Source organism: Natator depressus, chromosome 27, assembly GCF_965152275.1.
Source record: "Natator depressus isolate rNatDep1 chromosome 27, rNatDep2.hap1, whole genome shotgun sequence".
Taxonomy (NCBI): Eukaryota; Metazoa; Chordata; order Testudines; family Cheloniidae; genus Natator; species Natator depressus.
In genome coordinates, this window is record NC_134260.1 from 1,844,646 (window position 1) to 1,984,169 (window position 139,524).

A 139,524-nucleotide genomic window follows, 5' to 3' on the forward strand; every position below is an offset into this window, starting at 1 on the left:
GGTCCTTCCTAGTTCCCTACCAGGGAGCCCGCTATAGGGTCTTTTATTCCACCGGAGAGGCCCGGTGCTACCTCTGCCGCTCGGCGGGGCATGTCCGCAGGGACTGCCCTTTGGCCCGGGGGAGAGGGGCACCTGAGACCCCCGAGACCCGGCAGGATATCGGCCCTGTCGTTGCCGACACCCCTGGCCACCCGGCACCTGAAACCACCCCTCCTCCCACCCGATCCAACGCTGCCCCCGTCCGGGCCCAAGAGGTACCTTTCCAACAACGCCCGGGCGACCACGGGAGTCCCGCTCTTGCTGTAACCACCTCGGCAGAGCCTCTGGAGGAGAGTGTGGCACAGCTATTACCTGGTGCAGGAGAGGGCTCGCCCCAAGGAGAACCCCCCGCCCCTCCTGCTGCCTCACCGCTATCCCCCCGAACCCCTGAACCTTTGCCTCCGCGCCCCGCTCCGCCCCCTGCTACTCAACCCCCAGATGACGCTATGGAGGGCTGGACTGTAGTCCAGGGGAAGCGAGGCAAGCGGAGGGCTCGAGCCCCGCTGCATCCATCTGACGCAGAAGCCCCCCGGAAGACCAGGAAGGGAGGTACTGACCTTGAGCCTCCCGCTTCGGCCACGAGTGAGATCCATTCGCTGGTGTCGGGAGGTGAAGATAGACTGGCTTTGGAGGGAGGAATCCCCCCTCCGCGGGGGACCCTCCCCTCCGAAGCCCCGGAGGAAGCCCCTTCTAACCGGATACCACCTGAACTCCCTACGAACCCCGACGTGACCGTTGAGGCGGGCCCTAGCGGAGAGGCCCCCAGGGTAGTAGGAGACGGCCTCTCCTCTGTGTATGCAGAGATTGAGGCCCTGGATTTGACCCCGGTCACCCAGGGAGGGGATGATTTACTGCCGGCCAGCCTCGATTTAGGCAATCTCACCCCAGGCCCCCTTTCCCCATGTTCTCTCCCCCTGACTGCCTTTCCAGGTGAGCACCCCACGGAAAGTGGTTTACCACCTGATGCCATGGCTGCCACGACCACCCCGGAGCCAGCATCTAGCATTACTCGGAGCCCCCTCCCTTGCCCCTTAACCCCCGACCCTGCTCAGGAAGCACCTTCTTTTTGCTGCTCGCCTCCTGAAGCCCAGGGCCTTACCTCTGCCCCTGCCCCCACCCCTGTCCCGGTTCAATTTCCCTCCTCCTGCAAGGCTACTGCCGCCCCTGGGGTTATTTCTTTTCCGCCTTTTGCAGATTCCCCCCAGGGAGCAGTCTTTACGTTTTCTAGTTGCGACTCATCAGGAGTTGCGCTTTTCCCCCTGCCATCCCCGTCCACCCCAAGGCACGAGATGGATTTAATAACCCCAGCCTGTCAGACGCCCCGTCGGCGGTCCGCACCCTGCCTACCCGCCTTAGCGGACCTCGAGGCTGTATTAAGAATCCCATTGGGGAGTACCCCGGAAACCGTAACCCCATCCCCCCATGAGCTGCGGCATGCACTACGGAAGTTCTTAGAGCACACCCGTGGTGCCCGCAATAGGGCACAGCTGGCTCTCCAGCGATGGGGGGACTTCGATCAACTTGTTCAGGCCGCAAGGGCCCTTATGAAGGAGGGCAGAGGGCAAGGGAGGCGCGGTGCCGCGGCCTACGAGCGGGCCCGCGGCTTCCGGAAAGATCTACTTACTTACGGGATGGGACACGGGTTGCTACGCGACCCGCCGGGGGCCATGAGCACCCCCACCAATGAGAACTCCCCACCCCCCCGGCCCTCCGCATGACACCTCTCATTATTGTAACCCTGAATACCAGGGGCTGTAGGATGGCTCGCCGCAGGTCCCAGGTGCTCTCCTACCTTCGGGAGGGGGGGTACTCTGTGGTTTTCCTGCAGGAGACCCACACGGACCCAACCGCCGAGGATAGGTGGCGGCTGGAGTGGGGGGACGGGGTATACTTCAGCCATTGCACGACCTGGCAAGCTGGAGTGGCGACCCTGTTCTCCCCCGCCCTGCGGCCCGAGGTGCTAGGGGTCACTGAGGTCGTACCGGGCCACTTGTTGCACCTCCGAGTTCATCTGGAGGCGCTCGTGGTCAATCTTGTTAATATCTATGCCCCGCAAGTGAGTTCACAGCGGCCACAATTCTACCAGCAGGTGTCCGATTTTCTCGGCACCCTAGACTCGCACGAGTGCCTGATCCTGGGAGGGGACTTTAACACTACCCTCGAGGAGCGGGACCGCTCGGGGGCCGAGCCGAGCCCGGCCGCCGCGACCATTCTCCGAGACATAGTCGATTATCACTCCCTAGTGGACGTCTGGCGTGACCATCACCCAGATGACACTTCCACGTTTACCTTTGTCCGGGTGGAGGCCCATCGGTCACACCGCTCTCGGTTAGACCGTATTTACCTATCCCGTCTCCATCTTTCACAGGCCCACTCCTCCACCGTGCGGCCGGCCCCTTTTTCCGACCATCATTTAGTTACCGTCACGGTCTCCCTCCGTGCGGAGGGACCGGGGCCGGCCTACTGGCACTTTAATAACAGCCTGCTGGAGGACGAGAGCTTTGTGATGTCCTTCCGGGAGTTTTGGCTGGCCTGGCGGGAGCAGTGGCGTGCCTTTCCCTCGGTGCGGCGCTGGTGGGATCTAGGGAAGGTGCGCGCCAAGCTCTTCTGCCGCAACTACACTCGGGGCGCCAGCCGACGGAGAAATGCAGCGATAGAGCAGTTGGAACGGGAGGTCTTAGAGCTGGAGAGGCGCCTGGCCGCCAGCCCCGGGGACCCGTCCCTCTGCGGAGCGTGCCGGGAGAAGCGGGAGGAACTTCGAGCCCTCGAGGACCACCGGGCCCGAGGTGCCTTTGTCCGGTCCCGCATCCGCCTCCTTCGGGAGATGGATCGCGGCTCCCGCTTCTTCTATGCCTTGGAGAAAACGAGGGGGGCCAAAAAACACGTCACCTGCCTTCTAGCGGAAGACGGCACCCCCCTCACGGATCCGGAGGAGATGTGTGGGAGGGCCCGTGACTTCTACGCAAGCCTTTTCTCCCCGGATCCGACCGATCCTGGCGCTCGCGGGGTGCTCTGGGAGGAACTCCCCACGGTCAGCGTGGGCGACCGAGACCGGCTAGAGCTGCCTCTCACCCTGGCCGAGTTCTCGGAAGCCCTCCGCCGCATGCCCACCAATAAATCTCCGGGCATGGACGGGCTGACCGTGGAGTTTTACCGCGCGTTCTGGGACATCCTCGGCCCAGACCTAGTCACTGTCTGGGCTGAGTCTTTGCAGGGCGGGGTCCTCCCTCTGTCGTGCAGGCGAGCGGTGCTTGCCTTGCTGCCGAAGAAGGGGGACCTCCGCGACTTACGAAACTGGCGTCCCCTCTCCCTCCTTAGCACGGATTACAAAATCGTAGCGAAAGCAATTTCGCTGCGGCTAGGGTCCGTGATGGCGGACGTGATCCACCCAGACCAGACCTATACTGTCCCGGGTCGCAGCATTTTTGACAACCTCTTTCTAGTCCGAGACCTTTTGGAACTCGGGCGGAGAGACGGTCTGTCGTTCGCCCTCCTGTCTCTCGATCAGGAGAAGGCGTTCGATAGAGTGGATCATGGGTACCTCCTGAGCACCCTGCGGGCGTATGGATTCGGACCTCAGTTTGTGAGTTTTCTCCGGGTGCTGTACGCCTCCGCGGAGTGTTTGGTTAGGCTCAACTGGACCCTGACCGAACCGGTCAGCTTCGGGCGAGGGGTGCGGCAGGGGTGCCCCCTCTCAGGCCAGCTGTACGCTCTGGCGATCGAGCCTTTCCTCTGTCTCCTCCGCAGGAGGTTGACGGGGTTGGTGCTGCGGGAGCCGGAGCTGCGGCTGGTCCTGTCGGCGTACGCCGATGACGTCCTCCTCGTGGTCCAGGACCCGGGCGACTTGGCGCGAGTGGAGGCATGCCAAGCCATCTATTCAGCAGCCTCCTCCGCCCGAGTCAACTGGGTCAAGAGCTCTGGCTTGGCGGTGGGGGGCTGGCGGCAGGTAAGCTCCCTCCCACCCGCGCTTCAGACCATCCGGTGGAGTGCCGGCCCTCTGCTCTATCTCGGCGTTTACCTTTCTGCCACGCACCCTTCTCCGCCGGAGAACTGGCAAAATTTGGAAGGCGGCGTGATTGAGCGGATCAGGAAATGGACGAGGCTACTCCGATGTCTCTCCCTTCGGGGGAGAGCACTGGTGCTTAACCAACTAGTCCTGTCCACGCTCTGGTACCGGCTCAACACCCTAGCCCCGGCCCCGGGTTTCCTGTCCCACCTCCGGAGATTGATTCTGGAGTTCTTTTGGTCAGGATTGCACTGGGCCCCTGTTGGAGTTCTTCATTTGCCCCTGAAGGAAGGAGGGCAGGGCCTGAAGTGTCTGTACACTCAGGTCCGCGTTTTCCGCCTCCAGGCCCTGCAGAGGCTCCTTTATAGTGCAGGTAGTTCGACGTGGAGCATATTGGCGCATGCCTTCCTACGCCGCTTCCACGGGCTCCGATATGACCGGCAGCTCTTTTATCTTTGTCCGAGAGGTTTTCCGCGAGACCTCTCCGGGCTGCCGGATTTCTACCAGGACCTCCTCCGGACCTGGAAACTGTTTTCAACCACCAGGTCCGTGGCGGCCATCGTGGGGGCAGATCTCCTCACGGAGCCCCTGCTACACAACCCCCAACTTCGAGTGCAGGCGGCGGAGTCCCGCACGGTGCGCCAGAGGTTGGTCCTGGCGGGAGTTACGAGGGTCGGGGACCTCCTGGACTACGACCGGGGAGACTGGCTGGATCCCCTGACGCTCGCTCGACGCATGGGGCTCTCCAGCCTTCGCACCCCCCGGCGCGTGCTTCAGGAGGTGGAGGCCGCTTTGACCCCCGCTGCTCGGGCTTATGTCAGCCGAGCCTTGCGCGAGGGCGCACCCCGCCCATCCTTTACCCCAGGCCCGCCGGACCTTTCCATCGGGCCCCTACCCTGCCGATCCCAACACACCCCTCATCCTTTCACTGCAAGCCGGCTGCATGAATTGCAACCGGTCGGTTTTCAAGTTGCACCACGGCAATATTTATATACACTCACGCTCCATACCCTTCACGCCCGCACCCTGGTGTCCCGCCCCGACACAAAGTGGAGAGATCTCCTACCACCCTTGGAGGGGGAGCAACCTCGGTGGGCCAGCCTGTACTCCACCCTGGTCCCGAGGCCCGTCGGGGACATCAGTTGGCGGCTCCTTCACGGGGCCGTGAGCACGGGCGTGTTTTTGACACGTTTCACCTCCGTTCCGGAGACTTGCCCCTTTTGTAATGTGAGGGAAACCCTGGCGCACGTCTATTTAGAGTGTGCCAGATTGCAGCCTCTTTTTCGGCTCCTCACAAATATTCTTTTGCGCTTTTGGCTTCATTTCTCCCCTCACCTCTTTATCTATACACTCCCCATCCGTGGCCCCACCAAGTCGCGGGATCTCCTGGTTAGCCTCCTCCTAGCCTTAGCTAAGACAGCCATTTATAAGACCAGAGAGCGGAGGTTGGCTCATGAGGCGTCCTGCGATTGTAGGGCCGTTTTCCGATCCTCAGTACACTCACGCATCCGGGCGGAGTTCCTCTGGGCGGCGTCCACCGACTCCCTTGACACCTTCGAGGAACGGTGGGCGCTGTCCGGGGTTCTCTGCTCGGTGACCCCGTCCGGTTCCCTCCGTCTGACCCTCTGATTGAGGGACAGAGCGAGAGACGCCAGCCACAGCCGTTAGCTGCTGTGAATACCATCATTATTGTTATTTAGGAGGGGTCTTATAATACATGGGTGTGCCCCCCTCCCTCCCAACCACCCACCCCGCAGCCGTGCCCATCTTGTCGGGCACTCTCAGGAGAGGGAGGGTCGGTGACCCTGGGCGCGGCACTAGGTAACTCGAGGGGGTGGAAGACCACGAGTGTCGAGGAAGCCCCCCCGCTCTAGGCCACCAGGTAACTCAGGAGGGTGGAAGACCACGAGTGTCGAGGAAGCCCCCCCGCTCTGGGCCTGGGCTAGCCTGAACACCTCTCCCTCCTGAAAGCTGTTGTGTTATACCTTCTGATTGCGTTGTTTTGTTGCTAAGTTTTTCTTTATCTTTTTGTAATCTCTGTAACTGTTACAAATAAACTTCTTTTCTGTTTCAAAAAAAAAAAAAACCTTCCCTGTTACCTTACCCAGGGAAAAGGGACCAACTTAGCCTGGGGCTAATATATCTGCATTCTATTACTCTCCTATAGCCATCTGGCCTGACCCTGTCACACACCTTAGAGACTAACAAATTTATTTGAGCATAAGCTTTGTAGCTCACGAAAACTTATGCTCAAATAAATTTGTTAGTCTCTAAGGTGCCACAAGTACTCCTGTTCTTTTTGTGGATACAGACTAACACGGCTGCTACTCTGACACCTAAAAAGTGAGTCATGCATGGAGATGTGACTTGCCCAGGTGACTCCAGAACTCCATCTTGGAGCTGGACTTTGCATAGGAGAGAGGAGGGGGTCTCCACCCACAAGAGAGAGTCTATTTAATCCCGTGGGAGACCCCTCCATTTTGTCTTCAGCTGGCTAAAGAGAGAGCCTCTTCACCCCCAAGAAAGAAACTGGAACAAAGGACAATAACCACAGGGGGTGTGAGTGATTGCTGGACCTGGACTAGAAGGAGATTAGTCAGTAAAAGGAAACTTACTGGAACTGGTGAGATTTTTGTCTGTATTCAGTTTTATTAGATATAGACTTGCAGGTTTTATTTTATTTTCCTTGGTAATTCACTTAAATCCTACTTTCTGTATTTGATAAAATCACTTTTTACTTATTAATTAACCCAGAGTATGTATTAATACTTGGGGGGGGGGGGGAACAGCTGTGCATATCTCTCTATCAGTTTTATAGAGGGTGAACAATTTATGAGTTTACCCTGTATAAGCTGGGTAAAACAGATTTATTTAGGGTTTGGACCCCATTGGGAGTTGGGCATCTGAGTGTTAAAGGCAGGAACACTTCTGTAAGCTGCTTTCAGTTAAGCCTGCAGCTGTTAGGGGACGTGGTTCAGACCTGGGTCTGGGTTTGCAGCAGGCTAGCAGGTCTGGCTCAAACCAGGCAGGGTGCTGGAGTCCTCAGGTGGCAGCTCCCAGGGAGTTTCTGTGATCCAACCCGTCACACCCAGCATTTGCAGAATTCCAAGTGTCAAGCTGCATGAGCTAAGTGACCAGTTTCAGGACATACAGAACTTTGATGGGAGCAAACCCCATGGTGCGTGTCTGGTACTCTGGGGTCTGTTGTTGGCATCTGCGTGGCTGCAGTGTTTGTAATATAGAAAAGCAGGGGTAGGAGCATAACTGCACAGCAGTGGAAGGTTATAATCACACCGAAGATGTGAAATTGGCACTGGCCTATAACTTGGCTGAATTGAAGAGAAGAGAAACAATGCACTAAGGATCAGGAGAGGAGCTGCCCTCGGGGTGAGGGCCCTATTGTTTGGGACACTTACAAATAGATTGGGCCAGCAGCGCACTGGACTGGGCAGGAGCCCTGGGGTTGAATGCTGGCTCGGCTGGTGACCTGAGGCATGTCATGTCTCCCCTCCTTGCTTTTGGTTGTTTGGGGCAAGAACGCTCTGTGGAGATGTGGTGCCCTGCACCCTCTAAGCCCCTAGAGCAGCTGAGGAGGATGAACTGCTCCCAACATGCCAGCAGCTCCCCTCCAGCATGAAGGCCTCAGCTCCCAGTGGTAACTGCAGGACTCGTGTCCCCCAGGTAATGCTCAGCAGAGGCCAAGGAATGCTCTCAGCTCCGAGTGAGTGATGCTGTCCCTGAGCTACCCCAGACCTTTGCCTTAATCTCCATGCTCTGGAGTGTATCTTCTCCCTGCTGCAGTTTCCCTCCCTGGAGAGACAAGGTGGGTGAGGCAGGATCATCTCTGCTGGACCAGCTGCGGGGGGTGACGAGATGTGTGAGTGTACACAGAGCTCTTGGCTGTAAGCTCAACTGCATCTCCCGCCCGCCCCCACCAGTTGGTCCACTGACTAGACGCTATTGCCTCTCTCTGCCCCCCCACCCCCACCCCACGGGACCAACCTCACAACCCCAGCCCTGCCTGCACCAAGGGACGGCAGCGACGTTTCACATGCTGGCTGAGGAGGCCTCACTGGAGCAGCCGGGAACTGTAGCCGTAGTGGGTTTATTACCAGATTAAACCAGGCCTCACAGCCAGGATATAAAAATAATGTATACAAAGGAGCAGTTCCTGTTTCTTAAAGGCATCGTATAAGTTACACATTCATTTCCCCACCCCCTACCCCGCCTGCATTGTGATGAGCGTCTGGGAGTGAGACCAAGCAGCTGGCATTTTGCCTCTTAATTACAGCAGGAAGCAATCACAGCTCTGGCTTGCAAACATGGCTAGTCCTGCTCGAAAAGCCTGGCCTAGCAAGAGGATCCATAGCAGCTGCACGCCCTGAGTCAGGCCGAGAGAAGGGGGGCGAGCACCGTGGAACTAAGGGCTCGATCTCAGTGGGCTCCTCTACTCCGGCAAGCAGGGGGGCTGCATCATTCCACCAGCGCCTGGGGCTGAGGCATGAGTCCGGGGGCTAAAGGGGAGGGGAGGGGGAGCTGCAGCCCACAGCCCTCGCTGCAGCTGGGTGCACAGCCATGCAGCTGGGAGCGTAGACACACGGGAGTAGCACTGCGCCTGTGGTTGCTGCAGCTGGCCAGAGCCACATCCCTGCTCTGCAGCCCCCTGCCAATGGGGGCACCCGGGCAGCCTGGTGTGTGCTTAGGGCTTCGATAGACATCCCGGCCAGCCTTGCAGCCCAGAGCCCGTTGTTCTGATTGTCACTCATCTGCCTGTGAAAGGCTTAGCAGTACAATTAGAGTCTCCAGCCCTGCCCAGGGCATAGGGGGCACTAGGTCTGAGCTGTGGCCCCAGCCCAGCCCAGGGGTGGGGGGGTGCAGATGGCATGGGGAAAGGGTGACACCTTGTGGTGACATGAGGAATAGTGCTGCTTTACCCCTGTTGATTGTCATTGTTTTGAGCCTCCCTGGGGATGAGAGAGGGGCTGTTCTCATCCTGAGCCCAGGGAGGAACAGCGGCATCCCCTCCCTCCCTCCCCCACGCAGTGCAGCATAACAAGAAAGCCAAGGAAGACATTTAAAAGCCATCCTAAAATACTGTTCCCACGTTAGGTGACCAGAGAAGGGTGTGACTACTCGGGACACTTTTTCCAGGGGCCAGGAGGGAGTATAGGTGCCTATGTAAGACAAAGCCCCTCAGCTCAGGATGGCTCGTCACCCTATTCCCACCTGCCAGCCAAGAGGGTTGGTGCAACAGCCCCTCTCAGCCTAGCACTGCTCTGTAGGTCCCCCTTGCAGCCAGGCCGGGGCCAGGGAGGCGAGAGCCTGGGCGCTCTGTTCTCACTACAACAGAGAACAGGGCAAGGCAGTGTCAAGGCCGAGCGGGAGGCTGGGGTCAGGGTCAGCCCTAAAGCAGCACGAGAAGGCCAGTCAGGCCAGGAGAGGGGCAATCACAGTACAAGATGCAGCCCATGGACTGTAATCCCAAGCCAGACAGCATCTGCCAGACATTGGCAAGCAGGAAGGCAGGGCTAGAACAGACTGCGGGCAGACCTCACCATTGGTGCACTGGGGGGCTCCCCTCAGTGGCTGTGGTCCAGCCCAGCATGTGGTGTTGCGTGAGGGAGAAGGGGGATGGGAATCGCTACCGGGGCCCTAACCCCCCTCTAGTCTCTCATGTGGAGCTCAAGCAGCTGCCACACACATAACATTCCCCCTCCCCCCAGAGCCAATGACTTGGCCACTGGCTTTGCTGCCCAGGCAGCAGGGACATGGCCAGTGGGGGAGAGCCCTGTGCCAGACGTGCAGGTCTGGTTTGGGGGGGAAGGGTGTGCATGGCACCAGCTGGCACTCGGAGCAGTTAAGCGGCTTGAAGCTGCGAGCAGGGATTCTCCCATCGGTGTGAGAGTCCTTGGTTCAGGCCAGTGGCCATGGGGGCCCAGTCCCTGTGGGTCACATCCACCTCCTCTCCCCGGGCAGGGTGGGGCGGGGCGGGGCGGTGCTGCTGGCTGGCCTCCTCCAGTCAGGGCATCACTGTAGGCGGGGCGGTCACAGCGAGATGTCAGGGGTCACCTGGAGGGTCTGGCCCATGGGTCGTTTCTTGCCGCTGCACCGGCCGGTGTCGCCGCGCCTGTACGGCTGGTTCCGCAGACCTGTGCCCAGAGAAAACGGAGCCTGGTTGGAGCCTGACCAGCAAGGGGGAAACCACGCAGCCCTTTGCACCTGCCCTGAGGCGATGAGAGCAACTCCCCTCACTGGTGCCTTTCACCCCCCGCAGATGCCACGTGCCACCCTGACATGCCACCGCAGCTGGCTGTGGGGTGGGGTGGGAGGGGCCTTTCCCATCCAGCCGGCGCTGAAGGGAAGTGGAACGCCAGGAGCCAGGGACACGGCTTCATATTGCCACGCTCGCCAAACAGGCCAGCAGGAGAGGGCCAGCGCCTCGCCGGGCCTCCCCGTTCTGTGCTGGCGCCAAGGGAGGCCCGCCGCCTCCCGCACCAATTGCTGAGGCACCTGCCGTTTGTCGAGGCCTCTGCCACCCCCATATGGACTGGGCCCAACCCTCCTGAGCGTGAGCGCAAACAAGATCACGGCCCAAAGCAGACAGACGTGAGCCCCCGGCCTACCGCCTCCCTGGCTGTCGTGCTGCGCAGGGGACGGAGGCAGCCGAAAAGCGTCCTCCCGCCGGACACGCACCCAGCTCAGAGGGAAGAGGTGGAATTCCCGGCAGGTACATGCACAGGAATCTGCTCCCCCAGCCCAGCTCCTCCAACGCAGTCGGTAGCCCAGGCCTGGGCACCCCTCCAGAACCCGGCTCCCCAGGCAGGGGTTACCTAGAGCTACAGGGGGCTCTCCTCATTGAAGCTGGCCTCGCAAAAGAGCCGGGACGAGCGCTTGCCTGTCCGGGCTGTGAAAGGAACCGTCTTCAGAGCTGAGCAGAGCGATCCGCCGAGAGGCAGCAGAAGGTGGGGAGAGAGAGAGAGCAGGAGAGAGCCGCAGAAGGAGGTGAGGCCAAGGATGTATGAGACAGACCGAGGTGCACGGGGAGAGCTCAGCCCTGCACAGCGGCCAGGAGTGCTGCTTGGAGCTGCAACAATGATCTAGAGGAATGTCGAGCCCCTGCGGGGTGGATGCCTTGAGCCTGCCCCCTCTCAGCTGCTGGGGAGGTCAGTTCAGCCCGAGGCCAGGGGATGGTTCGACTGTTGGCACAGCCCAGGGAGATTTGGAGGGCTAGAGATCCAGGGGCGTTACGGAAAGGCAGCAGGGAGCCCCCAGGGTGAGCTGCAGCTGCCAGGCAGAGATGCTCAGTCCCGGCCCTGGCAGCTCTTTGCACACACTAATGCCCTACCAGCCACAGGACCAACCCACTGCACAGCTGGGGACACCAAACCCCGGAGAGGATGCAGCTCGCCCCAAGCACGACAGTGCCAGAGCTGAGAACAGACCCCGGGAGCTCCCTGCTCAACCTATTGAACACACTCCTCTGGGCTACGCAGCCCACTGGCCCACCCCCCCCTGAGCCCCAGGGGACGGGAGAGCTGCCAGCCAGGCCAGGAGATGGCAGGGGATGGTGCCTTGGGAAGCAAGGCCAGAGCACAGCCCTGTGATTGGCAGCAATGGTGTGTACCACATGGCAAGGCGTGGGAAAGGGAGCAAGGGTTAGTGGTCATGTGACATGCAGAGCCCAAAGAAAACTCATCACAGAGCAATGGGCTTTTTCTGGTGCCACCTGGCCAGGACCTCGCTCTGCACCAGCTGCCCTGGCTTTGGCCCACTGGCTAACGTATGGTGCGTTAGTTCCCATTGGCGTCAGTCTGAGGGTTCAGGAAGACCCTGCTGGTCTCTGGGTCTGTGCCCCCTTACCTGAAATGATGTCCTCAATGGCACCATCTCCTCCCTCGTAAATGAGGGGCTCCTTCACCATCTGCTTCTTCTTCAGCTCAGCGATCATGTCCATCTGCTGGCGCTTGGCCTTGTGGACAGGAGACTGTGGTAGCAACCGTGGAAAGGAGAGAAGTTAGTGCCTTCAGCCATCTGGCCCCTCACAGACAGTGTCTCTTTCTTTGGTAGGAGGAGACCCCAAAGTGCTTTACAAACCAGATACAAGAAACACTTCACCCACCACAGAACTGCAGCCACCTCTGGGATAGAGCATGGCAGCTGTGTACCAGCACACAGCAATGCTACACTCTGGGTTATGAGGAAGTGAAGAAGAATCCAACGGCCAGGGGAGGTTTGAGGGAGGCAGAATGTCGGAGCTGGCAAGAATCTGGCTCCGACACGCCACCTCTTGGGAAAGGCTCCTGAATGAGTACATGGGACAGGCGCTTGGTGTCATGGCTGTGGGACGAAGTGGGGCCCAGCTCTGGGGGTTACAGCTTGGCTCGTACCTTTGGCTCCGGCTTCCTGGGGGAATTGGACTCCACTTCTTTGGCAGCTGCTTCCTCTTTCCTCCACAGCTCGATGTCCTGCTCCACTTTCTTGGGAGGAGAACGGTGTGGGCTCTGGTTACACAGGCTGGGGCTCTACACCCACCGCCCGGGAAGCAGACCCACCCCGCCCCCTGGCTGCAAGGGATCGCAGCAGATGAGCTTGCAAAGCCTGGCTGGAATTGGCCCTGCAGGCAGGGCCCGAGGCCAGTCTTTGGGCAGACCCTGCTCGAGCCCCGCAGGGTTACAGCGGCACATGGCCTCTGAGTGCCACGGGGCTCTGTGCCCATCCCTCATGGATCCCAGATCCAGTCTGCCCAGCCTATACGCCCGGGGCCAGGGGGCCCCACAGGGTCCTTGCTGGCGTAGGCCAGTCCCAGCCAAGGCAGATTCCCAGGGCTGCTGCCATTCTCTTGCCATGGCACGACCAGAGTGTTGCCCCACAGGCCGCAGGGCAGCGTGGCCTCTCCCCCCAGCTCCTGGGGCCCCTTTACCTTATAGGCCTTGACGAAGCGCACGAATATAGGGAAGAACATGGTGGGGGGGCTGGTCTTGGGGTTCTCCCCGAAGTACTCCACAGCTGACTCATAGGCCTCCTGCCGGCAGGGGGGACCCGTTAGCGCAGCCACCCCCAGGTAGATTCCCTGCCGGGGTCCTGGAGACCCCGCTCCCAGGCTGGCGTTAGCTGGCTGGGGCCGAGGAGCCTTGCCCTGCCTGGGGGGCGCCCCGCTGCAGTGGATGGCATTACGCAGGGCCGGCAGCACGTTCGCTCCCCCCACGGCTCCCCTTCCCAACGGCGCTGCCATTGAAAGCCTGCTCCAGAGGCAGAGCCCCCCTGCACCACCAGCAGGCACCAGCCTTCCAGCCAGGTCCCCTTCCAGGCCAAGAGCACCCCCAGCTCAGCCCCCGCACCAGAGCATCAGCCCGCTGCGCACCCCCCTAGGCCGTCTCAGTCCAGCCCCCTCGCCAGAGCATCAGCCCCACCCCTGGTCTGGGGTGTCCCACCCCCTTAGGCAGTCTCGGCTCAGCACCCCCAGTCTGGGGTGACCCACCTACCTGGGCAGTCTTGGCACAGCCCCCACTCCAGAGCATCAGCCCCACCCTGGTCTGGGGTGACCCGCCCCCCTAGGCTGTCTCGGCTCAGCCCCCCCAGTCTGGGGCGACCCACCTACCTGGGCAGTTTTGCTGTCAGTCTGCAGCTTCTCCATCACCTCAGTGTTGGCCTTGAGGAAGTCCTTGAGCACCTGGCTGTCGTCCTGCCGCATGAACTCCTTGCGGGTCAGCTCCATGCCCCGCTGCAGGGCCCTCATGTCCTGCAACACGCTGTCCAGGGACACTGGGCGGGCAGAGGAGAATGCAGCGTCAGTGGGGAGTGGCAGGGCTGCAGAGCCGGGCCGTCCTGTGCTCCTGGCCCGGCTCCTCTGACAGGCTTCACACAGCCCTGCCGGGACTGCGCCCTCCAGCTCCACCTCCCCAGGGCTCGGGCCTGGCCCTGCCTGCAGGCACCCTGAGCTCCAGCCATGCTGGCTACCTGAGCCCGCCTTGTCCAGGAAGTGCAGCTCGGTGTGGAAGCCCGTCAGCTCCGGGTACTTCTCCATGATCACCCGCACAATGTAGTGCAGCAGAGTCTGCTTCCGGTCCGTCGACTTCATCTCCAGCAGCTGGGGGACGGCAGAGTCAGGCTGGGGCCATGCCCAGGTGTCCACCCCCAGAACCTGCACCCAGCTGCCAGCCTCCGCCCCCTGCCCCATACCCAGCCGCCAACTTCCGCCCCCTGCTGCCCCCATGTGCCCATACCCAGCCTCTGCCTCCTGCCCCATACCCAGCCACCACCCCACCAGCACCCATACCCAGCGGTCACCATCGTCCCCCCTGCTATTCCCCCCCCAGTGCCCATACCCAGCCACCACTGCCCTCCCCCTGCCATTCCCCCCAGCACGCCTATCCAGCTGCCACTGTCTGCCCCCTGCCACCCCCCAACACCCATACCTAGCCACCGCCATCCCCCCAGCACCCCTATCCAGCCACCACTGTCCTCCCCCTGCCATTCCCCCCCAGCACCCTCCTCCCCCTGCCATTCCCCCCCATGCCCATACCCAGCCGCCACTGTCCTCCCCCGCCACCCCCCTCCCCTCCCTGTCCCCAGCCACTTCTTCTCAGGGTAGATGCAGCTCTATATTCCACGTAGGCGTGCGCACCAGCCAGAGCGTTTTCCTGGCAGCACCCGGAGGAGGTGGCGCTCACGCCGCGCGGCCACAGCCCCTCCCTTCCCTGCCACCCCGACTCTCCTTCGGTTCTTTCGTCCCCCCGTGGCTGGAGTCAGAGCTCTGGGTGGTTCTGAACCTCACAACTCCTCCTCCTCTGACGTGGCTGGTCCGGGAGCCCATCGTTAGCTAGCGCCTTTCATGCCCGCATCAGTCGGTTGGCTGAGTTAAGTGTTCCCCGGCGATGCCCTCGCCAGGGTTCAAACACCATCCATTGGGGTGGGGGGGAAGACCCCCATCAATGCTCTCACAGGGTGCTTGCTCCGCTTAGGTGAGGCCCCCGTCCGAGAGCAGCCTTCGATTTGTAACGCGTTCACAAAACACACACGGGTGGCTGGAGACCTCTGCCTAAAGCAGCACCGTGTCCAGCAGGCCACGAGGCCTGTTTCAGCACCGAGGCCTAGGGTCGGAGGGCACCCTCGGCCTCAGCGAGTGGTACCAGCCCGTACTTTGGGATCGGGGTCTCTCCGGCGAGCGCGCCATGGAAAGGGGCTTGTAAAACAAATCGAGACCACTCCAGGTCTCGTGGACACTCGTCTTCCTCCTCCAAGAAGAGCACGGCTACTGCTGGCATACAGGATGGAGCAGGTGCTTCCAGTCACTGCCCGGTACCACACAGGGGCGAGTGAGACCCCATACCATCGACTTCGGTTCTGGCCCCGGTGCGGCTATTGAATCCGGTACCGATGTGGGTGACGGTTTCCATGCCAGCAGTGTATCAGGCGGCAGTGGATCTCCCCTGCCTTTCCCTCCTGAGCTCTTCCTTAGTCCAGGGTTTTGCTGGGGCTATGGGAGCCACAGCCTCGCTGTCCGGATGGCCTGCTGAACCTCTGGGTCTGTCAGCACCGCACCCCGATGTGCCTTTGCCGCAGACTGTGCAAGTGAGGCTGGTGCTGGGCTTGGCACAAGGACCTCCGCAGCACCACTGGACGTCACGCCGGCAATGTCACCACGGCGGCACTCCCCAGCCTCGCCGACTTCGGTCACAATGGCCCGAGCTCTGCACTCCTGCAAGGATTCTAGAGCTTCCCTGGGTTCCTTGGGGGTGCACACCGGCGGTGCAAAGGTGCCACTACGGGTCAATACCCACAATGCCCCTTTGGGCAATCTTTCCCTCCCCTGAAACAGCAGGACTACCCCAGACAGGGGCACAGGTCCCAGAGGCAGCAGCATCGGGTCGGCCAGGCGAGATGCCCTCCCCCAGCCTCCTTCGCCAAGCACAGGGGTCCAGTCTTGACTTTCATTCCCTGTCCCCTCCATTCAGGGACAGGCTTGACTGCCACCCACAGCTGGGTCCTAAGCACAGTCAGATCGGGCTATGCTCTCCAGTGCCTCTCCCCTACTCCTCTCCACCCTGGCTCCCTGTCCCGCCGGCTGCAGGCACCCCCCCGGATGAGTGACAGCTGCTTCCTGAGCAGGTCCTCTCTCTACTAGCTTTGGGAGTGGTGGAGAAGGTTCCTCCAGAGCACTGGGGCCAAGGTTTCTATTCCTGGCACTTTCTGGTTCCCAATGCTCCGGACCTTCGGGACACTCATTTCCACGTGATGATTCTCCCGAGCCACAGAAGATTTCTCCGATTTGTCGTGGCAAATGGCCATTTGCAGTGTACAGTCTTTCCTTTCGGTCTGTCTTCTGCCCCTCCCCGGGTTTTTACCAAACTCCTGGTCTCAGGAAGAAGGGAATCTGTGTCTTCCCGCCCCTGGAATACCGGTTACTAAGGGGCAGGCCCAGAGAAGTTCTCTCTCATGTGCACATTACACTGTGCTGACTTGACCATCTGGGTCTCACCCCAACACCAGGAAGTCAACATTGGGCCCCACTCAAAATGCAAACATCTCTTCTACGACCCCCCCTCTGGCCCCTCTGCATTGGAGCCGTAACTCAGGGGTGTTCGGTGCGAAGGAACAGAAAGGGATCAGGGCGCCACCGCCCCATACAGCCAGGGGTTGGCCACGAGGTGCAAGCGCTGCCCCTATGGGTGCTGCTAGGGAAAATTCCCAGCTCTGGTGCACTGGGCGTGCACATGCCAAAGTGAAATATATGGCTGATCGCATCTGGAAGAACCACAGTTACAGGGAGTAACCGTTTCCTGCCCTGCCACTGCCCCTGTCCCGTGCCACCCCCACAGGGCCCACCCCCTGCCAACCCCCACCCTCATCCACCCCCTGCCAACCCCCCAGAGCCCACACCCAGCCACCACCGCCTGCCCCCCTGCCAACCTCTACCTGCATCCACATGCAGCCACCACTGTCCACCCTGCCAACCCCCCAGATCCCACACCCAGCGAATACCGAGCACCCCCTGCCAACCCTCACCCGCATCCACACCCACTCACCACCACCCGCCCCTGCCAACCCCCAGAGCCCACGCCCAGCCACCTGCATCCACACGCAGCCGCCACCGTCCACCCCACCAACCCCCCAGAGCCCACACCCAGCCACCACCGCCTGCCCCCTGCCAACCGCCAGCCGCCACTGTCCACCCAGCCAACCCCCCAGGGCCCACTCCCAGCCAGCACCTGCCCCCTGCCACCCCCCAACACCCACACCCAGTCGCCACCGCCCGCCCCCTGCCAACCTCCCAGGGCCCACACCCAGTCACCACCGCCCGCCCCCTGCCAACCTCCCAGGGCCCACACCCAGCTGCCACCGCCCACCCCCTGCCAACCTCCCAGGGCCCACACCCAGCTGCCACCGCCCACCCCCTGCAAACCTCCTGCTCCCTTCAGTTCCCAGCTGTCACTGTCCACCTCCTGCTAGTGCCCCCGGTGCCCACACCCAGCCTCATCACCCCTCCCTGGCATGATCAGAGGAGACAGTGAGGGGGCGCTGTTTATGCCCTGGCAGTGAAAGCAGACTTTGCAGACCCTCTGATCTAGTGCTGGATTTCCTCACTGGGGGGCAGACCTGGCTGACAGAGTCAGGACCCCCAGATGCCAGCTCCCCACTCCCCCAGCACGAGACCCACAGAGTGAAACCTGCTGCTTGACCCTCCTCCCCCTTGTCCGGTCACAGCAGGTGCTGCCTGGGGACTACTGGGGCTCCTGTCCCCAGAAATCTGAGGGCCGAGGGGCTCCTCCCCAGCAACCTACCGCGTCGAGGCTCTGCAGCCGGAAGCCGTAGGCCGCTCCACGCTTGCTGCTGTTCACGTAGTTCCCGAAGGCCAGGACGATCTGCAGAGAGATGGCTGCGAGCGATCAGCAGGCGGGGCAGTGCCAGGCTGCAGCTCCCATGGGCAGCCAGGGCACAGGGCGCCGATCCCTGCTAGCCAGCCAGGCGGGGCACCCCCTGGAGTGGGGCAGTGGCCTGGGCACGGGGCAGAAAGGCACTGAGACTCATCCCAGATACCCAGCCTGGCAGCTCAGGACACCAGCCAACTGGCTGCAGGGCTGCTTGGGGGAGTCTTCTCCCAAATAAGACACTGCACCCAGCCCCGCCCGGACCCTCCCCCGCAGCCTAGCCCAGACCCTGCGACCCAGCCCGGCCTAGCCCACCCCCTCCCGCACAGCCAAGACAGGTCCCCAGCCCCGCCCGGACCCTCCCCCGCAGCCTAGCCCAGACCCTGCGACCCAGCCCGGCCTAGCCCACCCCCTCCCGCACAGCCAAGACAGGTCCCCAGCCCCGCCCGGACCCTCCCCCACAGCCTAGCGCAGACCCTGCGACCCAGCCCGGCCTAGCCCACCCCCTCCCGCACAGCCAAGACAGGTCCCCAGCCCCGCCCGGACCCTCCCCCGCAGCCTAGCCCAGACCCTGCGACCCAGCCCGGCCTAGCCCACCCCCTCCCGCACAGCCAAGACAGGTCCCCAGCCCCGCCCGGACCCTCCCCCGCAGCCTAGCGCAGACCCTGTGACCCAGCCCGGCCTAGCCCACCCCCTCCCGCACAGCCAAGACAGGTCCCCAGCCCCGCCCGGACCCTCCCCCGCAGCCTAGCCCAGACCCTGCGACCCAGCCCGGCCTAGCCCACCCCCTCCCGCACAGCCAAGACAGGTCCCCAGCCCCGCCCGGACCCTCCCCCGCAGCCTAGCCCAGACCCTGCGACCCAGCCCGGCCTAGCCCACCCCCTCCCGCACAGCCAAGACAGGTCCCCAGCCCCGCCCGGACCCTCCCCCGCAGCCTAGCCCAGACCCTGCGACCCAGCCCGGCCTAGCCCACCCCCTCCCGCACAGCCAAGACAGGTCCCCAGCCCCGCCCGGACCCTCCCCCGCAGCCTAGCGCAGACCCTGCGACCCAGCCCGGCCTAGCCCACCCCCTCCCGCACAGCCAAGACAGGTCCCCAGCCCCGCCCGGACCCTCCCCCGCAGCCTAGCCCAGACCCTGCGACCCAGCCCGGCCTAGCCCACCCCCTCCCGCACAGCCAAGACAGGTCCCCAGCCCAGCCTGGGCCCTCCTCCTCCAGCCTAGCCCAGACCCTGTGACCCAGCCCGGCCTAGCCCACCCCCTCCCGCACAGCCAAGACAGGTCCCCAGCCCCGCCCGGACCCTCCCCCGCAGCCTAGCCCAGACCCTGCGACCCAGCCCGGCCTAGCCCACCCCCTCCCGCACAGCCAAGACAGGTCCCCAGCCCTGCCCGGACCCTCCTCCTCCAGCCTAGCCCAGACCCTGTGACCCAGCCCGGCCTAGCCCACCCCCTCCCGCACAGCCAAGACAGGTCCCCAGCCCCGCCCGGACCCTCCCCCGCAGCCTAGCCCAGACCCTGCGACCCAGCCCGGCCTAGCCCACCCCCTCCCGCACAGCCAAGACAGGTCCCCAGCCCCGCCCGGACCCTCCCCCGCAGCCTAGCCCAGACCCTGCGACCCAGCCCGGCCTAGCCCACCCCCTCCCGCACAGCCAAGACAGGTCCCCAGCCCAGCCTGGGCCCTCCTCCTCCAGCCTAGCCCAGCTCAGCTCAGCCCAGCCTGGGCCCTCCCCGCCAGCCCACGCCCCTAAAGAGCAGCCCCCTGCCCGCCACAGGAGCTTCTGAGTAGGGAGAGACTCCAATGGTCCCAGTGGGACAGGCAAGCCCAGCCTAGGGCACAGGAACCCCCTCAGCCCCGCTGGGGCCGCTCTGGCCTTGCCCGGCACCCGGTCGGGCCCCAGGCCCCTCACCTCCAGGATGTTGCGGAGCTTGGTGGAGGACTTGAGGGACATGGAGGCTGCGATGATGGCATTGAGTTGCTGCAGACAGAGGGAGAGGCGGGTGAGATGGGCCAGCAAGGCAAAGCCCGAGTCCAAAGTGCCTGCAGAGACTGCCTTCTGCTCAGCAGAAATCACCCCTCCCCCTGTCAGCACGAGGCCCCCCCGCTGGCCCCACCCCATGCAAGAGTCTCCCCAGGCATCCCCACTGGAGAGCCCCCAACAGTACCCAGAGCTGGGCTCCCACCCCAGCCGAGCCCTGCCCAAAACAAGGAACCCCACCCACCCGGAACGCACCATGACACCGGTCCCAGAGCTTCCAGACAGCCAACGACACTCAGGATGGGTTCTGGACCCGCTCATCCAAAGGCCCTGGCCCTTGGTCCTGACCTGCAGCCCCTGCCACCCCAGCCTTGGGCTGCCCTGGCTCGGCTGCCCCGGCCCTGGGCTCTCCCACCCCACGGCTCAGCTGAGGCACCACCGTCCTGGCGGGCTGCCCTCCTTGCTATCCCAGCCCCAGAGGCGAGCTGCCTATGCAGATGTCCCCTAGTGCATGTGGCAGCTCTGATAGCTAATGAACTACCTTGAGATGCACCGAGGCTGTTCCCTGGGTCTCCTGACCTGACTGGGCAGATTAGAAGCCAGATTGCTGAAGAATAAATGCCCGTGATCCCCCATCCCACCCCTCCCCACACCGGGCCTTTCTTTGGAGGCCTGCGATGCTTCTCAGCATCCGCAAGCCCCTGCTCGCCGATCTCATCGAGTCCCGGAGGAGGCCCAGGAGGGAGCGTTCTGATGTCACTACCCCCAGCCCCCGGCAGAGCCCCCGCCCGGGTCACTGCGGGTGCAGGCCAGGTGGCCGCCCGCCCTGGCCCATACCGGCATCAGGAGCTGGGTCGTGTCGCTGAAGTTGCCCAGGAAGGTCATGATGTTCATGCGGTCGGCAAGGCGAGGGATTTGGCTGAATTTGATCATGAAGATGTCCTCGTCCGACAGCTCCTCGAGCGGCCGCTGCTCCTTCTCGTACTTGCGGATCAGCGTTAGCTCATACTCGGTGGGCAGGAAGCGCTGCAGCAGCTCCAGGAAATCCAGGCTCAGGCTCTGCAAGTCGTACCTGGGGGAGGGAGGCAAAGAGGCCAGTGCAGCATCGCACACCCAGCTACAGTGTCCCTCGCAGGGAACAGAGCCTTAGCCGCTCATCTCCCTGCCCCATTCGGCCCGCAGCTCTGGATCCACTCCGCCACTCCCCTGAACAGCCACTCCCGCCAGGTGGTCCTCCCCACGCCAGGCTCGCTCTGAGCTCTCTGGGGCTGAGCTCCCCTCTGATCCTCGCCCACGCCCTGTCACTTGGCCCTTCTGTGACTCAGCCCAGTCTGCTCTCAGCCCTCTCCTCCCTGCCAGCTCTTCCCTTTATTTTCCATTGACCAGAGTGGCTGATTCTCTCCATGCTTCAGTGTCCCCCGCCCCCCTCACCCTTGATGTCTCTGCTCCTCTCCCATCACATGGTCTGCCTTGTCAGTTCTCAGCCCTGGTTCACCCCCAAATCCACTTCCTGCTCTCGTGCAGCGGAGCATCTCTGGAAGTTCAGACCATGCTGACTTCCATTACAAGTTCGTTCTCTTCTCCAGTTCTACCATTTCTCTAGCTACGTGGCTTTACTTTTCCAGCCACACTGAATCCCGTACCCACCGCAGACACGTGTTGCCAGCTTCAGCTCTCCCACCCCCTCTTCACAGAAATGTTACTGGCTTTCACAAAGAGATAACAGACAAGATCCAGTGTGACCTCCCCCTTCAACCCCCCCCCTTCCTGTCGCAGACTCTCTTCTGCTCTTCCTTTGCCATCCCAGTGACGCCATCCCGTCTCCTCCCCTCCCCTCAGGTACCTTTCCCTCCCAATACAAGGATGCCTTAGTCTCTTTCATACGAAACCACCCATCCTTGACTCCCCTGCCTCTCCTCCTCTCCAGGCTCCTTGAACGCAGTGTCTGCAAGGCTGTTTGCAGTTCTCCAATCCCATCGCAGGGAATTCACCAGCACAGCTACGACTGCTACAATTACACAGGAAGTTTCCCCTGTAGACAAGCCCTTAGACCCGCTCCAGGCATCTCTTGCTCCTTGTACACCATCAAATCAGCTCTCACCAAAGTCTAACGGCTTCTTCCCAGCCACACGCCAGGGCTCCACTCCATCCTCTTCCTCCTCAACCTCTCAATACCGGCGACAGCTCCCTGCTTCCGATTCCATCCTCCCTCCGCTCTCATCCCATCCACATTCTCCCATCCCTCTCCAGCTGTCCCTGCAGCGCCCCGTTCGCTGGGCCCCCCTGTCCTCTCTGTGGGCATCCCCTGCTCCTCACCCCTGGCCCTGCTTCTCACTAGGCCCTCACCTCCAAGCCAGGCTTCCAATGCCAGCCTTAGCCACAGACGCCCAGACCCGCCTAGCCAGGCTCCCCTCCCCACAGCCCTACACCTCAGCTCAGCCTCCCGACGTCAGCTCCTGGAAGTCTGGCCAGCAACTTCAGCTCAGCTGAGCTTTGGGCCCCTCCAAGCCTCTCCCCTCCCCCGGGGTTCCACCCCCCACGTCTGGCCATCACCTGGGCGTCTCCTCTCACAGGCCCTGGATCTAGACCAGAAGTGGGCAAACTACAGCCCACGGGCCACATCCGGCCCGCGGGACCCTCCTGCCTGTCCCCTGAGCTCCTGGCCTGGGAGGCTAGCCCCTGGCCCCTCCCCTGCAGTCCCCCTGTCCCCTGCAGCCTCAGCTTGCCGCGCCGTGGGCGCAATGCTCTGCACTGCTGGGCAGCACAGTTGCAGAGCTGCAGCCTGACCAGTGCTCTATGCTGCGTGGTAAGGGGGCAGGGAGCTGTGGGGATTGGATAGAGGGCAGGGGAGTTCGGGGTGGTGGTCAGGGGGTGGGGGTGTGGATAAGGGTCAGGGCAGTCAGAGAGTGGGGAACAGGGGGGTTGGATGGGGGCAGGGGTCCCGGGGGGGCAGTCAGGAATGAGAAGGGGGGTTGGTTGGGGTGGCAGAAGGCAGTCGGGGGGGGGGGGCAGGGGTGGTCAAGGGACAGGGAGCAGGGGGTGGTGGATGGAGCAGGAGTCCCGGGGGAGCTAACAGGGAACAAGGGGGTTGGATGGGACAGGAGTCCCGGGGGGCCATCAGGAGACAGGGAACAAGGGGGTTGGATGGGGCAGGAGTCCCGGGGGAGCTGTCAGGGGAGGAGACGCAGGGGAGTCGGATAGGAGGCGGGGGCCGGGCCACCCCTGGCTATTTGGGGAGACACAGCCTCCCCTAACCAGCCCTCCATACGATTTTGGAAACCCAATGTGGCCCTCAAGCCAAAAAGTTTGCCCGGCCCTGCTCTAGACCCTCCAGCCAGGCTGTGTCCAAGCCGTGTGCTCCTTGCTCCCTCCCCCGTCTCCTGCCTCCGGCTGCAGCCAGCCTGGGCTCGGGCCTGTGCTTTGCGCAGGGTGGGGCAGGGCACTCACATCTCGATGGCCTTGCAGATGCTGTCGATGCTGAGGCCGCCCTTGCGGAGCGTGATGGCCAGGTTCTTGGCTCGGTTGGACTCGATCAGCGTCACCTTGCTAGGGGCCTTTTGAACAGCCTTCACCTTCAGGGTGCTGATGTCTAAGCTGGGGCCCTGAGCCTTCGTCTTGAACTGCTCCTCAAAGTCATTCATGTCCAGTTCCTGTGGGGAGGGGAGCGGAGAGGCAGAATGCAGCAGGACAGAGATGCAGAGAGGGAGGGGGAGCACCAGCACAATGTGTGGGGGTGTGCAGGGGAGAGAGGGGGAGCCTGTTCCTCTACGGCTGGGCCGGCTTCATACTGGTGACGTCCATGAAACTGTCCCAGCACTAGAGCCCCTCTCCAGGGTGCTGAAGAGCCTCCTCCAGCCACTTCCCAGCAGGCTGGCAGGCAGGAGGCTCTTCCCTCTGCTTCCCGCACGCTGCTGCCCCATCTCACCTCCCTGGGCTGGGAGAGGAGGCTGGGCTGTGCCAGGGCTGGGTGCTCCCGGGCTCAGGAGCCCATGCGGAGTCTCGCGACACCAGGCTGCCAGTCCGGCCTGCAGGCCCCTCGGGCAGTCTCCACGCAGAAGTGCCTCGGCCAGCACAGCTCAGAGCCTGCTCCGCCCCCCAGTCTATCCGCCCGGGGCAAGGCAGCCTCACCTGCAGGACCTTCTCATCGTTGAGCTCGTTGAAAACGGTCCCGTTGATCTGGGTGGGTTTCAGAGCCACCCAGTTGAAGATGGGCATTCTGAACTTGGTTTGAATTGGCTTCTTGATCTTGACGGCTAGCAGGGAGAGGGAGGGAGAGGAGTGGGCTGGAAAGCTTGGCATGAGCGCCCACAGAACCAACCTGCGGCGCCAGGACCTCACAGCTCCTCCAGCACCCTCACAAAGCTTGCAGAACGGTTTCCACGCCTCCATGAGAGCACGGCCCAGCTGGCCAGGGGCATTGTGGGCAATCTCCTTTCCCTGGAGCACGGCTTTGCCGCTGGAGGCAAGGTGGCAGATGGACCGATGTTCTGATCCATTTGGCAGAAGGCCAGGGACCAGGCTAAGCAGCCAGGACCCGAGCTGGAATGGCCACAGGTGCGATACTGAGTTAGACGGATCGATAGTCTGATACAGGCTGGCAGGGGGGTTTCACTGCTAGGTCGGGGGACAGATCGGCCCCAGGTCATTTTCAGCTGAAGGCTGTTTGGGGATGGCTGTGAAGTGATGCGTGTGATCAGTCTCCACAACACACCCAAACCCATTCCCCTGGCTGGCTCAGCAGGGGCCAGGGCTGTCTGGACCAGGGGGACTGACCATCCCTTCTGTGATTAGGGGACCAGATAGCAAGTGTGAAAAATTGGGATAGGGGGAGGGGGGTAATAGGAGCCCATATAAAAAAAAGCTCCAAATGTCGGGACTGTCCCTATAAAATGGGGACATCTCGTCACCCTATTTATGGTGTGAATGATGCTATGCCTGATCGGTGGATAACCAGGGGACCCGTCTTCCTAGGGCATCCCCAGCCCCTCTGCCCAGCGCTGTGCTCTGGCTCTCACCCTGCACACGCCATGGACACCATCACATCCCGGAAACTGGACTCACCTGAACTGGCTGCTGTGCTCGGGCCACTGACCTCTCCAGCTGGCATTCCCAGGGGAGGGGGGGGCGGGGGGGGAGGGGCCGGGCCACCCTCCACCGAGAGGGGAGGAGGTGGTGGGATTTCGACCCCAGGAAGGGGCGGGGCAGGCGGAGGGGTGTCGCTCCCAGGAAGGGGTGGAGCTGGAGGGGGTGCAGAAGGTGGGGCTTGCTGCTGAGAAGGCAGGTTGACAGAGCCTGCGTCGTCGGTGTGGGGCAGTGGTGGGGGAGATGGAGGCGGAGGAATCGTCTGGGCAGCAGCAGGGGGCGGCAGTGGGGAGCAAATGGAAGGAGATGGGAAATCTGCAAAATAAGTAAGAGAAATGTCACCCATCCACCCTGCCAGCAAGGGAGAGACTAGGCTCAGCAAGAGGCAGAGGCATCTGTCCCCAGCCACTGACCTGCTGGGTGACCTCTGGCAAGTCACAGCCCCCTCTCTGTGCCTCAGTTTCCCCATTTGTACCATTGGTGTATGATGCTGACCCTCCTCTGCAAAATGCTTTCAGATCCTCAGCTGGGAGGTGTAGACAGAGAGTGTATCTGAACAGATCTGTGCAGCCCCTGGCCTGGGGGCCCCGATCCCAGGCAGCGGGCCCGTGTGCACCATGGGACGAACACAGGCAGCCGGTGGGCAGCGGGGCCAGCACCAGCATGTGGAGATCCAGCTCCCTGCCTGCGAAGAGCCACCCTGGGGGCTCCGGGGCTTGCAGCCCCAGCCGGGACAGGCCGGAGGGGAGGAGCCCAGGGGTGGGCCACGGTAACCCAGTGTTCAGAGCCTCACTCCCAATGCAGGGGTCCTATTAACCCCTGCAGCCCCCCAGCTACGCTGCCCACTGACGGTACCTGTGCTGGTAGAGGCGGAAGCTTCTATAGTAACCGTGGGGACTGCTGTGGTTTCCATGACAACAGGGACAATCTCGATGGCAACGGCTCCCTCTGGCCCACGCAGGATCCGGACTAACCCCTTCTCCTCCAGCTCCTCCAGCTTCTGCTCCAAGGCCGAGGGACGGGCATCCGCCGGCCGCTGCTGCGGGGGGGGCCGGGCTTGGCCGCTGGAGTCGTTGAGCCGCTCCTGAGCGGACACACACAGCACCGCGGGCATCAGTGCCATCCCCCCTCACAGGCGGAGGGACCCGATCCCCTCTGCCTCGCGCAGCAGCCAGCAGGGACCAGCCCGCCCGAGAGATCCAGCGGGGGTGGGGGGATCATCCATGAACAGAGAGAGGCACCACCATGCCCCCCCGCCCCATCTCCGGCACTGGCAGCTGGGTACCAGGAGCCCACCTACAGCAGGAGGGCCCCCGTCCCAGCCCCGCCGCGCTGGGAGAGGAGCCACTCGGGAAGGCTGACAGCAGCATCACTCCCCCACCATTGCGAGATCTCAGTGCGGGAACATCTCCCCACTGGAACGCCCCCCACGCTCCTCGTCTCCCTGCCCCCATACCTCCCCCACCCCGCCCGACACCTCTCTCACTGCCCCCCTGCACCTCCCCACTTGGCCTCACCCTGCCCCTAGCTGAGGTGCCCCGCCCTCCCCTCCCCGCTGGTCTCACCCGCAGCGTCTCTGCTTCACGGCGCGTCTGGCTCAGCTGTTTCTCCAGCTCCGCGATCTTGGCCATTGACTCGTTCTCCACATCCTGGAGCTTCTCTGTGAGCTGCAAGAGGAGCCAGCGCTCAGCCAGTCCCCCACGAGGGGTGGGCCTGGGCACAGGCTCCCAGCATCCCGAGGGAGGAGGGGAGCTGCAGGTGACACAGCCCCGATGCCAGGAGACCACGCTGGAAGCCCCCTGCCCAAGAGAAAGGTCCCAGCGTCCCCCCTCCAGCTGGCAGGGGCTGGGAGAACTCCTGGGACAGCAAGCCCAGGTCGTGGGAAACCCCTGGGCTCAGCGGCGGTGCCAGGGCACTCGCTGCCAGGGTCAAAGCTCCTGGTCCGATAGAGCCACAGGTGGCATGGAGGCCTTGTTCCCTAGCAACTCCCGTTGGCCGAAAACGGGAACAGCAGGGACCAGAGCAACCAGCCCTCCTATCCCAGAGCTGGGCGGTGCTAGGGGCCTGGAGGAGCAGCCCTGGAATCCCTCCCCGCTCTCAGGTCACAGAGACGCTGAGCACATGGCAGCGTTTTCCTGCCCATACGCAGATCGGCTCCTGCAGCCGCCCTTAGCAGGAACAGCTCCTCGCTCCCTGCCTGCCCTGGCTGGTGCCCCAGGGCCCTTACATGCCCCACTTGCTCCTGGAGGTCCTCCATGTGCTCCAGCACAGCATTCTTGGTCTCTGTGTCCTCCAGCAGGGCACCCACATCGAAGATGTTATCCAGGTACGCCTGGATCTGCACCTGCAGCTTGTCGCTCTCCGTGTAACGCAGCCTCTGTCACAAGACAGCAAGGGTCCCCATTCAAAGCCAGGCCCAGGCCCAGGCGTCCTGAGTCTAACGTTCTCAGCTGAATGCACATCCACACACACACCTCCTCTTCTGGGGTCTCCGCGCAGCCTCCGGAAACATCCTGCTCCTCCAGCCAACACAACTGGTCTGGAATGTGTGGCTCTGGGGAAGAGGGAGCCGGAGGACCCCAGTCCTAGCCCAGCCCTTCTCTGTCCCAGCATTTCCAGGCTGCGTGGCCAATAGCCCAGGCTGGTATGTCACACGTAGTGCGTGCGGACGAGGCCCATTAAAGGAGATGGCTGTAGACAGAGGATGTCCCTCGTTGAGAGGACAGTGGCTAACACCTCCAGTGATGGGGGCATACAGACCAGCCTCCTCTCTCCTCCCTCAGAACTCAGGGGGTCAGAGCAGCCTCACCTCCAGATACTCATCCAGCCCCAGGTGAGTGAACTCGTACTGCAGGAAGACGCGGAAGTTCATGTTCTCCACCGAGTGCACCACGATGTTGATAAACTGCATGCAGGCCACCTGCCGGGGAGCCCCAGGGTTAGCACCAGAGCCTCTCCTTCCACCAGGGCAACCGGCGGGCGGGGGGTAGTGAGACACAAGCAGGGACACTATAGCCATCAGTGACCAGCACCAGAAGCAGCTGCCTGGCCTCCCAATCTTGTGACCTTGCCGCTCGAGGGTCTCGTGCTAGGCACATAAGCCAGCGTGAACAGTTCCAGCACGCATGAGATGGCGTCTCCCAGAGCTAGTGCCCTAGCGTGGCCGCGGAGTGCTTTAAGGAATTAGCAGAGAGGAGGCCCAAGGTCAAGCGAGTCAGCAGCAGAGAAGAGAACCCCAGCATCCTGCCACCCGCTCCAGAACACTGTCTCCCTTAATCAGAGCGGAAGAAATCAGCGATTGTTTTTGTTTGGTGGCTAAACCCTAAATAAATAAATAACTCATTTTGTTTCAAACCAAAGTGGATTTTTTTCGTTTTTTCCTCTCAATGAAACAAAAACCACCACACCAATGTCATTTGCACTGAATGCAACGTTCGGAACGCTGACTTGAAACAAAAGCATCAACCCAGTTTGTTTAGACATTGGCTAAATAATCTTTTTTGCTTTCAGGGTTTTTTGTGGCTGAAACTATTCACCGTGTTCGGCCCAAATTCAGTGCCCGAAAAATTTTATGGTGGATTTACTATTTGCCAAAGAAGTGCCACCCAGCTGGACCCTTAACACAGCCACGCTAAGTGGGAGGAGAGGAGGCAAGCCCAGAGCCAGCACAGCTGCCGGACACAGGGAAAATCAAGCCTCGAAGACCCAGTCAGAGGGGCTAATGGCATTTGGAACTGCCCCCTGCTCGCTCCGAGAGAGACCCTCCAGACTTGCAATATATAAACTACTGCCCTCTAGTGGTCTGATGCCTATGCACGCTAAAAGCCCTATTACTACTGACCCCAAATGGGATTCACCCGTAGTTCAGGTGGCAGAGGCCTGGGAGTGAGGTTACAGGTTCTTTCCTCAGCGCCGCGCATGTACGGTTTAACAGAGGACTGAAGGCCGTGTGCGGAGCCCTGGATCCATCCCAGGGGCAGGGGGGCATGCCCACCTACGGTGACAGGCGGAAGGAAGGGGTGCTGCAAACAGCTCTTTCCTGCACTAAGCAGATGGAAAAACCAGCCAAGTCTTCACATCACACAAGCCCTGAACACTCAGGCAGCAGCAGCATGTTATGGATGGTCTGGGGGATGGGGCAGGTGACGGGGCTGCCCTCCCCTCCGTCACTCTCCTCCCCCAATGCTCACCATGAAGTCAATGTTACTGTCCTCATTTCGGAAACACTCCATCAGCTTCTCAAAGCGATTCTTCTCTCCGCAGACCTGTGGGCAGGAGCAGAGACCGCTCAGCGCGGGCGGGTTCTGTGCCACGGGCTGCTGCTGCTCCCTGCCCAGCAGAGAAGCCACCCAGCGAGGGAGCCGGGCCCAGATGGTGCCATCCTGCTGCCCTAGAGAGCAGTACAGTGTCTGCCCCACAGCCAGCCACAGTCCAAAAGCGTTGCAGTGCCCAGAACACGTGTGAGTCTGGGCAGTGCACAGGTCTGCGAGTGTAGGTGAGGGGGTGCATGTGCATGAATGAGTGTGCCAGAGCAGACACCCCGCTTCGCTGAGCTTGCCCCAGCGTAACCCCACCCCTCACCACAGCCTGTTCCAGCTCTGAGCCCTCGGCGTAAAACCCCTGCAGCCCGTCTTCTGTTCCAAGGCTTGTGGGACTGAGATTTTTGTGCACTCCTAGAAATGAAGCCAAAGGCAGCTGGGGGAGAAAGGGGGGTAGATTTCCCAAGGGATCTCCAGCTCCTCCTCCCTGCCACATTACTCTAGTAGGTCAAAGCCCCCCAAGGTAAGAGACCATGCGGCGCCCCGCACATGGGGCCCTGGTCTGTGACCAGGCTGCCAGGTGCTGCTGCAGTACAAATCCTCGATAACAACTCGGCCCAGGATGAAACTCCAAAAACTGGCATCGATCTGCCACTAACTGGCATCCATCAGCTGACCAGATGGCTCAATAAAGCCAATGCCTTGCTGCCCCTTGGGACTCGTAATGACAGCAACCCAGAGCGGGAGAGGGACTCTTGTACGTGGACATGGCCAGGGTACACCAGCAGGCGGCCACATGGCGATTGCTGGAATCCCAGCTGCAGAGGGATGGAAACCACGGAGGCATAAATGTTCAGTCCAGTGCAGCGACTCCTGGGAAGGGTCAGGCCAATGCAGTGCAGTGGGCAGCCCCTTCTGTGAGCCTGGTGGAGGCTGGGCCAGGCCCTGGGAAGACCCAGGGTAGGGATACGAGGAGAGGTGGGCTGGGAGCTAGAGCCAGAGAGAACCGGAGGGTGCGTTTGAGTCCAGCAGCCTCCTTGGTTCACCATGGCCCTGCCCAGGCCCCTTCCCTACCAGGAGGGACGCTGCAGCTCAGAACAGGGCCCTGTGATGGTCAGGGCATTTGGGTCCAGCTCCAGCGCTAGGTCCTTTGCCTAACGCCAGGGCATGAGGACATGGGCAAGGTCTGGCCCTTAGAGAGACTTGTTCTGGGCAGGACTTCTCCAGTTAGCGATGCCTGCGCCATCCTACCCCTGTGCAGTGCAGGGGCAGTGCCCGGGCCACAGGACCTGGGCCAGAGCCAACCAACGAGGGGAGGGAATTGGGGGGTTGTGGACAATTAAATTCCTCCAGCTGCTCCCTGGCTCTCATTTCTCTACTGTCCTTGCAGGGTGGGGGCCCTGCCAGGGGGCTGTGAGCCCCCCATGGCCCATCCTGCAGTGCCAGCAGGGGCTCGGAGAACTCACTCAATACATTAATTAATACCGATTCCCCTCGGATAGCACCTTCCAGCCAAGGCTCTGAAAACAACTCTAGGCACTGGAGCCTCACACCCCCTTTGAGGTGGGTTAGTTTCATTATTCCCATTATACAGATGGGGAAACAGAGGCATGGAGCTGGAATGGTCTGGCCCATGGTCACCCAGCATGCTAGCAGCAGAGCCAGGAATAGAACCCAGGCGTCCTGGCTCCAAGCGCAGCCATGGCTGGGATGCAGGGATAGGAGAGAGACAGCACGGGTAGCTGCTGAAACAGACATGCTAGTGAACTGAAACCCGAGTCATGGAGCCAACGGAGCCCCCCATGTCCGGCCCCCATGACTGCAGGCCATGCTCCGGTTCGCTGGCCCGTCTCCAGCACAAGGGACCAGGTCCTCCATTCATCGCTCAGCCGTCAGCCTGGGTTCCCATCTCCCACTCGCCTCCCGCTAGCCTCAGCCCAGCTCCCTGCTGCTGCACCCGGGAATTCAATCCAGCCTGCAGCCCATGTCACCCAATCGGCCTCTTTGTTGGAGCCCCTTGTAGGGTTACAGCAGTAACAGAGCGACAGCTGGGGCAGCTCATTGCCAGGCACCAGCAGCCCTGCCCGAGCATCGTATCGCTGACCGAATGGGGCCAGCACTTCGCACGCTGCCAGCGTGGAACAGCCACCACGCAGGGGCCCTTGACACATTGGTTCTGTTCCACCAGGGGAGAAGGGGGAGCAGCAAAGGGCAACAGCAGGACATGGTGTGATGAAGTGGGTCTGCTCTTAATGTTTCCTCTGAATATTGTGGGAGTGCCTCAGTTTCCCCTATGCAGTTCTTAAGTATCTAGGGGTTGGGGTAAGGGTGTATGATCATTGCAGAGCCCTAGAGGGCAGGTGTGTGCAGGAGTCTGGACACAGAGAATGGCCGACACCCTGTTTCCCGGCAACTGATGGCCTGGGCCCTTCCCCCCTGCAAGGTGAGAGCTAAAGGGTTGGAGAACAAAGGAATCAGGTGACCTCCTGGCCCGGGAAAGGGACAAAGCCCAGAGGAGGAGGGGCTGGAGGGAGTTTCAGTTTGGGGCTGGCTGGGGACATGGAGTGAAGGGCGGACGTGGTTGTCTGGCTCACTGCCCCCCAAAATGGACCCAGCTGAGGGGTCCTGTTCTCTGCACCTACAAGCTCTGTTTTAGACCATGTTCCTGTCATCTAATAAACCTCTGTTTTACTGGCTGGCTGAGAGTCCCGTCTGACTGCGGAGTTGGGGGGCAGGACCCTCTGGCTTCCCCAAGACCCCGCCTGAGCGGACTGGCTGTGGGAAGCGCAGGGAGGGGCAGAGGATGCTGAATGCTCCGAGGTCAGACCCAGGAAGGTGGAAGCTGGGTGAGCTGTGTGTCCTGCAGACAGGCTGCTCACAGAGAGGAGACTCCCCCAGAGTCCTGCCTGGCTTCATGGGGAGCAGTTCCTGAGCATCGCCCAGGGACTCCGTGACACACGGCCCCGGGGGCTGCTGGGCAGGACAGAGGGACACTGACAGCGCTATGCTGGGGGGCAGGGCTAGGCTGGGGGGCAGGGCTAGGCTGGGGCAGAGTGGGGCTGCCAGGCAGGACATGGGGACACTGGCAGACTTCATGCAGGGTACCCAGGACTCTGGCACAGCCTCTGCCCATCGCTTGCCACCATTAGCAGCACCACACTCAGGAGCCCTTCCCTCAGTGCCCCGAGTTCTCTGGGCGGGGAGATGAGGGAGCTTTCCCCAGTGCTTGGCCTTCCCCCGTGAGAGGCATATCTCTGCCGCTGCGGGAAGTGCCCCCGTCCCATCCCATGCTGCACTAGAACCTCCCTGAGGGAGCCCAACGGGAGATGCTGGCAGCAGCCGGGCACTAGCCACGCCTGCGAGAACTTCACGGCTGGCAGCGCAGAACCCGCACTCAGTGCCTGGCAGAGGAGCTGGGCATTCCCCTCTCCGGGGGCATGGGACGTGGGGCCGTTTCAAAGGGACGTCAGACCCTTCCTTCAGAGCCGCGACACCAAGGGGTCGGAGGTGGGGGGATTTTACAAACCCCAACAGCAAGAGGGATGGTTTCAGGAGCCCAGAACGGGCAGGCTGTTCCCCAGGGACGGCAGGTGGGGGGGCGGCTAAATGTGAGTGGGACGGAAGGATTGTAGGCTGCCTCCAAGGTCATTTGGGGGAGATTTTCAGAAATGTTTAAGGGAGTTAGGAGCATGACTCCCATTGATAGCCAATGGGACTGTGCTCCTAGCTCCCCTAGGAACTTCTAAAAGACTTCCCCTTCCTGGCCGTATGGGGGCAGGGCAAGACTGGTCCTGGGCGGAGATACCATGCTGTATCACCAGCTTTCCAGGCGAGGCCCTATGGTCGGAGCCAGGGTCGAGGAGTAGGAGACCTGAGGTCCATTCCTGCCTCTGCCACTAACTCACCGTGGAGCCTTGGGTGAGTCCTTTCCCCACTCTGTGCCTCAGTTTCCCCATGTGTACCATGGTGGGTAACTGTGACCTCCCTCCATAGGATTTACAAGGGTCAATACATCAGCGTCTGGAAAACACCTTGAGATCGTTGGCAGAAGGGGCTAGAGAAGGGCGCCGGATTGTTCCTTGCTACCACTAAGGGCTGGGGCAGAGAGGAAGAGACGGGAAACCTTCGGTATGGCGTCCATCCAACACCCTGCGACACACCCGCATGCCAGCTGTCAGCCCTGGGCAGGGAGCCACGGAGGGCAGAGGTCACGTTTTGACCCCAGTCTGAACATTTTGACCCCACCTGCAGACAAGCCGGAGCCAGTGCTGGGGGCTCCCAGGAGGCAGCAATGGCAGGAGGGTTGGTTCTTGCCCCAGCACTGGCAGCAGAGACATGCCCTGCCTCTGCCCATCCTGGCTAGAGCATGGGGTCCTTGCCCCCTGCTCTGTCTGCACAGACACGCCAGCTCTGCCAGCCAGGGCATGCTGCGGAGGGGAGGGGAGGGGATGGAGGGGAGCGTGAGCCAAAGCACACCGAGCTGGTGAGGGGCTGGCTGGCGTGCAGATGCCCGCTGGGCACGGAGAAATGTCTGTGTATTCCGGGGAGGGAGGACAGGCTCAAGGGAGCGGGGCTGTGAAGGAATGGGGGATTGCAGAGGGGAGAGGGTCCCGCCGCTCCAGCACTGCATCAATGCCAAGGAGAGCCCCTCATGGACCCGGCCCACAAGGTGTGAGGCAGGGGCTCCTCAGGGAGAGACGTGCTCCATGATGCTCCCCCCGGCCAGAGACCCATCCCTCAGAGAGACCCCACCTGGGCCCAACCCCATGCTCTGCTCAGTTCTGGCACAGGGCGGGCCGGCCACGCGCAGCACCCACGTCCTTACGCCGAGGGCACAACATGGTCCTCGGACTGGAGGGGAGACGTAGCTCGGCCCCGCCCACAGCAACGACCAGGTTACCTATCTGACTGGCCAGAGCCCTAGAGAAGGGCCGTGGAGTGCAGCCCTGCGCAAGAGGTGGGGCAGGAGGTGACCGAGCAGGGCTCCCCCAGCTCCTGACACGCACAGACACAGCAAGGCGGCACCGAGGGACCAGAACCAGGCTGCTCAGTCACGGAGCGTAAATTCCGGTGGCTGCCACCCGCAGCCTCGTTCCTTAGTACCTGGCGTGTCTCCTCTCCTCAGACCTGGCCCAGCACAGCCCCCAGCAGGCAGCTGGGTACCAGATGGGGAAACTGAGGCCTGGGGAAGGGCAGGGATTTATCAGAGCTGCACTGAGAGTTGCTGTCAGAACTGGGACTAGGAGGCAGGAGTTCCTGGCTCCCACCCCTAGGCCAGGCCCCACCCCCATTGCCCCCCATCCTCTCCAGCAGGGGCTCTGAGATCCTCAGGGCCAGCCGGCTCCTGGACCCCACCGGCTCCGACCCGGTCGCTGGGGGACCCACCTCTTTGAAGTTGTCAAAGGCAGCAAGGATGATGTCGTGCCCTCCTCGGACCAGGCACACGGCGGCCAGCAGCTCCAGGACGAGGGCTTTGGTCCTACAGGGAGAACACAGGGTCTGACTCCCTCTGGGGGCTGCCCCTTCTCTTTGGCACCAGCCACAAGGTGCTCGTCTTCACTCACAAGCCCCCGCACAGCCTGTGCCCCCTCCCTATGGTCTCCAGTTCACTCCCAGGTCCATCAGCCCCCTGCCAGCCTCCATTGCCCATATGTTAACCTCTCAAACGACGTGTCCCGTGCTGCCCTGCATGCTGGGGGGAGCTCCCCAAAACATCAGCAGAGCTGCCTCCTGACCCTCCTTAAATCCTCCTTTGCTGCCATGCCACAGCCAGGCCACCGCTGACCAGCCCTGCCTCGCTGCTTCCTTGTGCTCCCCTATCTCTGTCTGCAGCTGCCGTCTCTTGTTTCTTACTTAGCCTGTCAACTCTCTGGGGCAGGGCCTGGCTTTTTGTTCTGTGTTTGTACAGCACCTGGCGCAGCAGGGACCCACAGCATGAGGAAGAGGAGCGGGGAGCATACCTGGGGTTCTTGTTGTTCAGACTCAAGGTGATCTCGTTGACACAGGCTGGATGGTTCATCACCAGGCTGAATCCAGACTAGGGGGAGAGGCAGGTGTTAGCAGGTTTCATAGCATCATAGAATATCAGGGTTGGAAGGGACCTCAGGAGGTCATCTAGTCCAACTCCCTGCTCAAAGCAGGACCAGTCGTCAACTAAATCATCCCAGCCAGGGCTTTGTCAAGCCTGACCTTAAAAACCACAAAGGAAGGAGATTCCACCACCTCCTTAGGTAACGCATTCCAGTGTTTCACCACCCTCCTAGTGAAAAAGTTTTTCCTAATATCCAACCTAATCCTCCCCCACTGCAACTTGAGACCTTTACTCCTTGTTCTCTCATCTGCTACCACTGAGAACAGTCTAGAGCCATCCTCTTTGGAACCCCCCTTCAGGTAGTTGAAGGCTGCTATCAAATCCCCCCTCACTCTTCTCTTCTGCAGACTAAACAATCCCAGTTCCCTCAGCCTCTCCTCATAAGTTGTGTGCCTCAGCCCCCTGACCATTTTTGTTCCCCTCCACTGGACTCTCCAATTTGTCCACATCCTTTCTGTAGTGGGGGGTCCAAAACTGGATGTAATACTCCAGATGTGGCCTCACCAGTGCCGAATAGAGGGGAATAATCACTTCTCTTGATCTGCTGGCAGTGCTCCCACTAATGCAGCCCAATCTGCCGTTAGCCTTCTTGGCAACAAGGGCACACTGCTGACGCATATCCAGCTTCTCGTCCACTGTCACCCCTAGGTCCTTTTCCGCAGAACTGCTGCCTAGCCATTCGGTCCCTAGTCTGTAGCGGTGCATTGGATTCTTCCCTCCTAAGTGCAGGACTCTGCACTTGTCCTTGTTGAACCTCATCAGGTTTCTTTTGGCCCAATCCTCTAATTTGTCTAGGTCCCTCTGTATCCTATCCCTACCCTCCAGCATATCTACCACTCCTCCCAGTTTAGTGTCATCTGCAAACTTGGGGCGGATCCCACGCCTCACCCTTCCCCCACACGCCCTCTGAAATGCTTGTGTGTCTTTAAGGCAGAGACCACCTGGGCAGGACCAGAGGGGCACGGATTGCAGGCCCATCGCGCCCAAGGTGCTGGCAAGCCCCCTGCCAGCTGCTCTGCCCCTTCTGCCGGCCCCCACAGGACCCGACACACCAAGCTGAGCCAGGCCAGTTACAAGGACCACAGTGAGGAGCAGCTGATGCCATGGGCATGATGGCACTCAGAGCCCCCTCCCCTGCCGAGGAGAGACTGCAGCACTTAGGGGTCTCCCTCGTGGACCAGGCCCCCAGGCTCAGAGCCGCAGGGAGTCCAGGCTTCCAGGCAGCACATCAGGAGGGGCTGCAGGGATGGCAGCTGGGGGCAAGAGGGAGAACCCAACCGGAGGGGAGGGGAGGGGAGAAAGGGGGAAAGGAAGGAAGGGGGAAGAAGAGGAGGAAGGGGGGGATGCTGGAGAAAGACATGCAGGGGAGAGCAGGAAGGTGGCCGCTCAGTCACGTTCAGGTTTCAGGCCCCCACGTGGTGGGACTGACCCTCTGGTCAGCATAGCCTGCCCAGGAACGCCCCCGGGGTGCTGGGGGGAACCCGCACTCACCCCCACCCCGTGTGCCTGGGCTGGAGATGAATCAAACAGCTCACTGCCCGAGGGGTAGGCGAGAGGTCCCCAGCACCATCTGGGCTTCGGGGACTGTCTCCTGCTGGGACCCCTCAGATTAAATGGTGGGGGCCACTGGCACTGTGCCTCTGGGGTCCCTCCATTTTCCCGGGCGGCTGGTGGAGTCTGGGCCAAGGCCGGGCGGGGTGATTTCCCTGAGACTGTCCCGGAGGGGCAGCACTTGGTAACAGCTGAGGACAGCGAGGCTCCCTGGGGTGGCTCACAGCTAAGCGGGGCCGACACTCAGCAGGGAGATCACAACGCCAGACACGTCTCTCCCCGGCTGGCTGCTGGGAAGGGCGAGGGGCTCCCTGCCCCAGAGTGGGGGGGCTCTGCTCTGCAGTGCCTGGACAGGGAGCTCCAGCCCGAGGGTTACCGTGGTCCCTGCACAGCCGCACAGAGCAGGACCCAAGCCCCCCTCTCTGCCCAGGAGTCTCCCACCCCACCGGGAACTGCCTTGCTGGCGAGCGTGCTGGCTGGGGACCAGCACCTGGCCCCCCGCAGGGCCGCGCTTGGGCCGCGGCCTTGCCCCACCTGGTAGTTCATGATGGCGCGCAGACACATGATGCAGACGTGGACGTCGTCCTTCTGGCCGATGATGCGCGAGTTCCGCAGAGCCTTCCTGCTGGGCACCGGGTTGAGTCTGGGCCAAAGGGAGAGAGCGGGTGACGCCAGGGAAGGGCTTGGCGGGCAGCACAGCCACAGAAAGCACCGGCCGGGGGCCTGGCTGACTCAGACTGGGAACAGGGTCCCCTCTGACCCGTCCACAGTCTGCAGCCCAGACACCCCCCCACAGGCCGTCCTGGCAGAGAGACCAGCGACTGAGTGGGCCGGGCTCTGCGTCGCGCCAGGACAGGACTGAGGCCCTGCGGTGGGTCGAGCGGGGCAGCTGCTGAACCTGCTGCGGGAAATCAGGAGAGGACCCTCGTCCCAGGGCTGTCAATCCGGTGCCTTTCACCAACACTACGGGGGCTTATGGCCTGGAACGACCTGGCATTGCGGCTGGCCGGGGAGAGCAAAGGGCACCGGCCCGGCCCAGTCTGCACCCTAGTGCACTGGTGATCTCAGATGGCTGCGGGAGGCTCACCGGGGCGCATAGGAGTTCATAGGTGGCCTGGGTTTACTCTCCTGATCGTTCCAAGGGGCGCTGGAGGGGACGCTTGGGTGGACTTGTTGAAAGAATGTGTGGATCTGCTGGTTCAAGGGGCAGCACCTGAAGGAGGATTGCGGCCTGCAGGACAGGAGGGAGAAACAGTCCTTGATGGGGAGGTGCCCTCCTTGGAGGCAAGTGGCGGAGTGGAATGGCGGGGGCTTGGCGACCTCTCTGGGGCACAGGCAGATGGCCAGGAGGCCTCAGCGTCCAGTAAGGGAGCAAGGCCAGGTTGTGCGCTAAGCACCACGCTCTTCTTACAGGCAGCTAGAGGGCCCAGGGCCTGGATCTTCCTTGGCTTTACCACCAGGCCCTGCTCATCACACCTCTGATCTTTGCATGCAGTGAACTTCCTTTGCCTTTCCATGCTCACATTTCTAAATATCCAGTCCCTGAAGAGGGTCCCTGCCCTGTCCCTGTCACTGCACTGGCAGCTGCTCCCTCGCGTCCCAACCCCTCCAAGCGGACGGCACACATTGACACCCCCACAGCCTGCAAGGGCGCAGTCTCCAGGGGCACCTGTACGGGCTTTAAGCCAGTAATTCTGGGTTGGGTTCCTGAGCAGTCACTGCAGGTAGCAGCCGAGTACTCAGTAAGTCCCTATTGATTCTTAAGGGGTATTTCTGCTCTGGAAATCAGCTGGCACAGTGCCTGGGGTGCCATGGCTATCATCTCTCTGGCTCCATGCCCAGCGTGCTGTGGTTAGGTGATTTCCTAGCTGCCAGCCTTGCAAACACACCCCGGGGGGTGGCGGGGGACGACACGCCAGGCTCTTTCCTCCTAGCACATCACCATGAGCAGCGACGGCTCTGCAGGCCAAAGCAGACCCTCGACACCACCTGCGCAGCCCTAGCGCTACCCAGAGGAGCGATTCTCCGCAGGCACAGAAGGCTCCTCCCCCAGCTAAACAGGTCCCGCAGCGCTAATGGGGTCAGACTCCGGCTCCCCCCTGCCACCCATGGCTGGGCTGGCCCCACAGGGCCAATGGGATCAGACTCCAGCTTGCTCCCCCTGTGGCTAGGCTGGCCTCACAGGACCAGTGGGGTCAGACTCCAGCTCCCACCCCCACCCCTGACTGGGCTGGCCCCACGGAGATAACAGGAGTAAACACCTGTATCCCTGAGTCAGTAGGTCTGACTGCACACAAAGGGAGCGTGAAGCGGCACCGTAGGACGACCTTACACACGACTAGAAACAGAACTGGGAAGTGAGCCAGAGCCTGACCCCAAGCACTAGGAACCCTGCAGCAGACGGCAGAGCCAAATCTCCACCATCCCCAAGAGCGAGCCCTGGTTACCTACCGTGAGACACGGCCCGAGGGAAGCGTGCAAAAGAAGCCTGTGGTTAGAATGTAGGAGGGGAACGGGCATGCACAGAGCCTCATGAGGTGAGCGGGCTTTGAACTAGAACCGTCTCCCATCAATATGGATCAGAACCAGCCAGATTCAGCTTGGGTGTGGGTGGGTCCAGCTCCACAATGTCCACTTTTAACATTTCACCTTGTTTTCAGATCCATAAGATTTTAACCTATTGTCCTTTTAGGCCTCACAACCTATCTTGTGCTAGCATCCTGATGGGGAAACCGAGGCACAGGAGGGGACAGGACTTGTCCCAGGTCACATGGTGAGTCAGGAGCAGAGTCAGGATGTTTTAGTGGTCAGGGCACTAGGTTCAATTCCCTGCTCTGCTACAGACCTACTGTGTGACCCTGGGCAAATCGTTTAGTCTCTCTGTGCCTGAGCTGGGTGAAATGGGGACAATGGCACTTCCCTACCACCTGGGGGTGCTGAGGAGAAATACATGAGAAGAGGCCAGTGGTAACAGATAAGTAGTTACGATAATTTCTCAGGGACAGAACCTGGATTCCTGGCGCTGGGTCCCCTGCATTAGACAGTCCGTGCTTCCTGGGGCTGCGGGAGTGGGGTGTAATTCAGGTACAGATGTTCTCTGGGTCACCAAGCTCCATGTTTATCAGTTTAGGGGGCAGTTGTTAGAGACCCCCCAGATTATCATTTACCCACACTTGGCCTTCTGGCCAACATCAGGTCAGTGCAGTTTCTGGTGGTCCTCTAGCGGCTATAGCCCTGACCCCGCTGCGCAAGCGTCACTCAGCCACAGCCAATACATGCAGAACTTGAGGAGCAGTGCTGGACATTTATTTCTTGGTGGTGGTGGGTCTTCTTAAATTTATTTTTATTTTAATTGTGAAAAATTTCAACCGGCTCCATTATTCAGAGCTCTAACCCTTCCCTGACACTCACCAAGCCATTAGCCTCAGTAACATCCTGCAGCATGGAGTGCCACGAGTTAAATATATGGTATGCAAAAAAGGAAAGGTGGTGGGGAGAGGGGCGGGTTCCTCAGACCAGCAACTCCAGGCTGTACTGACTCCAGATGGGCAGCGTGTCAGCACCAGAGCAACTGAGACAAAGCTGTGTGTGTCGAGATTCGTAAAAGGCCAAGTGCAGTGGTGCCCCGGGCGCTCCCACAAGGAGAGCTGATGTTCTGGTGTGTGTGTGGATGTAATTCTTCCCCACTGGGAGCTGGGCACCTCCCTCCTGGCCCAGGGCAGAATCAGGCCCACGAGCTGTGCTAACTTTGGGACGGGAGAGGACTCTCCGCAGCCTGTTTGCTTGGCCAGAAGAACCCCGACCGGATGGCTGCCCACTTGCAATGGCCTCTCCTCCAGTACCTCTGAGCAGAGCGGAGGGCGGGAGTGTCCCATGCTGGCTGCGTGTGTTACCTGATAGTCAGGTGCCTCGTTTTGGAGGAGCCCTGTGTGGGGGACGAGGAGCTGCTCTTGCTGAGGTCCTCCATGGATCTGTCCGGGGACTTGCCCTTGTCAGAGCCCGGGCTCCCGTTATCTGCGCTCTCCATATTGTACCTGGAGCCACACACGTGAAGACAGACGTGTGAGTCAGCAGAATGTAGTGAGGCCTCATATGAGGCCGCAGGATCCCGGCCAGTGGCGGGGAAGGGCAGACCCAGAGACAGAGCCCGGTGAGAGGAGGTCCCCCAGCACAGGTACCTCACGGCTCCTCGGCAGAGGCCCCCACCACTCGAGCCCAGGGGCGGCATGAGACTGCCCAGCCCAGCCCAGCTCTCGCTCCTCTGGGACTGCAGAGACTGGCCCACACCAGCTCGCTCCCCCCGCCAGCCTCCAGCCCCCTCAGCCCAACACTACCACTCAGCCAGCCAGAGCCACACGTAGCCGCACTCGCCCAGGGCAGGTACTGCTGCCACCACAGCCCTGCATGGCCCCACAAACGCCCCCGGGGACCAGCAGTGCCACGGCCGGTGGCTATGCGCAGGGGCGGCCCAAGGCAGCAGGTTGAGGGAGTGGAGACGGACGGGCTTTTAGGGAGATCTCTGCAAGCTGCAGAAATTTCAGCACCCAGGACAGGGACGGACAAGGGGATGGGGGAGGGGAACCGCTCCTACATATGGGGCGACATTTGTTAAGGGACCGGGGGTTTCAGAGATTTTAAGGCCAGATAGGGTCATCTAAGCCTGTCCTCCCGCACAGCACAGGCCCCAGACCCGCCCGCAGGGGTGCCACCCGGCCCAGAACGTCTGAGCTAGAGCAAGTTTCTCAGCCGTTGCCAGTTGGTGACCCCGTCTCTGGAGCCAAAATCCGTGCAGCCCCCTCAGCATGGGCGAGAGAACCGTCCCAGTGCCCCTATGCTCAGCCAACCCTGCCTCTCGGCTGGGGGTTAGACTAGATGGCCCCTAACCCTGCGGGTCTGGGAGCTGTGCATGTTCCCAGAGGCTGGCACGACGCACTTGGCCCTGAAGGCTCGGGGCGCATGAGGGGAGGGGGACGAGACTTTGCTTGAGATGGTACCAAGACTCTCAGGTGACTGGCCACCCCCGATGGCCTCTCATGCCACCACTGGTGAAATGCCAGGCTTGAGCAGAGCTGTCAGGAGACGGCCAGTCTTGATCTGAACACTCCCCAGCATGGAGAATTTACCCTGTTCCACTAGTCGGAGTTTGTCCGGCTTCAGCTCCCAGCCCTTGGGTCTCATTCTGCCAGGCTGCTCAATCCCAGACCCCTCTGCTCTCAAAAACCTGCTCCTGGTCACACGGGGCCGAAGGAGCCCCGCTCCCACAACCCGCTGGCCTCCCATGAAGAGCTGGGGCCCCAGCCCTCATGTCGCATGGGGCAGGCTCGTGTGGCCCCTCCCCTCCCACGACCAGTCCAGGACAGGCTCTATTGCACTAGGGGCTGGCACTCCTTGCATGACACCCGGGTCCTGGTGCCAGAGGGCACAGACTGGTGCACTGGTGGAAGGCTCCTATGGCAGAGACGTGGGCTGCCCCAGCCTGTGGCTCTTGGCCCTGCCCTCCCAGGAGGTTGCTTTCAGGGACTCCTTCCCAACAAGCCACAAAGAAAGCGAAGGGGCCGCCTCCCCCCGGCTCACGGGCTGCTAGCGAGGGACACAGAGGGCAGTCTAGAGAAGTCGATCTGTGGCCGAAGTCCAGAGCCAGGCCCTGTAGACACAGGAGCAGGGCTCCGATGAAGCATGGCGCTCAGGCAGGTCTCCCGCTTTAGGCCTGAAGTCACAGGCACGACTCGTGCTTACAGCTCGGCGCGGGTCTGAAGCAGGGCCGACGCTCGGGGAGGAAATGGCACCCGGCCCATCGCCCTCCCCTCCCTGGCAGGAGCAAAGGGCTCAGCAGCAACTTACGTGACGGCACACTGGGCGAAGGCGAGGTATTCCAGCAGCACGTCCAGCCCCTTGTTCTCCTCGTTCAGGAACTCCTGCACCCAGCTGGGGGAGAGGAGGTGCGTTAGCCAGGGAGATCAGGCAGGGACAGCCCAGCTGCACCGCCATCCTCAAGCCCGTTTCTCTTTTCTTCCTTTTGCTTCCTTTCTAGAGTGTCTCTCCCCAGCTGCAGGCTGGTGCTCTCTCCCCACAGCCCTCCCCTCGGGCCGGAGAGACCCAGCCCTGTGGCTACCCCTGCTCAGACAGAACGCAGCTGTGACAGGTGTGACGAAGCAGGACTGTTCTTAATGTTTCCTCTAAATATTGTGGGGGTGCCTCAGTTTCCCCTAGGCAGTTCTTAAGTATCTAGGTGGTGGGATATGGGTGTATGATCGTTGCAGAGCCCTAGAGGGCAGGTGTGTGCAGGGGTCTGGACACAGAGAATGGCCAACACCCTGTTTCCTGGCAACTGATGGCCTGGGCCCTTCCGCCCTGCAAGGTGAGAGCTAAAGGGTTGGAGAACAAAGGAATCCGGTGACCTCCTGGCCCGGGAAAGGGACAAAGCCCAGCGGAGGAGGGGCTGGAGGGAATGGCAGTTTGGGTCTGGCTGGGGACATGGAGTGAAGGGCGGACATGGTTGTCTGGCTCACTGCCCCCCAAAATGGACCCAGCTGAGGGGTCCTGTTCTCTGCACCGACAAGCTCTGGTTTAGACCATGTTCCTGTCGTCTAATAAACCTTCTGTTTTACTGGCTGGCTGAGAGTCACGTCTGATTGCAAAGTTGGGGTGCAGGACCCTCTGGCTTCCCCAGGAGCCCGCCTGGGCGGACTCGCTGTGGGAAGCGCACGGAGGGGCAGAGGATGCTGAATGCTCCGAGGTCAGACCCAGGAAGGTGGAAGCTGTGTGAGCTGTGTGTCCTGAAGACTCCCCAGAATCCTGCCTGGCTTCGTAGGGAGCAGTTCCCGAGCATCGCCCGGGGACTCCGTGACAACTGGTGGTAGCGGTGGGATGTACTGCACCCCGTGGATGGCGCTTCCTGCAGTAAGCAATGGGGGAGCAGTAAAACGAAGGGGGATTGACGAGGACCAGGCGTGCTGAAGACTCGGAGAGGAGCGGTTTCGGGGGGTGGTTAACCCCTGGGAGTGTGTGACCAGCGAGAAGGACTGTGCAGTAATGGGGTCCCCCTGGGGACTGTGGTGAGCCGTCTCAGCGGCGGAGAGGCCTGCGGCTTGGCCCTGGGAGAGAGAAGGACTTTTGCAGTAACAGGGTTCCCCTGGGGATTGCAGCGAGCGGTCCCGGGGTGGAGGAGTCTGCAGCTCGACCCTGGCAAAGAGGTGGTGACCTCGAGAAGGGCTGGCACACTAGGGGTTCTCCCTGGAAACTGTGGGGAGCTGAGAGCACACAGGCCTGTGAGTCCACAACAACTCGGGAAGAGCGGAGTCACGGCCTGTCACCGTCTCCTGAAGAAGGACATTGTAGCCCTGTGCAGAAAGAGAGGGTTGCGCATTGGAAAGTTCACCGAAGCACAGTTAATCGTGCAGCTGGAGGAGGATGACCGCTCTAAGGAACAGATTCCTGACCCCAAATGGGGCTATGGCAGGATCTGAGAGCAGCTGGAGTGGTAGCCAGGCATCCCCAAGACTCCTGTCCCCGACCAGACGGGGGTCTTCATGATCGGGTTCCCCATCGGGGGATCGGAGACGGACGGGATTGGAGCTGAGTCCGAGAGAGCAAGAGGACTGTGAGAGACAGCGAGAGCCCGAGAAAGAGCTGCAGAAGCATGAACTGGCGGTGGTGGAGCGGAGAGGCATAGGGGACCTCCCAGGGGTGAGTGAGGATAGACCCCGGGGGGCCAGTTCCGCAGGAAACCTCGAGACTAAATTGCTGCCCCTGGTTAAGGAGCGGGGGGATGTGGATGCCCACCTCACTGCCTTTGAGCATGCTGGAGATTTGAACCTGCGGAAAAGCCCTGGTGTCTAGCTCCCTTGCTGGGTCCCAAGGCCATAGACTCCGTCAGCCAGATGGGTGGGGAGGTGGACAGGCTCCCACTCCTGACCCCAACCTATATGTCTGTGTGGAGTCTCCTGGGCTCAGGCCCCTCGGACCCCCAGTGGGAGCGGAAGGTGATGGTCAATGGGGAGACATTCCTGGGGTGGCAAGATCCTGGGACAGAGAGAACTGTTGTCAGGCCCCGGGGGGTGCAGCCTCACCAGACGCTGAGGGGCTGTGTGAGCTGGGTGAGGGTCCTAGGGGTGAAGCCCCTCGCCCTGCCTACGGCCCAGATCCCAGTGCAGACCCAGGAGGGGTGGGGATGGCTGGTCATTGGGGTTCTCCAGGACACCAGCTGTGAGACCCTGTTGTGGGATGACTGTGTCTCTTTGGGACAGGATCCAGGCCCTGCTCCTGTAACAGCCAAGGGTTTGAATTTGAATCCAGGAAACCAATCGGTGGAGAGGGAAATGGTCAGTGAAAATGCAGATGACCTGGCTGACAGGGGGAGGAGCTGCTAGGCTCAGGATACCTGCCTGCCTGTAACCAGACCCCTGGGGCTGGGTGGGACAGAGAGAAAGGGGGCTCATGCTGGCTCTGATGCAGTCTGTAAGTTTGCCTGAAAGGGGATTGTGTAGGAACCCGCCTGATGGGCCGGAGGTAATTCTGGATGTAAGGGAGACCCAGAAAGAGTCTGTTGTTGCTCAGGAATGTGTTCCTCTAGAGCAAGCCCTCGGTGAAGAGGGTAAGAGCAGAATTTCTGTGAAGGGTGAATTGTTGCATAGAAAAGCCCTAGGGAAAGGAATCCTCATGGAGTCTTTGCAAGCAGTTTACTGCAACTGAAGGGTGTGAAAGTGATTTAATCAAGAAAGTTTCAGTTCCTAACAGCCAGAAATTTTCTGTTGTGAATGGATCCACTGACATTCCTGTTGAAAGATCCAGTGTGGATAGCTTTGAGAAGGTCTCAGATGGAGTGAAAGCTGTTAAGAAAGTTAAACAGTCCTATAACCAAGTGGCTGTGTTTGGCCAGCTTGTTGGGGAGACAAGGTTGTTGAGAAAGGGATGTCTCCATGCTAGTTCTGTAAGTGAACAGTATGTGGCCCAGGTCAAGATGGGGGCTCTTAACCAAGAGAGCCCGAATTGCAGCCCTCCAGACTGGAGCGCTGGGAGAAGACCCGATCCCAGTTTGACCCCCATGGGGTTTTGGGGTGGCAAAAGGGCATGGGCCGCATAAACCTTCCCACATGCGGCATGCGAGTGCTATCAACCACCCCCAACCTAAGGGAGGGCGTGAAACTGGAAGGGCCTGGTGTAACTCCCACCAAGGAATGGGAGAGATGCCGGGGCATCCATGGGAACGTTGGTGGCTTCGAACTTCCCCAGGTCACCAGCTAAAGTGACCCTGCTCAGTTCGGTCTTGAAGGGGGGAGAGATGTGACCAAACGGGACTGTTCTTAATGTTTCCTCTGAATAGTGTGGGGGTGCCTCAGTTTCCCCTAGGCAGTTCTTAAGTATCTAGGTGGTGGGATAAGGGTGTATGATGGTTGCAGAGCCCTAGAGGGCAGGTGTGTGCAGGGGTCTGGACACAGAGAATGGCCGACACCCTGTTTCCTGGCAACTGATGGCCTGGGCCCTTCCCCGCTGCAAGGTGAGAGCTAAAGGGTTGGAGAACAAAGGAATCAGGTGACCTCCTGGCCCGGGAAAGGGACAAAGCCCAGGGGGGGGGGGGGGGGCTGGGGAGAGTTTCAGTTTGGGACTGGCTGGGGACATGGAGTGAAGGGCAGATGTGGTTGTCTGGTTCACTGCCCCCCAAAATGGACCCATCTGAGGGGTCCTGTTCTCTGCACCTACAAGCTCTGTTTTAGACCATGTTCCTGTCATCTAATAAACCTCTGTTTCACTGGCTGGCTGAGAGTCACATCTGACTGCGGAGTTGGGGTGCAGGACCCTCTGGCTTCCCCAGGAGCCCGCCTGGGCGGACTCGCTGGGGGAAGTGCACGGAGGGGCAGAAGAGGCTGAATGCTCCGAGGTCAGACCCAGGAAGGTGGAAGCTGTGTGAGCTGTGTGTCCTGCAGACAGGCTGCTCACAGAAAGGAGACTGCCCCAGAGTCCTGCCTGGCTTCGTAGGGAGCAGTTCCCGAGTATCGCCCGGGGACTCCGTGACAATGGGGAGCACAGGGGCAGCTCACCCAGCTCTGCTCTGCACGAGCCAGTGGGAGGGGCAGAGTGGGCTGGAAGCATGCTGGCTCTGCCCCTCTCACACACGGGCCACAGCCCTGGGATGAAGTAATCTGCTCCCTTCCCAGAGCTGTGGGGAAGGGCAGGGCTGCATCGCCCCCCATCCCAGCTCTCTCCCCACTAGCCTAGGCCACCCACACTCAGGGCAGACAAAGAGTTAGGACGCAGCCCTCTGAGGGTATGGGTGGTGTCGAGTCAGCCTGGTCTGGCCTGGCTGGATGCATGGGCAGGCTTCACAGGAGAGAGAGGTTCACTTTCCATCAGGGCCCTGCTGTGTGGCTGCATCCCCCAAGGGCAGCCAGCAGTCCCTCTTCTTGATTCCTCCACTGCATGGTTATTCACAGGTTCCCTGCTCCGGGGGAGCCTTTTACTCTTTTCCTGAGAGCTCAAGTCCCTCCGCCCGGCCCCCAAAGTCTCAGAGCTCCCCCCAGACTGAGCCATAGGTCAGGAATGCCATCACTGCCACCCCATCTCGCAGGTGGGGGATGGCAGCTCGGAGACGTGCGGGGACTCGCCCAAGGCCAGCAAGGAGTCTGAGGCAAGGCTGGGAATTGCCCCCAGGTCGCCTTAGTCTCAGAACCCAATGCCTGAACCCCCAGACCTGCCTTCCTGCTCTCCATGCAACCCCGCCGCTTGTCTCCTGTTCGGCTGCCGTCACCCCCAGCCCATCTACCACAGGACCCGCCCACAGATGCCTCCAACTGCCTCCATTGCTTTGAGACGTGACTGGCTTTGGGCCAGGCCCCAGATGGCACCGGACAGCCCCAGCCCCACGATCAGGGAGGGGCACTGCCCATCTGCTTTTGCCCCAGGCTCAGACAACAGTATAGACATTCCAGATCAATGCTGGGTCCCATTTGATAGAGCACTACCCAGTGGGTTTGCCCCACAGCACGGGGGTAGATTTAGCAGTAGACATACTCCAGGTCACCCTGGCAGCGCAGACACTGGGCTGGCCAGGTCTCACTGCCCATTCCCACCCAGCCTGGGTCTGATCCTGAGAGCCCGTCACACGCTGCACTCCAGGTAACTTCAGAGAGGCTTCTGCACGAAGCCTGGGGCCACAGACGTGCCAGTGCGGACACAAGAACAAAGGGATATAAACTGCCCATCAACAAGGTTAGGTTTGAAATTAGGCAAAGCTTTCTAACCATCAGAGGAGTGAAGTTCCCATCTCCACCCAGACTTGCACCTGTTCTGGATCTTCCATGATCCGGATGGGGCTGGGAGACAGCCAGGGGCCCACAAAAGCCTCACCACCACAGTCATGAGATTTTTCGCAGTGGGATGGTAGCACTGAGGCAAACTCAGTGGGGGCCATCCCTCGTTCCCCACAGTGCTCACCCCCCCCAGACATGGCACGACCAGTTATGACATCTGAAAGCCAAGCTGAGGAGCAGCAGCAGATGGAGCATGGCAGGAACCCACCCTTGACGGGTCGTGAACCAGGGATCTTTGTACTCAAAAACCAGCCGCTCTGCTGCTGGAGCCAAAGCAGACCTCCAGCTAGCACTGGTAGCAGCTCCTGCTTCTTGCCTCCTTGCAGGCCTGCAGCGATTAGCAGGCAAGAGTGCAACACCCCTTGTCGGCTAAAACACAGACCTGCAGCCCCCAAAGCACAAGCCCTATCACGAGTTGAGCCACTTGCAGGCTGGGAGTGGCCATTAGAGGGAGACAGTCATCTGCACTAACCCTGGGCATCAGCTACTCACCGGATATAGTTGGTCCTCAGCGAGATCTCCAGCTCTCGGAGCACCTGTGTGGACTCCTGCACTCGCCTCTTAAACTGCGTTTCAAAAAGCAAAGGGGAGTTAGACAGATCTGCCACATCACTGGCCAGGTCGCAGCCTCATTTCTCTTTTACCACCTGTGTTAACTCCAAATAACCTCTAGAGCAGCAATTCCCAAACATTACTGGTCCATGTAGCACCCTCTGAGAACAGATGCTTGCCTTCCCTCATGCCAGCATCCCCTTTTTGTGCACAGTTATTTTAGGCCTTAACAGACTTAAGTGTTTACAGTCAAAGTGAAATAAGTTTCAAATTTGGCTGGTGGAGATCTGCCTGGGGAAATCTAGAAGAGAAGGCCTTTTGGCTGGGGGTGCCTGGTGGGGAGGGCTACAGGACGTGAGGTTTAGAGGGGGTTGGAAATTTTTTGACTAAATGGTTTTTCATCAGAAAATGCCAATCTGTTAAATCCAAAACTTTTCGCAGGAACGTCCCAGCTTCAACAAAACTTTTGTAAGGAAGGTTCCTCGGGCCCAGGATGGAATTTCGAGTCAAAATGAGAGAGCGACGCAGCCTCAGTCCAGAACAGCCTGACTCAGAACAAGCCCTGGGACCTGGGGCTGTCACATCCCAGGGGAGTGCCCTGACCCCAGGCTACCAGCTATTCTGGGATGATGGGGGATGGCAAGGGGGGGTGTCTCTCTGACGTTTTTCCACACAAAAAAATTACAAAAAGTCGCAGTTTCATCCCGATGCAGAACGGGGAAGTTCTTGAAATCAGGAAAAGTTTTGTGAGCTGGGAATCCTGTTTCCCACCGGCTCTAATGAGATTAGACTGTGGGGAGGGCCGCTGGTAGCGTGTGAGGGAGTGGGCGTGTAAAAGGCCAGAGAGTGCTCAGAAGGGAGGCATAGGGAGCTGAGGGAACCTTGGCTGGAAGTGAGGGGGCCTCAACTGGCATCAGGCAGCTCCAGCTCCAATTCACCTCATTCCAGGGCTCCCTTCCCATTTCCTCTGAGCCAGGCAGCTCTCCCAGCCCCAACCCCTCTGGAGCATCTTTCCCGTGGGTCTCCCTCTGCCCTGGTCCCTGGACTAAACGCCTTCCTCGCAGCCAAGCGATTCCACAGCCCTTCTCCTAAGGGCTGTGCTGTGACTCAAGCCGGCTTCCCCAGCCCGCCAGTATCCAGCTGCCAGCCCCGCTCCAGGGAGCCTCCTTTGCTCCCCCACTTGTTCCCTTTGGTTCTGGGGCCCCCACCAAGCCTTGGGGGCTATGCTGTGATTCGGGCAGGCTCCCCAGCCCCCAGTCTCTCTTCTGGGTCCCAGCCCCGGGACCCTCTCTCCTGGGCTGCCGCTGCCCTGTAATTCTGCTCTCCTTCTCCTCCCGGGAGCCAGCCAGCCAGCCAGCCAGAAGGAGGTAGCCACCTGACCCGACCCCCAGGTAGTCTGCTGCACCCTGCAATACCTGTGTCCTTGAAGGGCTCATGGCATGGAAAGGGGTTGTCTGGTCCAGGCTCTCCTCCCCCTTACAGAGGACAGACCACCCTGCTACAGTGCACCACTTCCAACAGCTCCTGTGCCCCGGGGGTGCACGACCCCATTTCGGGGACCTCGGCTCTCGACTGCGGTACAAAAGCTAAGGGGTGGCAAAGGAGAGGGGAGAATAAAAGGGGAGGATAATACCGCCATGGCAATCAGCCAATCGGAGGTCACCTTTCTGCTGACTCCGCCCGTGTCCAAGTAGCTCTTCAGTTTCTGGATGTACGCAGAGGGGGGGTTCTTGACCTGGAACCGCTCCTGCGAGGATGGGGGAGAAGGGAGACATTCAGGCCCAGCTTCCTCAGACGATGGAGGAGAACACACAGCCCCGAGCACTGACGCAGTGTGTGCACAAGTGCACCCGCAAGTGAGCGGGACGCTGAGGAGACTGCAGGGGTCTGAGATGTGCGTGAGAAACGGCTGAATAGGGCCAGGGAGAGAGACTCGCTCTTTGGAAGCGATCTGCTGCCCGGGTCGTCTGCCCCCGGGAACTAGCCAGACGGGGAATTAGTGGCTTTACACAGACAGGACGTTTGCCAGGATCCGGCAGGATTTCCATGCTGAGTGGGAGCAAGTGAGCCCGCCTGGCTCAGAACTCACAGCCAGCCCTCTTCTTTAGGGCACCAAGCTGCCACCGGCCAACAAGCCACTCGCAGACACCTGTCATCACGTAGTGCTGCGGCTACCTGGGGGCGGGGGAGTCACAGGGACCCTCCCCAGCTCGGAAGCTACGCCACTGAAGACAGAACAGAGAAGCTGCCTGTGATAACCCTGCAGTCCCCTGCCCCGGAACACACCACCGCGCTCTCTAGTCAGGTCTCCAGTCTCACCACCTCCAACGGCCAGTCCTGCCCAAAGCTGGATGCTCTGTAAACCTCGCAGGCCACATCTGTTATAGTACGCCGCACCTTCCTATCCCCTCCAACCCAGGCTCTCAAAGCTCTTTACATGCACTCGTCCATAAAGCTGCACAAGCCCTGACCACGAATTAGGTGAATATTATCCCTATTTTACAAAGTAGATAAATTAAAGGACTTGCCCAAGGACAAGTTTGTGGCAGAGGTGGGATTAGAACCCAGATCTCCTGATGTCCAGTCCTGTGCATAACCACAGACCATGCTTCCTCATCCCATGATATAGCACCAGGCCTGCCTCCCTCCCTCACATGGCCCAGCACTGGGCCTTCCTCGTCCCCAGGGCACAGCGCTGGGCCTGCCTCCCGCCCCCTCCCCCCCGCCCGCAGGGCACAGCACGAGGCCTGCCTCCCTCCCCCCGCAGGGCACAGTGCAGGGCCTGCCTTCCCTCCCCCCGCAGGGCACAGCGCTGGACCTGCCTTCCCTCCCCCCGCAGGGCACAGTGCCGGGCCTGCCTCCCGCCCCACAGTATAATATTGTGCAAGAGGGATTGTTGCCTGACACCAGCCGGTGAGCAGTGTGCCCATCAATCAATTGCTATCTAGTGTCACTGCAGATACTGGGCACACAGATGTTAACTCATTTTAAGAGCTACTTGTCCTAGGTCTGCTCTACACGGAAAACGTACATGGGCCTAGCTCCATCTCTGGGGGCATGACAAACCCACACTGCTGAGAGATATCGCTGTGCCGACCTAACCCCCGGAGCAGACAGCACTAGGTCCACAAAGGAGTTCTTCCACTGACCTAGCTATCGCCCCGCGGGGAGGTGGATTAGCTACAGTCAGGCCATGTCAACACCACAAAATTACATCGACCTAACTTATATCGGCATCCAGCCACTGCAGTTATAAAATTGCTTGTGCGTGCACGCTTGGCTCCTTGTGTTGGCGGTGCACAACCTCACCAGTCGCGTGTGTACCGTCACTGTGGGGCATTGTGGGACGGCTCCTGAAAGTCAGCACCTTTCCATATAAGCAACAGAGTCTGCACTGACACTGTCCACCTAAGTACAGTGGCCATGACTCTCCACCGCTCGGGGAAGTGGCATTACTAAACCAGTGTAGAGAGGCACTTACGTCAGCAGGACCCACAGTTAAAGGAAGACACTTCCATGGCTAGGTTGATGCAAGGCAGCTTACGTCAACCTAACCATGTGGCTAGGCAGCAGTTCTGCAGAAAAGGACCTGAGGATTACACTGGACGAGAAGCTGGATATGAGTCAGCAGTGTGCCCTTGTTGCCAAGAAGGCTAATGGCATATTGGGCTGCATTAGTAGGAGCATTGCCAGCAGATTGGTGTCAAGTGGAGTGCCCCAGGGGTCGGTCCTGGGGCCGGTTTTGTTCAATATCTTCATAAATGATCTGGAGGATGGTGTGGATTGCACCCTCAGCAAATTTGCGGATGATACTAAACTAGGAGGAATGGTAGATACGCTGGAGGGCAGGGATAGGATACAGAGGGACCTAGACAAATTGGAGGATTGGGCCAAAAGAAATCTGATGAGGTTCAATAAGGATAAGTGCAGGGTCCTGCGCTTAGGACGGAAGAACCCAATGCACCGCTACAGACTAGGGACCGAATGGCTAGGCAGCAGTTCTGTGGAAAAGGACCTAGGGGTGACAGTGGACGAGAAGCTGGATATGAGTCAGCAGTGTGCCCTTGTTGCCAAGAAGGCCAATGGCATTTTGGGATGTATAAGTAGGGGCATAGCGAGCAGATCGAGGGACGTGATCGTTCCCCTCTATTCGACATTGGTGAGGCCTCATCTGGAGTACTGTGTCCAGTTTCGGGCCCCACACTACAAGAAGGATGTGGATAAATTGGAGAGAGTCCAGCGGAGGGCAACAAAAATGATTAGGGGTCTGGAACACATGACTTATGAGGAGAGGCTGAGGGAACTGGGATTGTTTAGTCTTCAGAAGAGAAGAATGAGGGGGGATTTGATAGCTACTTTCAACTACCTGAGAGGTAGTTCCAGAGAGGATAGTTCTAGACTATTCTCAGTGGTAGAAGATGACAGGACAAGGAGTAATGGTCTCAAGTTGCAGTGGGGGAGGTTTAGGTTGGATATTAGGAAAAACTTTTTCACCAAGAGGGTGGTGAAACACTGGAATGTGTTACCTAGGGAGGTGGTAGAATCTCCTTCCTTAAAAGTTTTTAAGGTCAGGCTTGACAAAGCCCTGGCTGGGATGATTTAACTGGGGATTGGTCCTGCTTTGAGCAGGGGGTTGGACTAGATGATCTCCTGAGGTCCCTTCCAACCCTGATATTCTATGATTCTATGATTCTAAGTGATTATTCCCCTCTATTCAGCACTGTTGAGGCCACATCTGGAGTATTGTGTCCAGTTTTGGTCCCCCCCACTACAGAAAGGATGTGGACAAATTGGAGAGAGTCCAGCGGAGGGCAATGAAAATGATCAGGGGCCTGGGGCACATGACTTATGAGGAGAGGCTGAGGGAACTGAGATTGTTTAGTCTGCAGAAGAGAAGAGTGAGGGGGGATTTGATAGCAGCCTTCAACTATCTGAAGGGGGGTTCCAAAGAGGATGGAGCTCGGCTGTTCTCAGGGGTGGCAGATGACAAAGTGAGGAGTAATGGTCTCAAGTTGCAGTGCGGGAGGTCTAGGGTTACCTAGGGAGGTGATGGAATCTCCTTCCTTAGAGGTTTTTAAGGCCCTGCTTGACAAAGCCCCAGCTAGGATGATTTAGTTGGGGTTGGCCCTGCTTTGAGCAGGGGGTTGGACTAGATGACCTCCTAAGGTCCCTTCCAACCCCAGTCTTCTATGATTCTATGTAGACCAGGCCTGACAGCAGAGCCCCTCCCATCACTGTCTCCACTGCAGCTGTACCACTGTAGCAGTCTGAGTGTGGACGCACCCTTCATAACAGAAACATATAGTTCTCTAATGATGATCCATCTATGGGGCTTGAACTGGGACCACTGGATTTAAAAGCTTGAGCCACACTTTGCTGGCCTGGGTTAGGCATCGAGATCCCCTTTCATCCAAGTGCCTCAGGACTTCTCCTTCCTGGTAGATCGATGGGGTAACTGAGGCAAAGGGAAGGGAAGTGACTGCAGCAGAGCAGAACAGTCCTGGGGACAGAGGCTGGCACACGGAGGTTTGATAATGGGCTCTTCAATCCAGCAGAGGAAGATGTAACACGATCCAATGGCTGGAAGTTGAAGCCAGACAAATTTAGACTGGAAAGGTGTAAATTTTTAACCGCGAGGGTAACTAATCATTGGAACAACTTCGCAAGGTGGATTCTCTAACCCTGACAATTGTTAAATCAAGATGGGATGTTTTTCTAACAGACCTGCCCTGGGGATCACTGTGGGGCAGGTGTCTGGCCTCTGCTATCCAGGGGATCAGACTGGATGGTCCCTTCCGGCCTTGGGATGTAGGAATGCACGAGCCCCCTCCGAGATGCTGGACTCCTGGCACCCTTGCAGGGCTTCACTGATGGGTGGGAGATAGAGACAGAATCAGGGCCCTGAGGCTCTGGCCATGGAACAAGCCAAGAAGAGCCTGCTCTGCGCAGTGTCCCCAGTCAGCACGTGATGACTCCTGCCCTGCACCATCTCCTCAGGGAGCACACGGCCCAGCAAGCTCTGGTCAGACTCAGGCCCCCGGACCACAGGCAGGCGAAAGGGGTGATGACACCCATTGCCTTTGCGCAGCCCTGGGACCCCTGAGCAGAGCTCTGGGCTAGGGCCAGGGATGACTGTGCTGGGTGAGCCCCAAGGTGAACAGCCCACGGCCTCCATTTATCTAGAGCGCAGGGACAGCACGATTAGTAGGGCACTGAGCCCCGAACCTGCAGGGACTGCCCGAAGGTGGACAGGGAGGTCAGTCTCCATGGCCCACCCAGCCTACAGCCTCTCTGCTGGCCTGTCTTCAGCCATGATCAGGGCTTTGTCATTCCTTCCATGGCCCCCAGGAGCAGGAGCCAAATTAACTGCCCATCAGGAGAAACAAGGCAGCCCTGGGGCAGCAATGCCCAGTGGTCACTGCCAACCTGAGTGAGCCTGGGGCCTCGCTGCTCGCAAGCTCAGCATCCCACCCCCACCCTCAAGCCCCCATCCCCAAACCTGAGGGTTTCGCTCAACACAGACCCCCTCAAAGCAAAATCTGGAGTCACCAGAGCCCCTGAGCTAAGAAGCAAGTGCAGAGGCTGACTGGTTAAAATATCCAGTCACTAGCAAAAACTACCAGCCCCTCCCCCAGGGCAGCAGTCGTTCCAGTGAGATGCATCAATTACAGGGTTTTCTGAGGCATTTGATCTTTCACCGGTTTCTAATAATACTCAGCACTTACACGGCGTTTGCATCCTCAAAGCGCTTGGCAGGCATTAAGGGCCCCATCCGGCAGGCCTCGGAAGCACGGGGCCTTGCTCCCCCCAACCCCTCTGAACTGGATAAGAACTAGTGCACACACATGTCCAGTCCCTTCTCCCTCCCAAAGGCCTCTCAGCACCAACGCACAGCGAGAGGATTGACCCCCAGCTTTCTTTGCAGATCACCAGGAAAAGGCTACTTGAGCCTGGGTGGAGGCCCAGCTAACGGCCCCTGGCAGAAAGCCCATCCCTGCAGCGGAGTGAATCTTTCTGCTGATAAGGAACTGACTGGCTGGGTGCAGAGATGACAGACGGGGAGAGAAATGACTCATCGAGGAACCGCTGGGATTAGCCTCCTTGGCTGCAGAGGATTCAACCCATCAGATTTCTCTGCGGGCACCTCCATGACTGCGAACTGCTGGCAGGGGAGCCAGCCCTCCGACCGTCCCAGCTGGGAGCAGAGGCTGCCGGCCTAGCACCTCCCCTGACATCTGGAACATCTGTGGGCTGAAGCAATGAGCGTGACTTCTCCCGCTCCGGCCCCACTGTCGTGAGTCATGCTGCAAAGCGGCAGACTGAACGCCCGTGATCAGGTACCAACCTGAGCAACACAGGAAGTGTCTGGGTGTGAGTTTCCTGCCGTGAGTGTTGTGTAGCAGTGGGTAACGGATGGAGCTGAATCTCTGGCAGCAGGTGCTAGGGCGGCCATGGGGGGTGGCGCATGGGTGCCCGCAGCGCCTGGAGACTTCCCTGGATTGGGCACCTCAGTCTCACCTGGTCACAGATCAGCTCCCACTTCTTCTCGCTGTCGTACTGGCTGAGCAGCTTCATCTTGTCGGGCGGCAGGTTCATGGAATCCTGCAGGGGAGACAGACAGGATGAGACAGGAGTGGGCGCTGGGCGAGGTACATCCCAGCTGCCAGGACCATGAGGGAAGCAGATGAAGGAGGAGAGCCCCTGTGTGGGGAGGGCTGAGCCCTATCCATCTGTGTGTCTATGCCCAACCTGGATGAGGCAGGGTCCCTTGCATCCCAGGTATCTGGGTGATGTCACCCCATCTTCCTCCAAGGCCCTGTACCCAAGGGGCTGAGCTCAGGTCTCCACCCTCCTACCAGCATTGCATCCCCACCACCCCACCCCACCCTTCCACCTCCAAGGACGGAGCCCCTGAGCTCCAGCTCCAAGTCAGGAAGTGATTGGGTTGCTCCATCACCAACCAGAGCTGCCTGGCCTGGTCAGGTCTCAGAGAGACAGACTCCCAGCCCAGCATGGCCACTGCCAGCTGGACCCCGGCACAGACACAGACAGTCTGTCCTGGACAGGTGGAGACCTCCGACATCCACTCTAGTGTCTGGCTGCAGAACGAGAGGCTTCAGCCTATAGCGTCCTGAGGACTTCCCCCTCCAGTGCTCCTCACCACCAACCCAGGAATCGGCCCATGCCCTCTCGGGATTTGCACTGCGCACGGCGCCGGGGGGGCTGGGGGGAGAACCAGGCCAGAACCCCAGGCGCTCGCTCAGTGCTGCGGCGCAGCCTGTGTAGGACACAAGGATCAATAAAGCCAAGTCGAGTTTCAGTGCAACGATTTAAGCTCCCCATCACCCATCTCAACAAGCCCAGACTCCCCCTGACAGCATGTGTTAACCGGGGGTCTCTGGACGCTTTACAATCAGCTACTCAAGACTCACAGCTTGGCCCTGCCTGATGGGTCAGTATCGTTATCTCCCATTTTATAGAACGGGGAAACTGAGGCACTGATGGGGGATGTGATTTGCCCAAGTCCGCACAGCGAGTGACTGAGTGGGTTGTAGAACCCAGGAGTCCTGGCTCCCAGCCCCCAGCTGCAGCCGGTGAACATCGCCCCTTGCCATCTGAAAGGCTGCATTAAGGCGGTTAAAGCTCTCCCTCCGAGAGACTACGTGAGAGCCGTGTGCAGCCGCGTGATGGGTCTCAGCCCATGAAATCGGTGTCTGTTTAGAGGCATTAGCTCAGCGGCAGGATGTTGTGTGCTGCAGTGTTCCCAGCACTGATGTTGCTCAACCCAGCTCCTTCCTGCTTCCCCATCCCGTGGCAGTCGGTTAGGGCCCGATCTGGAGAGACGGGGAGCCAGCGAGGGCCCTGGGCAGCTCGGCATGTCCCAGGATCGGGCCCCTCGTGTGGTAATTGGGCACAAACGGTTGGCTTCTCCAGAGACTGCCCCCGCCTCGCGTGTGAGGGAACAGGACATGACCTCACTTCCCCTTTCCAAACAGGTAGCACGGGGGACTTCACTTCTCCTTATGCTCGGCTGTGCTGGGGGAGGGCTCGGGCATGACCAAGTTACATTATGCGCAGCTCGCTCCCTGAGTGTTGGTGCCGGGAACCCAGCGAGGAAGCCACCAGGCCAAAGTCCTGCTCCCTTCCAGCACAGGGCCCATTGAGCTACAGCTCCCAGCAGTCCATGCTCCACCCTGGCGTCCAAGATGGAGCCCGAGCACACAGACCTGCCTGCCCTGGGGCTTCTGGAGCTCCCCGGGCAGCCTGCCAGGACTCAGGGCGGCAATGGGGTTGCAGCCATGAAAGGAGCCCCGAGGGGCACTAAAAGTGGACGGGGGCCACAGATCCTGCTCGAGAGATGAAGCCCACAGTTCCCCACAGACATTTAATGCAGGGTGTGGGTTATTTTCCTGGTTCTAAAGAAAATCATCACTTTTCCCCACAAACAGCAAGGAGACAGGAGCTAAGGCCCCAGGGAGGGGCAGCTGTCAGGAAAAGCGCCATTGCCCAGGGAAGGCAGGAACAATGGCACATGGTGCTCAGGGGATGCACCTCCATCATGTGATGAGCTGGCGGGTTTTTATGTAAACCAGTGCCCTCTACCGGATGGACTGAGAACTGCTCCACTGAGGGTCATAGACCCTACACTGCCAACAGGGATTCTCCTTTAGCCCAAGGGCTCAGGGCTTGTGCTTTGCGAGCAGGAGGATCTGAGTTCTAGCCCCACCGCTGCCATGACTCTGAGTGGTGACAGTGACAGCTGTGAAGTGCCTGTAGATTTCTCACAGTGCTCAAAGTGGAGGGCAGCCAATGCTCATGGCATTTCACACAATATAGTTTAAGTCATCAGGCTACCAGGCTGCAAAGCCTGGGCAACATGGACAGAACATCCTAGGAGCACAGCTAATGAGAAACGAGAGGAAACACACTCCCAGAGAGGGATTTGGGCTTAAAACCAAAACTGCTCAAGAACAAAGCGAAAGAGACTCGGCTCACTTGAGAGGAGTGCATCCAGGAGGAGACCTGCCAAGCCACTCATGAAGCGGAAATCTCACCACCCGCTAACTGCACTTCAGTGCCCTTTGTGGTGCATTCGGGATGAATGAGGCTGCCAGAGACAGTGTGTGCGACTCAGAGGAGATGAGATTCTGCCAAGGACACGGAGCCACCTCAGGAGAGGGCTCAGGGATTCTCCAGCAGTGGGGAAACCTGCGGCAGAAAGGCATCCCAGGGTTTGGGGAGAGCCTTGCTCCAGGCACAGCTGGTTTTAGCCAGGTCCCACTGGATCCAGCTCACTCCCCTCCACACTCATCCCATCCGTGCTGGCTCATTCGGTCCCTTTGCTTTGCATCTGGCGGGGGCCCTCCTCCCTCCCTCACGCAGCCACGCAGAGCCGAGCTGAGCCAAGCAGGCTGCGAGGCTAGAAATAGAAATAGCCTCGCTGAGACAATCAACAGCCCCGGCGCTCACCGCTTAGGTGAGCGAACAGGATTGTGCTCCTGATGAGAGCAGCCGGCTGAGAGCCCACGCTGCACCTGCATGGGGCGCTCTCCTAAGGAATGGGTCCCATCCCCACGGCGCCCACCAGCCAGAGGGGATGTGGGTTATGCTGCACGGTGCCACCTGGTACCCAGGAAGCAGTGGACACAAGGGCGAGTGCGGCATGTCAGGCGGTCCGCTAACTAACAGCACAGGGCACTCCGGGCAGGCAGGGCTGCCTTCAGCTCCCTGAGCGTCACACACAAACCGCCCCCACCTACCCGCAGCGTTTAACGGCCCAGTCACTCATGGACAAGGTGGCATTTCCCAGCATGGACCAGCCCTGGCAGGATGATCTTGGGGCTAAAGCACAGGGCTGGGAGCCAGAACTCCTGTCTCCAACCAGTCACTTCCCCTGCCTATCTGTAAAGCGGAGATACCCTGATGGGAGAGATTTACGCATCACAGTCCTGGCTGTGGAGCCTGGCACGGGAGGGGCTGGCAAGGGGTGGGGCTTTCGCTCCAGCAGAGAGAGAGCAATGCCACCCGCCAATCATAGCCCCTCTTTGGGTAACGTCATTGACCAAGGAGAGCTGCTGGGTGCCACCATCCAGGGGTGGCTAACGCAGCTGGGCAGACCCCTGCCGTTTCACCAGTCCAGGGAAGGCAGATCAACGGGACTTTAAACCAATGTGAGGGCCCCATGGACACGGGGCAGCTCTGAACCTGGGCACTTGGCTCCTGTCCCAAGACAGCCATCTTCCTAATTGTCCTAATGCCTTTTAGGGCAGGTTCCTGCCCTGGCTTAGCGACCAGCCCCTCCCCCCCTAGTCTGCTGGGGCTAGGATCCCTAACTCCCAACCATTCAGGGAGTCCCACTTGGCCTCCTCTCCCAGTTCCAATACCTCTGGGGGCTCCATTAAGGATCTAAGAGCCCAGCTGGGCTCGCAGGTTGGCATGCTCCCAGCCCGAGCACTAGCCCACAGAACGTAGAGCTGCCATCCCTCGTAGGGATGTGCTAGAAATACTCCAGGGCTTTGTTCATCACAATTGCTGTGAGCAGCTCGCTCGCTGTGCTTCATATAGCTTCCAAAGCGCAACTGTTAGTAAACTGGAGCCTGCCCACCCACTTGGCTTGCTCTAACGGCTCCCAGCTGAGCTGCCAGCTCCTCACCGGCCTCTGGCCCAGACTCGGCTGCCTGGGCTACTGATGGACGTGAAGCCCTCAGCAAACGAGATGCTGCACTGGCATCACCGCAAGGTGCCTAGACCTGCAATTCACCAGCCCATCGCCTCAGGAGCAGAGGAGCACATGCTGCCTACGGCCCTCCCCGAGCCTCCAGATCAGACCCTGCTTGGATTCCTCCCTGGTCTGGAGTTTCCATCCTGCAGGGAGCTGTCAGCACATCTGCGCACTCTCAGGTGGGCTCAGGGCACCCAGCTGTGCACCCCGCCCATGCCAGCACACCGTTACATCCTCCCCTGGGAACAGAGGGCAGCACTTGGGCACAGCACCATGCTCTGGGTGTCCCTGCCCAGGCATGTGGAGTGATAACCGGGCCAAGGGGAGCTGAGAATGAGGCAAAGCTTCCTCAAGGAGAGGGCAGTAAACAGATTGAATGCTCCATGCCTGCCAGCCCCCTCATCAGATCTCAACAGCTGTGTGGGCATCGCCCCCGTCAGCACTTGGAAGGGTGTTCCCCAGGTGGGGCTGGCACTGCTGGGGGGCGTCTTTTGGATGAGACATAGCGCCAAGGCTTCGACCACTTGTGATCATTAAAAATCCCACAGCACCCTGCAAGAGGAGGGTCAAGTTAACCCTGGTGTTCGGGCCAAGTGCCAGTCTGGTTGATTACTTCCTGCCTCCCTAGCTCTTTCCAGCAATTTCAGTTGCATAAGGAATCCTTCTTCACTTCCTGTCCTAAACTAACGTGTTGCATTGTTTTGCGCTATTAAGCAGCTGCCCATTCCACTCCAGAGGTGGCTGCATTTCAGTGCTGGGTGAAGCAATTCCTCCCTCCACATGGCACAGTGCGTTGGGATAAAAGGAGCTCTATAAATGTAGGTCAGTATTATTACTACAAACAAGGAGCTGCAACAGAGGCAATTGCCTACATAGGAGTTTTTAAACTCCAGTGAATTGACTGCCAGTTAACACCTTTGTACATGCTGTCTGGACAGTCGATAGCTCCGGGACCCAAGCCTTGGTGGCTTACCCCAGCCTAGGGGTCCAGACTCCCAGGTTCCCCTTGAGTCTTTGTGCCGCATGGTCCCTACTGTTACCAGTGAACACAGTAGGGCCCCTATCTCAACTGGGTGCTCTGGGGACCACTGCAATATAAATATAAGAGCGTAAGACTTGCCACATGGGGTCAGACCAATCATCCATCCAGCTCAGTATCCTGTCCCTGACAGTGACCAGTGCCAGAGCTTCAAGGGGGACTGTACAGAACAGGGCAATTCTGGAGTGATCCACCCCTGTCTTCTACTCCCAGCTTCTGGCAGCTGGAGGTTTAGAGTCACCCCAAGCACGGGGTTGCACCCCTGCCCATCCTGGCTAATAGCCATTGATGGACCTATCCTCCATGAACTTGTCTAATTCTTTTTTAAACCCAGTTATACTTTTGACTTATACAACATCCCCTGGCAATGAGTTCCACAGGTTAGTTGTACATTGTGTGAAAAAGTACTTCTTCTTGTTGCCAGTTAACCAGTGCAATCCCCAGCTATACCGATTCCACAAATGGGCCATTGTGCACCACTTTTCCTGTTTAGACGGACACTGGTGACCCAGCAGGGAGAGGCTGATGTAATGGCCTGAGCAGAGGAGTGAGAGCCAGCAGCTCCTACCATGTCTCTTTCCCATACGTGTGCTCAATACAGTTTGCAGCCAGGACTGGACTAAATCATCGGGCTTATGGGACTGTGGCTAGGCCCCCAGGATCTCAGCTGTCATTTGAAAACATTACATTTCCAGCCTTTGCAGATGTAAAGAAAAAGCTTGAAAAACGTGACCGGAATGTGACTGCCTGAGTCTGCAGAGAGCCTAAAACAACATCTCCAAAAAGCACAGACTTCCCCAATCATCTTAACTCTGACCCCTGCTGCCACTCCTCAGACAGGCAGGGCCATGGGGGGCAGGGGGTGGCAGGGGGCCTCCAGTGGGCTGTGCCACCAAAGCCCCAGATCCCACCACCAGGAGCTCTGCCCCAAATCCAGGCTCCAGTGCCCGAGGAGCTCTGTGCTGATCCGATTGGCATGCAGTCACCTGAGGTCCCGCAGAGCAGGGCTGTGGAGCTGGCAGCTGCCTCCCCAGGGAAACCTAGCCTATATTTGGCAACGACAGCGGGTCCCTTGCGCTTCAGTCGGCAGCCTGAGACATGAAGGCAGCGGCGGCTCCCCTGCTCCCATCTGGCACAGGAATGGATGCTTGTTGGGCTGGCAGCACTGCCCCACTTGGGGGACACAGGGCAAGGCTTGCGCGGGAAGCTGGCCCTATTCCACAGCAGTGCCAGAGAGGCACCAGCCCGTGCTGGGCTACGATTCCTGGGGACACCGACCTAAGCCATCTGGCTCCTTCCCGGCTGTGTTCCCTCAGCTGCTGTGTGGGCTGCAGATAACAAGGCAATTGGGCTCTGATCTCAGCTCAGGCTTCCCCAGCAGCCCCACCCCAACACACGCACCTCACTGTGCCAGGCAGGGAGCTGTCACCTTACTTCTCTCTGCCCTGTCCCAGACACCCATGGCCTCATATAAATAAGCTTTCCTGTAAAGGATCAGAATACTCTGCACTATTCTAGCACTCTCATCCACTGATCTCTGGTCACGAGCATCATTAGCCCATTTTACAGATGGGGAAACCAAGGCCCAGAGAGAGGCCATGACTTGCCCCAGATCACACAGTGAGTGGCGGAGCTGGGAACCCAGGAGTCCTGATGCCCATTGCAGGGCCCTGTGTGTCCTACAGAGAGTGGTTCAGACATGTTTTGAAACCTCAGGAAACAGGGCACCGCTGGGGGTGGCTGAAGACTTGGGCTGGAGCGTTTAGCTGAGCTGGACCAGAGGACCCTCTCCAATCAGGTTACGCCAGCGCCTTTAGCCCAGAGGGGGTCCTGCCTGGCCAAGGGCAAAAGTCATTGACCCAGCCCAGAGAAACTGTTCCAGAGGGAAGGCAGGGTAGGGTGGGAGATAGAAGGGCAGCCTTGGACATGCTGGCATTTGTATGCCAGCAGCACCCAGAGGTCCATCAAGATCAGGGCCCCGTGGTGCCAGGCGTGGAACAGACACATGGGTACAGCTACGCAGCCAGCAAGAGCCCGCAACAGCGGGCCTCCGAGCCCAGGCTGAGACAGGCTCTGGCTGATGGGCTCAGAACAGCTGTGCAGACAGCGCCTTGAAGCCGTGACCTGGGCTGGAGCTCAGGCTCTAAAGCCCCACGCCCCACCCCACAGGCTTCGGAGCCCGAGCTGCACCGTCCATACGGCAATTTTCAGGGTGGCAGCACGAGCCCAGGGGCGTCGAGACAGGCCCAGGGGCTGCTGTGCAAAGGCACCCAGAGAGACAGGCCCTGCCCCAAGGAGCTCACAGCCTGAACAGACAAGAGCTGAGAGGGGAAACTGAGGTGCAGAGAGGGAAGGAAGTCAGCCACCATCACCCAGCAAGTCAGGATGGTGCTGGGAGCCAAACCCAAGTCTCTGAGTCCCAAGGCGGTGCCCCAGTCAGTAGACTGCACTCGCTCTCCCACGCTGGTGGCAGGATGGGGGGTGAGGCTCCAGGGTTGTCACCCAGGCAGATCGAGGGATGATGTGGAGACAAAGCAGCAGCCCCTGGGGGGGGGGGGGGGGATGCAGCCAGGGGCTGCCTTGGCCCAGCCAAGCCAGCTGGCAAGTGTGCTAATCCCACCTGACCGCTCAGTGATGAGAACAGACGAGAGAGAGCGAAACGAAGTATAACACGAGCCAGGGTCTGCCCACATACCCGGAGCACACCCCAAGGGCACCCAGAGACAGGTACATGCCCAGGGGGACCCAGAAACAGGCACATGCTTGGGGCACACACCCACAGGGGCACCCAGAGACAGGCACATGCCCGGGGCACACCCCAGTGGCACCCAGAGACGGGCACATGCTCAGGGGCACCCAGAGACAGGCACATGCCTGGGGCACACCCCAGGGGGACCCAGAGACAGGCACATGCCTGGGGCACACCCCAGGGGGACCCAGAGACAGGCACATGCTTGGGGCACACCCCAGGGGCACCCAGAGACAGGCACATGCTCGGGGCACACCCCAGGGGCACCCAGAGACGGGCACATGCTCGGGGCACACCCACAGGGGCACCCAGAGACGGGCACATGCCTGGGGCACATCCCAGGGGCACCCAGAGATGGGCACATGCCTGGGGCACACGCAGAGGCCCCATCACACGGAAGCCACCCATGGGCGGACACACAGCAGGCACGCGGGAGGGCAGCCGAACACCAGCCCTTTCCCAGAGTCAGCCGCGCTGTTTCCTGTCACCACCTCCCGCCAGCACAGTCTGGCCTGGCAGCAGCACCCAGGGCCCGTCTGGGAGCAGCTGGGCGGTGGCTGCGGCTCGTGGGGGGTCCCCCTCCCTCCCGCTTCCCAGTGCCCCTGAGGCCAGCCAGGCAGTGAGGGGCAGGAAGCAGCCGCCCTGCTGCTCCCCTGGCTACCATCACGGGTGGCTTCAGCGGGTTGTGGCACGAGAAACAGAGCGAGAAAATGCCGGGCCCTCCCTGTGGGTTCGGTTTCCCGTCGAGAGACACGTGCTCCTGGCACCTTGGGGAGAGGGGGAACTCCCAGGGCAGGGGCCTAGGCCTGCTCTGGGGCGGGGGCAGGGTGCAGGAGCACCCTAGGGTGCCAGGAGCTGGTCGTGGGCGGGATTAGTGGGGCATGGAGAGGACTGCGGCCAGAGTCCAGCTCATGCTGATGGAGGGGCCAGTACAGGAGCAGCCCCAGGGGAGACTCCTCATGGGGGAGTCCCCAGAACCCCCCACTCTGGGGATGCTCATGGGTCCCCACCCCAGCCCCCTGTGCTGCCCTTTGGAGACACTGGAGTCCGAGGGCCCTGTTGGGCGCCAGCCGCGATCATGCCCCCAAGCTATGCAAAGGGGCCTCCCTCGCCCCCACCCCCACCCCGGGCAGGTTCAACAAGCCCCACAGGTTCGGCACCTGCTCCTGTGGCCCCCCCACCCCGACGCTCCCCTGGCTGGTTTACAAACTGGGCCCGGTAACATGCCCATGAGCTCCTCCACCCTCCTGACTGCCTGTGCCCCTGGGGCTGGTCAGTATCCAGCCGTATGGGCCCTGTGCATAGGGACTGCGTGGCCAAACGAGCTCCAGGGGCCTCCTTCCCCCGAGGTGCCGTACTGCACGACGCCGCTGGCTCTGCGCCCGCCCTCCACGTGCTGTTGGGCTCTTCCTGCTGCTGCCCGGCCACGCCGGACACCGGGCAGCGCAGCCGCTGCCTGCATTCTTGATGGCCCAAGGTTCGGCTCTTCCTCAAGGAAGGGAGCGGATTATTCAGCAGATGCAACCACCTGGGCTCCGGGCCCCTTGCAGAGCAGGAGGGATGAAGACGAGCCTCTGGCCCACGAATCGGGGGGGGACAAGAGGGGCTTTATACTCCCCCCCAAGCCGCCAACCCTCCTGATACAGTGCCAAGGAGGCACCTGGCAGGGACCATGCTGCTGCCATGGTGCCAGGCGGAGTATCAGAGGGGAAAAAAGGACTCGCCCCAACTCCCAACCAGGGCTGGGATGAGGCACTTGCTACCCGCGTGGGGGCTGCCCAGCGAGGAGGGAAAGCACCTGGCCAACTATCAGAGCTGAAGTGTTCAGCGGACGGAGGCTGGTGACTGGGTTCCATAAACCCTCCTAGCCGGCCCGGTGCCCGTGGCACTGGGACACGGCTAATGCTGGCCAGCACTACGCTGGCTTCCACCCGCTATTGCAGTGCTGAGCTTCTCAGAGCCCAGAGCGACCTTCCCAGGACGCTGGGGCCAGTGACACCGTGCTGTTGGCATGCAGCCATCTCTGCAGTGGGCGCTGATGAGAGACCCCCACTTATTTCAGGGGTGACTGGATTGGAGTCCTGGCCCCAGGGGCAGAGACACAAGTGCTGGGATCAGCCCCACAGGTGATGGGCCACAGGAACCGGGGGCATAAGGCCATGGGCAATAAAGGGTTATGGCCTTGAAATGCAGGTGCCCCTGGCCTGGGCCTGCTTGGCCCCAGGCGGGGATTATGGTTCTAGCTGCTGAGAGGGGAAAGAAGCAGAGCTGGATCCAGGGCACCTGGAGCAGACTTGGCTGAGCACTAGGCGTGTCCTGTGTGGATGGCCACCTTCATTCCCTTCCCCCGGGGCTGGGGACGTGGGAGCTGAGGGTTGGGCCTGGCTGACGAACTGACGGCTTCAGTACATTGACCCACAACCAGACGAACCAGATCCACTCTGGAGACTGCGCCCAGCATGGCAGGGACCAGCAAGGAGACAGGCCTAACTGGCTAATCACTGGGGGTTATTCATCCACCTAGGCTAATCACTGCTGGCTTCTGCCATCTGTGCCATATTAACCCTCCCTGACCCGATGCCCCACCCAGGGCACCACAGCTTATTTCTGGAGCCCAGAAGTCAATGCTGCCTCTGGGGAGAACAGTTGTCAAAGCACTTCCATTTATACAATGTCTTTCCCTGCAAACGGAGCACATCCCCTAGCACTGAAATGCAGCCACTGCTGAGGGCTGAGCATGGCAGCTGTTTAACATCCCAGCGTGGGGCAGGGTGGCTGCTCCCCAGCTTCGCGGGAGCATTGGGAGGCTATGCCATGGTACAGCTCTGAACAGCACACGGTGCTCAGAGCGGAGTGACTGCAAATTCCACCGCGGAGGCAGCGGGATGAACTGGGGGCCTGGGATGGTGCAGGTAGAAGTGATGGGGGATGAAGTTAAAAGGGACAGTTTAGGCTGAGCCATGAGGTGCGTGGCGCTGTATAGACCCAGAGATCTCCTGGGCTGGACCCTGCATCAGGAGCCAGGGTCACTGCTGCCAAGTGGGAGTGGCAGGTGGGTCCAGGGAACGTCACCCAGGATATCCGGGGATCGGAGCCTCACGCTGGGAGGCAGAGGGAGCTGGGGCCTGGGAGAGAGCTCCTGCAGGGGAAGCCCCAGGAATCACCACGCGGGGGAAGAGAGCTGAGGCGGAGGGTTCTGTCTGGTGGAGCCTCCATTGCTCGGGACATTTAAAACTAGCACATTACAAGAGGGACCACTCCTGCTTGGGGGGCAGGGGGGGTGGCTCCATGAGCCAATAGGCCTTCTCCATCTCGAGCTTTTAGAATGGCATCACTCCACCCAGCATGTGGGGCAGACCCACAAAAACTCAGGGGCTGGTCCTGAGGTGACCCTGATGATCAGTGCAGGGGCAGACACGTGCCGTGGGAGGGGGCTCTGCCCTGGGAAGCGAGGGACAGGGCAGCCTCGCAGAGTCCATCTCCCGAGGTTCGGGGGAAGGAGCGGCTCAGCTGGAGCCAGTCCGAGCACAAGCAGGAAAGACGCGTCTCACACTGAGCAAGAGATGCACTAACCGCACCCAGATCTGGTGCAGGAATAATCACCAGCCCAGCTTGTGTCTGAAAGGCAGGGGCCTTGCGTTGCCCCTCGCTACTAGCACCACCATCAGAAGCTCTCAAATCCCTGCCCATGATCAGCTCTCACACTCACCGGATGGAGGGAGATTGTCCCCATGGCACAGAGGAGCAGTGACTGGCCCACGGTCACACAGAGGATGGTAGAAAGGAACAGAACCCAGGAGTCCTGGCCCCCAGGTCAGCGGAGTACGGCCGGAGCAATGGTTCACACTCCTCCCTGAAGTAGGCTGAAGGCGCCAGGTTTGCCACTGCTCCAGTTGTCTCTCGACCTGCTCCAGGATCAGACAGGAACCTGTCCTGTTCACCCCACCCTGCTGGGCCCCTGCTCTTGGGCATCCTGCACCCAGGCCCCAACAGATCCTCTTGCAATGGCCCCACGGAGACAAGCCGCCGGGGAGCGATTGCTGCACTCCCCAGCATGGCGGCTGCCTCTGCAGTAGGCGACAGCAATGGTGGGGAGACAGACCCCTGGAGCCCACCTAGACCTTTACCAGACCACTCAGAATAAATGGCAGGTGCAAGAGTCAGATCTTCCCTCCCATGCAAGCTATGGTGGCACCATGGCCTAGTGGGTAGGGCCCTGGATTGGGCATCAGGAGGCCTGGGTTCTACTCCAGAGTTGGACACTGAGCTGCTGGGTGACCTTGGGCACGTCCCTGCCCTCGCTGGGCCTGAGGGGCCACAGGTCGCCTGTGTCTGTGTCTGCAGTGCCAGCACAATGGGCCCTGATCTCACTGGGGGCCTCTAGTGTTACTGGAATAGAAACGCCCCCCTGCAGCCCTGCTGGGGCAGGATACCCCGACCTGCCCAGGAGAATGGGGGAGGCAGAAACAGACTCCAATTCCCTGCCCAAGCTTGGAATTTGTTCAGCACATTTTCCCCCAAGAAAGAATAAAGTGCATCTACCCCCCTGCAGCAACTGGCTGAGCCACTCCCAAGGCCCCCATGCCCTCACGGCGCTCAGCTGGGTCGGGGGCAGGACCCCACAGGGCTGGGCCCGCAAGGAAAGCCAGGGCTTAGCTGAGCAGCCTCTGGCCCCAAACCCACTGACCCCATCTGAGGAGCAGGGCCAGTCGCCTTGCCCCAGGCTCAGGGTTGACAGGAGCCTCACCTGGCAGCAGAGCCCGGCCTGCCTCCTGCCCAGGGTCTCTGGTGGTGCTTAACCTGGCCTCAGGGCCAGCTCCTCACTGCAGCACCACGTGGCTCCAGCTCAGTGTCAGATCAGGTAGGTCCAGAGCTGCCCCCACTTCGTGGGAACGTCACGCAGAGCCAGGCAGCCCCTGCCCTGGCCCGGGCTGACCAGCGCAGGCTTCCAAAAGCCAAGGCCACTGACTCCGCTCCCTGGGTCAGGTCTCCATCCCTTACGAGGTGAGGCTCCGGGGGCCGGAAGCGAGCAGGTCCCCAGGCTTGGAGCATTCCCCTCTCCCACCCGCAGCACCAGCTATGGGGTCTGCTCGGCCCTCCCGGGACCCTGATGCCAGGAGAGAACCCGCCGCTCGCGCTCCATGGCTGGCTGACGCAAGGAGCTGCTAAGATGCCGGAGGCTGCTTAGCTTGTTGCTGTGACAGAGCAGCCGCCTGCTGCTCCCACCTCTATTTTAAGAGCAAGCAGCAGCTTCTCTCCGCACATGGAGTCACTGTGGTTGCTCAGCCACCCTCGGTCCCAGCCTCTCACACCCCCTCCCACACTCCCCGCGGCTCCAGGTCCGCGCTCCCTCCGCTACCTCACAGGCCCAGGTGCAGCGCCCACCCAGGCAGCCAGCAGAGAGCCCACGGGTCAGGGCGGGGCCGCACGGCCAGACGGGGCGGGGAGTCATGCGGAGGAGGCAGGGACGGTGACTGGGGACAAGATTCACTGCCAGTCCAGGTGCTGGGGAGTATGACCAGGGAAGGGCTGCCAAGCAGCAGGAGCTCCTTCCACCCCAACCCACTCCTGTGCAGGATTGTACAGAGGGGCAGGTGGGTCTAACCTGTTCAGTAACTTCTGGGCTTGGTAGGAGGGGGAGTCCGCAGCGCTCAGCCCCAGCATGGGTCAAGCTGCTCAGCTGCAGAGGAGCCTTATAAAAGAATGGCAGGAATGGGTCACTGCCTGGGCTGGAGAAGAGAATCATTGCGTGTGATGCCAGAAGGGATCGTTACGCTCATTGGGTCTGGCCTCCTGTATAACACAGGCCAGGGAACCTCACCCAGCCCAGACCTTCTGGTTGAGCCAGAGCGGGGCCGTGAGAAAGACACACCCAATGATGTAAAGGCTCCAGGCCACAGAACTCTACGTCAGTTGTTCTAATGGTTATAAATTGTGCCTTGTTTCTAATCTGAGTTTCTCTAGTTTCAGCTCCACACCGCTGGATCTCGTTATGCTTTTGTCTGCTAGATTAAAGTGCCCTCTGCTATCAGAAATCTCCCCACATAGGGACTTGCAGACCATAATTATGTCACCTCTCAACCTTAACTAAATACACTGAGCTTCTTCAGTTTCTCTCCCTAAAGCCGGGCTGCAGGTCTCTTCTCAGCAATTTGTCAACATCCCTTTTGAAGGGTGGACACCAGCCCTGGACACAGCAGCCAGGAACAGTCTCACCAATGCCATACCAATGCACCTTCACCTCCCTCCTTCCACATGCACAGATTGCATTCGCTCCCTTAGGCCTGGTCTGCACCTGGAAGGGCTTGCTGTGTTCCTAGTGGAGACACAGTTTATGCTGATCCCTGAAAGAGTAAGCCACCCTTGGAGAAGGACTTTTTGCCCTGTCTTGTGAGTGTGATCTACTTTCTTTGTTCCAAGGGGTCTGACCTTCCACCTACCTGCATGAAGACACACATTGTGCATGTGAGGCCATCCTACCCAGTTATCCAGATCGCTCTGTAGGAATGACCTGTTCCCATCATTGTTTACCGCTTGCTCAGCGTGTCTCATCTGCAGACTTTACCAGCAATGCTTATAGTTTGTTCCAGATCCTTAATACAGATAGTGACTAGCAATGGGCCAAGCACAGATCCCTGTGGGACCTTACTGGAAACACCCCTGCTGGATGACAATTCCCCATTAACAAGTCCTTTTTCAGATCTATCAGTTGGCCAGCTTTTAATCCATTCAACATGTGTGGCACCGATTTTGTGCAGTGCTATTTTTTAAATTAGATTGCGGCCAGAGTCTTCAAGAGAGCTCCTCCGGGCCAGATTTTCCAAAGTGCTCAGCTCCCATTTTAAGCACCAGAGTAAGAGCCAGTTTTTCAGAAGAGCAGAGCACAGTGGGCTCAGAGCTCGGTGGAGAATCTGGTCCCAGTTGTGGGTGCTGAGCACTTGGAAACTGAGAACTTGAGCCCAGCTGGTCCACTGGTTGGACTGGTGTGGTCAGCGTAGGAGGCCAGGCGAGATGGACCAATGATAAGATCCAGTGGGGGCCACGGCTGCTCCAACGCGGCAGGCTACAAGAGTGCAGCAGGAGCCAGAGAGACTGGCCAAATGGATGTGCTCTGATTCACTGAAGCAAACCCACTGTTCATGAACACTGCGCAGGCCTGGTGTAGACAGCCCAGTGAGCTCACAGAGCTGGTTGTTGCTTTCCCTGGTAACGGGGTTGGAATTCCCTGGGGCTTTAGACAAGCCCAAATCGCTTCCCTACCTCATGACCCCACCTGGATTCTGCTGGTCGCTTTTAGATCTGAGGAGGAGAAAGAAAAAAACCCTGCCTGGGTGAAGAAAGGGAGTTTGTACAACCTGCATCAGGGGAGTTTCACCCGCCCTGCCCTGGAACCGCAGCTCCCACTGTTGTTATCCCCAGCTGGCAACACCCCCACCAGTTCCCATCTTCTGAGCCCCCTCCCGGCCTGCGCATAAGCCCCACAGCCAAATTCTGAACAGAGCTGTTGCGAGGGAGGGTCATGTGGCCTCGCCAGCCCAGCTGAAAATTCATTCTGCTATTTTTGGCCGGGCCTGCCTTCAGCCCCTGCTCACATTCCCCTCCCCGCATCTTTGGCCTCAATTCCCAGCTCCATCTTCCATTCCGGACCCTCTCCCCACCCCTCTCGGTGCCAGCAGAGAAGCACCTGGGCTTGCAGGCTTGTGGGCACCGGGGAATTCTAGCAAACTGCCCCTGGAAAAGCTGCACCAGTGGGAATCCCTCCCAAGCCTGGACCGAGGGCACGTCCAGGCGGAGAAGCTGACGGGTAATGCTGCAGCAGAGTACCTCTGGGTAGATGCTCTTCTCCAAAAGAAAAGCGATTTTATTCCAGATTAGACTGACTTTATTCTGTTCCCATGGGCAAGTTCTAGAGGAACAGCTATTCTGCTAGAGCAATTCCGGTGTAACTCGCCATGGAGAAAAGGCTTTAATAATCAAGGATAAAAAGCACTGACTACAGCCAGGAATCCTGACCTGCAATCCCCTTGCAATTCCAGCCCTGGGCTGTCCCCTGTCCCCCAGCTCTGCCTGTGCCCCTCAATTCCAACCCCCAGCCCCCTGCTATCCCACCCCCAGCTCTGCCAGAGTACCTCATTCCTGACTTACAGGCTCATCCTCTGGTCCTCAGCCCCTTACCACAGTTCAGCCTGCCCCTCAGCCATCTCCTGCAGGACCCCTGTAATTGCCAGGCCTGGCTTCTCCTGAGCCCAGGTTTCCTTTCATGCTGTATTGTGTAACTGTGTCCTCATCCCTTGCTGTGTTTCTGTGACGTGACTGTTCTGTGGGGATAGGCCGTTGCTCATCCCCTGTCCTGGAGGGCCAGAGCTCTGCCTTTTGGCTGGTCCCTACCATTTGACCTGTCCAGCTTGGGTAGCCCTCTGAGAAATGACAACTCCTGCTGGCACAGCTTACAGGGTGACTGCCAAGGGGCAGTCCCCAGCAGGGGACTTTACAACACAGAGAGATCTCCAGGATAGACAGGGATGGCAGAGCTTTGTCCTAAGTGATGTCCGATGCCATGAGAAGGATTCAGAAACTCACCCGCTGGTAACCTCAGTCCTGTTGCAGTCCAGGTCTCTGGGGGTGAAAGGCTAATGCATTAGGCCACATGCTTGACCCACACTGCAAATCTCTCTCTGTCCAAAGACCTAGCTGGTTCTAGTCCAAGGGAACTTGCATGGGGCTGCAGTGCCATCCCAGCTGCCTGCAAAGCCCAGCCCAGCCAAGCCCCAACATTTCCACTTTGCTGGTGCAGCTACAGCTGCCAGGAGCTGCCAGAAAGCATGGGATGGTGTGCACATGAATTGCACCCACAACGCAACGCAGATACCAGCAACCAACCACTCTTGTGAATAAACTTTGAACTAACCAGCATGCAGGCCCCTGCTGAGGGTAATGTTTTACCCACCAGCTTGCCATTACAGAAAAGCGTTTAGAGAGGGCTGTGAAAGTTCACAAGCAGATTTAGAAGGATTGGGACCTAGATAAATGCCAGGCTCCAATTCCTGCATGCCTAGCAAAAACCACCCCCCATGCTCAGAGCAGGCTCTGGCATGGGGGAGTCCACGGGAAGAAGGAAGAGAGATTGGGACATCACCAACGTTTCACAAGAGTCAGAGTTCCCAAGTTACTGCAAGCAGGCACCCTGCTGTGAACTCCCTCTTGCAGAGCTAGGCATAGGGTCCTGGAGGTCCGGATGGGACTAAGACACGCTGTTCTAATAATGCTACTTTGCTCTTCTCGTCACCTTTCAGCCCAGGATCCTAAACGGCTTCGCATGCATTCAATCAGCTTCACAATGTCCCCATCTTCCCAATGGAGAAACAGAGGCCCAAAGCCACCCAGCCAGGGAGTAACAGAACCCAGAAATCCTGACTCCCAGTCCCCTGCTGTAACCAGCAGACCATGCTCAGCCTTCAGCGCTGGGAGCAACACACCCTGGGAGCACACTGTAGATGTAATCGTCATCTTACCCTCATATAGCCCCTGCCTCACCCCAAGCGGCATGTAACCTATAAACATAGAACCACCGAAACTCAACCACCCCTGCAATGGAAGGCAAATTTTGAACAAAGAATCCAGGCCCAACCCCCCCCCCCCCAACCCACAACTGCATAGAACCCATGTATCTATGGCACATACAAGGACGAAAGGGTTGGTGGACATTGCTGATGGTAGAGCCGGTGTTCCAGGCAAGGCACGAATTCCAGGCCTGGTACTGATTACTAAGCCACCCACTCCTGCAATTGGTGTAAAAGACAGCAAAGTCTTGAAAAGAATGCATGAGCCTTGACCTGAGCTTTCCCAGCCAGCAGCAGAGTGAAACCAACATGATCCTTGTCAGTTTAAGGACTGCCTGGTGCTGAACAGCAATAGTGAAAACTGACCAGAGTCTTGTCAATTGTGCTGGGCTCAGCGCTAGGAACATCCCATGGGGCACTGCCTGGGTGGTACCAGGGTCTCGTGTGCAATCTTTGCTGTGTGTCTGTAACAGCCGGAAACTTTGTATTTTTACAGCAAAAGCTGCAGGAACTGAGAGCCGAGCCCCCTTCTCTTGCCAGGGGCAGCAAGGAAGTGGCTCTTTCCAGGCTTACAGAGGGCAGTAAACTCAAACTGCCCACGTTCTACTGGTCCCATTGAACTGCATGGCTAACCCCTTCCCCCAGCCTTTGGGAGGTGCACAGACATGGCTTTGTTAAAAGTCAGATCAAAACAAGACCCCCGCCAGGGGCCTTCCGAGGCTGTAGCTCAAGCAGGAGTTCTAGGCTCCTGGGGCAAGATTCCCTGGCTGGCCTGCACAGGGGGTCAGACTAGATGATCATAATGGTCCCATCTGGTCTCAAAATCCATGACACTGTGAAGAGACTATTAAGGGAAATACTCACAGAGCAAAGCTCCTGTTGTGTGTAGGCTCTGATTAACTGACAGGAAACAAAGGGTCATGCAAGGGAAGCGCCCAGGAGCTCAGGACTGGACCATCCAATTCACTGTGTATATGGAGGGCACCAAGGATGATATGAAGTCATTTGGGCTAGTTTCGCTAGTCTTCGCTTGGAGTCAAAGCATTGTACAAAAATCACTGAATGAAGTCGCACAGCCCTGCTGGGAGGAAGCTTATCCCCATGCTACAGATAGGGAAACTGAGGCTCAAGAAGGGAAAAGGACTTGCCCAAGGCCACGCAGCAAGCCAGTGGCAGAGGCAGGAATAGAGCCCAGTTTACCTCATTACCTGTGACCTCACCACAAGACCACACATCCTTTAAAAAAAAACAACAACCCATGATGGAGGAGATTGTGAGAAACACCAAGTGGACGTGAAGGTACTGAAGGACTTGGCAGAATGACAGGAGGGGAAAGGACCAGTTTAGGGAACATGTAAAGCACCTGTCACCAGAGTGTCTGCGGTAGGTGCTGTGCAGGGATTACATAACTGTACAGGCAAGACCAAGAGTGCGAGGAGCTGAAATCCCATTTCCAAAAGGGACTCAGGCACTCAGGAGCTTAGTCTCCCTTATGCACTTTCTGAAAACGGTGCCCCAAGCCTTGTTACAACTTGATCAAGTGCAGCATGCAGCAGCAAACGGATGGACGCTGAACTTGGGAGAGCCCCGAGACATGAGTTAGGACTCGCCCCAGGAGTGAAGGAATCAGGAGCAGCAGGCTCCCCAAATGGGATAAAAGGGGAAAAATGCAATTCACAATATGGTTTAATTACGGCCTCTTAACTTAAACCAGAAGTGGAACCCAATGTGCAGCTCTGTGCCCAGTTTTCATCACCTCGTCCTGAGGTGGAGAAGAGGCTGAAAAAGGCCTAGAAGAAGGAGAGGAAAGCTGGTGACAAGGATGAAAGTGGGAGGGGGGGGGTTGTCTCTAAAACAAGGAATTTCAAAATCAAATATTGTTTAGCATGGAAACCAGTAGCATTAAAGAGGGTATGACCGAGGTGTTGAAGATTTCAAAGAGCTCTAGTGACTGTGAAAGCTGGACTGTTCCCTTCTGTCTGTGCTTGTCCCATAACTGGATGGGGGGTGGGGGTGGGGGTGGGGGGAGAAGCCACTCAATTAAATTAGAGGGCAACAAATTGAAGCAGCATATAAACAACTTGCGGAATTCCTTGCTGCAGGAGGGCAGAGTGTCAAATCTGAGACTAGATTTAAAACAAGGATGGACTCCAAATAACAAAGACGCACTGCCATGCAACTTAAGGACACAAACTGATGGCTGCAGAGGTCAGGAAGGAACAGTTCACCTCCTCTGGTGTGCAGCACTGCACAGGGGGCTGAGTGCATTACACCCACACACACTTTCATTGGAATATCAGGCATTGGCTGCTGCCAAAGGCAGGATCACGGACTAGTTGGACCAATGATGCAATCTGACAAACGATAGTTTCCAAAACATCTAAAATTCTAGGCCGTGCCAGGAGTGGGCCAAGCACTAAATCTCTGGGTTAGAATTTAACCCCTTCCCCCCAGGTCTGTCTCCCAACAATCCCAAAGATCAAGGCATTGAATCAAATTACAAATCAAAGGGTGAGGGAAGTGATGTGTCAGAACCTCATTGCTCCTGCCTGGGGGGTTCCCCTGGCCAACGCCCGTCCATTTTAAATTGACATTGTGAACCATCCATTCTCTCTTTTTTGAAAGCAGAGAGAGATCTGCTTCCGTTTGCAAGGCACGGGCCCAGCTAGCCAGGCAGCCGAGGAAAGGTCATGTAACAAGAACACAGGAGGGAAAAGTTATGGTGCCTATGGACCTCAGGGCGGGCATGTGACCGGGTGGGCGTGCAGTGGGGTCCCCTCAGAGATGCCTGATGTCAGCCGGGTTTTCTCGTGCTCTTACACACCCGCCCACAGCAAAATTTCTCCAGGAGGCCTGATATTTCCTCCCCGAGGGACAGAGGCCAAGAAGCTTCACGCACTAGCTTCAAGGAAGGAGTGGAAGGTCTTGGTGACCTTCTCTCTGGACACCGGACCATCACGCTTGGATTGAAATGGGGGCCGGGCTGGCCATTCCTGTGTGCTGGCTCCCCATCCCAGTGACTTGGACACCATGGGGCCTGCCGCTTTGAGGCCCTCCCTGCTCCAATGGGCAAGTCCAGAAAGTTGTCTTACAGGCCAGCCAGAGGGGGAAGGTTACAGGTCCCCCTGGGTGTGATGCACCCTCAGACACTCTCTGGCAATTAAATAATAGACGCTGTCACTGTACATTGTTCCCCACAGAGACCCACTGGGGCTGCGGGGAATGCAGGTGGGCGGGCGGTCCTGGGGACACAGTGACTTACCAGCACATGGGTGAATCTTTCCTCCAGCTCCCCAGCGCTGGGCATGGGCTGCTTCGGGGCTGCAGGCTGCTTGGCTGGCAGAGCTGTCGCTGGTGGCGGGGTCTTAGTCTCCTTCGCCGGAGCCTGGTCCATGCTACCGGCCGCGTTGCCCATCCTGCTCCTCCTGCCCAGCCCAGAAAGCTGCTTCCAGGCTCCCAAATCCAGATTGGAAAAGAGGAAGGGGCCAAAAAGGAGGAAACTTTCCTCCCAACGCGCGAGGGGTCGGCGAAAGCGGGGCCAGCTCCGAGCCCCCGCCTGCACCCAAGGGGGGCTGTCCCAGGAGCTCCCCGCACTCCCAGCCTCCCCCGCGGATCAGCAGCGGGTGCCAGGCGCGGCTGCTCCCCTGCGGGGCTCCATCTCCACGCGGGCGGGTCTCAGCGGCTCCCAGGGTGTCGCCTCGGCCCGGGCAGCCCCCGGCGCGGCGCGGCTCGGCTCGGCTCGGCGCGGCGCGGCGATTGCAGCAGGCGCTGGCTGGGGCTGGGGGAGGAAGTCAGGGAGCAGCTGCAAGGGGCTGCGGTTCCGCGGTGCGCGCTGGGCAGGAAGCGAAGCTGCAGCCGGGCTCGTGTTTCGCTGTCTCTGTTTGTAACTTCGGGTGCCTCGGGCTGCAGCCCCGGCCCCCCGCAATGGCCCCTCCCCGGCCGGCCCCTCGGCCAGGGGCCACGCACGGCCCAAGGGGGCTAGGGAGAGCCGGGGGCCGGCGGCTCCGCCCGCTCCCCCAAGGCAGGAGCCATGGCCCGGGGAGGCAGGGCCCAGGCACCTGCCGGGAAGGGGCTCTCGGAGCAGAGCGCAGAGGCGCGGGAGCGAGTGGGCTCCAGGGTCCCAAAGCCCACGGCTCCGCGGCCCAGATCCGCGACTCAGCCGCCGAGCGGGAGTCCGGCTGCGGGCTGGAGCCGGGAGGGACCGGGTCGGGCCGCTGCTTCTTCAGCGGGGAGCCTGGCCCGGCTCTGCCCCGCGCTGGGCAGGCCCTTCGGAAGCTTGAGCGAGCCCCCCGACAGCCCCTTGTGCCCTGGGCTGAGACCAGTCTCATGCCCCCCCCGACAGCCCCTTGTGCCCTGGGCTGAGACCAGTCTCATGCCCCCCCCGACAGCCCCTTGTGCCCTGAGCTGAGACCAATCTTATGCCCCCCCCCCGACAGCCCCTTGTGCCCTGAGCTGAGACCAATCTTATGCCCCCCCCCGACAGCCCCTTGTGCCCTGGGCTGAGACCAGTCTCATGCCCCCCCCGACAGCCCCTTGTGCCCTGAGCTGAGACCAACCTCATGCCCCCCCCAGCAGCCCCCCGTTGATTGTGCTGGATTAGGGCTTCCCCCGGGCCTGGCGCTCTGCTCTGGGCCGGGCCGGTGACTGGCTCTGGGCAGGGGGAGCTAATGCAAGGGGCTACTTCCAGGTGCTTCCCTTGGTCACTGTGAATTGCAGCCTAGGCCCCTGAATTGTCAGCTCCCGGCCTAGGGTGCCCTGGGATCGTCGCTCCTTTTCACTTTCACTTCCCACGGGCCAACTTTCCTTCGCCGCCTGGATGCCTCCAGGAAAAGGGGGAAAGAGAAGGACAGCTCAGTGAGGCAGGTTTCTGGCACAGAGACATGTCCACTTTGGGTAGCCAGGCTCCTGGGGCGCTGGCTCGCAGCGGCACCACAGACAGTGTCTCTGTAAATGAAAATGAAGCAGGCGCAGGTAGTGTCCACCCGCTGACCCTGTGGCTTGCCTGGCATCCCCTGCCTTAACCAGCGCCTTGTCCTGCCCGCCTGCAGGCCCTGCCTTGTTCTCCACCCTCCTTCGACTTCTCCGGCTAGTGAGGCAGGGATCCTGCAAAGAGCTGGGACCAGTGTGGCACTTGCCTGGACAAACCTTATTGAATTACGTGTCTGTATCGATGTGGGCCGGGGATTGTAGGTCATTTCATGGGGGAGGGGGACCACAGCCCCCTAGGAACTGAGTGGGGGTGGGGGAAGCGCAGTCACTCAGGAGAGGTGCCATACCCTGGAGCAACTCTCCCATCTACTGGGTCAGACTGGATTCTCCAGAGACCAGGGCTGGCTTTAGGGGTCACAAGCAGGGCAACTGACGGGGCCACCATGCCACAGGGGGCCCCGTGAAGCTAAGTTACATCATATCTACAGAGTCACTGGGATAAATGTAATGCAAGTACGACAGTCATTTCATCTCTAAAAGAGGAAATAAATCACACTAAAGCAGAGATTTCCAAACATTCAGGGCGTGAACGGTGACACCAGGCAACTCGGGCTTCAGCAGGTTGGGGGCCCACTCCTTAGTTTCCACCCCTGGACTCCAGTGAGTCTCACGCTGGCCCTGCCAGAGACCAGCAGACAAAGAAAGGACTTTTGGATAAATATCCTTCTTCCTGATCCAGCAAACGGACAGGACCTTCTGTCTTAGGGGCCCCCAATCCTTCCTTGGACAGGCTGGAAGGATTTTGGCCTATGAGGCTGTGACGAAGTGGGACTGTTCTTAATGTTTCCTCTAAATATTGTGGGGGTGCCTCAGTTTCCCCTATGCAGTTCTTAAGTATCTAGGTGGTGGGGTAAGAGTGTATGATCACTGCAGAGCCCTAGAGGGCAGGTGTGTGCAGGGGTCTGGACACAGAGAATGGCCGACACCCTGTTTCCTGGCAACTGATGGCCTGGGCCCTTCCCCCCTGCAAGGTGAGAGCTAAAGGGTTGGAGAACAAAGGAATCAGGTGACCTCCTGGCCCGGGAAAGGAACAAAGCCCAGAGGAGGAGGGGCTGGAGGGAGTTTCAGTTTGGGGCTGGCTAGGACATGGAGTGAAGTGCAGACGTGGCTGTCTGGCTCACTGCCCCCCAAAATGGACCCAGCTGAGGGGTCCTCTTCTCTGCACCTGCAAGCTCTGTTTTAGACCATGTTCCTGTCGTCTAATAAACCTCTGTTTTACTGGCTGGCTGAGAGTCCCGTCTGACTGCGAAGTTGGGGTGCAGGACCCTCTGGCTTCCCCAGGAGCCCCGCCTGAGCGGTCTCGCTGTGGGAAGCACACGGAGGGGCAGAGGATGCTGAATGCTCTGAGGTCAGACCCAGGAAGGTGGAAGCCGTGTGAGCTGTTTGCCCTGCGGACAGGCTGCTCACCGGAAGGCGACTGCCCCAGAGTCCTGACTGGCTTCATGGGGAGCAGTTCCAGAGCATCGCCCGGGCACTCCGTGACAGAGGCCCCACAAGACTGATGGGTGCTTGTTCTGAGCTGGGGCTTATGAACTTGTAACCCCGGAAAACCCCCTTGGTGGGGTCTAAAGGACTGACTCCTGCCAGAGCTTATGGGTGGGGTGCTCCTGGTGAGCTTATTAGCATGCGTGCAGGTTCTTTTATTGTTTTTAATCTGTTCTCTCTGTAATGCTCTTACCTTAAGAATAAATGGGCTTGCTTAGAAAGGGCTGGGTGGTAACTCCACCATTTACTGGGGCAACTCCACCATTTACTGCCTCTGAGGAGAAAAGTAAGACCAGCCAGCTTGGGCAGCCCAGCCATGTAGGCAGGGAGCTGGGCAGTCTGGAAATACCCCAGTCGGGAGGGAGAGACGCGGGTCTTTGCCCGAGAGAGCTGGTGGCTGGGGAGCTGGGATTTTACAGTGGCTGCCATGAGGGGGAATCGGGGTGCATTGCCCTGAACTGTAAAAAGAGTCTCATTCACTCTTCCCCTGAGTGCTGTCACTCCAGTGCCCTGAACGAGGGAGGATCCTGTGCAAAACAGGACTGCAACACAGGGTCAACGTCAGGGCAGCTGGTCCAGTGGTTATGGTGCTAGCCTGGGGCTAGGAGATGGGCGTTCCAGTCCCTGCTCTGCCCGGGGAATCTTGGGCAAGTCCTTGTCTCTCTGTCCCCCGCCCGTAAGGTGGTGCTGCTTGGGAAGTGCCATCTCCCAGGGGTGCAGAAAGGATGAATGTGGGAAGGAGCCAGAGAGGTACCTAAGGGCTAGGGTAAGGGGCACCCTAAGTCCTGGCATTTCCTGACTTTTGAGTGCTTGACTTTGCCATTTAAAGAACATTCTTGTAGTTAAATATTTTTGTATTTAATCCTGTAAGTTTTCTTTTAAAAAAGACAAATGTAAAAACAAATGGGGATATACGCAACTCCCTCCCGCCCATCATACAGCAGCAGGGTTTGAACCCGAACCTTCAGCACTGCTCAGGCTACCAACAGGAAACAGCTGTTACCCTGGGGATGGGTTGCTAGGGCCATTGGCTAGCTCTGGGGGTAACCTAGCATCTCTTTTCTCTCTCCTTCCCTCCCTCAGCTTGGGGGAGCTCCTGCCCCATGTGGTGCCCCCAGAGGGGAATGGGACACTGAAGCCGTGTGCAGGGTCCAGTCAGCAAGGGCCCCCTGCTGGGCTGTCTTCCCCACCCCAGGGAGAGGCTGGCTGCTCCATGTAGTGCGGCTGGGGCAGGAGGGTCCAGCCTCTTTGAATGTTCATGTTCACTTGTCATTTGGGCTGCTGCCAACATTGTGCTGAAAATGCAAGTGCTGGAAGGGGGGTGACGACTTCCAAATTCTGCATCTCCGCAAGCCCAGAGCAGAATTTCAAGGGAGAAAGAAAAGACACTTTGCAGATCCCAGGGCTTTCTCCCTCCTTGATTTCAAAGGTTTGCTGCAAACAGCAGAGGAATGGGAGTGTGGCAGGCGAAGACTGCAGGAATCTCTTATCATGGAAAATGTTATTCGACTTCTTATGGGTCGCTCCCAGCTGCCGCATAATTACAGACGTAGTTGTTGGAGGCACCAATCGAGATCGGGTTCCCATTGTGCCGGGCGCGATACAGAGAGACAGGCCCTGCCTCAGAGAGCTTACAGTCCAAACAGACAAGACAAAGAGTGGGAAGGGAAGTGACTTGCCCAAGGTCACCCAGCACAGCAGGGTCTCCTGTAGCCCGGGCTCATGCCCAGCACCCTCGCGCAGGAGCAAGCTAATGGAGCAATTCCTTTCGCTCCAGTGCCAGAGGCCTGTGCTTTGAAGCCGAAGGTCCAGCTAGGTCTGTTCTGGCTGACGGGGCGGGGCTGGGCTGGGCTGTGTTAAATGCACAGCACTCCATCCAGGCTAGCTGCTTGGCCCCAGAGGCGGCGTGGTCTGCTGGGCTGTACAGTCTCCCGGGGGGCGCCAGGTAGGGCAGCTTTGGGTTTGAGCACCACAGGCTGCCGAGCAGAGGCCAGGGGAGGTGTGAGCTAAGGGAAGCTCTCTCCAGCCAAGCCCAGAGGGTGAGAAGCCAGCAAGGCCATTTCTTGCATCCTCTCTGGGCTCATGGGCCAATCCATCTTTCCATCTCACGCAGCTGCCCCGCACGTGGCCCATCTACCCTGCCTTGCGGCCGGAGATGGCTTCTGAACCTGGCCGCGATCCCAAGTGAAGGAGCAGGGAATGTTTTATTTCATCCCCACCCCCCACCCCCGGCTATTAGCTCCTTCACCTGACCGTCATTTCCAGGCAGTGCTGTGCAGCCGGGCGGCTGGGAGCACCCAGAACCTCTGCCGGAGGGGAGCAGGGAAAGGGAGAGCTCAGCCGCAGGGAGGGAGGGGAGAGTCTGTCTGCTAGTGGGTCGAGCAGGGGACTGGGAGGCAGGACTCCTGGGTTCTATTCCTGGCTTCCCCGCCATTGTGCTGTGGGACTGAGCAAGTCATTTCACCTGGGTGCGCAGCGGTGTCTCCATTTGTAAGTGCAGGCTGACGGTCGCTCCCCGTGCCCCATGGAGGGCGAATGGATGTTTGCAACAGTTCCACGACCCCAGTCGGAAAGTTATTATAGCGGCCAGCGGCAAAAGTGCGTCCACCCGGCCTCGAGCAGGGGTCACGACCCAGAAGAGGAGCACAAACAGGGGCTTGCAACCTACATTCCCTGTAAGCTGCACCCCTGCCCCAGCCCAGCCCTGCCAGAGCTTCTGCGGAGAGAAGCCCCTTCCTCGGCTGGCCCAGGCCTGCTGGAGCTGCCACCGGGGACAGGCGCCTCTCACCGGCCCCGTGCTGCTGCCGCAAGAGAGGGCTGGGGGGAGTCCTCTCTTCCCACCGCAGTCCTGGGGCAGCCTGCCCCCCGAACCCCTCACACCCGGCCCCACCCCAGAGCCCACCCACCCTGCACCCCAACCCTCTGCCCCAGGCCTGAGCCCCCTCCCGCACCCCGAACCCCTCACCCCCGGTCCCACCCCAGAGCCCACCCACCCTGCACCCCAACCCTCTGCCCCAGCCCTGAGTCCCCTCCCGCACCCCGAACCCCTCACCCCCGGCCCCACCCCAGAGCCCACCCACCCTGCACCCCAACCCTCTGCCCCAGCCCTGAGCCCCCTCCCGCACCCCGAACCCCTCACCCCCGGCCCCACCCCAGAGCCCACCCACCCTGCACCCCAACCCTCTGCCCCAGCGCTGAGTCCCCTCCCGCACCCCGAACCCCTCACCCCCGGCCCCACCCCAGAGCCCACCCACCCTGCACCCCAACCCTCTGCCCCAGGGCTGAGCCCCCTCCCGCACGCCGAACGCCTTGTTCCCATCCCCCCCACATGAATTTTGTTATGTGCACCGATACGAAGGTGAGGCGTCACACATCACCTCCACCTTGGTGGACATAACAAAATTCATTCCACACATGGGTGGGAAAAATTAGAGGGCCACTGGTTGTAACTACACTTCCCTTCCTCCACTGCTGAATGGTTGCAGGGTCCTGGAGTGGGGATGGAAAAGCCCCTCCAGGCTGGCAGGCACAGCGCCCCAACTCAGGGGTCTCAAACTCAAATGACCACGAGGGCCACATGAGGACTAGTACATTGGCCCAAGGGACACATCACTGACCCCCCGCCCTTGCCCTGGCCTCGCCCCCACTCCACCCCTTCCATGAGGCCCCGCCCCTGTCCCACCTCTTCCCACCCCTTTCCCGAAATCCCCACCCCAGCTCTGCCCCCTCCTTGGCCCCAGGGGATGCAGGAGGGGTGCAGGGTGCGGCAGGGGGCTCAGGGCAGGGGGTTGGGGTGCAGGAGGGGTGTGGCAGAGGGCTCAGGGCAGGGGGTCTGGGGGCAGGAGGGGTGCGGGGTGCAATAGGGGGCTCAGGGCAGGGGGGCAGGGTGTGGCAGGGGGTTGGGGTGCCGGAGGGGTGCGGGGTGCGGCAGGGGTCTCAGGGCAGGGGGTCGGGGTGCGGGGTGCAATAGGGGGCTCAGGGCAGGGTGTGGCAGGGGGTTGGGGTGCAGGAGGGGTGTGGGGTGCGGCAGGGGGCTCAGGGCAGGGGGTCAGGGTGCGGGGTGCAATAGGGGGCTCAGGGCAGGGTGTGGCAGGGGGTTGGGGTGCAGGAGGGGTGCGGGGTGCGGCAGGGGGCTCAGGGCAGGGGGTCGGGGTGCGGGGTGCAATAGGGGGCTCGGGGCAGGGTGTGGCAGGGGGTTGGGGTGCAGGAGGGGTGCAGGATGCGGCAGGGGGCTCAGGGCAGGGGGTCGGGATGCGGCAAGGGGCTCAGGGCAGGGGGGCAGGGTGTGGCAGAGGGTTGGGGTGCTGGAGGGTTCGGGGGCGGGCTCCGGCCCGGCGCGCACCGGGGCCAGGGCAGACTTCCAGGCCTGCCTGCCCTGCCCCCGCGTCGCTCCGGGAAGCGGCCGGGACCGGGGGGGGAGGGGTCTGTGTGTTGCCCTGGCCGCGGCTCCAGGCACTGCCCCCCGCAGCTCCCATTGGCTGGGAACGGGGAACCACTGCCAATGGGAGCTTTGGGGGCGGTGCCTGGAGGAGCGGCCGGTGCAACACACAGACCCCTCCCCCCCCCGGTCCCGGCCGCTTCCCGGAGCGGCGCGGGGGCAGGGCAGGCAGGCAGGGAGCCTGCCCTGCCCCCGGTGCGCGCGGGTCTGGCTGGAGCCGCTCGAGGTAAATGCTGAGGGGCCGCGGGGAGCTGGCCAGCCGCAGAAAATAACCCCACGGTTGCATGTTTGAGACCCCTGGTCTAACTCCTCCTCCCTGCCCTGAGGGTCTCTAGCTCTTCAAGAGGAGCCTGTTTCCCCAGTCGCTCTCAAAGACGGCCGGTGGTCCGTGCCACGAGCCCCATGACTTGGAGGGGGAAGCTGAGACACAGGGAGGGCTGGTGACTTACTCACGGTCACACAGCAGACGAGGGCCAGGACTAGAACCCAGGTCTCTGCAATCCCGCTCCCAGCCTTGTGCACTGCCCACGAGCCCACACTGCCCCTTCCAGGCAGCTGCAGTTCCGGTCCCATGCGGCCTTTGAGCCTGGCACTCGTGTAATTTTACTCCCATCTTATTAATGAAGACACTGAAGCAATTACAGTCAGTGATGAGGCTGCAGCACTGGCGCCCCCTGGAGGAGCTGAGGCACCACAAAAACAGGGTACAAGTGTCATGAACAAGGAAGGACTCTGGACAATCAGCCCCTAGGGGCCAGGGCTGGCAAGTCAAAAGCAGCTATTGATTTTGGGAGTCTTGGTTTTTGGCTGCCCAGCTTGAGGCCCCATGAGCCGGTTCAACTCGGAACTCAAGGAGAAGGCTTAGGCCTCTGGCCTAGCGTTTATCACCCGGGGGAGCTAAGACTCGTTATTGCTACAGTAAGAGAATCAGCAGGACTGTAAGCTCCTTGGGGAAGGGACCTTCTTTTGGTTCTATGTTTGTGCAGCGTTTGGCCCCAGGGCATCTGGGGCCACAATTGGAGCCAGGCACCAGGAGATAGATACTCGTTAATCATCATAACTCAAAACCCCCTTTAACAAACAAACAACCCCCTTTCAGCCTCTTTTTATCCATCATCAAAAAGCCGGAAAGGGCACAAGTCCAGTGTGTTTAAACTCTAGCTCGGCGTGGTGTATGGCCCCGCCCCAGCGTTCGCAGGAGCTGCCCTCATGCCTTTCAGGATTCAGGCCCATCATTAATCAAGGGTAATTTGTAAAGCCCTCGTTGCACTCCCCTCCCCTCTCTGCCCTACATTGCTGTCGTTCCATCCCCAATCACAAGTCTTTCTAGGGCACCATTCCCCGAGGCACCCCCGGAGTAGGAGATCTAGGATTCAGCTTTTGGCTGATGCAGTGATACAGGAAACTCTTGTGCATGGGACCAAGGAGAATTCAGGACCTGCAAGGGGCTCTAGTGAGGACTTTGGGGTGTCCAGAGAGAGCCCCATTCTCTCTGGCACCAAAACACCACAAGCCTGGGTCTGGTAGCATTCTCACCAGTGCAACGTGGGTGTCTCATGCTACCAGCTCAGCCTGGGAACCGCTTGCACTGGTGCAGAGGGTGGCACAGAGTGCAGGGCAATGGTGAGGCAGGCCCCGGATTTGGGTGAGGGAATCGCTAAGTTCCCTGTGTTATTTTCAGTGGAGGAGGACGCTGCTTTCTCCACGATAAAGGCAGGATTTCCTCTGCTGAGTCAGGAGTACAGAGGGGGACTTCTTTTGGGCTCGCACTTTGCCAGACTGAGGGCATTGCACCAGGAGGCCAAGTGCCAGGCCTAGTTTACATCGAATGGGGCACATTGCAGCTGCTCAGAGGCTTAGTGAAGCCAATATAACCGGGGTGGCCAAACTGCGGCTTGCAAGTCACAGGTGGCTCTTTTACAGGTAAAGTGCAGCTTGCAGAGTCCCCCCGTCCCCATTTTCCACCTACCAGATTGGGGTGGTGGGAGCTCAGGGCTTCAGCCCTGCAGGAGGCACCTGCTGGGGCTTAGGGCTTCAGCAGGACAAGGGCAGAAGCCCTGAGCCCCGGCAGCCGTGCCCCACAGGGCTGAAGCCCCAAACCCCAGCAAATGCGCCTGGCTCTCAAACTTCTGAAGACTGTCGTATGCAGCTGGGAGGGTCAGTAACTTTGGCCACCCTGCCATATAAAGCTTTGGAAGGGACAGAAACCCTCCTGCTCCAGGGCTCAAGCTGACCACTAGGGAGCAGGGTCAGGAAGCTCCCATAACTGCTGGAGGTGGGGTTCTTGCCCCTTCCTCTGAAGCAGCTGGTGCTGGCAGCTCGCAGAGGCAGGACTCAGGACCCCTGTTCAGACCCAGCCTGGCCGTGCCCGTGTAAAGTGCTTGGACAAGCAGGGTCAGATTCTGATAGGGTGACCAGATAGCAAGTGTGAAAAATCGGGACGGGGTGGGGGGTAATAGGCCTCTATATAAGAAAAAGCTCCAAATATCGGGACTGTCCCTATAAAATCGGGACATCTGGTCACCGTAGATTCTGATCTCGCTTACCCGGGTGTTAATTACCCGGGTGTTAATAGCACTGTATGTAAGGGAGCAGTATGACTGCTCAGAGCTCCGGTATGAAACTGTGGAAAAACCTGAGTGTCTCTGGATTAAGTTTAGAAGTGTGTGCAACAAGAGTGATGTAGTGGTGGGAGTCTGCTATAGACCACCGGACCAGGGGGATGAGGTGGATGAGGCTTTCTTCCGGCAACTCACGGAAGCTACTAGATCGCATGCCCTGATTCTCATGGGTGACTTTAATTTTCCTGATATCTGCTGGGAGAGCAATACAGCGGTGCATAGACAATCCAGGAAGTTTTTGGAAAGCGTAGGGGACAATTTCCTGGTGCAAGTGCTAGGGGAGCCAACTAGGGGGGGCGCTTTTCTTGACCTGCTGCTCACAAACCGGGTAGAATTAGTGGGGGAAGCAAAAGTGGATGGGAATCTGGGAGGCAGTGACCATGAGTTGGTTGAGTTCAGGATCCTGACGCAGGGAAGAAAGGTAAGCAGCAGGATACGGACCCTGGACTTCAGGAAAGCAGACTTCGACTCCCTCAGGGAACAGATGGCCAGGATCCCCTGGGGGACTAACATGAAGGGGAAGGGAGTCCAGGAGAGCTGGCTGTATTTCAAGGAATCCCTGTTGAGGTTACAGGGACAAACCATCCCGATGAGTCGAAAGAATAGTAAATATGGCAGGCGACCAGCTTGGCTTAATGGTGAAATCCTAGCGGATCTTAAACATAAAAAAGAAGCTTACAAGAAGTGGAAGGTTGGACATATGACCAGGGAAGAGTATAAAAATATTGCTCGGGCACGTAGGAAAGATATAAGGAGGGCCAAATCGCACCTGGAGCTGCAGCTAGCAAGAGATGTCAAGAGTAACAAGAAGGGTTTCTTCAGGTATGTTGGCAACAAGAAGAAAGCCAAGGAAAGTGTGGGCCCCTTACTGAATGAGGGAGGCAACCTAGTGACAGAGGATGTGGAAAAAGCTAATGTACTCAATGCTTTTTTTGCCTCTGTTTTCACTAACAAGGTCAGCTCCCAGACTGCTGCGCTGGGCATCACAGAATGGGGAAGAGATGGCCAGCCCTCTGTGGAGATAGAGGTGGTTAGGGACTATTTAGAAAAGCTGGACGTGCACAAGTCCATGGGGCCGGACGAGTTGCATCCGAGAGTGCTGAAGGAATTGGCGGCTGTGATTACAGAGCCCTTGGCCATTATCTTTGAAAACTCGTGGCGAACGGGGGAAGTCCCGGATGACTGGAAAAAGGCTAATGTAGTGCCAATCTTTAAAAAAGGGAAGAAGAAGGATCCTGGGAACTACAGGCCAGTCAGCCTCACCTCAGTCCCCGGAAAAATCATGGAGCAGGTCCTCAAAGAATCAATCCTGAAGCACTTACATGAGAGGAAAGTGATCAGGAACAGTCAGCATGGATTCACCAAGGGAAGGTCATGCCTGACTAATCTAATCGCCTTTTATGATGAGATTACTGGTTCTGTGGATGAAGGGAAAGCAGTGGATGTATTGTTTCTTGACTTTAGCAAAGCTTTTGACACGGTCTCCCACAGTATTCTTGTCAGCAAGTTAAGGAAGTATGGGCTGGATGAATGCACTATAAGGTGGGTAGAAAGCTGGCTAGATTGTCGGGCTCAACGGGTAGTGATCAATGGCTCCATGTCTAGTTGGCAGCCGGTGTCAAGTGGAGTGCCCCAGGCGTCAGTCCTGGGGCCGGTTTTGTTCAATATCTTCATAAATGATCTGGAGGATGGTGTGGATTGCACTCTCAGCAAATTTGCGGATGATACTAAACTGGGAGGAGTGGTAGATACGCTGGAGGGGAGGGATAGGATACAGAAGGACCTAGACAAATTGGAGGATTGGGCCAAAAGAAATCTGATGAGGTTCAATAAGGATAAGTGCAGGGTCCTGCACTTAGGATGGAAGAATCCCATGCACCGCTACAGACTAGGGACCGAATGGCTAGGCAGCAGTTCTGCGGAAAAGGACCTAGGGGTGACAGTGGACGAGAAGCTGGATACGAGTCAACAGTGTGCCCTTGTTGCCAAGAAGGCCAATGGCATTTTGGGATGTATAAGTAGGGGCATTGCCAGCAGATCGAGGGACGTGATCGTTCCCCTCTATTCGACACTGGTGAGGCCTCATCTGGAGTACTGTGTCCAGTTTTGGGCCCCACACTACAAGAAGGATGTGGATAAATTGGAGAGAGTCCAGCGAAGGGCAACAAAAATGATTAGGGGTCTAGAGCACATGACTTATGAAGAGAGGCTGAGGGAGCTGGGATTGTTTAGTCTGCAGAAGAGAAGAATGAGGGGGGATTTGATAGCTGCTTTCAACTACCTGAAAGGGGGTTCCAAAGAGGATGGCTCTAGACTGTTCTCAATGGTAGCAGATGACAGAACGAGGAGTAATGGTCTCAAGTTGCAATGGGGGAGGTTTAGATTGGATATTAGGAAAAACTTTTTCACTAAGAGGGTGGTGAAACACTGAAATGCGTTACCTAGGGAGGTGGTAGAATCTCCTTCCTTAGAGGTTTTTAAGGTCAGGCTTGACAAAGCCCTGGCTGGGATGATTTAACTGGGAATTGGTCCTGCTTCGAGCAGGGGGTTGGACTAGATGACCTTCTGGGGTCCCTTCCAACCCTGATATTCTATGATTCTATGATTCTGTGATCTGCAGTCTCTCCATTGAGTGACTCTGTACTGAGAGCCGTGTAAATGAGCTCAGCGCCTGGCACTGTTTGCCCTGTGGTGGCAGAGAAAAGCCACACCTCCCACGCTGCAGCCCTCTGCCCCCAAGCTCCTTCCACGCCCCCTTCCTTCCCACCCTGCACACGCCGGGCAGAGCCCGGGTGCCCCGGCGCTGGGACCGTGCAGGCCAGAGCCCTGGTGAGCGGACACTGTGGTGAGGTCTTGCTGCCCCCTGCTGGGCCTGTGGATCGGGTACATCTGAGCAAGCCCCGAAGACAGCTCCACCGCCTCTGGCTGTCATACAAGGGGCTGGTCTGCTCAGCGGGTCTGGGCTGCCTGCAAGAGGTGAACAGTGGTGGCAGAGCCTTTCCAGAGGCAGTCGTGCCCCTTAGCAGAGTGTGGGCAGGGAAACTCTGGGAACAAGCCTGGGCCCTCCTTGCTTTGGGCACAGCAGCGTGCGTGGCTCTGAAGGGAGGGGGCATCCGGGGGAGTGACAACACACCAGCTCCAAGTACACATTCATTAACGCAGTGTTAAGGGTGCCCGGTGCGTGCCCTCCCCAGACCATCAAGTTCAGCAAAACTCAAACCTCCAAACCAGGAACTCGAGTGAAGGTAAACGCCTACAAACCCTTAGCTCTGCCCCCCTGGACTTGGCAATAGCTTTTGGGAAGCCTCTGCTCGTGGCACTCATGGGGTTGGGTGTTGCTGTGCTGAGCGGTGGAGCAGCAGTTTGGCAGAACGGCGATTGTGAAATGAGACAATGTGGCAGGGCCATGCCCAGGTGGGGGGTGCCCTTCTCCCTGACACTGTGCGTGTGATCATAGGAAAGAGGGGAGCCTGAGCCTCAGGAGAGCCAGCTTGCCCCTGTCCAGAGCTGCGCTGTGTGGGGCAGGTCAGCAGGGGGGCACAGGGATTTTCTTGCCATGGGGCTTGTCAGCAGTGTGGTGGGAGAAGCGTGAGGTCTGTGGGGTTAATGGAGGGCAAGTGGCAGTACAGTGTTAGTGGCCATTGTGTGCAGGAGGGCAAAGGGGTAGCAGGAGGTGTCCAATGTAGCAGCTGTGGTGTGCAGGGCGGGGGCTGTAGGTAGCCCCTGTTCAATACAAAGACCCCGGGAGTATGTGTGGGTCACATTGGAGCAGATCTCAAAGCAGGCGGGGGGCTTGGGATACCAGGGCGTCAGAGGCAGGAGCAAAGTGGAGATTGGAACCACAAGTCAGACACCAGGAGGCAGCCAGGTCAGGCTACCCAGAGATCAGAGCAGGAGCAGGGTCAATCCCAGCTGCAAGGACGTCTCCCTGGTCCTGTGCTGGGTTTATAGAGACGCTGCGAACCAGTCGGGCCCCCCAGCATCCTGCCAATCAGGCTCCAGGAGTGGAGTGCTCCCTCACGGTTCAGCTCCTGCTCTAGCGGCTGCTAGCAGGTCCCTGGGTGGCAGGCTGGAGCTGACTGGCACTTAAGCACCCTGTGGCCTACGGTTCAAGACCTGTGGGTCCTGGCAGGAGCAGCAAAAGCTTCTTAAAAGGGGGGAAAGAGGCTACCAGCAATCAAACCGTGACCCTACATCACCCCTGCCCTTGCACTGCCTTTATGGCAGGTAAAAAGTGGTGGGGCCGTGGCCGCTGTTCTGGCTCCTGGCATGTGGGCTGCCTGGTTTGGCCAGAGGCTTCATCCTAAATCTGTTCATTGCCAAAATTGTCCACTCAATCGCGAAGCGTCCCAAGGAAGCAAGGGGAGTTTCCGTTGAGCTGAAGAGTGGCTGAGTATTTTCTTCCCCAGCTTGCAGGGAGGGGAGGATGAGAGGGGGCAGTGACCTGGGACAAGTCTGCTAACTTCCTCTTCCTCGAATGTGCTTGTCTTGCTCTTCTCCCTTCTCATAAAGACACCGAGGGTGGAGGGGGTAGAACTGCTTCGCTGAGAGAATGGCTCTGAATCGTTTTCCTTTGCTCCTTCCCATCTCTACCATGGCAGACGGGCGGGATGGGCCCCAGAGCAGGACCTCAGATCCGAACAGCTTGCACTTTGGCACAGCTGAATCGGTGTTCAAAGTGCCCAGGCCTGCTCTGTTTGAGAGGACAGCTTCTGTCCTGCGGACAAAGGGAGGGGTTTGCCCTGGACACGTAATTCTCCTGCCTGTGTTTGTGTGTGGAAAGTTTGGAAGTAAGGAACACGCAGGACTCTTTGGCGTCAGGTTTTGATGATTTTTTTTTAATTGAAAATTTCCCAGGTTTTACAAAAACTATTATTCTGGGGCGGGCAGGCAATTTTCACCCAAATTGTGGCCCCCTGAAATACATGAAAATACTGATTGCTGAGGAAATCCAATGCATTCCATTAGGTGACGGTGTGTATGTTAATAAATTAGTCTGTCAGGGATTTCCCTAGACCCCTCCCCTGAATCCCCCCCCCCCCCGCAGTTACATGCAGTGTTGCCAATTTAGTTGTTGGTTGGAAATTTGAATTGAAATTGAAACATTAATCCACACTTTGAAAGCAGATACAGTGTATGAGAAAATACTTCTACCTGAGAAAGCAGAATGGGTTTGAAAAGTGTGAACACAGACTGGCTTCCTCACACAGCTGTTATTTATGACAACGTCGGCACACTTGTTTTGGCTATATTGGCCTACCTAATAATTTCAAATTATGATTTGTAAGCAAGGTCTGAATCAGCTCTCCCATGACAGCCGGTGATGAGCCAGTGGAGGGTGGAAAGGCTTCAGGACCAGACCGTATTTACATGAACATACCTACTCTGCCTAGGTGTCAGCGGACAGAGCTCTGCTGCCCAAGGGATCAGTTTTGGCTGGTGTTGGGTTACAAATCCCTGTAGCATTCAACGTGGGGTCATGAACTGTTGTTCTCCTGATTGCAGGAGTAAAGGGCAGCAGACCTGGGCTTAGCCTGACTGAATGACGGGGTCTCCCTCCATGCTTAATTTGTGCCAGGGCTGAACCCCGGCACCTCTAGGCTTGGCCGTTCAGAGCCCTGGGACCTCTGGGCTTGTCACGTCAGTTATGAAAGTAACTAACTTGCTTGAGCCCCGGCACCTCTTTCCTTACAGATTAAGCCCTGGTCACCCGCAACTGAACTGCACTTGCTAAGCAGGAGGTTTGGATGCCAGATCCGAGTGAAGAGAGAGAGGATGGGGACAGGTGGTTTGCTTGGTGACGTGGGCTCTGCCTAAGAGTCACAGGCACTAGTTGACCTGCCCCTCTCTCCTGTTTAGAGAGAGAGCGGATTAGGCTCCATAGAGAGTCTTTTGGTTTAAGTGACCACTAGAGCTGAAATCACTGAGAATCAGGTCTAAGTGCTCAGACCTGCTGCAGGACAGTGTTTCTGTGGACGAGACAGCCCAGCCTGCAGTAGCAGCGAGCTTGCCCAACTGCGAGCTGAACTCACTGAGAGCTGGGTGGAACCATGAGAGACCAACTCGCAGAGGTCACAGTGGCAGGAGAACGTGACAGTGCAGGGCCATGGGGGATGGAGTGGTAGAGTGAACGGTGGCATAACAAACCTCGGCCAGAGCATTGGACCATGTTTTAGTGGCTTTGCTACAGAATGCTAGATTTGTGACTGGGAAATTTATATAAATATATGTTTCCTAGTAGGCCAAGATTTTAAAAATGTATTATTTGCCAAGGTCGTTATCTCACATCATCGCTATCTCAAGAGGTCATTATCTTGGAGTTTTTGTACTAAACTTTTTTATTATTATACATATTTTTATGTGAGAACGGCCATATTGGGTCTTATCAATGGTCCATCTATCCCAGTATCCTGTCTTCCGACAGTGACTATTCCAGATGCTTCAGAGGGAATGAACAGAACAGAGAATCATCAGTTGATCCATCCCCTGTCACCCATTCCCAGCTTCTGGCAAACAGAAGCTAGGGACACTCAGAGCATTGTGTTGCATCCCGGGCCATCCTGGCTAATAGCCATTGATGGACCTATGCTCCGTGAAGTTATCTAGTTCTTTTTTTTTGAACCCTGTTATAATTTTGGCCTTCACAACTTCCCTGGCAAAAAGTTCCATGGGTAACCGTGTGTTGTGTGAAGAAATACTTCCTTTTGTTTGTTTTAAACTTGCTGCCTATTAATTTCATTGGGTGACCCCTGGTTCTTGTGTTAAGTGAAGGGGTAAATAACACTTCCTTATTCATTTTCTCCACACCAGTCACGATTTTATAAGCCTCTATCATATTCCCCCTTAGTCGTCTCTTTTCCCAGCTGAAAAGTCCCAGTCTTTTTAATCTCTCCTCCTAGGGAATCTGTTCCATACCTCTAATAATTTTTGGTTTCAGAGTAACAGCCGTGTTAGTCTGTATTCGCAAAAAGAAAAGGAGTACTTGTGGCACCTTAGAGACTAACCAATTTATTTGAGCATGAGCTTTCGTGAGCTACAGCTCACATCCGATGAAGTGAGCTGTAGCTCACGAAAGCTCATGCTCAAATAAATTGGTTAGTCTCTAAGGTGCCACAAGTACTCCTTTTCTTTTTGCTAATAATTTTTGTTGTCCTTCTCTGTACCATTTTCAATTCCAATATATCTTTTTTTGAGATGGGGTGACCAGAACTGCATGCAGTATTCAAGCTAAGCCAATTCAAGCTAAGCTGATCAGCTAAGCCAATACTGGCAACCTATATGAAAAGGCTGCAAAACACCATGCCTCTGGACTCCATCAACGTGCAGAAAGCCTTATAAGCTTGTCACTGTCAAAGCCAATTTTAGAAGAACGTAATGAGGCTGTTAAGAATGCTGGAGACACAACTCAGTTTATGTGAACCAACATGGCTGTTGCATTATACTTTCTATTTAAGCAAGAGATACCACACACTGCAAACTGGAGGCCAATGTTAAGTGGAAGTTGGACACTGGTTTCGAACAAGACTGGCAAATCCTCGCTATCTTTCTGAAAAAACTCAGCTGACTCTCTAGAAGCATGTGCTGCAAGAGTGAAAGACTCCACAGTTGGAAAAGTGAAGAACTCTCTCACCATATTCAAAATATGTGCATACGTGGCTGATGAAACACCAATGCAAACAGGCATCAAGTATTAAGTCATTGTGTATACTATCTTGATGTCTGTGGTAGGACAGTAGATGCATTCTAGATGCTCAGGTTATAGAAGACACATCAGCTCCATCTGTGACATCTTAGAGTTAAATGCTTGTAAATTGAACCCAAACAGATGGCTGCTTGTGCATTTGATGGAGCTATAAACTTCTCTGGAAGACATAGTGGAGTACAAGCTTTGCTCAGAGAAAAAGTGTAACCCTAATCTCTCCTATACACACTGCAGAATCCATCTACTCCAGCTAGCACCAGTACAAGCTGCAGAATCTTAAAGAGACATTAAAAAGCCACACATTGAATGGCTTTTTTTATACTCTCTTTTTTCAGCAAGAGTCCAAAAGGACTGAATGTCTTGGAAACAAATAGAAGATACACTGGGATTGAAATTCAAATTAGTCCAACCTGGGAAAACCTGCTACCTTTCTCATGAGCGATTCTTGGCTGTTGTCTTAAAATTACTGCAACCGTTATTACTGGCTTTGGAAAGTATCCACCAAGATAGGACAGATCTAAGTAGTGAGCCTGGTGGATTACGTATGTTACTAAGTTCAGAGAAGACTATCGCCCTTCTCTCTCTTGTAAGTCTACTGTTGAAACCACTTGGGTCATTAAACAATGTCATCCAGGCATCTGCTACAACAGTGGTAGATCTTTGTCCAGCAATAGAAGCTACCCTTGGATCAATCAGAGATATCCATTGAAAATGTACTGGAAGAAGCAAAGACTTCAGTCTAGAAGTTGACTAATGAAGGTCCAAAAGTGAAGAGGGTAAGAAGTGGTTGTTAAGCCAGCTGAAAAAGTACACAGACTTGATTCTTACAAATCTACAACAGCGATTTCTGGATTCTACTCAGCCTCCATGGAGCTTTTACAGATGCCTGTCTTGTAAAACACCGACAGCTGAGTGGAGTGAGGCACTCACTACCAGCAATGGGGTTGCCATGTGCTCAGGACAGAATAGAGAATTTTGAACACAGAGTGGAATATCAGATGATGAACGAATGAAGATTTAACTTCAGCTTCTTTATCATCGCTCGTGGTTCGACACAATTTTTGTGCTATGTTTCCTGGGATGAAAGAAGTAGGTATACATCTCTTGCTACTCCCAGTCACAACAGCTACATTTGAGCATTCTTCTTCCTCATGGAATAGGATTTTGTGTGCTGAAAGAAGTCACCTTCTGTCTGATCATGAGCATATCATGAAGGACTGGAAGTAATGGACACACAAGAAGACACCAAAGAGTTGTGCAAAATTACAAGAAACCAAGAAGGATGTAGTTGTCGTGCTTTGTAGTAGGCTTGAGTAGCCAACTTTAATTTTTGTGATGATTTTAAAACATGAGTTAAATCTAATAAAATGATTGTGAAACATTTTTCAGTTTTTACTATGGTGCCATACATCCCACCTTCATCCTCACGGTCTCACCCCTCATCCCCCCGATTATTCCAACACCCCCCCTAATTTCAATTCCTGGGGAAAACACTGTTCTGTGTTACTGTGAAGTGGTCCCTAAAGTAAGGCCGGGTAGTGGAAGATGCGCATGTATGTGTAAATCAATAGTCAAGGCCTCAAATAAGGTGTGTGGAGCTCCCCAGACCCGGCTCCCTGCTCCAGAAAGAGAGCTGGTGGCTCAGGAACCCAGGCAGATCTGGTTACCAAGCTGCCATCTCTCATTCCAGAGGTGGGAGCTGGGTCTGGGCGCCAGGGGGATCTCCCTGGAAGGGGAGATGGTGGCTCAGGAACCTGAGCAGACCACAGGTGGACCCTCCCCCAAGACCCCGCTCCTCGCTCTGGAAGGAAAGGTGGCAGCCCAGGAAACCGAGCTGCCAGGTCTCCTTCCGGAGTTGGTCCAGAGCAGGAGAGGTGGAGGAGGCAGCATGAGGAGATGGCGCCCTCGCTTTCTCCATCTCTTCCACTTCTGAGCCCACTCCAGGAGGAGAGACGGTGGCTCAGTGAGCTGGGCCCTCCAGGTTACTGAGCCGTTTGCTCCTCCAGTGGGAGGGAGCCTTGCCTGGGTGTTAGCACCCTAACACCACCAGCCCATCAGCCCTCCAAGCCCCCTCCGCTGGGCTAGGCCAGCCCTGTCGTGAAGAAACGCACGCCAGTCCCTTTGAATCGCTGCCCTGTGATATCCCTGACACTGGCTACTCTCAGAAATCCCAGCTCCTCGGCTCCCAAAGGAGCAGTGGGCCCCAGTTGACCAGCTTTACCTTAAACTCCCCCCCCGCCGCTCCTACGTCACACACAGCGCGCCTAAGAACACGAAAGGTGGTGTATTTATTTAAGAAAGAATGGAGAGTTAACTAGAAACAAGGAGGTGTGGTGGAAACAAATGGTTACGATACAAAACAAAATGCACTCCCACTTTTTGTGCCAAGGTCATTAATAAAAATGTTAAATAAGGTTGGTCCCAGGACTGATTCCTGAGTAAACTCCACTAGTAACTACCCTCCAGCCTGACAGTTCACCTTTCAGTATGACCCACTGTAGTCTCCCCTTTAATCAGTTCCTTATCCACCTTTCAGTTCTCATATTAATCCCCATCGTCTCCAATTTAATTAATTTCCCATGTGGAACTGTATCAAACGCCTTCCTGAAATGAAGGTAGATTAGTTCTACTGCGTTTCCTTTGTCTAAAAAATCAATTATTGTCTCAAAGAAGGAGAGCCGGTTGGTCTAGCAAGATTTACCTTTTGTAAAACCCTCTTTTATTTTATCCCAATTACCGTTTACCTCTATGGCCTTAACAACTTTCTCTTTCAAAATTTGTTCCAAGACCTTGCATACAATTCAGGTCAAACTAACAAGCCTGTAATCTCCTGGATCACTTTTTTCTTTTCCCTTTCTTAAAAATAGGAACTATATTAGCAATTCTCCACTCATAGAGTACAACCCCCAAGTTTACAGATTCATTAAAAATCACACAATCTCAGGGTTGGAATGGACCTCAGGAGGTATCTAGTCCAACCCCCTGCTCAAAGCAGAGCCAATCCCCAATTTTTGCCCAGATACCTAAATGGCCCCCTCAAGGATTGAACTCACAACCCTGGGTTTAGTAGGCCAATGGTCAAACCACTGAGCTATCCCTCCTTGCTATTGGGCTTGCAATTCCATGTGCCAGGTCTGTAAATTAATATTTTTGGGTGGAGATTATCTGGGTCCCCCAAATTTAGTCCCATTAAGCTGTTTGAGTTTGACTTCCACCTCCCATGTGGTAATTTCTACTGCCGTGTCCTCGTTTCCATTACCAACCCTGCCGCTAATCCTCAGCTCCTCATTACCCTTATTAAAAACGGAGGCAAAGTATGTGTTGAGGTGTTGGGTCAGGCCTAGATTATCTTTAATCTCACTGTTTAGCAGCCCCATGTTTTCTTTCCTTGATTTCTTTTTATTTACATGGCGAAAGAACATTTTACTGTTGGTTTTAATTCCCTTTGCAAGGCCCAGCTCTTCTTGGCTTTTGGCCTTTCTCATTTTTCCCTGCGCTTTCTGACAGCCAAGGGGTAGCTTTCCTTGCTGATCCCGCCCATCTTCTGTTGAGACAGATAAATACCCTGCAAGCTGTATGTGTTGTAGTGAGCGTGGCAAATCGGAGATGAGTGAGTTGTTTGCAAAGACCAGGGGAGCGTCTGCTAAGGGGCCTGGGTCACAGCTGCCACCTCTCTAGCTGGGGCAGGGAGCCGGGGCAGAAGCTCTTGTACTTTTTTCAATTTGTTACTCTGTTTTTTCTGTTCTCCCATCCCCCAAGGTCAACCCTGAAATGTAGCCAGCAAACTGTGACGCTAATTTTTGCATCAATTTTCACCCTTTTTTTTAAAATGGTAATAAACACTGAGACATTCCTGAGAAAAACCAAAGCTAATGGGCCATGTGAACAGCCCATGGAGCCCTTGGGGTGTAAAGTTAATAGATCCCAAGGCCAGAAGGAACCACTGTGACCATCCAGTCTGACCCCCTGTATAACAGAGGCTGGAGCCCTGCCCCGAAATAACCCCGAGAGCAGATCTGCTAGAAAAAACATCCAGTCTGGATTTAAAAAATTGTCAGGGATGGCAAATCCACCACAATGCTTGGGAAACTGCTCCAGTGGTCTATGACTCTGTTAAAAATTTACATCTTATTTCCCGTTTGAATTTCTCAAGCTTCAGCTTCTAGCCCCTGGATCGTGTTACACTTTTTCTCCTAGACTAAAGAGCCCATTATTAAATATCTGTTTCCCACGCAGGTACTTATAGAGTGGGATCGAGTTACCCCAAAATCTTCTCTTCATTAAACTGAACTGGAAATCCGGGGGGGGCTACAGTGCGGGTCAGTGGCAGGGCGTGTGTGGTTCATGAATCCCATAGACCAGCCTGTAGCTCCCTGCTTCAGACACAGGCAGGCTGCTCGTTGCAAGGGCTGTTTGAAAGGAGCCCGGGCCCAGAAGTATTGTTCTTGCTCTGTTTCTGTCTTATTGCTGGAGCAGGCCTTGCTGGCTGGTTATGATCTCCTGGGCAGAGGGCGAGCACTCCCCTTCCCCCGGGTATGAATGGTGTGACAGGCGGGATGCGGGAACAAGCTGGACTTGACGTGTTGGCCCTAGTCACACGATGTGGGCCAGGGTGACGAGGTTTTGTCATCTGATGGGGCCAGTGATTGCTGATTCCAGCGGCACTGCCAGCTCCTACAAGCATGTGACACACGGAGCGTGTCCCCGCCTTAGCTGCAGCAGGGTAGCGGTCGCGTTTTCTGCACTGAGCACTGACCCAGGCTGTTGCCTCCTGAGACAAGCATCAGAGAGGGGCAGAGGGCAGGGGACTGACTCAGAGCTGAAGGGGAAATGAGGCAAAGGGGCATGGAACCAACAGGCCCTGATTTCCACAGAGCTGGCCGAGGATCTGGCCCATCACTCTGATGGGGGGGCGGGGGGGGGGGGGGACACTGTCCTTTAATCAGCAGCTCAGCCTGAGAGATCCAGCCAGGGAGAGAATATTTGCCCCTTCCCCCCCACCCCGAGACAGAACTGGGGGAAGACGCATCCCCTGAGGCCCACCCCAAAGGGTGTGAGGAGGCTGAGAAAGGGCCAGGAGGGGGTGCTCTACTCTTCAAAGGGAAGGACACCCTTGTAGGACAGACAGCAAGAGGGGGAAAAGCCCCCTCCCCCTCAGAGATGGCAATAAGAGAGCAGTGGGGGGCAAACATTCCCTAAGGGCACCATCTGCCTCTCAGCACAGGAGGCTGAGGGAGGGGGATGCCTACCGCCGAGACCCCCAGCCAGAGCTGTGTGCTGTGAGAGGGGACAATGATCCCGCAGCCCCCCCCGCCTGCTGGGGCCAAGAGCAACGCGCTGCAGGGAGAGCGGGGGACGGAGTGATTCTTCTCTCCCGTCGCCCCTCACTCCTGCCTGAGACGCTCACAGCAGGGAGTCACCCTGGCAGAGGCACGTGAGCTGTTGCACCAGCATCACCCCCCGACCCCCGCCTGCTGGAGCTGTGGGGGTCCTGGGCTCCGGGTGTGGGCGGCAGGGGCCTGGAGCCCACCCTGGGACTCAGACTGCCAAGGGAGACAGAGCCCTCCTTAGGCAGGCAGCACCAGCCCCCCACCCGCTGCCTCCCCGGCTCCTGCTCCCCAGGGCACCGTGTGGGGCTGAGGACGGGGACGGGGTGTCCTCCAGAGGGCAGCTCAGCCCTGGGGGTGTCCACGCTGCAGCTGGGAGTTCCCAGCCTGGCAGAGAGGAAGTGGAAGCAGAGAGGCTGGTCTAGGCACTTCAGGCTCGATCCTGCCATCCTCACAGGCCAGACTCCCTGCACACTGAAATGGATTGACTGGGGATTTGCCTGTTTGGGGACTGCAGGATTGGGCCCTTCTTGTCCACTCTGTGGCTGCCTGCCATGTCCTGGCCCAGTGGGAAGCAGAGCGCAGCAAGGTTCACTCCCGGAGCCCAGCAATGCAGTTAAAAGTAACGAGGGATGAGGGAAAGAGCCAGCCTGGAAGCAGAGCGCCTCCTGTAAGCCATGCCGCCAATGCCAGGCAGAGAGCCCACGGCCTGCTGCTCTCACGGCTGGTCAGTTCCAGGGCCCTCCTCTGCATCTGGCGTCTGCGTGTTGCTGCCTCTCTGTACAGTCAGCCTGGCACTGCATTCTGTCTGCCCTAGGGCACTGGTGGCCCTGCACATGTAGTGCCCCGTGTCCTCCACCGAGAGCCTCGCAATGGCAAGGGAGCAGCTTCCATTCTCCTCCTCCTCTATGCGGAGCCGGGGAGATTCCTGGATAGGGGAATTGTTCCAGAGCCACGTCACCTCCGGGTGGGGAAAACCTGCCAGGGAAGAAGGCCACAGTGATGGGTCAAAGGTCCACCAGGCCACCCAGAATTTTGGGACATTTATTTGACCCTACTGGGTCTCCCAAGTTGGGTGTCACATCACAGCCTCTCAGGTCCCTAACCACCCTGCAACCAGTGCCGCACTGCTGTGTCCTCTACCGGGGACAGACACATTCAGCAGCATGGCGCCTAGCACCATGCCAGGTGTTAGTCCACTACAAGATAACCACCTAGTGCATCAACACCCCCTTTCCTAGAGTACCAAGGTATCCCAAGAAAGTCTCATCCAAGCAGCGATGCTGCTTAGCTTGTGAGAGTTCAAAGCACACAGCTGTGCAGCCCCCATTTGTGCACAAGAGTGATTTAGGCCCTGCAGAGCCTGTCCCTGAGGGCGAGCACCCTGCCAGGGGACATGCTCCAAGGTCATTCCAAGGACTTCAGTCACTGAGGGCGGGGAGCAGCCTTGCAGGCTTTCATAGGAAGTTACCTTCAACGTGACACTGGAGGCAGGTACTGCTGCCTTCCGCTGCTACTTGGTCCTTCAGCGGCTCCAAGAAGCTGGGCCCCTGCTCCATCTGCTGTGGCAGGAAGGTGAAGATCTGATCCTCTTCCTGGCTGTGGCCCAGCTCTGGGGACCGGGGACGGTGGTGGGGGGAAGCGACATGTTAATAGGCGAAGGTTCATATGCAGAGCAGATGGCTGCAGCAAAATCTGAGTCTATTGATTATAAAACTAGAACGATCCAAAATGAACATGGACCACATGGATCAAAGAGTCACGGACTGACAAACATAGGTCTCAAGGGCAGAAGGGACCATGGTGATCAGCGCAATCCTATGGTGGCCTGTGTTATACAGGAGATCAGACTAGCTGAATTAATTCCCGTTTGAACTAGAGCAAATCAACAAAACATCCAGGCTTGTTTAAAAATCTCCAGCGATGGAGAATCCGCCACGACCCTGGGCAAGTTGTTCCAATGGTTAATTACCCTCACTGTTAATAATGTACATCTTATTTCCAGCCTGAATTTGGCCAGTTTCAACTTCCAGCCATTGGCTCTTGTCATAGCTTTGTCTGCTCGACTGAAGAGCCCGTTACCAAATATTTGTTCCTCAGGCAGGTACTTATAGGCTGCAATCAAGTCACCCCGTAACCTTCTCTTTGTTAAAACAGGTTGAGCTCCTTAAGTCTATCACTACAAGGCATGTTTTATCAATATCCTTCTTGAATTGTTGACACCAGAACTGGACACCATATCAGCTCGACAAGCCAGTCAATTGATCAGTCAAATAATGTCAATTGACTGCCTATTATTTGACCATGGCCAAATATTACAGCAAGAATGCCCTGATGTAGGTAATGGCGTATCTTTTTTCATTGCATCATGGTGCTCTCTGTTGGCAAGACTACTTAAAATGTCTTGACCACGCACTTCAATACATGCTATTGCCCCTTTTTGGGAAAAAGCCAAACTAATTGAAAGTTGAGCATCTTGACTGGCTGGAATCTTCTAGAGCAGACACCCTAGGTCTATCTTTATTTGTATACCAGGCCATCAGTGTACATGGTGGTTAACAAAGCACATTAAATATGGAAAAAGACACGGTCCCTGCCTCGAAGAGTCTACAGTCTACCCTGACTAGACAAACAGTAGAACTCAACTCCCGAGGGAGAGGAGGGGTCACAGTCACTAACCCTCCTCCCCCAACATAAAGAGAACAGATGCACAGCCATTAAGTAGCTTGAAGAGTCTTTTATAGCAGGGGGTTGGACTAGATGACCTCCTGAGGTCCCTTCCAACCCTGATATTCTATGATTCTAGTTGCTCTGGGTGTTTTATTTCTGTTTAATTTCATTCCTCTTTTGTAACTACAGCTGGTAATTATTTTCCTTTTTAAAGCTTCATTTCATTGTTTCACATTTTTCTGAGTTAAAAATCTTGGTTTTTGGAATTAGGTCCAAGTATCTGAGGGCAAGTCTGCATGACCGCACTACCCTGACGCACCTGCGCCACTGTCGCGCCCCTGGTGAAGACGCGCTCTCCCGTCGGCTACTCCACCTCCGGGAGAGGCGGAAGCTATGTGGGCGGGAGAGCATCTCCCGCCAACATGTGGACGCCGCTTTAAGTTGATGTAACTTACGTTGCTCAGGGGGGTGTCGTTTTCACACCCCTGAGTGACGTAAGTTACATCGACTTAAGCAGCAGTGGAGACCAGCCTTATGTCTCACCGATTGGGGGCCATAAATTCTTACTCTATTTTGTTACTGTTCTAATAATTAGCGCTTTAAAATATTTTACCATTTTTGAGAGTATCCAACCCTAACATCTTCCAGCAGCGGTTGTACTAAACACAACTGAACAGGACATAGTTACCAAGCGGGTATGTTTCTCCTGGGGTTCCACCGGGATTAGTTCTTGGCCGTACACTATTTAGTATTTGTATCAATGTCCTAGAAGATAAAATCCTCACTGATAAAGTTTGCAAGTCACACAAAGATTGGAGGAATGGTAAATAAGGAAGAGGACAGGTCACTGAGAGCGAGATCAACAACATGCATTTCAATATAGCTAGATGAACACAGGCCACACTTACAGGACAGGGGACTGTATCCTGGGAAGGAGGGACTCTGAAAAGACTCAGAGGTCATAGTGAATAATCAGCTTAACATGGGCTCCCAGTGCGACGCTATGGCCAAAAGGGCAAATGCCATCCTGGGAAACATGAACAAGGTTATATTACCTTTGTATTTGGCACTGGTGTGATGCCACTGGTGTGTCCAGCTCTGGTGTCCCCAGTTCCAGAAGGATGTTGGTAAATTGGAGCGGGTTCAGAGAAGAACCATGAAAATGAATAAAGGATTAGAACACCTGCCTTACAGTGAGAGACTGGAGGAGCCCCATCTAGGACATGAGGGAGATTCACACACCCAAGCCATTCTTTTTAGGTGAAAAATCTAAGGAACTGTCTCAGACTGAGGCGTAAACAGAGGAAATTTTGGAACAAACAGATCAATTAGACAGTAATAACTCACCAGGCCCAGATGGTGTCACCCAAGGGTTCTGAAGGAACTCAAATGTGAAACTGCAGAACTAGTAACTGTTGTATGTGTCCTGTTGCTTAACTCAGCCTCTGTACCAGATGACTAGAGGATAGCTAATGTGATGCCAATTTTTAACAAAGGCTCCAGAGGTGATCCTGGTACTTACAGGATGGTAAGCCTGACTTCAGTACCAGGAAAATTGGCTGGAACTATACTAAAGAACAGAATTATCAGACAGGTGATGAACACGATATGTTGGGGAAGAGGCAATGTGGCTTTTGAAAAGAGAAATCATGCCTCACCAGTCTCTTACAATTCTTTGAGGGGGTCAACAAGCACGTGGACAAGGGTGATCCAGTGGATATAGTGTACTTGGACTTTCAGAAAGCCTTTGACAAAGTCTCTCACCGAAGACTTAAGCAGTCATGGGATAAGAAGGAAGATCTTCTCATGGATCAGTAATGGTTAAAAGTTAGAAAACAAAAGGGCAGGAATAAATTTCACAGTGGAGACAGATAAATAGCAGGGTCCCCCGCAGTGTTCCCTCTAATTTTTTACATCCCTGTGCGGAATGAATTTTGTTATGTGCACCAATATGGAGGTGATGTGTGGCAGGGGTGGGGCCAAGGGGTTTGGAGTGTGAGAGGGGGCTCAGGGCTGGGGCAGAGGGCTCTGGCTGGGAGTGAGCTAAGATATTTGTTCAATATCTTCATAAATGATCTGGAGGATGGTGTGGATTGCACTCTCAGCAAATTTGCGGATGATACTAAACTGGGAGGAGTGGTAGATACGCTGGAGGGGAGGGATAGGATACAGAAGGACCTAGACAAATTGGAGGATTGGGCCAAAAGAAATCTGATGAGGTTCAATAAGGATAAGTGCAGGGTCCTGCACTTAGGATGGAAGAATCCCATGCACCGCTACAGACTAGGAACCGAATGGCTAGGCAGCAGTTCTGCGGAAAAGGACCTAGGGGTGACAGTGGACGAGAAGCTGGATATGAGTCAACAGTGTGCCCTTGTTGCCAAGAAGGCCAATGGCATTTTGGGATGTATAAGTAGGGGCATAGCGAGCAGATCGAGGGACGTGATCGTTCCCCTCTATTCGACACTGGTGAGGCCTCATCTGGAGTACTGTGTCCAGTTTTGGGCCCCCCACTACAAGAAGGATGTGGATAAATTGGAGAGAGTCCAGCGAAGGGCAACAAAAATGATTAGGGGTCTAGAGCACATGACTTATGAGGAGAGGCTGAGGGAGCTGGGATTGTTTAGTCTGCAGAAGAGAAGAACGAGGGGGGATTTGATAGCTGCTTTCAACTACCTGAAAGGGGGTTCCAAAGAGGATGGCTCTAGACTGTTCTCAATGGTAGCAGATGACAGAACGAGGAGTAATGGTCTCAAGTTGCAGTGGGGGAGGTTTAGATTGGATATTAGGAAAAACTTTTTCACTAAGAGGGTGGTGAAACACTGGAATGCGTTACCTAGGGAGGTGGTAGAATCTCCTTCCTTAGAGGTTTTTAAGGTCAGGCTTGACAAAGCCCTGGCTGGGATGATTTAACTGGGAATTGGTCCTGCTTCGAGCAGGGGGTTGGACTAGATGACCTTCTGGGGTCCCTTCCAACCCTGATATTCTATGATTCTATGATTCTAAACCCAGACTGGTCGGCCTGCCTGTGGCCAGAGAACCCTGGGGGAACTAAGCCTCTTCTGTCTCTCAGCACCGAGCTGCCATTTCACAAGGGTGAATGTGGGAACAACGAAGCCAGGAGTGGAGCGGGAGTCAGCTGGGTGGGGAAATCGGGGGATCGCAGCAGGTGGGCTCTTAGGCAGAGGCTGGCATGGTGGGTGCGGGGGGACAGCCTGGGGGCTGGAGGAGATGGTGGGTGGGCAGACGAGGCTGCTGGTCGCGTGGAGGTAGGAGCCGTGGTTGGGTGAGCTGGTAGATGTCACAGGGAGGGCAGGGCTAACTGAGTCAAAGGGCCCCAGGGCGCAGACAAGGAGCCTGTGCCAGTTGTGTGTGTGGGGAGGGGGGGAAGGGGGTTAACACATTCTGACAGGCTGGGCCATTACCTCCCTTCTCCTGGGCACTGGGGGTGGTCACCGGGTCATCCAGCTTGTGGGCCAGCCGGGACATTCTCCGCAGGGCCAGCACGGCGTTGCCTGTTTTCTAGAGAGGAAAGCAGTAGTGAAGGTTCCTAGAGGAAAAATCCCAGCTGGCTGGGAACGAGCGACCACTCCCCTACCCCCTCAGGTCCCGAGCACAGGCTGGCCAGTGCCGAAGGGCAGGAGACCTCTCTGCCCCCAGGGGACAGCGGCATGGGCATCCCCGGCTCCACGGCAGAGGGGAGCTCTCTCCTGAAGCCCCTTTCCCAACCAGGCCATTGCATGGCCCCCCGCAGAGCGCGGGCCACACCCTGTCCAGCAGGCAGAGTGCAGCCCCAACGCCAGCAGAGCCGGCACCAAAACCTGGCACCAAGCGCACCTGCCACTTCTGGCGGGCCAGGAATCGCCTCATCCTCTCCTTGGACAGAACCTTCCTGTCGCTCTGCTCAGTCTTCCGCAGCCAGGGGTGCGTGAGGGCCTGGTCGCTGGGCAGCCGGCAACTGGGGGCAAAAGCATTGAGGGGGATTAGTGCAGCCCCATCGCTCAGGAGAGCCGGCGCTGACTTGCTGCCCTTTGGAGATGGGCAGTGATCTCCGCATTGGGCTCCAGGCTCTGTGGCCTGGCAGGAGGTCAAGTCAGTGACAGCTCAGCCTTCACAGACCCCATTGCCTGGCTCCAATCCTGGGAAGCAGGATGCTCTGGTCTTGGTGTGAGCTGAGGGGGCCAAAGAGCAAGGGGGTGGCAATGCCTCTTTGGCTCCTGCTCCCACAGGCATGCTGCCCTCCACAGAGGCTCCATGGGCACGGGGCCCTATGTGCCTTCTGGGATTTCCATTTATCCCAGTGTTGCCAACTCTTGATGTTCTGCAGTGACCACGGTACATGGCCATTGCAGAGCCCATTTGGAGATGCCAGGAGAAACTCTAGCCTCTCACAAAGCTCAGCCATACCAGAAGCCAGCAGAGTTTGTCCCCTCCACTCGCTGCCCCACAAGGAGGGTGGGGAGGGGAGCAAAGAGCCCAGCAGCTCAGTAAGCCCCCACACCACTGGGAGCAATGGGGACAGGATGGTGCCTCTGCTGCTCTCTCTTGCCCCCAGCACCTGCCTGGATAGTGATAGAGCAGGGTGAGGAGCTCCTGGAGCTGCCCCCCAGGTCCTGGAAAGGGGGTGAAGAACAGGAGGAGCAGCAGAGGTGATGCTGGGGGGTGGGGGGAGGAAAGAATAATTAAAAATTGAAGTGAATTATATTTAGCTATTGGGACAATTATGAGATTTTATTAAAAACTAAAAAATTTATTGCAATTGCTAGATAATGCATATAGGTATTGTGACAAAGCTCTGTCCTTGTCTCCGTGGGTCCCGCGTTTCCTGGTGGATTTCACTGTGACCCTCCACATAGCCCTTCTCTTTCTAGAGGCAAGGGTCTCAGCTTACTGAGCCATTTTCATCATAAGCCAGCAAAGGAGATGAGGCGGTGAGGAGAAGCTACCCTCCCTTGCACAGTCTCTGTTGTCTCCCAGTCTCAGTGATTAATCGGGGGCAAAGGGGGGAGCCTGGGCCCGCCCTCTACTCCAGGACCCTAATAGTATCAGTAGCTGATTTTTTAGAAACAGGATGCGTATAATTCCCTGGGCCACTTCCCCACAGCAGCCCCCACTTCCTCAAGATCCACTTCACCCTGGCCTCCTTCCTTGTGCCTGATATGGTTTGTATTTGCTCAGTCTCTCCAGCAGCGCGACTTCCTCCTACAGCTCCTGACACGTGCACCCACCTGACTAACTGGGAGGCTTTTAACTAGTTTCAGCCAGCCCCTGATTGGCTTCAGGTGTCCCAATCAACCTAGCTGTCCTCCCTGCCTTTTGGAAAGATCTTAATTGGCCCCAAGTGTCTTAATTGACCTGGAACAGCTGCCATTTGCTTAACCTGGTAACAGGGATTTGTTTAGCCTGTGGCTAATAGATCTATCTCCCACTACTTTACTATAGCCATCAGGCCTTGCCCCATCACAGAATGTAGGTGTTATCAAAATTATACAAAGAGAAGAAGGGTTTAAAGTTATTTTTGAAATATTTTGATTCTGACTGAACTGATTATTTTAAAAACTAATATTTGGGGGGTTATAAATATAGTCACTGCACTGACATACAGAAAACTCAGAGGTGGTTGGGGTTGTAAAGATATTCTTGCATGGAGAGCTCTGGGCCACTCACATAAACCTTGATTGAAAAATACTAGGAGACTGTGATACGGACAGAGAGCACTTTGTAGTTTCTCGGGTGTTCGCAACATCCTTTCTGGGGAGTGTGCGTCTCTCAGTTATCAAAGCCTAAGTCTCACCAAGTTCACTCTAAGTCCAGCCTGCTCAAAATTGTGTTTCCACTATTCAAAGTTAGTTTGCAGGGCCTCCCAATCTTCTGCACATATCATTAAGTCATCAGCAAATAGCAAATTCCAAGGCTCCCTTCATATAGTCTCACTTATCACATCCAAGACAATGGCAAACAAACCAGGGCTCAGCGCTGACCCCTGATGCAGGCCAGCATTTTCTAGAAATTCTCTACAGTAGTCCCATTTGATTTTGGCTGTGGTAGTCACGCCATTGGATGTAGCCTGGACAAGACAAACACATCCTTCCAGCACGCTTCTCTGACACTAACTAAACCAAATTAATTCTCTCGGTACATGATTGTACGCCTTCTCTAAGTCTGCAAAGACCATCTCTTTTCTCTGAACTTCTCCACAAGGATTCGTAGACCATATAGAGCATCGGCTGTACTCCTTCCCAGTGTAAATCCACACTGACCTTTCCAAATTTCAACTGTTCCACAGAGATGCTTTTCAATATTCTTCTCCCATATTTTCATAGCATATGACATCAGCTTCATTGGGCGATAATTAGCACACAGTATAATATCTCCTCTAAATTGGGCACCGCAAAGATTTTATGCCATTCATCTGGCATTTTGTCTTTCTTAAGAATATAATTGAATAGACTTGTAAAATATGTTATGCCTTCCCTTCCCCATGACTTCAGCGCATCCACCCGTATTTCACCTGGCCCAGGTGCGCTCTCATTTTCTCAAGCGCCTCTACAATCTCTTCCTCCTGCTTGCAGTCTATCACGCCCCGGTTTGACTCACATGTTCTTAGTTCCTTCAGTTCTCCTCATTCATCACTCTTTCAAAACAGTCACTCCGGACTTCAGCGATTGATTCACCATTCGTTTGCAATGTACCCCGCTCATTTCTAACAGGAGAAAACTCGTTCACATTCCCCTTTGATTTCTCTCTTGCCTTAGAGAGTTAGTAGGTGGTCTTTTCTCCCTCATATCCTCCTAGTCAGTTACCCAGCTTGTCATAAGCCACATCTGTAGCCATTAACAGCAGCATTACAATGATATTGAAATAAGTCTCATCACTTAGGACTAACCCAAATAAAACAAAGACTTAACCATTTTGCATCAGCTCCATTCTAATTCTCCTTGAGCATATCTGAACCCTCCAGAATACAGCACGTCTCCATCTGAGTACACACACACACACACACACACACACACACACACACACACACACGAGTAGAGGGGAGTTAAAGTCAAGACAGACTAAAACTCATGGCTTGATTATGTTTTTTAAATCATGATTGGTGGGGCCAGTCTCAGGATTTTTAAGGATCTGACTCATGGTCTTTGATGTCTCGAGGTTGCCAGTACTGTTATCAGGCACACATTCGCACAACCTGTGGAATTCTTTGCCAGCAGATGTTGTGAAGGCCAAGACTATAACAGGATTCAAAAAAGAACTAGACAAGTTCATGGAGGACTGGTCCATCAATGGCTATTAGCCAGGCTGGGCAGGGGTGGTGTCCCTAGCCTCTGCTTTCCAGAAGCTGGGAATGGGTGACAGGGGATGGATCACTTGATGATTCCCTGTTCTGTTCATTCCCGCTGGGGCCACTGTCGGAAGACAGGACACTGGGCTAGATGGACCATTGGTCTGACCCAGTATGGCCGTTCTTATGTTTTTATCCAGCGTCACCCATTCTCCCAGGCATTGGCAAACCCCCTGACTCACTACCTGGGCTCCCATCCCCACCCCCAGGGAGCCTGTCTCCCCGTGGAAGGTGTCCCTCCCAACCACCTACTCAGGGCTGGAGGAGGAGGTATATGTGTTGGGAAGGGCCAACCTCACGGTCCGCAGCCACAGCTCCGCACCTGGTGCTGCTCCACCCCACCCCCTTGGAGTGCTCTTTCTGCCCCCCTCCCCGAACACTCTGGGTAGTACCGCTTCTCCCTCCCCGCGACATCAGCTGCTCTACCGGCTGTCTTTCTGCAGTAGCTCGCTGATGAAGTCCTTGGCCTCCTGGGAGATTTCCGAGAAGGTCTCCTCATCAAACTCCCACTGGGCAGCCGTGACATTGTGCAGCGTCTCCATGTCACTGTTCCCCTGGAAGGGGGAGTCCCCACTCAGCCTGGGGAGCAAGAGAAGAGGCTGTTACTCGCTCAGCCGGGACCTCCGCCCCAAAGGCTGTTAACGGGCAGCAACGTACAGGATATAGCAGATCACACCGATGCTCCACATGTCCGTGGTGAATCCCACCGGCTCAAAGGCGATCACTTCTGGGGCCATGAACTCCGGGGTGCCGTGCATCACCTTCACGGGGCTCTTTGGATCTGCAGGGGCAAGATAAGAGCAGTCCAGCATCCCCATCCCTGCAGACCGTGCTTCCCCCAGCCACAGCAAGGGATCAGCACAGCCTCCCGTGTCCATGTCTCTGGGATCCCCATTGCAATGTGCTGCCGCAGCGATTACCCCCACGCGCAGGGTAGCAGCACCGAGAGCCCAGAACTGATACTGGAGCCCATTGTGCAAGGTGCTGCACAGCAGGAGACAGGCCCTGCCCAAAGAGCTGACAGCCTGAATCCACAAAGGGCAGAAGGGGAAACAGAGGCACAGGGAGACTCGCCCAGGGTCACCTGGGATAGAGAGCTGGTCTACTCCAGCTCATACAGCTCTGAAGGGCCAGCCTGACACCAGAGTCAGGTGCATTGACTGACCGTGCCCGGGGAGCTGGTGAAGAAGGGACTGCAGACTAGCAGGGACTGTCCCTTGTCTAAGCCCAGCAAGAGCGGGGGAGCTGGTTTTGTGCTCTCCAGTGCTAAGGTGCATGGGCAGAACCCAGTTATTTGCATCCCAGGTGGCATGTAACTGAAATGGAGCTGGAGCTGAATTTGCAATAGAGGTGGGGAATCTACTTGGCAGGTTGACAGCACCTTGCTTCTGTGGGTCTCCAGTGCTCTGCAGTCAGTCAGAAACAAAGCCCCCCAACTCCCCTGCAAGGGCCACATCACTACCCTCACATTACAGACAGGGAGACAAAGCACAGAGGGGCTGTGACATGCCAGCAGTAGAGCTGGGAATAGACCCTGGTCCCCTGAGCACCAGCCCACTGCCCTGCCCAGTGTCTTAGCTCTACAAAAGTGGGCAGGAAATATTGCAGGAAAGTCCCTGTAGCTCCAAACGCCCCAACATCAGCCTTTCTGGGGGTTTCAGCTTCCAGCCAGAGCCAGAGAGGTGCACTGCAAAGACACAGCCACAGAAGCAAGCCGAGGCTCAATGCATCCTGAAGAGACCGGTGGATTGGGCGAGCCCTCGCCATAGCTGGGGGGGGGCAATCTGCCGGGACGCCGGGCACTGGCAGCTCCGACTGACTTCAGCTGCTCAGCACCCCCAAGAACCAGGCCCCAGGAGTGTCGAGGGGACTCCCCAGCGTGGAAGCTTTGGTTGCAGTTTTGGGCAAAGGGTCAGGCTAGTTATTTCCTGGGACCCCTCTGCCCACCCCTATTCCAGACACATGGGGAAGTCCCCACTTGCTGGCCCGGATTCAGCAAGGCGTGAAACACAAGCTCTGCTGAATAGGGACGGACTCAGGAACATACTTAAGGTTAAGCACGTGCAGCTGAATCAGGGTCTCTCCCCCTGTGGAGGCGGCGTTCGCTCCGGGACAGGGAGATCCCAGGACAGGGCTCCCCTGCTGGGCCCCTCTGGCTCACCCAGTCTCCGTGCCAGGCCAAAGTCGATGATTTTGACCCAGTGGCTGCTTGTGCTGACACAGACGATGTTCTCGGGTTTGAGGTCCAGGTGGACGATGCTCTGGCGATGGACGTACTGGATCCCCTCCAGGATCTGCCTCATGTACTGAATGCTGGTGGGCTCCGTGTGCTCGAAGTCGTCATCCACAATCCTCTCAAAGAGCTCCCCGCCCGCGACGCTGCCGGGAGCAGAGGGGCAGCCTGTCCTAGGAATTCACTCCGAGGGACGGCTTTATCTTGTGCCCAAGGCAGTGCCGGCCCAGACCCCGCTGCCTAGGGACTTGGCTCAGGCATTAAACTCAACTAACAGGTACACGGAGAAGCCGCTTGGACACAAGGAGCAGGGAGCAAAGACACCCAACCAAGTCAAATCCGGAAACCTGTGCGAACAGCCCTCCCCCACCCTGAACTCTCTCTTCCCGGTAGGGGATGGAGGCTGCAGCCCTGGGCACTGGCCCATCTGGAAATCCCATGCTTTGCAGTCCCTTCTTGACGGTGAAGGTCTCCGGTGGGAAGAGGCCAGGGCAGGGGTTCTGCTAGAGGCTAGATTCGCACCACCCACGCTGCAGCCGCCTGAACTCCTAATGCCAGAAAGCGGGGTGGGGGGCTCAGCAGACGCTGCCCACTTCAGGGCTCAGCCTCCCATTCAACTTCGATCGACTGTCTGCAAGCCCCCCCGGGCACACGCACCAGAACACATGGAGCCCAGGGCAGCAGGGACGGAGCCTGCGGAGGTGGGCCGCCTGCTATCCCCTTCGAGGCGCAGCCAGGAACACCTGTGCACAGAGCAGTCCCCTTCGCCCCCCACCCCCACGAAGTGTCCCTGGCAGTGAGCAAGACCCCCGCTCCCACCGCCCTGTACCTGCCCAGCACGCCCCACTCACTATTCCATCACCATCACCAGCTCCGCCCGGCTCTGGAAGGCCGCAAGGCACTGCACCAGCCTGGGGTGATGCAGCAGGTTCATCAGCTCCACCTCCCCGCAGGCTGCCTCCCGCTCCTTGGGCGTCCGCGTCCGAAAGTATTTCCCTGCCCGGATCTTCCCAGTGGCCTTCTCCTGCAGCTTGTAAACCATCCCGAACTTCCCACTGGGAGAGACGAGAAGGAGGGACTGTCTCCTGCTTCCCGCCCAGCAAGGCAGCTTGCACTTCCGTGCCTGGCCTGCTGGGGCAGCAGCTTGCAGTGGGAATGGGGAGCTCCAGGCCAGCTCCTAGGTGTATCCCAGCAGCACCCAGATTTGAACTAGACAGCTGGGGATCCCCAGAGAGAACTGGACAGAACAGACCATAGCTAGTAAAGCTGGCAGACAGCGACAATGAACGTCGATTGTCAGCTCTTTGGGGCAAGGACTGTCTTTTCGTTCAGTGTCTGTACAGCGCCTGGCACGCCAGGGGCCTGGGCCAGGACTGGATCTCCTAGGTGCTATGGCAGTGGTCCCCAAACTGTGGGATGCGCCCCCCCCAGGGGGCGAGTGGAGTAATATTCAGGGGGTGCAGCGGGGCCCGGGCCAGCCCCAATGTGGGGAAGGGAGGAAGTGTCACCCAGCTCTGCCTCCAGCCCAGCTCCAGTCCTGTGCCCAGCTGTGGCCCCGGTTGTATGCTGTGTATGCCTAAGGACGGCCCTGCGGCCAGTCACGACAAAGCAAGGAGATACAGGAAAACGGGGCCCGAAGCCAGGAGCTTCAGCTATCCCATCCGTTCATACAGCCAGAAAACCCTGGTCATTTACATCGACACCTTCCTGTCCCCCAGCCAGCTCGGCCCATCACCGTGGCCTCTGAGCACCTGCATGGCTTTACAGATTAGCTGCATTAATACTCAGAGGTCTGGTTGTGCCGCATGCTGCGGACACAGTGAGGACTGCCTCTGCCCAGAGAGTTTGTAATGTGAATGGCCAAGGGGTGGAAGGGAAAACAGCAAGGCAGAGAAGGGAAGCGACTTGCCTGAGGTCACCCAGCAGGTCAAGGACAGGACCGGGAAGAGAACCCAGGCCTCCTGTTGCCCAGCCCTGCAGCCTCTCCATTACACTCTGCCATAAACACACACAGAACCAGAACAGGGAGGGCCCCCTTCCCTGCCCTCCGAGACATTTCTGCTGCGCAAGCCAGAGCCACAGGGCATCTCTGGGGACAAGATTGTCCCGGCACTGCAGAGTCCGGTTGTTGCAGATGAACCCCACCATCGACTTACGCCCCAAGTTTCTCGAGCTGGGTGTAGAGGTCCGAAGCCTTCTCCATGGTGTTTATTGTAACGGTGTGGTATTCAAAAGCCTCCTTGCTTCTCCCACCTGCAGGGAGAGAGACAGGGCTGAGCGGTGACGAGCAGCTGAGTGACACATTAGCAAGGATCCCAGCCTGATACGAGGGAAGGGCAGACAGAAGACTCCTGTGTGTGTCTCTTTCTGTCCTCTGCTATCCTCTCTTGTCCTTGCTCTCTCTCAGCTTTTCTCCTGGTCCCGAGACCAGCCGCGCCTGGCAGCACCAGCAGGATGGGAGGAGACGGCCCATCCAGCTTTGTCCTGCTTGAGCAGGACTAATGCAGGAAAAGGGACCTGCAGATATTGTCTCAGACTGGGGAAGGGAGCCAGGGTCCAGAGCAACAGCTGCCGTGCTAGCCCAGAGCATCTGTCTCAGGCTGACCTGCTGCTTTGGACTCCGAAAACCTCTGTATTTCTCCCAACTTTTCTCTTCTCCCCCTTTGCCTTCCTGCTTTTGACAAGACAAAGTAACCACCAATCACAGAGATCCACTCGCAATTCAGTAGCAGAACTAGCCCTTTCCTTCCCAGGGCTGTCTGGAAGCATAAGAGGCTCTGTCCAATATCCTCTTTCTGGAGCAGGGTGTGACGAAGTGGAAATGTTCTGTTATATTTTTATGATTCCTAGGTGTGCCTCAGTTTCCCTCTGTACTTTGCTACCCAGTGGTGGTGAAAGGATAAAAAGCTGCCCTTGGACACAGCAGGAAACATGGGGGCGGGGTGTCAGGTGACTGCCTGGGTGGGATGAATGGGTCGTTAATGGCCTGGCTGAAATGGACCCATATCAGTGGAGGGTCCACAAAGATCATGGAAGCCCCACAACTAGAAATTGACACTTATCCCGGGGAATCTCCGGCAGGTGGAGCACGGGAACTCAACAAGGGCGTGCAGGAGCTGGACAATGGACCGAAAGGTGTTGGGTGGCTGGAATCCCTGGGGGGGGAGAGATAGCTCAGTGGTTTGAGCATTGGCCTGCTAAACCCAGAGGGGCAGTGAGTTCAATCCTTGAGGGGGCCATTTGGGATCTGGGGCAAAATTGGGGATTGGTCCTGCTTTGAGCAGGGGGTTGGACTAGATACCTCCTGAGGTCCCTTCCAACCCTGATATTCTATGATTCTAATACAGGTGGGCTCTTGGGAGAAACGTGGCAGGTCTCAGCTGGGACTGACAGAGAGAGACCCAGAGGGGTTCCCAGGCAGCTTGGCTGCGTGCAGCACCCAGACTCATCTTATCCTTTGCTGCTCTGTGCTGACCCCAGGACTTCCCAATGCTGCGTCCAGCTGACTGACAAACCCTGCTCTGTTCTGAAAAGGCTGCCAGGCCTCACTGCAAATACTTGCTGAGGGTCTTTGGTCCCTGAAGAGTGTAAACATCTGTGACCAGGAGGCTGTCTCACTCGCTGGGCAGAGGCTCAGCCTTGGAGGTGTGGCCTTAGGGAAGAGCGGGACCCCTTGGGTGACCGGCACACTGAAGGGGCTCCTCCAAAGGACGGTTTAAAGCTGGGGAGGAGCTCAGATCCTTCTGGATCTGGGACAGAGGAACTTGGTGGAGTTTGGATTAAGTTGGTTTTGCAGAACCATTCGATTTCAACTTCAAATGCTTTAGGTTTTGTTCCTCTCTCTCTCCCCCTCCCCCCAACCTACCACATCTAGACCTGGGCAGGAAGCGTTTGGTGTGTTTGCCATGGGACTAAGCAGGCCAAGGTCTCTGTACTCAAACCAAAGCCCAACCCATGTTTAACTATTTGGTGTTGTGCAGTGGACGTGATCATGTTAACACCTTTGACTCTCTGGGACCAATTATTCCATCCAAATGAACCCAACAGAGACTAGGTTCGGTTTGTGTTGGGCAGGGTCTAAATCCTGGGTCACGAGCACATGGAGGCTGGGACCATGTCTGTGCGGTCCGTACAGCGCCTAGCACAAACCGGGTCCCTAGGCACTGCGGCAACGTGAGAAACAGGGTGGGACAGAGCTGGAGGGGAGTGAGAGGATGAGGGTGACCATGGAGACAGGGGAGATCCAGGGACAGGAGGAGATGGGGGCAGGGAGACAAGAAACCTTATCGGCGCCATGGGAGAGGGAGGGCAGGGAGCCAGCACTGCTCACTGGTAGTCACAGGCCCTGCACCCCCCCCAATTTGGGGCAATTCTCTGTTAGCTCAGTAGGGCCCGGGACGTTTGGGTCCCACTGGCTCAGCATGGCCATGGCGTGCTCCATCGAGACAGCTCTGCCATTCCCATCACCCACAGATTTGTTACGTTCAAACCAGAGTTCATTTAGTTCCAATCCTGTTACACTTTGCAAAATAAACTCTAAACGCTGGGCTCAGGTGCCCCTGGCTGGGCAGAGCCCCCCCGATCTGGGTCTGGCTTGGCCTGCCCATTGGGCAAATAGCTAACGACCTCCCCTTGTCAAAGGCGTCATAGCTGCTTGAAGGGTTTGTAAGTTCATTTCCCCAATGGCAGTGGTGGTGGCTGCCCCAGGCAGTGGCAGGGGACAGGGTGGGAGGGACTGAAAGGTGTCAGCCCGCTCATTCAGCACCTTACCTTCTCCTTGGGACATCCTAACCACTCCTGGCTGGGGGCGCTGAGCCCGTAGGTGCTGTCGGCTCAGACCTGGCACTGGTTCTCCCCTCGGGTCTCCAGACAGCTCTGCCCCTGCTAGGGGGCAAGTCCTGCTCAGCGTGTGCCACTCCTACGTCCTGACCCACTGGGCTTCCACCAGGTAGTCTGGACCGCGCTCCCTGTCGTAACACGGGCTGGCCCAGGGCAGGCTGAGCGACTGGACAGACAGTGGGGATGCAGAGGGCTTCCCGGCTGGTGGCTTGGACTGCCTGAAACCCACAGGGGAAGGAAGGAGGATGTTACTGGAACGGGACAGGAAGACTGGGCCCAAGCAGAACATGGAGGGATCCAGGCTCTGGTACCTCCCACTCATCCCCACCCAGGAGGCCAGGGTCCCAGGTATGTGGGGCTCTCTCGTCCACCCTCTGCAGCCTGGCAGGTGGCAAGGAGCCACGACGTGAAATACATACACTAGGGGGGCTGGCTGTCATACCACTGTCCCTTCTGAGGGGGGACCCCTGCGAGAGGGACACACACAGCCTGGCTCCCCGCCACCCAGCACCTTGTGCCTTGAGCCATCCCCTGCAAAGTGACCCACTCTGATCCAGCAGCGCCTCACACCCACACTGCACAGGGGAGTGATGGCACCAAGTGCCGGGCAGCAGAGAATCAGCTTTCTGGGGAGCAGAACTCCCTGAGAACAGCCTGACCACCTCCCTCGTCCCCTAGGCAGGCACTTCAGGCTCCAGGGCCCTGCCAGCTGGGTCCAGTTGCCCAGAGTGCCCTGTGGGGCTACCTGCTGTAACCAGGGTGTCACCTGGAACCCAGCCTCGACCCTTTCCAGGGTAAGGTGTGTGAGCGGGACCCTTATGGGAAATCTGCGAGGAGCCACTCCCTGCCTGTCCGGGCAGAACAGGACAGCCAGCCGCAGGAGCACAGTGCCCCCGACTGTGCGAGCAGCCTGCCATTTGGTTAGCACTTGCTCCGCTCGCTGCACGGCACCGGCAGAGCCCTGCGCCCTTCTCTGCTCCTTTACAAGGTACAAAGACGGCTGGGAAGTTCGTTTAAACTCTCTCTTCCCCTCGCCCATTAGAAATTCAGGTCTTGTCTGCCCCGGAAGATCCTATGGACAACTGGAAAACTGGCAGGACCATGACATTTCAGATACCAAAGATGTGACACCTGTTTTGAGATAAGAAGCAATTTTAAGAACACCTATTTCTCCCCAACCTCTTTGAGCTCATCATCAGAAGCAAACTCCCCACAGACCAGGACGCAGCAACTCAAGCACCGCCAGACCCGGCCAGAACAACGGAGGCCAAACCTGCAGCCATATCTCCACAGCTACGATGATCAGCCCCCTCCCCTCCCCACACACCCCTTTCATAATCCACGGGTCCTACACATGCGACGTACCTCATCCAGTGCACTAAATGCCCCAGTGACAACTGCGTGGGTGAAACCAGACAAGCACGACGCTCTGGAATGAACTCACACAGGAAAACAACGAAAACACCCTGTCACCTGTGGGTGCGCACTTTTCACAAAGCGATCACTCATCCTCAGAGGAAACCTGCACAACACTCACTACTAGACACTGAAAACCCGGGACTGAACAGAGACACTGCATGAAAAACACTCCTTGTTCAGAATCACCGGCCCTTCCAACTAAGGGCAAAGGGAACTTCCAGGCCCCACCTCAGAGCCTCCAAAGAGTCCTCTGCCAGCACCATATTGCTCAGGTATTTAAAAAGAAAAGAAGCAGCAGAATAGCAAAACCTCTAGCAAAAGCTAGACTCCTTCCAGACCTCCCTGCACCAGAGAGAAGCCAGCAAGGGCCATCCCCTTTCTAGAGGCCAACATTAATCCACTCCCCAAACCAATGCAGCAGCCTCACAATCAATGAGAAGGTCTCTTCTCCAGGCAAGCCCAGGACAGGTGGAGCTCAGGAAGAGCCGCCATAAGCCTGGCACCTGCCCATGACAGCGAGGCCGATGTGATGGTGCTCGCTCCCCGTCCTGTCCAAACAGCATTTGGCAGCTAGAGCTGGCCGCATGTGTGTCCCGGTGCTGCCAGTCTCTGTGGTGTCCAGCGGGGAGCTGGAGTCACTGGTGATCAGTCAGAAACGAAGAAGAACAAGGGCGGGGGGGGAGGCGCTCAGTGCCAGGGCATCCACATCAGCCACTGATGCAACTGGCAGTGGGCCCCCTTCCTGGCAGAACGGGCACGGACTGCAACTGGGCTCCTCTCAGCTCGAGAGCTGGTTCATCTGCTGAGATCCATTGGCTGCTGACTCGCATCCCAGGGGGGCCTCCTGGACAGTCAAGAGCCCTGTAAGAGCCTGGCTTGCCCTGAGGGCAGAGAGCCTAGGGCTGAGCCCCACCCAGGGGGAATCAGGCACTGCCCCATAAAGGGCAGAAGGTGGCTGCAGTAAAGTGGGAGGGCCAGGCTTAAGTGGTGACAAAGTCTGGCTGGGAAAAGCCCCAAGCAGGGATAGTGTGGAAATCCCTCCAAGCAGGGAGGCTGGGAGAGAGCCCGACTAAGCAGGGAAGAGAGAGAGAGAGACCACGAGGGGAAGATGGGAGCTTAGGCTGTAGGGAGGCAGCCCAAGAAGCCTCAGGGTTGGAAATGGCCCAGGACAAAGTACAACCCAGGCCAAGGAGCAGACTGGGCTCTGGCCCAGAACCCAGCGCAGAGGGTGGGGCTGGGTTCCCCTGCTGGCTCCAGGGAAGTGGGGGTACAAGTCCAGTGCAGGGATTATTGGGCCCAGTGGGGGTGCTGCAGGCTGAGGGAGGGGCCAAGAGAACATGGAAGGATTTTCTTTGTGTTCAAGGCATTTAGGAACTTCTAGTTTGTAGAGCCGTGACCCAGGAGTGGGTGGACTTAAGAGGGTGACGCCCAGCCCAAGAGCCAAGTTACTGGGAGAGATACTGCCACAGTGCCGGAGCCCGTCGGCAGGGGGTGCTAGACGAGCCGCGAGAGCTGTTATGCCAAATCGGCCAATGCGGGGCTGCCAAGCGGTGAGTGAACTGGTTCACACGCCCCCATGGGACCAGAGAGTGGGGTGCAGTCCGGTCAAGTGCCCGGGGCCTCGGAAGCTTGCGAGATCCACCCCCAGGCCAGGGTGCAAGGCAGGGAGCGGCTCCTCGCAGATTTCCCATCAGGGCCCTGCTCCATCCCAGTCCATCCTCCCCTCAGCACGGAGGCAGCCCTTCATTGCTGCTGCTCTGGGGACTAGACTCCGGCCCATAACACACTGAACAACATGCACAGCGAGCAGCCGGCGTAAAGACCCCACGTGCCATGCTCTGGACGCTGCACTGTCCCACTAGAGCCAAGAGTTTGGTAGGAAGAGGCCGAGGTGAGATACCAGCGATGGGGGTTACCAGTTGTCCTTGTTAAAGGAAATACCTCAATTGTGCCCCTGAGGCCTAAGCACCAACCCCCCCAGCAGTACCCCGGCTGGGCCGTCGATGGGGACTAAGCCCAGGACCGTGATCCTCTGTGCTGCTTGATCGAAGGGAGCAGTGCTGCTGGCGCAGTAGCGGGCTCATAACCCTCTTTGTTTCTCCCCACCGGAGGGGACGAGAGCTGGGCTGCCTTGGCTCGGGGTGCACAGGGGAAGCAGGGCACTTTGCAGGAGAGCGGCTGGTCACGCCCAGCAGGGACTCCAGCAGTGCAGATCCCACGCTGTGGCCATTCTGTCTGGATCCAACCACCACCAACTGCTGGACCTGTCAAATCTGGCTCCAAACTCTGTGCCTGGGGTCCCAGCTCTGATCCCACCACACTCCATGGGGCCCCTGCCCCACACATGCCAGAGCAGAGCAGAGTAGCTGCTGGTACTGGGGAAATCAGCTGTGTTATTAGAACGCAGCTCACCTGTCTCCTCTCTTACCCAGGAGGCAGCAATGGGTGGGGTTCTCCCAATGTAGTTGCACCTGCCCCGCCCTCCCCCCACGTGGGGGCCAGCAGTCTCAGGCGATCACCTGGAGCAAGCCACAGTGATGTCTGTTAGCCCCACTCAAGCTCCCTCCGCTACAGCAAGGTCCCTGCACTCAGGGAGAGTGGGGAGCTTCTCCAAAAGCTGGCTGGGGATGACGGGTTTGGGGTGCAGGAGGGGACTCCGGGATAGGGGGTGGGGCCAAGAGGTTCAGAGTGTGCAAGGGGGCTCCAGGCTGGAACAGGGAGTTGCGGTGCAGGAGGGGGTAGGGACTCTGGGCTGGGGGTGTGGGCTCCAGGGTGGGGCCAGGGATGAGGGGTTTGGGGTGCTGGAGGGGCTCAGGAATAGGGCAGGAGGTGCAGGCTCCAGGAGGGACTTTGAGTGTGGGAGGGGGCTCAGGGTTGTAGGAGGGGGTTGGGGTGTGGGAGGTGCGGGCTCTGGGCAGTGCTGACCTCCCTCTGGCTCCTAGGCGGAGGCTCTGTGCGCTGCCCCTGCCCCCGCAGCTCCCATTGGCTGCGGTTCCTGGCCAATGGGCACTGTGGAGCCAGCACGCAGGGCGGGGGCAGCACGCAGAGCCCTTGGGGCTGCCCCCGAGCTGGAGGGACATGCCGTCCGCTTCCCAGGAGCCTGCCTGCGCCACACCAACTGGACTTCTAAGGGCCCGGTCAGCTGTGCCGTCTGGAGCCACCAGGGTCCCTTTTCGACCAGGTCGAAAACCAGACACCTGGCAACCCTACCGTGCCCCCCCACCTCCCTAGGAAGGTGCACCCCACAGTTTGGGGACCACTGCAGCAAGGATACTGACCTCCCCCCTGTAAAGCACTTTGGGATCTGTGGATGAAGCACTCTGTGCAAGAGGGAGCAAACGGGGCCTGACTCTCTTTGGGCAGCCCTCCCACTGGCTTGCAGGATTGAACCCCAGGATAGAGCACAAACCTCTCAGGCGGTCAAGGGAGTGAGCAGGCCCTTTGTTACCTGGGGCATCTGATCCAGAAGCAGACTGGGTGCCCAGCAGTTCGTCTGAGCGCTGAGAAGGAAGGGCTCTCCTTTGGCTTCTGTATTAGGGAGCAGCTGGCTCTCCTCAGCGGCTGTCAGAACCGGGTGAGGAGTGAGTCTTGGGCTAGCGGATTCAAAGACAAGGGGCCCGAACCTCCGCTGACCCCTGCCCTGTGCAACCAGTCAGAGCAGCATGGGGACACTTTGCACTGGTCAGGGAGAGGGCAGGGAACAGAGGGTACAGTCGTGCGACTGGAGCGTGGGTGGGCGCACGGACGCTAGCTTTAATCTACATAGTGCGGTAAGGAGTATGGTGACGATGGGGGGCACAGGCTATCCACCCCAGTCCAAGCCTGCCAGGTAGCCTGGGTACATACTCTGTTGGCTCACCTAGGCGGGGGTCTGTGCCACCCCCATTCACCGCTATTGTTACCTCTGCTTGCTCAATTACAGCTCGCCCAGGCGTGCCCAGAGCAGCAGGCCCTGGGGTGCCTGGTCCACACAGGTCCTGTGGGCAGCATTAGCTCTGCCTGCCACCCCTCAGGCCCATGCTCACCCTGGCAGCGGGGTGCAAGAAGAGCAGGGCTCTTTGTACCCACAACAAAGGGCAGCGCCCAGGAATGGGAGCAGCTCCTGATAAGGCTCCTCGCCGGCTGAGGTGCCCGCTGAGAACTTGGGCTGGGATTCCTTCTTGCCGCTGGAGCAGGGGCCTCACCCAGAGCCCGGGCCCCGGAGCAGAGAGAAGGTACCCAGCCCCATCCAGCCCCGGCGTGCTCGGGGAACGCAGCTTGCTCCCCAACGGAAAGGCAGCAAGGAGACAACAGGGCCTAGCAGCTAAAGCAATGGGCAGGCGCAGGGCAAGGCTGAGGTGCCTCTCAGCTGTGCCGCTGACTTGCTCTGTGAGCTTGGGGGGTGCCAGGAGCTCTCTGTGCCTCACCCCCTTCAAGGGGCCAGTGAGGTTCCCCCCCACACTACGAGACCCCGAATGGGGGGCCCAACGCGTTCTCACCCCTCCCTGCTGTGAAATGCCACCGACCTGCTGCTGAGTCTGCGTGCTGGGGAGGCCACTGGCTCCAGGCAGGGAAAACAGCTCCTGCCTCTGCTGTGCCACTGTCAAGCCGCACACGAACAATGGCTTAATTAGCCCCCAGCGACCTGGCCAAGCAGCCTCCCTCCCCTTTGTGCAGCTGGCATCCCAGCAGCCACACCCAGGGGAGGGAGCAGGGGCTAGCGGATAAAGCCCAGGCCTGGAAATCAGGGCAGCTGAGTGCTGCTATCCGGCTGTGTCACTGATTAACTGTGTGACCTTGGGAGAGTCACACCCCATCCCTGAGCCTCAGCTTCCCCCTCTCCACAACAGAGCTCTGCTATGCACCTGCCAGAGCTGGGGCCTCAGTGTCTCTAATTCCCACAGACCTCCCCTGCTGGGCGGGGCTGCAGGAGAGGTGCGTATTCCCCTGGCCAGCAGGCTGGCCTGGGACATGAGTAATGGGATACGAACCTTTCCTCTCTCCAGGCCTGGTCCAAGGAGCCACCTCCTAAGTGACGGAGTGAAATCACAGCAGCTGTCCTCCGGCCCAGCAAGTGGGACTTTCCTGGGGGCACATTGTGCCTGAGATTATCACTACTGTGTGTATCATGGCTGGTCCTGGAGGCTGCCTGGCTGAGGCAGGGGGACTGTGACTTTAAGGGCTGAGCTTCCTGGGCAGGGGCTGCAGAAGTGCATGTTGTTCTGTGCACAGACTAGAGCTCCTGAAGCACGGAGGGTGGGATTCATAAGTGGGACTTGGGCACCTGCTGCCTAGTGGGATCCACAGCCCGCTGTACAATGCCTAGGAAGAGGCGGGCACCTTGGAATGGGCGTGGCAGAAGCCTGGCCCATGGGCAATGGTTAGACCCTGCCCCCTCCCCGCCAGTCTGGGTCCAAGGGAGGCAGCAGTCTCCACTTGCGATTCCCAGCCATGAACCTTCTCCTGCATTGGGCACCTGCACCTCAGCCCCTTTCCAAGCAACCACGTCAATATTCCTCCCTCTACCTGCTGTGGAGAAGGGATTGGCACTTGTGTCTCCCCCCGCCCCCGAGCAAGCGTCCTGCCCCGTGGGCTCTGGGGGATTGTGGGACAGGGCTCTCCCCTGCTAGGGCTGTCCCACGGGGTATGAATAATTAGTCATTGGGCCAGAGAGCTAACTGAAGTGACACTAGCCCAGTGGTTAGGCCCTCACCTAGGAGGCTGGAGACCCAAGGTCCCATTCCTTTGCTCGCAGGAATATTTAATTATTGATACCTGGAGGAACAGCTTGGGCGAGGGGGCAGCCCCAGCGTACCAGAAGTCTAGGGGGACTGTTAGGATATAGATATTCAGGCCTGTCGGTAAAGGCCTGTACTCTAAGAATTTAGGTCTATTCTTATCACTTGACTAGTTGTAGAGGTCTAAAAGAAAGAATCAAAATCACGGTCTGCCAGTGTAAGGGCCTTCTCTCATTGTGACAGTCTGAGGCCCTGTGCTTAGGCTAAGGCCTTTGGCTAAGCAACAGAGGCAGCCATAAGCTGGGAAGCGACCGCTCACCTCCCATTCCAACCTAGTCACATTGAAAGAAGGTGCTAGTGGGCTGTTAGGATACAATCCTGTCCTGATAATGCCGATCGCCAGAGAAAGGGAAGTGCCTAGAAAATGTAAAAGGAAACTTAGTTTGAGAGCATCCTGTCTGGCAAGAACTCACTTATTAATAGCTGGGATGTGAAATCCTCACTTCTGTGTTGTTTTGTCATTATAGTTCCCACTTTGCTATTGTTTGTCTGTATAATCTCTGTCTGGTTCTGTGATTGTTTCTGTCTGCTGTATAATTAATTTTGCTGGGTGTAAACTAATTAAGGTGGTGGGATATAATTGGTTACATAATCATGTTACAATACTTTAGGATTGGTTCGTTAAATTTCAGGAAAATGATTGGTTAAGGTATAGCTAAGCAGAACTCAAGTTTTACTGTATAGTCTGCAGTCAATCAGGAAGTGAGGTGTGGGGAGGGGAAATGGGAACAGGGAATGGGGGTGGGGAAATTGGAATCATGTTTTGCTAAAGGGGGAAATGGGAACAGGGAATGGGGGTGGGGAAATTGGAATCATGATTTGCTAAAGGGGGAAATGGGAACAGGGAATGGGGGTGGGGAAATTGGAATCATGTTTGGCTAAGGGCAGAAATGGGAACAGGGACACAGGTGTAAGGCTCTGTGGTGTCAGAGCTGGGAAGGGGGACACTAAGAAAGGAAACTGGAATCATGCTTGCTGGAAGTTCACCCCAATAAACATCGAATTGTTTGCACCTTTGGACTTCGGGTATTGTTGCTCTCTGTTCATGCAAGAAGGACCAGGGAAGTAAGTGGGTGAAGGAATAAGTCGTTGTCACGGAGTGTGGGGGAGTCCAGGCCCTGCACCCCTCTTCCTGGGATTCACTGAGACTCTCAGCCAGCCAGTAAAACCGAAGGTTTATTGGACAACAGGAACACAGTCCAAAACAGAGCTTGTGGGTACACCCAGGACCCCTCAGTCAAGTCCTTCTGGGGGAGCAGGGAGCTTAGACCCCAGCCCTGGGGTTCCCTGTGTTCCTCCACCCAGCCCCAAACTGAAACTAAACCCACCGAGCAGGTTCCCTGCTGCAGCCTCCATCCACATTCCTGGGCAGAGGTGTCACCTCCCCCTCCCCCTCCTGGCTCAGGTGACAGGCTCTCAGGTCTCCCGTCCCCAGGGCACATTCCCAGGTCAACACTCCCCCCTCCCTGCTGCGTCACATCGTCACAGTCCCCTAACAGGGACCTGCCCCAGGGTACCCAGAAGTCCAGTGGTGTGGGCACATGCCTGCAAGATGGGAGACAAGTTCAAAGCCCGTCTCCACATCAGCCCGAGGGGGGATTGAACCCAGGTCTTCTGTATCTGAGGCAAATGCCCTAACCACTGGGTTAAGGGTCACAAAGGAGGGGGGCGGGAAGGGGGGCACTGCCTCCTCTGGCTATTTGGGGTGGGTTTAGACATACTCTGAACACACCTATTGGCTCAGGTCACAAAGTCAAGGCAGCAGGGCAGGGAAGGCCCCGGGGGCCTGAGCGTGAGTCAGGGCTGCGTGGCCGTGTCGGGACGTAGGGGCTGAGCACATGACCACTCACCGGAACCAAAGTACTTGGAGACTTTAAGGGCAGAAACCTAGGTGCCTCCAGGGTTTGGGGCAGCTGACTGGGGGTTTGTGAATCCCCCCAAGCGATCACTGAACACCAGGGAGAGCTCACCTGAGACCCCGGGTGTGCCCAGACAGAGCAAGAGACAGGCCCTGCCCCAAGGAGCTCCCCGTCTGATCAGACAGGGCAGGCGCAGGGTGGGAGAGAGGGGGTGTTGTTCTCCCTGTGTTACAGGTGGGGATCAGAGACAATGGGGCAGGTTCTGCATTGCCCATGCGCCGTCGTTCCCACTAGAGCAGAACACGCCTGACCCAGAATGGGGACGGTTTTCCCTGGCCTTGGGGACCACACCTGGGCAGGGCAGTGACAACCTGGGTGTCTGGCACTGCGGGGCCTTAGCCACAGGGCCAGCCACCCTCCAGTGGACAGGAAGCACCGTGCCGGGAGCAGGGCTGGCTGGAGCAGACTGAAAGCCCACAGCTGCACGGATTCCTGACGCTCCCGGTGCTCTTTACACAGAGGGGCAGGAGAGAATCAGTGCTCAGCGGTTACTTTCTTCCCCACAGGCCCCTTGCCCCACGTACCTGTCCTAACTCCTGTGGAACTCCCCACCCCGCCCCCCTCCTCCCCAGTGGTGCTCCAGGACTCTGCAGCAGCTTCAGATCAGTGAGTGACAAAATGGAGCGTGTTGCTGAATCCCAGAGGAGAATGACTGAAGCTCGGCACAGCCTCCCCTTCCGTCAACCCCACTGCACACCCCATTCCCTGCAGGCTGCCCTCGGAGCCTTGTGCTCCCTGTGCACCGCGTAGTGAGCACGCACAGCCGAGGGGGGAAGCTGCTGGCAGTTGGGGAGGGGACAGGTGGGAGCTTTGACACCTGGACGGGGATTTGGGGTGCTGGTGCTTTGGGCTTTGTCTCCACTGCAGCGTTTAACTTGGGAACTCGCAGCAGGGCGCTAGTGGGACACCAGAAGACGCCAGCTGGTGGGTCCCCTTGGGGCCCAGCCTCCCACGGCTTCAGGCCACCAGCTCCAATGCCCTGGTGGGTCTCTGCGGCGGGCAAGGCTCCTGCTGCCCTTCCCTCCCCACCCTCAGGCACATCGCCTGCTCTGCGTAGTTGGCTTCTGCCTGATGGATTCACAGAGCCACGCGTACTGTGTGGGAGCCACTTACAGCCCCATGGCCACCAACGAGCCTGGCACGGTTGTGTAAGAACTCTGTGAAATAAGAAATTAGAGGTGAATATTGCTCTGCCCTGGGGTGCCGGTGGAGCGCTGGAATAAGAGCCTGGAGGATGCAGAGCTGAGCCCCAGGGGCTCCATGGGTAGGGCTGGTTGGGGCAGGGCAGGGGTGCAGCAGAAGCAGATCCTCTCCCCTCCCCCCTGCCCCGGAGCGGGTGTTAGGGCTTATTGCAGCCTCCTGGACGCAACCAGAATTTTGCTAAGGAGGGGACCCAGGTTACCTGCCTGGCTGCCCAAATTTGAGTGGTGATGTGACCCCATGTACCAGGTTGTGACCCCCCTCACTGGAATTTGGCCTGGCCATCCATCCATCATCCAGTCAGGGGGGCCACCAAGGGACCTGGGCTCCCTGCCCCCCCTTGCGCCCCTGTCTACAGCAGGAGCTGAGGCAGCCTGGGGACATGGGGGGAGGGCCCCAGCGCTCAGCCCACCTAACACAGCAGCAGATTGTGCCCTTCGTGCTGGCCCCTCAGGCAGACGCTCACAGCCAGACCCAGCTAGGGAGCGGCAGGGCAGTGGGAGCCCATTGCAGCAAAGACACCCAGAGATCCCCTCTTGGGCCACCGCCCCTCGCTTTGCTCGCTCCTCTTGCAGCCTCCCCACCGGCTGGCTCCAGTGCTAGCTGCCTGGCCCTGGGTGCAGAACGCTGCTGCTTTGCTTTGTCCTCTGGCTGGCTCCCACTGGCTGTGCATACCCATAAGAGTGTCACAGAGAGCGCCCCGCCAGGCTGGCTGCCACCCCCCATATCACCCACCTCGCTTGCCTCCACCTCTTTGTGCCTGGATCCCCTCAGCCCTCTGCTCACATAGCCCCAGTCTCCCCACGGCTGGTTCGAGAGCCAGCTTCTCTGCAGCTCCTGCGTATAGATGGGCCAGAAGAGACCAGTGCAATCATCCAGTCTGACCCCCTGCACCACAGTCACTCCTATGGGGCAGCCTCCCTCTGTGTCCTGACCCCATTGAGTCCCCCTGTCACAGCCGGTTCCTCTGGAAGCTGTTCTTTCTCGCTCTGGCTCATTGCAGGGGGCGGATTACTCGTGTATTCTCTCCCCATGCAGTGAGCTAAATCCCCGGGAGCTGCCATCTGGGGGCTCCAGAAGTCCCATCTGGAGGACACAGCAGCTCTTGCTAACCAGGGATGGCGCAAGGCAAGGGGGTGGAGAGAAAGGGGGCAGGGGAGAAGAGGCAGAGAGCTGTCCAGGTTAAAGAGGTGTGGTGTAACCTGGGGGTCACTCCATCCCCTTAGTGCACAGATGGTCTTAGGATCCGTCATGTCCAGCCTGCTGCCCTCATCAGCATCAATGTGAAAGGGACCAGGTCTTCAGGGACTCACCTGCCAGCCCCCCGAGGAGAGAGGTCTGGTGCAGGCCGCTCTGTCTCCTCCCTAGCTCCATCCTGCTGCTGCCCAGCCCACACGGAGGGTCTCTCTAGGGACCCCCCAGGGCGGGAAGGGAGGAGCTCATTTCAGCCTGGCAGCTCAGGGTGCGCCCCAGCCTCCTCCACCTCCTCAGCTTTATTCCAGCTCCCAGGGTTCAGGGAGCTCTCCAGGGCAGGAAATGCGGGCGTTGAACTGGCAGCTGGCATGTGGCCAGAGCAGGCCCTGGCAGGTTAAGCCAGCAGTGGGGGGAATAGGGAGTTGGACCTATTATGAGGGCTAACCACTGGGTGTCTCTGTATTTATGGCCAAGGCTTCCCTCACAGCTCTGTAGTCGGGGAGCAGTTCTGGACCCCTGTTTCCTGCAGCCACTGCTGCCCGGCCTCCCACGTGGGCCCAGCCTCCTGGGGCGGGAAGCTTTTCCCTGCAGGGGTGGCGAGAGGAAACCAGCCTGCAGCTCCTTCCAAGTGCTGAGGGACCAGTTCAGGGGTTGGGAGCACTTAGGGTTTAAAGTGCACTAATGCCCAAAGGGCAGTGGTGATGGGTGTCTGGGGCGGGGGCATTGTAGTTATTCCAGCTCAGCACCTTCTGGAGCAGGAGGGAGCTGCACGTAGCGGTTAGACCAAGGGCCAGGGCGCCTGGGTTCTATTCCTGTCTCCGCTCTCCTGCTCACTCTGGGCCCTTGGGCCAGTCCCTGTCCACGGGCGGGCGGGGGCAGCTTCATTAGAACGAGAGAATATCAGGGTGGGCAGGGACCTCAGGAGGTATCTAGTCCAACCCCCTGCTCAAAGCAGGACCAACACCAACTAAATCATCCCAGCCAGGGCTTTGTCAAGCTGGGCCTGAAAAACCAGTGGGGACCAGCGGCTCCCACCACACACGCGATGACAGGCCTGTCTTTACCTGGGACCGCCTGGGCGTTCTCAGCCCAAGTCCCCCCATTTTTAGAGCTGGCCCCGTAAGGGCTTGAAACCAGCAACCTCAGGCAGCGCCTGGCCAACTCCCTGGCAGGCACGCTGGGGCCTGGGCAGCAGAACCGCACCACGGCTGCCATGGCTCTGCCTGGGAGAGAGCGAGCGAGTCCGGGGCAGATTGGCCAGGCCTTGCAATGCGCCTCCAAGCAAAGAAAGACACTGCCCTGCCCCTGCCCCTTGCGTGGGACAGAGAAGCCACATGAAGGGAGCAAGGTGGGGTGTCACTGTTGGTAAAACACACACGCAGCCAGATCAAAGGGAGCCAGAGACGCCCAAGCCCACAGAGGGGGGTTAGCCCTAGGGCAGGGTTTTCAATGGCATCTTTGGACACCCCAGCATGGGCGCTGAGCAGCAGTTCCCAGAACCCACCCTGCGTCTGAGGTGGCCCGTGGACGCCCACGAGGGGGCCCCGGGCAGGGCGGAAGGGGGACCACCAAGGAGGGAAGGACGTCTGAGGACGCCCATGCCCACCTCAGTACCCCCATGCTGCCCCCCCCAGCCCCCCCGGTCCACGGGAAGCCCAGGACGGAGAGGGGCTACCCTGCCTCCCTCTCTGCGTTGGGGCTGAAAGGCCGGGGCCCGTCTTGCCTCTCCTCCCCCTCCACCCTCCACCCACCCGGACTCCCACCCCATGCTCTGCGCAGGGAGGGCGGACGGTATCTGATCATCTTCGAACCTCCGACTTTCGTTCTTGATTAATGAAAACATTCTTGGCAAATGCTTTCGCTTTAATCCGATGCCCTGCTGTCATCACTGAGAGGGGGGCTTTCCCGGCGCCCAGCAGTGAGCGGGGCTGGCCAAACCCGCACATCCAGGTCACGTGAGCCAGGTGAGGGTCGTAACCAGAGCAGTCCATGGAGCTGGCGCTGCGGAGACAGGCCCCACCCGAGGAGTGCAGTCTGAGCAGACAACAGGCGGGAGGAGCATCCGTCACGGGAAGAGCTGGGTCATGGTCACACAGCAGGAGGAGACCCCGCTCTCCTGGCTCCCAGCCCCATGCCCTACCCCTGGGCCGCACTGGTAATAAGTGTGTTGGCTCTCCCAGGACCCTAATACTCCTCTGGCTTCCCCACGCCCAGCAGACCCTACCCCCCAGCCACCAGAGCCAATGCCCCCCGCTCCATCTCCCCCCAGTGGCTGGGCTGGGGCGGGAGGGGGCGCCGAGGAAGGCAGCTCAGAACTGTTGTTCCATGGAAGACGGAGGGGGAGGGTTTCAATGAAATAAATTCTTTCATGGAACAGCTCTGCTCCCTGGGGGATTTAGATTTTTCGGTTGAAAAAACAAGTGTCAAAACCCCAGAAGGTTTCGGTGTGGGGCTGATTTTGCTTGTGAGCCAGTGGGAGCTGTGGCTTGGGAGCCTCCTTCTCCCTTACGGGCCAGGTCCCCACTGGCCTTCGGCCCCCCACCACGCAGCATCATGGGTAAAGGCTACGGTTTTCTTATGACGGTTACAGAAACCATGAATTTGCCTGAAGCCCGTGAAATCATGGCATGGCAGCCAGCACACGTCTGGCAGGTCACAGCACCGCTCAGACGCGGCCCGTCCGCCCCGGGCAGGAGCCGGACCCAGCCCCACGGGACAGGAGGCAATGCTGCAGGGTGAGGGGGCAGGAGGTGGACTCGCTCTCCAACCCCGAGATCGTTGTTTCCTCCCCCCCTCTGCTGTGAATTTCACTGAACATTTCGTGCCACAGCACAGCCTTCCTCCCGGGAGACGGCGTCTGACCAGGGAGCTCCGCCGCGGGGCACCCGAACTGCAGCTCCCAGGAGGCACTGCAGTACCTCTCACAGTGAAATAGTCGGACTGGGGATTTTTTTCACCAGTTAACCAACATTTTCTGTGGAACATTTCAATGAAAATGATTTTCTTAAAAAAAGTGTTGACATTTTTCCATGGAAAATCCCCCTCATGTTGTGCCCAGCTCCAGCAGCCACCTGGGTCCTGCAGAGCAGCGAGAATCCCTCCCCAGCCTCTCGCCCCCGGGCCGCAGGCCTCAGTGCCCCAGCTTCCTAGCGGGGGACCTGTGAGGAGGCCTCTCTGGGGGGTGGGCAAAGCTCTCCTGCTGCCCTGCACCCCAGGGCCCTTCCAGCTGAGGGGCAGGGTCCCAGTGAGTTTGTTTATTGTAGAACAGGCTTTGCATGTATAAAGTCTCTGGCGAGACGTCTCCAGCGGCTGGTGTGATGGCAGGGTGTTTACAGGATAAATAAGGTCACACTTTCTATTACGGTTCCATCTCTAAAGAGTCAATACATGATTCATGGATGTTTTAATCAACGGTTAGAGAATCCAGCTGGTCTCTGGGATGTTTAGAACTAGGGCTTGTCATCAGCTCTAATGCCCCTTCTAGCAACATGCACATGGGAGAGCAGCACCCTCCCCCCCCCCCGCCGGCAGGGCAGCCAGAAATTGAACCAGGGACCTGAATTAGGACAACATGAGTTCAAGCACATGGCTAAGGCTGTATCAGCCTCTCTTCCCCTGCAGCTCAGCACCGTCCGAGTGGGACCCTGTAACACATTAACAAGCCGGTTACACCTCTACCCCATGCAGCTCGTGTTCTGCAATGGGCTTATGACAGCTCCGGATCATGTATTACCCCTTCAACACTGTTTATAAATGGAACCATACGACAAAGTGTGACCATAGAGAAATATGTAGTCGCTTGGAAACCAGGGGCCAGACTCCCACGTGCTCAGCACCCCACATGCCCCTGCACCGAGCTCCTTGGTGACTCTGGCACGCCCCGGTTAGCTCTGGATTAAAGGCAGAACAACGGTTTTATTAAATCTCATTGTTTCACTCCTGCCATTTTCTGTGTGTTCTCTCTAGCTCCCATCTCGTGTCGTATGCTAAACCTGCAAGCTCGCTGGGGCAGGGACTAGCTCGTTTATTACACGTGTCTAGCGTGTAATAGCGCCTAGCACAACGGGGCCCTGAGCCTTGCTTGGGATGGCTGTAAGTAATAAGGACCAAGGTCCCATACACACAGAGCCTGATTTGCCTCTCCCTTTGCACCGATGTAAGTCCCCAGAGTCAGCAGGGGTGTAACGCTGGTGAGAGAAGAGTGCCAGTGTGAACTCCCCGTGCTTGTGATTGCTGCCTGGCAGCGCTCTGCTCTCTGCTGATGGCAGTAGCTCTATGCCCCGGAGCAGCGCTGTGGCCCCGGAGCAGCAAAGCACTTAGCATGTGCCTAAGTCCCTTGACAGGCTGAAGTGCCTTGCTGAATTGGACCCTGGGATCCCAAGGTCATGGCACTCGGGAATGCCACAGACAGACAGATCAGAGGGACTCACACCACACATAAGGGTCCCCCTGCCTGGCACCAATTTTGTCTGCAACCCCCATGTCTTTTGGCAGGAAATGCATACTGGCTGCAGCACCCAAGGGGCAGCCGTTCATCCCGCTGCTGAGCTCAGGGCGCCCCACACACTGTGCGGTCCTGACACAAAGAGTGGAAGCACCACCTACTTCCCAGAGTGCCCTGGGGTTTCCTGGCCTCCCAACCAAGCCAAAGGCTCATTAGCTTGGTCACAGCCTGGGATGGTTTGGCTTGAGCCTGAGGAGCTAGTTCAGGGGTGGGCAAACCATGGCCCACGGGCTGAATCATAGAATCATAGAATCATAGAATATCAGGGTTGGAAGGGACCTCAGGAGGTCATCTAGTCCAACCCCCTGCTCAAAGCAGGACCAATCCCCAATTAAATCATCCCAGCCAGGGCTTTGTCAAGCCTGACCTTAAAAACTTCTAAGGAAGGAGATTCTACCACCTCCCTAGGTAACGCATTCCAGCATTTCACCACCCTCCTAGGGAAAAAGTTTTTCCTAATATCCAACCTAAACCTCCCCCACTGCAACTTGAGACCATTACTCCTTGTCCTGTCCTCTTCTACCAATGAGAATAGTCTAGAACCATCCTCTCTGGAACCCCCTTTCAGGTAGTTGAAAGCAGCTATCAAATCCCCCCCTCACTCTTCTCTTCTGCAGACTAAACAATCCCAGTTCCCTCAGCCTCTCCTCATAAGTCATGTGTTCCAGACCCCTAATCATTTTTGTTGCCCTTCGCTGGACTCTCTCCAATTTATCCACATCCTTCTTGTAGTGTGGGGCCCAAAACTGGACACAGTACTCCAGATGAGGCCTCACGAATGTCGAATAGAGGGGAACGATCACGTCCCTCGATCTGCTCGCTATGCCCCTACTTATACATCCCAAAATGCCATTGGCCTTCTTGGCAAGAAGGGCACACTGCTGACTCATATCCAGCTTCTCGTCCACTGTCACCCCTAGGTCCTTTTCCGCAGAACTGCTGCCTAGCCATTCGGTCCCTAGTCTGTAGCGGTGCATTGGGTTCTTCCGTCCTAAGTGCAGGACCCTGCACTTATCCTTATTGAACCTCATCAGATTTCTTTTGGCCCAATCCTCCAATTTGTCAAGGTCCCTCTGTATCCTATCCCTGCCCTCCAGCGTATCTACCACTCCTCCTAGTTTAGTATCATCCGCAAATTTGCGGAATTTGCGGAATCCGGCCCATGAGCCATTTTAAGCCACCCAGTGAGCTCCCACTGGGAAGTGGGGTCCAGGGCTTGCCCTGCTCCAGTGCTCCAGCTGGGGCACAGGGTCAGGGGACCGCACCACGCGGCTCCCGGAAGCCACAGCATGGCCCCGCTCCAGCTCCTACATGCTCCCCCCTCCGGCACTCCAAAGGGAGCTGCAGGGGCGGTGCCTGCGGACAGAGCAGTGTGCAGAGCTGCCTGGCCATACCTCTGCTTAGGAGCCGGAGAAGGGACATGCCACTGCTTCCAGGAGCTCTCCCCACAGCCCAACCCCCTGCCCCAGCCCTGATCCCCCTCCCACCCTCCAATCCCCTTGATCCCAGCCCAGAGCACCGTCCTGCACCCCAAATCTCTCATCCCCAGCCCCACCCGAGAGCCCGCACCCCCAGCCAGAACCTGCACCCCTTCCTGCACCCCTGCCCCAGCCCTGATCCCCCTCCAGCCCTCCGAACCCCTCGGTCCCAGCCCAGAGCACCCTCCTACACCTCAAACTCCTCATCCCCAGCCCCACTCCAGAGCCCGCACCCTGCAGCCGGAGTCCTCACCCACACTCCACACCCCCACCCCAGCCTGGAGCCCCCCTTGCACCCTGAACTCCTCATTTATATCCCCATCCTGGAGATGCACCCCCAACCAGAGCCCTCACCCCCTCCGGCACCCCAACCCCAATTTGTGAGCATTCACAGCCCGCCATACAATTTCTATTCCCAGATGTGGCCCTTGGGCCAAAAAGTTTGCCCACCCCTGAGCTAGTTCTTGGTTCCCTCTCCAAGCTCCTGAGGGGAGGAGTGAGAGCCCGCCCCAGGGGTGGATGGTGCAGACGGGCAGGGAACGGGCACATCTGTATGGAGAGGCTACAGCAAAGGATGCGGTGACAGCTGCAACCCCAAGGCGACCAGCTTCAAGTGAACTTCCCCATGTGACTGCCTCGCATCCCAAAAACTCCTCCAGACCTACTGGGTGGGAGCTGGTATCTGGCTAGGGGCCACCCTACACAGGCTTTGTCCCCCAAGGAGCTGGTCCCCATCCCAGCCATGCCAGGTGGCAGGGAAGAGCACTCAATTTTTGGGTTGCCACTTGGGGCAAGGGCTCCCGATGCAGCTCCGGAGTGCAGGCCATCCAGTGTACAGGGCTCGCAGCCCAGGTGCTCAGCTCCCCTGGCAACCATACGCCCCACAAGGGCGAAGCCTCTGCCCCCTTCTCCAGGGTGATAGCTGGGATGGGGAAGGGTGCATCAGCCCTGCCACGCCCCGTGCACACACACAGCCCATGCAGCACCGTCCCAGCTGCACAGAGGTAAATTGATGCAGTATGGGGCCGGATTGGACAATGGGTATGTGCTCTACACTGCACCTTGAGATAGGAGCTGGTGCAGCTCCCTGCTGGATGGCAATGCTGTGGGGCAAAAATGGACAAAGAGGGGCAAATCGCACTGCAAAACTGCACCCTCTTCGGGGCTCTCATTGCACCCTGCAGCAGGATGAGACAAGGCCCGGGGATATTTGGCAGGAATCTCAGGGGAGCGTCTCCTGGCACTGAGCTCTACCAGGCCCCAAGGGGGTGAGAGCCCCATGACTCAGAGTGATTGGGCAAGGCCCTGGGGAACACGCTGGAGAAGGATGGTCTGGGGCATGGACTCTTGTGCCCTTTCCCCAGGCACCAGGTGTCTGGACTGAGCCTGGCCCCATGTACATCAGTCAGCGGAGCTAGCCCAGCGTGGAGAGTGGTGTTAGCTGATCTATGGGAGTGTGCGGGGAGCTGCCAGGGCACTGCCCAGGCCCCCAGCCTAGCTTCTGGCAGAGTCAGCCACAGACATGGCCTTGCCCCACACCCCTCTGCCCACTCACTGCACCCCCCAGCCCCTGCTCTGTTCCTCGAGGCCCTTTCAAAGCTACAGCAGACAGGTGCAGATCTTGGCGATGAGGCGGCTTCACTTATGCCAAAGCATGTTCTTCTGCCATCCCTGACCCCGGGGCAGCGGGGAGCACCATGGCTAGCAGCGAGACTCCCATGGGGCGTGGTGGAAGCCCTGTCATCCCAGTCCTGGTAGGCAGAGATGAAACCCGTGTGGGGCTATGCCCACGGTGGTATGGCCTTGCGTTTGCCCAGCCTGGGGATGGGCTCAGTGTGCCATGGGCGAGTCAGGGCTGGAGGACGCACAGTAGCAAAGTCTCGCATGGAGAAGCGGTGAGGTGGGGATGCATGGCTTAGAAGGCCTGTTCCAGCACCTGGCCCAAGGACAACGCAGCCCTCCCTTGTGAACTGGGCTGGCCAAGGGGGCTGCTTTAAAGGCTGCTTGTTGCAATAATGGCCTACTCAACCAACGTCAACATTAAATCCCTGGCAAGAGCAGAGCCCACCACAGAACTAAGGCTGCTCTTTTTTCCCTGCAGCCTGCTCCGCACGGCCTGGAATGGACACATCAGATTCATGTTATGCTCCACCTGCTGCAGTCTAGTTAGCACAGTGTGGAATTCGGGCCAGCCCCACCAAGCAGCTAGTGTGCGACACACAGAGCAGGGACTGCAGTGACAGCTGCTATCCTGGCAGACGTACTGGGGATTGGACCAGGGACCTCCAGAGCTAATGTTCCCCAGCTAGGACTGCAACAGATTCACATCTTCTGTGGGTTGGGCACAGAGGGGACCTGGGGGCCCACCAATGGGTTACACAAAGACAGATAAATAAGTAAAACCAAGAGGAGTGTCCGTAATGCAGTGGAAACAAGAATAATGAACAATCACAGAAGAAGCTGGCGTCAGGACAGTGTAATGTTGCAGAGGCAGGCTCCAGGAATCACCTGCCAGCTGAAAGCTGGAATCTGCCCCAGCTGCTGGAAGGTAAGTGTCACTAGAACTGGATTCATTTAACAGCAGACACATTTAACTGTCCATCAGCTCAGAAAGGACTTTGCTCCACAGGCCTCCAGGCAGAGCAGAGCTGCCATCTCAAGCAAACTCATCAAGGATTCAGTTGTAAGGCAGTTCGTCTCTGCTGCTTTATTGCCTTGTTGTTCTAATTGTGGATCCCACGTGCTCCAGCAGCAAGGACCGACTGCCCCAGGTTGCCTGCATTAGACACAGGACACCCTGCTCTACTGCTCGAGCTGCAGAGAGTACCGACTGATTTCTATCCTCTTAGACCAGGTCCTAGTGGAGGACAAAGACCTGGAGCCAGCCAGTGTGTGGGTCAGCTCGGGGTAGGCCCGCATTTGGATGGGCGACTTCCAAGGAACACTTCGGGGCTCAGGAAGTGTTGTGTAGCAGGCGGGAGTCTTTCCTTTGAACTCTTATTGAACCAGTGCCCCAGCATTGTGACACTGAGCTCCCGCAGCAGTCCCACTCATTACAGATCCCAGGGCACTTTTCACAGGACACCCTCATCATTCCATTCTGCCCCCTAAATTCCCTTTGCAGGTCCAGGTGTGCACAGAACTCTTCTCAGCTTCCTACCTGCCACTCTTTTGTGGCATGGCTGTGTGCTCTTAAACAGCTGCTGTGCTCCATCTCAGAGGGGGTGCATTTCAGTGCTTGGTAAGCCACTCCTGTGCAGCATTGTTGTGTGGCTGTTAAACATTTGGTGCACCCCCTCACCTAGCAGTGGCTCCATTTCAGCGGTGGGTGAAGCAGAATGTAAAGGAGACAAGGTGCTGTATAAATGCTGGGTATTAAATGTAAGTTCCCTGAAAATAGCCCAGCCCCATTCTCCACTTTCCTTTTCCAGGGAAAGACAAATGGTCTTGAAGCTATTACTGTCTGACGCAGTCCCGGGGGGAGAGACGGGGAGCCTGCAGCTACCGAGGTCAGGGCCAATTTCAAGTCCAGTGGCTGACCACGGCCCTGCTCTCTATCCAGAGGAGGAACAGGGATGCACACTTGTGATGGATTGAAATGGCCACCAGATGTCACTGTTGTCCTGATGCTAAAAATGATCTCAAAGGGCATTTGGATACGCTGGTTCCAGAGAGCCCCGTGGAAATGCAAAGCTAGCTCTGCCCTGGGCACAGAGGGCAGCTCCAGGGTTTTAGTCTTGCTCTCCCATGATAATAAAACTCTGCATTTCTGTAGGACTTTCCTCAGAGGATCTCAAAGTGCTCTACGCACTTATTTACACTCCCCAGCCCCACTGTAAAACAGGTGCCATTACCCCCCTCATTTAACAGATGGGGAAACTGAGGCACGAACAGGGGACATGACCTGCCACAGTTACACTATGAGTCAAGGCGGGCTGGGAACAGAAGCCAGGCACCCTGACTGCACAGCAGGAAGCAATGAATCCCACACTGCTCACCCAAGAGTCCAGGCTTCCAGTTCCCTGCTCGAATCCCTAGACTAGACTCACATCTGAGTTTTGGGACCAGAACCCAGCAGTCCTGACTCCCAGCCACTGCTCTAACCACTGGACCACTTTGCCTATAAGTTACAACTGGGGAAGCAATTTTCCCAGCCATAGGACTCTTGCATGGAGAAGTTTGTGGTCCACACTCCTTTTACATCTTTCCCATGGGGACAAAGCATGGCATCCCCATGGCATCCCCATGGCATGAGGGCTCCATCACTTGGTTATGACAATGTGACTCAGCACCTTCCAGACATTTCAGGTCATTCTCAGGCCCGGAAGTCCAGCTAAGATGTTGGATGATCACAGCAAAAGAGCCCAGGTGGCTACTTGTAGAACTTGGTTCCCCAGGTACTTCCAGGGGGCAATACAGGCAGCTCCAAATCTTCCACGGAAGCACCACTAGCCCTCTGGGGATACTTAGTTATTGTAATAAATAACGGGGAACCTCACAGCCTCCATTGCCACTCAGAATGTCCTGGAGACAGCTCCTCCAGCTTCACAAGCCTGAGGCCCCCACTACTAGATCTGAAAGGGACT

General features: G+C 57.8%; 2 protein-coding genes across 11 annotated transcripts; both read right to left on the reverse strand.

Annotated features, from left to right (window-relative positions):
- Positions 1-8,093: 8,093 nt before the first annotated feature.
- Positions 8,094-77,496, reverse strand: FMNL1 (formin like 1). 10 transcript variants are annotated; one of them, XM_074940424.1, is made up of 28 exons: positions 77,061-77,496; positions 56,247-56,330; positions 50,362-50,475; positions 48,669-48,742; positions 42,712-42,795; positions 40,764-40,904; positions 37,958-38,101; positions 37,405-37,513; positions 35,189-35,265; positions 34,614-34,707; positions 29,160-29,234; positions 27,779-27,889; positions 27,197-27,346; positions 26,535-26,636; positions 25,825-26,053; positions 24,949-25,284; positions 24,016-24,140; positions 23,335-23,537; positions 20,725-20,959; positions 19,819-19,887; positions 17,827-17,907; positions 14,003-14,132; positions 13,644-13,807; positions 12,966-13,067; positions 12,433-12,522; positions 11,906-12,029; positions 10,876-10,973; positions 10,058-10,194 (listed from the first exon to the last, which is right to left on the reverse strand). In XM_074940424.1, exons 1-27 carry the CDS (start codon positions 77,211-77,213, stop codon positions 10,882-10,884), a joined length of 3,492 nt encoding a protein of 1,163 aa, XP_074796525.1. In that variant the 5' UTR covers positions 77,214-77,496; the 3' UTR covers positions 10,058-10,194; positions 10,876-10,881. The 10 variants fall into 10 exon arrangements, with proteins under 10 accessions (XP_074796524.1, XP_074796532.1, XP_074796527.1 ...); XM_074940423.1 differs by lacking the exon at positions 10,876-10,973 and having other exon boundaries at positions 8,094-10,194; XM_074940426.1 differs by lacking the exon at positions 10,876-10,973 and having other exon boundaries at positions 8,095-10,194; positions 50,392-50,475.
- A 23,213-nt stretch (positions 77,497-100,709) lies between these two features.
- LOC141978444 (myosin light chain kinase, smooth muscle-like) lies at positions 100,710-123,604 on the reverse strand. Its single transcript, XM_074940543.1, has 12 exons — positions 123,372-123,604; positions 122,276-122,427; positions 117,379-117,665; positions 114,765-114,861; positions 113,460-113,663; positions 112,537-112,754; positions 111,033-111,156; positions 110,802-110,954; positions 106,868-106,988; positions 106,456-106,552; positions 101,832-101,972; positions 100,710-101,338 (listed from the first exon to the last, which is right to left on the reverse strand). The coding sequence occupies exons 3-12, from the start codon at positions 117,392-117,394 to the stop codon at positions 101,079-101,081; spliced, it is 1,431 nt and encodes a 476-aa protein (XP_074796644.1). The 5' UTR covers positions 117,395-117,665; positions 122,276-122,427; positions 123,372-123,604; the 3' UTR covers positions 100,710-101,078.
- Positions 123,605-139,524: the final 15,920 nt, after the last annotated feature.

What these genes read in the sequence shown, in the direction of transcription:
- FMNL1 (XM_074940423.1), bottom strand. Translation starts at nt 77,213, where the DNA reads ATGGGCAACGCGGCCGGTAGCATGGACCAGGCTCCGGCGAAGGAGACT. An exon ending in ATGAACTCCTATGCGCCCCG is followed by an intron (nt 37,514 to 37,957) that starts GTGAGCCTCCCG and finishes CCTTTGGCCCAG; the next exon opens with ACTCAACCCGGTGCCCAGCA. An exon ending in AGCTCCGCAACATCCTGGAG is followed by an intron (nt 17,908 to 19,818) that starts GTGAGGGGCCTG and finishes ATCTCTCTGCAG; the next exon opens with ATCGTCCTGGCCTTCGGGAA.
- LOC141978444 (XM_074940543.1), bottom strand. An exon ending in TGGCCTGGCACGGAGACTGG is followed by an intron (nt 111,157 to 112,536) that starts GTGAGCCAGAGG and finishes TTGCCCCTGCAG; the next exon opens with ATCCAAAGAGCCCCGTGAAG. An exon ending in TGGCCCGCCAGAAGTGGCAG is followed by an intron (nt 106,553 to 106,867) that starts GTGCGCTTGGTG and finishes TTTCCTCTCTAG; the next exon opens with AAAACAGGCAACGCCGTGCT.